This window comes from Oncorhynchus nerka, linkage group LG21, assembly GCF_034236695.1.
Source record: "Oncorhynchus nerka isolate Pitt River linkage group LG21, Oner_Uvic_2.0, whole genome shotgun sequence".
Lineage (NCBI taxonomy): Eukaryota > Metazoa > Chordata > Actinopteri > Salmoniformes > Salmonidae > Oncorhynchus > Oncorhynchus nerka.
Window position 1 is genome coordinate 30195081 of NC_088416.1, and position 142503 is coordinate 30337583.

Sequence of the window (142503 nt, forward strand, 5' to 3'; positions counted from 1 at the left end):
AAATAATTTCCCCTCCTCTACAAAACAAAGTGCTCCTTCGTATGCCCACTTCTCCTCAAATAATAGGAGATCTTTTACAGCTGAAAAGAACTCAAAATCTACTTTTATTCTTGCCTTCAATAATCCTTTAAAAACACATCTTACATCCTGCCCATATCTCGTTTCTATCTTATGTTTCCTACTCAGAAAAATTGACATCTTAGCTTGTCCCAAAATAAAATGTTACATTTGACATTTTCTTTCTGTTGTTTACTATATTGAAACCCCAAAATAAAAACAGTGTTATTGAAAAACTCCCCTACAGCTTTAAACAAAGATTCCAGCATTTCCAATAGAGGTTTTATCCTCTCACACTCCATAAAACAGTGAAAAATGGTTTCTCTTATATTACAAAAAGGACATCCATCTCTAACATCTGAGTTAATAACAGATACAAAACCATTAACTGATGCCATGTAAAACCCTCCATTGCATATCACCAGTACCCTTTTGTAACGGTGGCTTGTACAGTGCTCTCCATGCTGGCTTTACCTTGTCATCAATGCCCAATTTTACCCTCCATGGAGTGTCTTTTCTATTTTTCAATTTATCTTTATTCAACACCTTGACACACCCCCTATACAAGTCCTTCCCATTCACCTCATCCAAACCCACCTCCTCCAACCCTCTCAAATCCAGCAATAACGCCTTTCTTTCTGACTCTGGGATATTTGATGTAATCCCTAGTCTTGGAAATGAGACGTCTTCATCTTGTACCTTCTTCTTGTGGCTACTAAGCATACCCCATTCTTCCGCTGACAGAGCCTTCCTGCAGCTTCCCAGCATTTGTCCGACAATCCTTTCCGACCTCATCCCCAAATGTTCTGCCAACCGTCTTCCATCCATTAAGGCGGGCCCAGCCATGGCCATTAACTGTTTTAAGGTGATGATTTTCCCCTTCACCAGAATCTTGGAGAAATGTGGAACAGTTGCAGTTGTACAATCCAGTCTTGCCCCATACACCAGAGGTTCCTCCAACAGCCAATGCACTGACTCCGCTGAAGTTCGTCTGGACACCTTCATTATGCTCCACACTCTGAGAAGGCCTCTGTAAAACGGAGGTACTCCCTCCCTAGAAATCTGGCTACTATCAACCAGAAATAAAGCCTTCTTTAAACCTAATCCTCCAACCCGCTGTAATACAAGACCTGCCACCCCTCTCTACACCACATTTTCCGGTCCATAAAGCAACCTTTGAATAAACTGAAACCGGAAAGCAGCAGCCCTACTAGCAAGATGTACAAGACCTTGTCCCCCCTCCTCTTTTGACAAATACAAAACACTTTGTGGAACCCAGTGATATTTATACCAAAAGAAATCCACAATAATTGCCTGTATCTTAGCCAGAAGGCCAGATGGTGGTTCTAAAACTGACAACCGATGCCACAGTGCAGAGGCAATCACATTGTTAACTATAATAGTGCGCCCCCTATATGACATACGAGATAGTAACCAATGCCATCTCCTCATCCTCCCTTCCACCATTTCAACCACCCCACTCCAATTTTTTTCCATAGTCCCCTCATCTCCTAGGTACACTCCAAGATACTTAAAACCTCCCTTACACCATTCTAGCCCCCCTGGCAAAGCCATGATCCCTCCAGACCATTCTCCAATCTGTAAAGCACAACTCTTTTCCCAATTGACCTTTGCAGAGGATATTCCCCTAAAACGATCAACCATTAGACTCAAGCTATCCACCTCTGCTTGATTTTTCACTAACACAACTACATCATCAGCATAGGCTGAGAGACGAATAGGAGGAATATCCTCTGAAAAGTACACCCCTGCAATGCGACTTCTAATGCTATTTAGCAGTGGCTCTATAGCAATGGCATATAACATTCCTGACAAAGAACATCCCTGCCTAATACCTCTACACACTTTAAAAGGAGCACTCAAACCACCGTTAACTTTCAATACACTTTCAATGTCACCATATATCACCTTTATCATGGCAATAAAACCAGAGCTGAACCCAAACGCCTCAAACGTGTGCCATAAATATTGATGTTCAACTCGGTCAAATGCCTTTTCCTGATCAATTGAAATTAGACCAGCATCCAACCCAATATCCCTAGAGACGTCCAAAAAATCACGAATCAGAGAAATGTTATCCCCTATCTGCCTGCCAGGAACACAGTAGGACTGATCCGTATGTATGATTTGCCCCATCACCTCCCTCAGCCTGTTGGACAAAATGATCAGAAAATCCCACTGGGGTTATCACACTTGATTTACAGACCTGAGATTGATGCTCAAAAACATAAAACCTATCTAACCTGGCCATAGAGATGATGTTCTCTCTCACATGCGCCCAGGTGTACTGCCTTGTTCCTCCATGTTGACTCCTCCAAATATCACACAGTTCATGTGTTACAATGAGGCGTTTTAAAAAAGTCCTTGAGGCTATATGAGGTTCTTGGTGATTTCTATCTAAATCGCTAACTGTGCAGTTAAAATCCCCAGCAATAAATAAATAATCTTCTTTGTTACATTTCTCAATGGTATTTGATAATGTCTCTAAAAAACATACCCTCTCTGTATATCTCTGTATATGCCCCTGTCACCACTGGGGCATATACATTTATCAGACACATAGTGATGTTTTCATACCTTGCTCTAACTTTTAATAACCTCCCCTCAACTACCTCTTCAACCTCATATGACAAAGGCAAAAACCCTTTTGAGAACAAGATAACCACACCCCCACTTTTTGAGTTTTTATGACTACACACCACTGTCCCCCCCACTCCTGTTGCCACATAACTTCATTTTCCAAATTACTATGCGTTTCTTGTAGAAAATGTATGTCACTTCCCTTTCCCCTAATTAACTCATACACCATGGCTCTTTTTTTACCATCTCTTGCCCCATTTACGTTTAAAGAAGAAATCTTAAAACTGCTCATGGGTGAAAAAAAAAATACAGAGGAAGATACAGCCACCACATCTCTTTACAGAGTTAAAACTGCAACTGAACTCTTTCATTTTCTTTAGAATTTACATCACTTATCACTCTCGTGACCACTTTCTTGAGTCTAGCAATTTCAGGGCTTTTCAAACTTCCCCCTCTAATTTTTGACATCAGAAACTTTGCTGATTCAATAAACAATTCACGTTCAGGGAAAAAATCAGTTACATTGTAATCCTGCATATATTTCTTCCCTTTTGTCAACTTCAGAAATTGACGTATCTTCTCGATCCCATACCTCCCTTCCACCCCATTTATCTCACTATATTATTGTGACGCGTCAGATGACTCACTCTCGCTATCCTCCCCAGAAGAAAACTCCACCATCTCTACAACTTGTTCATCTTCAACTGATTTATCAATCTCTACCTTTCTCTTAGAATTAGACCCTTCACCACCCCTTAAATTCTTCCTTTTACTCCTCGGTATTTTGAAAACATCCGCTTCCTTTTCCGTTATTTCAATCTCCTCTTGACCTCCAATTTCATTTTCCAGCACCACCTCAGCGACGGCAGTCGCAATCTCACCTACTGTTTCCCCTCCCTCTTTGTTCTGATCTACCACAATTGCCCCCATATCCACAATGCCTTCCTCTCCTACTTTTCCAACCACATCTGCCCACCTTCTCTCTTCCCCTGCACCCTTAGCATGTTCATCCCTTCGCGGTGGTGCGTTAGTTGCACCAGCACTAGAGCTACTACCAGGCTCAGCGCGCTCATTCTCGGGACAACTACGCACCAAATGCCCCTCTCTTCCACAGCCAAAGCATTTCATTGATTCAGTAGATGCATAGAAGACATAATCAAATCCATCAATCTTAAAACTGAACGCTAAATTCAGTTCATCTCCGTCCTTTTTTAAAATCATATGCACTTGTCTCCTATGAGACACGATATGTTTCAACAACGGAGATTTGCATCCAAAAATAACCTTCTTTATTGTAGATATGATTTGACCATGGCGAGATAACTCTCGCTCCAACACTTCATCTCTAACAAATGGTGGCACGTTAGAAAGTATAACTTTCTTCGCCGGATTCATAAGCGGAAATACCGGCGTCTGTGTCTCCCGCAACACAACACCCCTCTCAACTATCTTATTCACCTTTTCAATTGAATCTAAGAATATCACTACAGCGCTATTCATCCTTGAGTCTGATTTGATGCTATCATACCCAATGATAGCACCCACAGCCAAGCTACATTCTTCCACTGAACACCCGGCCGCAGCAGGAAGAGAAAACACTCATAGTGGAAGAGAGAGACTGGTATGGAAACACTCATAGGGGAAGAGAGAGACTGATATGGAAACACTCATAGTGAAAGAGAGAGACTGGTATGGAAACACTCATAGTGGAGGAGAGACTGGTATGGAAACACTCATAGTGGAAGAGAGAGAGAGACTGGTATGGAAACACTCATAGTGGAAGAGAGAGACTGGTATGGAAACACTCATAGTGGAAGAGAGAGACTGGTATGGAAACACTCATAGTGGAAGAGAGACTGGTATGGAAACACTCATAGTGGAAGAGAGAGACTGGTATGGAAACACTCATCGTGAAAGAGAGAGACTGGTATGGAAACACTCATAGTGAAAGAGAGAGACTGGTATGGAAACACTCATAGTGAAAGAGAGAGACTGGTATGGAAACAATCATAGTGAAAGAGAGAGACTGGTATGGAAACACTCATAGTGGAAGAGAGAGACTGGTATGGAAACACTCATAGTGGAAGAGAGAGACTGGTATGGAAACACTCATAGTGAAAGAGAGAGACTGGTATGGAAACATTCATAGTGGAAGAGAGAGACTGGTATGGAAACAATTATAGTGGAAGAGAGAGACTGGTATGGAAACACTCATAGTGGAAGAGAGAGACTGATATGGAAACACTCATAGTGGAAGAGAGAGACTGGTATGGAAACACTCATAGTGGAAGAGAGAGACTGGTATGGAAACACTCATAGTGAAAGAGAGAGACTGGTATGGAAACACTCATAGTGAAAGAGAGAGACTGGTATGGAAACACTCATAGTGGAAGAGAGAGACTGGTATGGAAACACTCATAGTGGAAGAGAGAGACTGGTATGGAAACACTCATAGTGGAAGAGAGAGACTGGTATGGAAACACTCATAGTGGAAGAGAGATACTGGTATGGAAACACTCATAGTGAAAGAGAGAGACTGGTATGGAAACACTCATAGTGAAAGAGAGAGACTGGTATGGAAACACTCATAGTGGAAGAGAGAGACTGGTATGGAAACACTCATAGTGAAAGAGAGAGACTGGTATGGAAACACTCATAGTGGAAGAGAGAGACTGGTATGGAAACACTCATAGTGGAAGAGAGAGACTGGTATGGAAACACTCATAGTGAAAGAGAGAGACTGGTATGGAAACACTCATAGTGGAAGAGAGAGACTGGTATGGAAACACTTATAGTGGAAGAGAGAGACTGGTATGGAAACACTCATAGTGGAAGAGAGAGACTGGTATGGAAACACTCATAGTGGAAGAGAGAGACTGATATGGAAACACTCATAGTGGAAGAGAGAGACTGGTATGGAAACACTCACAGTGGAAGAGAGAGACTGGTATGGAAACACTCATAGGGGAAGAGAGAGACTGATATGGAAACACTCATAGTGGAAGAGAGAGACTGGTATGGAAACACTCATAGTGGAGGAGAGACTGGTATGGAAACACTCATAGTGGAAGAGAGAGACTGGTATGGAAACACTCATAGTGAAAGAGAGAGACTGATATGGAAACACTCATAGTGGAAGAGAGAGACTGGTATGGAAACACTCATAGTGGAGGAGAGACTGGTATGGAAACACTCATAGTGGAAGAGAGAGAGACTGGTATGGAAACACTCATAGTGGAAGAGAGAGACTGGTATGGAAACACTCATAGTGGGAGAGAGAGACTGGTATGGAAACACTCATAGTGGAAGAGAGAGACTGGTATGGAAACACTCATAGTGGAAGAGAGAGACTGGTATGGAAACACTCATAGTGAAAGAGAGAGACTGGTATGGAAACACTCATAGTGAAAGAGAGAGAGACTGATATGGAAACACTCATAGTGAAAGAGAGAGACTGGTATGGAAACACTCATAGTGGAAGAGAGAGACTGGTATGGAAACACTCATAGTGAAAGAGAGAGACTGGTATGGAAACACTCATAGTGGAAGAGAGAGACTGGTATGGAAACACTCATAGTGAAAGAGAGAGACTGGTATGGAAACACTCATAGTGGAAGAGAGAGACTGGTATGGAAACACTCATAGTGGAAGAGAGAGACTGGTATGGAAACACTCATAGTGGAAGAGAGATACTGGTATGGAAACACTCATAGTGAAAGAGAGAGACTGGTATGGAAACACTCATAGTGGAAGAGAGAGACTGGTATGGAAACACTCATAGTGGAAGAGAGAGACTGGTATGGAAACACTCATAGTGAAAGAGAGAGACTGGTATGGAAACATTCATAGTGGAAGAGAGAGACTGGTATGGAAACAATTATAGTGGAAGAGAGAGACTGGTATGGAAACACTCATAGGGGAAGAGAGAGACTGATATGGAAACACTCATAGTGAAAGAGAGAGACTGGTATGGAAACACTCATAGTGGAGGAGAGACTGGTATGGAAACACTCATAGTGGAAGAGAGAGAGAGACTGGTATGGAAACACTCATAGTGGAAGAGAGAGACTGGTATGGAAACACTCATAGTGGAAGAGAGAGACTGGTATGGAAACACTCATAGTGGAAGAGAGACTGGTATGGAAACACTCATAGTGGAAGAGAGAGACTGGTATGGAAACACTCATCGTGAAAGAGAGAGACTGGTATGGAAACACTCATAGTGAAAGAGAGAGACTGGTATGGAAACACTCATAGTGAAAGAGAGAGACTGGTATGGAAACAATCATAGTGAAAGAGAGAGACTGGTATGGAAACACTCATAGTGGAAGAGAGAGACTGGTATGGAAACACTCATAGTGGAAGAGAGAGACTGGTATGGAAACACTCATAGTGAAAGAGAGAGACTGGTATGGAAACATTCATAGTGGAAGAGAGAGACTGGTATGGAAACAATTATAGTGGAAGAGAGAGACTGGTATGGAAACACTCATAGTGGAAGAGAGAGAGACTGATATGGAAACACTCATAGTGGAAGAGAGAGACTGGTATGGAAACACTCATAGTGGAAGAGAGAGACTGGTATGGAAACACTCATAGTGAAAGAGAGAGACTGGTATGGAAACACTCATAGTGAAAGAGAGAGACTGGTATGGAAACACTCATAGTGGAAGAGAGAGACTGGTATGGAAACACTCATAGTGGAAGAGAGAGACTGGTATGGAAACACTCATAGTGGAAGAGAGAGACTGGTATGGAAACACTCATAGTGGAAGAGAGATACTGGTATGGAAACACTCATAGTGAAAGAGAGACTGACTGGTATGGAAACACTCATAGTGAAGAGAGAGACTGGTATGGAAACACTCATAGTGGAAGAGAGAGACTGGTATGGAAACACTCATAGTGAAAGAGAGAGACTGGTATGGAAACACTCATAGTGGAAGAGAGAGACTGGTATGGAAACACTCATAGTGGAAGAGAGAGACTGGTATGGAAACACTCATAGTGGTATGGAAACAAGAGAGAGACTGGTATGGAAACACTCATAGTGGAAGAGAGAGACTGGTATGGAAACACTTATAGTGGAAGAGAGAGACTGGTATGGAAACACTCATAGTGGAAGAGAGAGACTGGTATGGAAACACTCATAGTGGAAGAGAGAGACTGATATGGAAACACTCATAGTGGAAGAGAGAGACTGGTATGGAAACACTCACAGTGGAAGAGAGAGACTGGTATGGAAACACTCATAGGGGAAGAGAGAGACTGGTATGGAAACACTCATAGTGGAAGAGAGAGACTGGTATGGAAACACTCATAGTGGAGGAGAGACTGGTATGGAAACACTCATAGTGGAAGAGAGAGACTGGTATGGAAACACTCATAGTGGGAGAGAGAGACTGGTATGGAAACACTCATAGTGAAAGAGAGAGACTGGTATGGAAACACTCATAGTGGAACAGTGATATACAGTTCAATATTCCTAGTTGCTGTCATTATTATGTTGCTATACCATTCATCTCTATTCTGTTTCTCTCTCTGTAACCATATGTTTGGCACAGGACCTTTCTGTCGCCGTGGCAATGGGGCTATGTAGGCATGGGCCTCCAAGTGCCAAGCCCTGTTGGCTGGTGATCTTCCTGGCGAGGGTAGGGAAGTTGGAGCTGGAGCCTGGAGGGTGCATGCGGACAGGAAATGAGGCCGCAAGCGAGGAATTATGGGATTGGCAAGAACCCCAAAACCACCGTAAATGAAAGAGGCTCAGAGCAAAAGGGATGGCTTTGAAATAGCCTGCATACTGTACGAATCTGTTCTGTGTGTATCTGCCTAAGATCTGCGATCTGTCTCTGATCTAAATACGTTTTATTTTACAACTCAACTTTTTGTAAACATTGCTATACAATGTCCAAATGTTCATGTCCTTCATCGACTTTACTCATCTGTGGCATCCTTGCTCAAAGTAAAACCCCAACAGAAGGACGCCAGGGGACTGTCTGCAAAAAAGGTTCCCCTGACCACATGCAGACACCTCCCACTATCCACCTGCAGAGGGCAGACTAACTCTACTGAGCAGGGACTGTAAACGGCTTTATACTGGTACATTGACTACAGTTGAGAGATTAGGGAAAATATGATCAGGGTTTTGCGGTGTTATATTATTCACATGCAGCCCATAGGTTTATGCTGTCTAATTCACAAGTGAATATGGCCTGAACATAGTTCATCTCCATGGGTTAAATAACTGATTACATGTAAAATGCTTAAAAAAACATGATATTTTTATAGTTAATCCTTACATTCAACATTTCATAATTCTTAAACAGTTCTTGGAAGCACTACACTGAGTAATGACTGTGTTAGTCTATAAATGAACATGAGTGTGGACAATGTCATTGTCATGACCATCTCTAAACTATAGAGAGAGTCTGCTAAAGAGAGGGAGTTGATGGGGTTTGTTGAGTACATCCCTGCTGTACTCTGTGCTCTGTGTATCTGTCTGTCTGTGGACTGGCTGTGTGTCACTTGCTGGTTACATTCTGTGTTGGCGTGTTGTGTTAGTGGCTCAACACATGTTATTACACAGATCTCAACAAACCACAGACAGACAGGGGGAGTGAGGGGAGAGAGAGAAGGGGTGAGAGAGAGGGTCAGAGAGAGAGAGGGGGGAGAGGGAGAGGCGACAGAGATGGGGAGAGAGGAAGGGGGCGAGAGAGAGTGTCAGATGGCAGAGAGTGCACCAAAGGTGGGAGGGAAATTAAATTAAATCTGTGACTGATCAAATATAGATGAAAAGCAAGAAATCATAGGAAAATGAAAGAGTGAATGTGTCCCAGTAAAACATACAGGTGTTTAACTCAGACATGATGAGGGGTAGAACCAGGACTAGGATTATTATAAGAGAAATTCAGATATAAAGTTCAGGACTAGGATTATTATAAAACATGTTATGCCCTACATAGACAGAGAAATTCAGCTATAAAGTTCAAGTATAGATTCCAAAAAAGAGAAGACAAACTGAGCTCAGAGTTAGTTGTGGATAATTAGTGGGGAGCCTATAGCCAAAGGAAAGGAACTCCACAGAGGAGAAAAGTACTGTTGTGTTGAGGAATGAAAAAAGAGAAAGAAAGAGAGAGGGAGTGAATAAGATTGAGAATTATTTATAGATGAGCGGACTGTTGCATTTACGTCTTTGTGGTTATGCATAACAATCACTATGGGGATTTGGTTTGAGGAAATGCTTCTAAAACAGATTGCAAAGGGCAGAGTTTGCCTGTCCACTGCTTTCATGTCATTGAACTCACCACCCTTTTATGAAAGCCATGATTCTTTATGTGAATGTGCAATTTTATGTACAGTACCAGTCAAAAGTTTGGACACACCTACTCATTCAAGGGTTTTTATTTATTTTTTATTATTTTCTACATTGTAGAATAATAGTGAAAACGTCCAAACTATGAGATAACACATATGGAATCATGTAGTAACCAAAAAAGTGTTAAACAAATTAAAATATATTTTATATTTAAGATTATTCAAAGTAGATTCCACTAAAGGTTCCCCTAAAGAGACTCAGTGGCATAAGATTCCAGACTTATAGTTGACTAGCGCCAAATACATTGGTTTATAGGATAATGGACATCAAGAGCATAAACTGGTTGACTACACTAGACCTATGTCAGCAGATGAGTTAGAGACACCTGTGACTGCTTTTAAATGTTAGCTTGTGGTGAGATTAAGGCCGGGCAATATCGCTTAAAAACTCATATCTCGGTTTTTTCAAACTCATGGGCGATTAACGATATACAATACCAGTCAAAGGTTTGGAAACGCCAACTCATTCAAGGGTTTTTCTTTGTTTTTACTATTTTTTCCATTGTAGAATAATAGTGAAGACATCAAAACTATGAAATAACACATATGGAATCATGTAGTAACCAAAAAAGTGTCAATCAAATCAAAATATATTTTAGATTTGAGATTCTTCAAAGTAGCCACCCTTTGCCTTGATGACAGCTTTGCCCACTTTTGGCATTCTCTCAACCAGCTTCACCTGGAATGCTTTTCCAACAGTCTTGAAGGAGTTCCCACATATGCGGAGTACTTGTTGGATGCTTTTCCTTCACTCTGCTGTCCAACTCATCCCAAACCATCTCAATTGGGTCGAGGTCGGGTGATGCAGCACTCCATCACTCTCCTTCTTGGTCAAATAGCCCTTACTCAGCCCGGAGGTGTGTTTTGGGTCATTGTCCTGTTGAAATAAAAATGATAGCCCCATTAAGCGCAAACCAGAAGGGATGGCATATCGCTGCAGAATGCTGTGGTAGCCATGCTGGTTAAGTGTGCCTTGAATTCGAAATAAATCACAGACAGTGTCACCAGCAAAGCAACCCACACAATCACACCTCCTCCTCCATGCTTCACATGGGAAACACACTTGCAGAGATCATCCGTTCACCTACTCTGCGTCTCACAAAGACATAGTGGTTGGAACCAAATATCTCAGATTTGCTCGTGTTTCTTGGCCCAAGCAAGTCTCTTCTTATTATTGGTGTCCTTTGGTAGTGGTTTCTTTGCAGCAATTCTACAATGAAGGCCTGATTCATGCAGTCTCCTCTGAACAGTTGATGTTCACATACTGTATGTCTGTTATTTGAACTCTGTGAAGCATTTATTTGGGCTGCAATCTGAGGTGTGCAGTTAACTCTAATGAATTTATCCTCTGCATCAGAGGTAACTCTGGGTCTTCCTTTCCATTCCTTTCCTGTGGCGGTCCTCATGAGAGCCAGTTTCATCATAGCGCTTGATGGTTTTTGCGACTGCACTTGAAGAAACTTTCAAAGTTCTTGACATTTTCCAGATTGACGGACCTTCATGTCTTAAATAATGATGGACTGTTGTTTCTCTTTGCTTATTTGAGCTGTTCTTGCCATAATATGGACTTGGTCTTTTACCAAATAGGGCTACCTTCTTCTATACCACCCCTACCTTGTCACAACACAACTGATTGGCTCAAACACATTAAGAAGGAAAGAAATTTCACAAATTATCTTTTAACAAGGCACACCTGTTAATTGAAATGCTTTCCAGGTGACAACCTCATGAGGCAGGTTGAGAGAATGCCAAGAGTGTGCAAAGCTGCCATCAAGGCAAAGGGTGGCTACTTTGAAGAATCTTAATCTAAAATATATTTTGATTTGTTTAACACTTTTTTTGGTTACTACATGATTCCATATGTGTTATTTCAAAGTGTTGATGTCTTCACTATTATTTTACAAAATAGAAAATAGTCAAATAAAGAAAAATCCTTGAATGAGTAGGTGTGTCCAAACTTCTCTGCATGTGTCTCTGTGTGTTATCCTGTCTTGTGTCAGTGTATCTCTGTTACAGTGAATGTGTGTGTTTGTGAATGTACCACACGTGTGATTAAATCCACGTACAGGATGTGACTGTACTGTCTGTTTAGGTATTTGATATGTCTGAGTGTGTATGTACGTACCTCAAACTGCTGGCAGGGTAGAATGAGTGTTGGCATTGTGCAGGACAGTCTGTTGATATTGGTACTGAGGAAGTGTCGGGAAACTGAGGCAAGAGAGACTGAGATTACTTAAAAAGAGATCGTTGGATAGTGATCTCAGACAAGGAATAGAATTAGATTAAACTGTGGAATGCAGACAGAACTATACTCACACACACATACTGTATGCATACACGCACACACACACTTTTCAAAGTCTACCTCTCTCCTTGACTGACCCCACTTATTGATACAATTAACCCCATCCTTGAATAAACCTTAACAGCTTGCACATGTATCCTATACACAGACATGCTGTCACGTTGACAAATCCAAACCGTTGTCTAGCGAGCCCAAACATCCAGGAACACCACATTATGGTAAGTATTATGAATCCAAACCGTTGTCTAGCGAGCCCAAACATCCAGGAACACCACATTATGGTAAGTATTATGAATCCAAACCGTTGTCTAGAAAACATCCAAACACCACATTATGGTAAGTATTATGAATCCAAACCGCCCAAACATCCAGGAACACCACATTATGGTAAGTATTATGAATCCAAACCGTTGTCTAGCGAGCCCAAACATCCAGGAACACCACATTATGGTAAGTATTATGAATCCAAACCGTTGTCTAAGCCCAAACATCCAGGAACACCACATTATGGTAAGTATTATGAATCCAAACCGTTGTCTAGCGAGCCCAAACATCCAGGAACACCACATTATGGTAAGTATTATGAATCCAAACCGTTGTCTAGCGAGCCCAAACATCCAGGAACACCACATTATGGTAAGTATTATGAATCCAAACCGTTGTCTAGCGAGCCCAAACATCCAGGAACACCAATTATGGTAAGTATTATGAATCCAAACCGTTGTCTAGCGAGCCCAAACATCCAGGAACACCACATTATGGTAAGTATTATGAATCAAACCGTTGTCTAGCAGCCCAAACATCCAGGAACACCACATTATGGTAAGTATTATGAATCCAAACCGTTGTCTAGCGAGCCCAAACATCCAGGAACACCACATTATGGTAAGTATTATGAATCCAAACCGTTGTCTAGCGAGCCCAAACATCCAGGAACACCACATTATGGTAAGTATTATGAATCCAAACCGTTGTCTAGCGAGCCCAAACATCCAGGAACACCACATTATGGTAAGTATTATGAATCCAAACCGTTGTCTAGCGAGCCCAAACATCCAGGAACACCACATTATGGTAAGTATTATGAATCCAAACCGTTGTCTAGCGAGCCCAAACATCCAGGAACACCACATTATGGTAAGTATTATGAATCCAAACATCCAGGAACACCACATTATGGTAAGTATTATGAATCCAAACCGTTGTCTAGGAACACCACATTATGAGCCCAAACATCCAGGAACACCACATTATGGTAAGTATTATGAATAAACCGTGAAAACATCCAAACACGGTAAGTATTATGAATCCAAACCGTTGTCTAGCGAGCCCAAAGGAACATCCAGGAACACCCAAACATCCAGGAACACATTATGGTAAGTATTATGAATCCAAACCGTTGTCTAGCGAGCCCAAACATCCAGGAACACCACATTATGGTAAGTATTATGAATCCAAACCGTTGTCTAGCGAGCCCAAACATCCAGGAACACCACATTATGGTAAGTATTATGAATCCAAACCGTTGTCTAGCGAGCCCAAACATCCAGGAACACCACATTATGGTAAGTATTATGAATCCAAACCGTTGTCTAGCGAGCCCAAACATCCAGGAACACCACATTATGGTAAGTATTATGAATCCAAACCGTTGTCTAGCGAGCCCAAACATCCAGGAACACCACATTATGGTAAGTATTATGAATCCAAACCGTTGTCTAGCGAGCCCAAACATCCAGGAACACCACATTATGGTAAGTATTATGAATCCAAACCGTTGTCTAGCCCAAACCCAAACATCCAGGAACAAACCACATTATGGTAAGTATTATGAATCCAAACCGTTGTCTAGCGAGCCCAAACATCCAGGAACACCACATTATGGTAAGAATCCAAACCCACATAGCGAGCCCAAACATCCACCACATTATGGTAACAGGAACACCACATTATGGTAAGTATTATGAATCCAAACCGTTGTCTAGCATTAAACATCCAGGAACACCACATTATGGTAAGTATTATGAATCCAAACCGTTGTCTAGCGAGCCCAAACATCCAGGAACACCACATTATGGTAAGTATTATGAATCCAAACCGTTGTCATCCAGGAACACCACATTATGGTAGCCCGTTGTCAAACATCCAGGAACACCACATTATGGTAAGTATTATGAATCCAAACCGTTGTCTAGCGAGCCCAAACATCCAGGAACACCACATTATGGTAAGTATTATGAATCCAAACCGTTATGGTAAGTATTATGAATCCAAACCGTTGTCTAGCGAGCCCAAACATCCAGGAACACCACATTATGGTAAGTATTATGAATCCAAACCGTTGTCTAGCGAGCCCAAACATCCAGGAACACCACATTATGGTAAGTATTATGAATCCAAACCGTTGTCTATTATGGTAAGTATTATGAATCCAAACCGTTGTCTAGCGAGCCCAAACATCCAGGAACACCACATTATGGTAAGTATTATGAATCCAAACCGTTGTCTAACACCCAAACATCCAGGAACACCACATTATGGTAAGTATTATGAATCCAAACCGTTGTCTAGCGAGCCCAAACATCCAGGAACACCACATTATGGTAAGTATTATGAATCCAAACCGTTGTCTAGCGAGCCCAAACATCCAGGAACACCACATTATGGTTATTATGAATCCAAACCGTTGTCTAGCGAGCCCAAACATCCAGGAACACCACATTATGGTAAGTATTATGAATCCAAACCGTTGTCTAGCGAGCCCAAACATCCAGGAACACCACATTATGGTAAGTATTATGAATCCAAACCGTTGTCTAGCGAGCCCAAACATCCAGGAACACCACATTATGGTAAGTATTATGAATCCAAACCGTTGTCTAGCGAGCCCAAACATCCAGGAACACCACATTATGGTAAGTATTATGAATCCAAACCGTTGTCTAGCGAGCCCAAACATCCAGGAACACCACATTATGGTAATTATGAATCCAAACCGTTGTCTAGCGAGCCCAAACATCCAGGAACACCACATTATGAAGTATTATGAATCCAAACCGTTGTCTAGCGAGCCCAAACATCCAGGAACACCACATTATGGTATATTATGAATCCAAACCGTTGTAAGTCCAGGAACACCACATTATGAATCCAAACCGTTGTCTAGCGAGCCCAAACATCCAGGAACACCACATTATGGTAAGTATTATGAATCCAAACCGTTGTCTAATCCCAGGAACACCACATTATGGTAAGTATTATGAATCCAAACCGTTGTCTAGCGAGCCCAAACATCCAGGAACACCACATTATGGTAAGTATTATGAATCCAAACCGTTGTCTAGCGAGCCCAAACATCCAGGAACACCACATTATGGTAAGTATTATGAATCAAACCGTTGTCTAAGCCCAAACATCAAACACCACATTATGTTATTATGAATCTAACCGTTGTCTAGCGAGCCCAAACATCCAGGAACACCACATTATGGTAAGTATTATGAATCCAAACCGTTGTCTAGCGAGCCCAAACATCCAGGAACACCACATTATGGTAAGTATTATGAATCCAAACCGTTGTCTAGCGAGCCCAAACATCCAGGAACACCACATTATGGTAAGTATTATGAATCCAAACCGTTGTCTAGCGAGCCCAAACATCCAGGAACACCACATTATGGTAAGTATTATGAATCCAAACCGAGTCCCCCAAACATCCAGGAACACCACATTATGGTAAGTATTATGAATCCAAACCGTTGTCTAGCGAGCCCAAACATCCAGGAACACCACATTATGGTAAGTATTATGAATCCAAACCGTTGTCTAAAAAACATCCAGGAACACCACATTATGGTAAGTATTATGAATCCAAACCGTTGTCTAGCGAGCCCAAACATCCAGGAACACCACATTATGGTAAGTATTATGAATCCAAACCGTTGTCTAGCGAGCCCAAACATCCAGGAACACCACATTATGGTAAGTATTATGAATCCAAACCGTTGTCTAGCGAGCCCAAACATCCAGGAACACCACATTATGGTAAGTATTATGAATCCAAACCGTTGTCTAGCGAGCCCAAACATCCAGGAACACCACATTATGGTAAGTATTATGAATCCAAACCGTTGTCTAGCGAGCCCAAACATCCAGGAACACCACATTATGGTAAGTATTATGAATCCAAACCGTTGTCTAGCGAGCCCAAACATCCAGGAACACCACATTATGGTAAGTATTATGAATCCAAACCGTTGTCTCCAGGAACACCACATTATGGTAGTATTATGAATCCCAAAAACATCCAGGAACACCACATTATGGTAAGTATTATGAATCCAAAACACGGTAAGTGAATCTTGCGAGCCCAAACATCCAGGAACACCACATTATGGTAAGCCCAAACATCCAGGAACACCACATTATGGTAATATTATGAATCCAAACCGTTGTCTAGCGAGCCCAAACATCCAGGAACACCACATTATGGTAAGTATTATGAATCCAAACACCACATTGTCTAAGTATTATGAATCCAAACCGTTGTCTAGCGAGCCCAAACATCCAGGAACACCACATTATGCCCAAACATCCAGGAACACCACATTATGGTAAGTATTATGAATCCAAACCGTTGTCTAGCGAGCCCAAACATCCAGGAACACCACATTATGGTAAGTATTATGAATCCAAACCGTTGTCTAGCGAGCCCAAACATCCAGGAACACCACATTATGGTAAGTATTATGAATCCAAACCGTTGTCTAGCGAGCCCAAACATCCAGGAACACCACATTATGGTAAGTATTATGAATCAAACCGTTGTCCAGCCCAAACATCCAGGAACACCACATTATGGTAAGTATTATGAATCCAAACCGTTGTCTAGCGAGCCCAAACATCCAGGAACACCACATTATGGTAAGTATTATGAATCCAAACCGTTGTCTAGCGAGCCCAAACATCCAGGAACACCACATTATGGTAAGTATTATGAATCCAAACCGTTGTCTAGCGAGCCCAAACATCCAGGAACACCACATTATGGTAAGTATTATGAATCCAAACCGTTGTCTAGCGAGCCCAAACATCCAGGAACACCACATTATGGTAAGTATTATGAATCCAAACCGTTGTCTAGCCCAAACATCCAGGAACACCACATTATGGTAAGTATTATGAATCCAAACCGGAACCCAAACATCCAGGAACACCACATTATGGTAAGTATTATGAATCCAAACCGTTGTCTAGCGAGCCCAAACATCCAGGAACACCACATTATGGTAAGTATTATGAATCCAAACCGTTGTCTAGCGAGCCCAAACATCCAGGAACACCACATTATGGTAAGTATTATGAATCCAAACCGTTGTCTAGCGAGCCCAAACATCCAGGAACACCACATTATGGTAAGTATTATGAATCCAAACCGTTGTCTAGCGAGCCCAAACATCCAGGAACACCACATTATGGTAAGTATTATGAATCCAAACCGTTGTCTAAAGCCCAAACATCCAGGAACACCACATTATGGTAAGTATTATGAATCCAAACCGTTGTCTAGCGAGCCCAAACATCCAGGAACACCACATTATGGTAAGTATTATGAATCCAAACCGTTGTCTAGCGAGCCCAAACATCCAGGAACACCACATTATGGTAAGAATAAACCGTTTCTAGCGAGAATCCAAACACGTTGTCTAGCGAGCCCAAACATCCAGGAACACCACATTATGGTAAGTATTATGAATCCAAACCGTTGTCTAAAACATCCAGGAACACCAAACAAACCGTCCAGGAACACCACATTATGGTAAGTATTATGAATCAAACCGTTGTCTAGCGAGCCCAAACATCCAGGAACACCACATTATGGTAAGTATTATGAATCCAAACCGTTGTCTAGCCCAAACATCCAGGAACACCACATTATGGTAAGTATTATGAATCCAAACCGTTGTCTAGCGAGCCCAAACATCCAGGAACACCACATTATGGTAAGTATTATGAATCCAAACCGTTGTCTAGCGAGCCCAAACATCCAGGAACACCACATTATGGTAAGTATTATGAATCCAAACCGTTGTCTAGCGAGCCCAAACATCCAGGAACACCACATTATGGTAAGTATTATGAATCCAAACCGTTGTCTAGCGAGCCCAAACATCCAGGAACACCACATTATGGTAAGTATTATGAATGTTGTCTAAGCCCAAACATCCAGGAACACCACATTATGGTAAGTATTATGAATCCAAACCGTTGTCTAGCGAGCCCAAACATCCAGGAACACCACATTATGGTAAGTATTATGAATCCAAACCGTTGTCTAGCGAGCCATCCAAACACCACATTATGGTAAGTATTATGAATCCAAACCGTTGTCTAACACCAAACATTATGGTAAGTATTATGAATCCAAACCGTTGTCTAGCGAGGAACACCACATTATGGTAAGTATTATGAATCAAACATCCAAACATCCAGGAACACCACATTATGGTAAGTATTATGAATCCAAACCGTTGTCTAGTCCAGGAACACCACATTATGGTAAGTATTATGAATCCAAACCGTTGTCTAGCGAGCCCAAACATCCAGGAACACCACATTATGGTAAGTATTATGAATCCAAACCGTTGTCTAGCGAGCCCAAACATCCAGGAACACCACATTATGGTAAGTATTATGAATCCAAACCGTTGTCTAGTCCAGGAACACCACATTATGGTAAGTATTATGAATCAAACCGTTGTCTAGCAAACATCCAGGAACACCACATTATGGTAAGTATTATGAATCCAAACCGTTGTCTAGCGAGCCCAAACATCCAGGAACACCACATTATGGTAAGTATTATGAATCCAAACCGTTGTCTAAACCGTTGTCTAGCGAGCCCAAACATCCAGGAACACCACATTATGGTAAGTATTATGAATCCAAACCAAACCGTTGTCTAGCGAGCCCAAACATCCAGGAACACCACATTATGGTAAGTATTATGAATCCAAACCGTTGTCTAGCGAGCCCAAACATCCAGGAACACCACATTATGGTAAGTATTATGAATCCAAACCGTTGTCTAGCGAGCCCAAACATCCAGAACACCACATTATGGTAAGTATTATGAATCCAAACCGTTGTCTAGCGAGCCCAAACATCCAGGAACACCACATTATGGTAAGTATTATGAATCCAAACCGTTGTCTAGCGAGCCCAAACATCCAGGAACACCACATTATGGTACAAACCGTTGTCCAGCCCAAACATCCAGGAACACCACATTATGGTAAGTATTATGAATCCAAACCGTTGTCTAAAAACATCCAGGAACACCACATTATGGTAAGTATTATGAATCCAAACCGTTGTCTAGCGAGCCCAAACATCCAGGAACACCACATTATGGTAAGTATTATGAATCCAAACCGTTGTCCAGGAACACCACATTATGGTAAGTATTATGAATCCAAACCGTTGTCTAGCGAGCCCAAACATCCAGGAACACCACATTATGGTAAGTATTATGAATCCAAACCGTTGTCTAGCAGCCCAAACATCCAGGAACACCACATTATGGTAAGTATTATGAATCCAAACCGTTGTCTAAAAACATCCAGTTATGGTAAGTATTATGAATCCAAACCGTTGTCTAGAGCCCAAACATCCAGGAACACCACATTATGGTAAGTATTATGAATCCAAACCGTTGTCTAGCGAGCCCAAACATCCAGGAACACCACATTATGGTAAGTATTATGAATCAAACCGTTATCCAGGAACACCACATTATGGTAAGTATTATGAATCCAAACCGTTGTCTAGCGAGCCCAAACATCCAGGAACACCACATTATGGTAATGAATATTATGAATCCAAACCGTTGTCTAGCGAGCCCAAACATCCAGGAACACCACATTATGGTAAGTATTATGAATCCAAACCGTTGTCTAGCGAGCCCAAACATCCAGGAACACCACATTATGGTAAGTATTATGAATCCAAACCGTTGTCTAGAACACCACATTATGGTAAGTATTATGAATCCAAACCAAACATCCAGGAACACCACATTATGGTAAGTATTATGAATCCAAACCGTTGTCCCAAACATCCAGGAACACCACATTATGGTAGCCCAAACATCCAGGAACACCACATTATGGTAAGTATTATGAATCCAAACCGTCTTGTCATCCAGGAACACCACATTATGGTAAGTATTATGAATCCAAACAAACATCCAGGAACACCACATTATGGTAAGTATTATGAATCCAAACCGTTGTCTAGCGAGCCCAAACATCCAGGAACACCACATTATGGTAAGTATTATGAATCCAAACCGTTGTCTAGCGAGCCCAAACATCCAGGAACACCACATTATGGTAAGTATTATGAATCCAAACCGTTGTCTAGCGAGCCCAAACATCCAGGAACACCACATTATGGTAAGTATTATGAATCCAAACCGTTGTCTAGCGAGCCCAAACATCCAGGAACACCACATTATGGTAAGTATTATGAAAACAAGTATTATCATAATTGTTGACAAAGCTGCACAGAGATATTGCTGTAATAAATAGTTTTTCCTCCTTGATTTTGTATAATTCACAAAGGGCGTATACAAGAGAATGTAGAGCAATTAATTTAAAAGGAAATGGCAGACAAAACACAATGAATTAATTCAGGAAATAATGTATAATTGGTGTTTAAGTAATAACCTGTTGGGCGGTGGAGAGAGAGATGTTTGGATTTGGCAATGTTCAGCTAGCTGCCTGTTCCTCCTTCCCGCTGACAGTTAGAGGAGACGTGTTTGTTGCTGAGATGTGGGACTGAATAAGCATACTTTATTGGCCAAGCAAGAGGAGAAATAGCACACACCCAAGAACAACTCTGGCATAACAAGTACCTGTCATGAATGCATATTCTACAAGAGCCAGCTGAAATGTTAAACCTGAAGAGCATATACTTTACAGTTCTGATGAATTGAAGCGTTAACTTAGCAAACTTTCACTCCACCCTGCACAAGGCCCACGCAGGCTTGTCACAGGCCAGCTAGGGACTGGGACAGTAGTGGGACCATTGTTGGTTCATAGGGAGACGGTCTTAAGTAATGTCTGCATACGTTCAGTCTCGTAACATCCCCCACTGGACAACGTATTGGTGGAGCTACGGCATAATATCACACTGTTGTTTACTGTTTGTATTTCCTCATTTCATTGAGTCATTTTCTAAATGTGTCTGCAGCTAAATGTGTCTACTGTCTTCTAATAACGTAAGACAGTGAATCATAGCAACAACTATTACAAAAATATGTTGGAAAAATAGCTGGAAAAACACAAGTGTTGGCCAAGATAGGCTTTACTATAGAAGCTTGGTTATGGGTTTGGGTTTGGAGTGAATGTTAGCCCAGTGTTTTTGTGGGTTCTGTTCTCCCACTGACCAGAAAACCAGCCGATAGAGCCCCAATGTAGAGCTATACCTGTTAGACAGCTTCAAATAGAGAGAAGACTGTCTTGAGTGTGAATGTTTTGAGACCTGATGTGTTGGGTTACGGTAATCTAACTTCCACATTGAGTGTGTGGCATTGTCAAGAAAACAATTTCTCTCTCCCTCTCACTATGACTGTCACTGGGTCTTGGTCCAGACGCTGGCTTTAGAGCCAGACACACAGGTGCACTATGTTAGTCACAACTGGACCCGTCGGCTCGGGTGACTGTCTCTCATCCTGTTTTTCATTTAGACAGTCGTTTTCAGTGCAGGGTGCATCTGGCACAGTTTGTTTCGTGGCTTTTCTTTTGGAATGACATCCAGAACATTTCTCTCGAGGTAAATATTTAGATTGTAAAAAGACAGAGGGTGATAGGTGAAAACAGGACAGCAATTGCGTAAGAGAGAGTAAGAGCGTGTAAGAGAGAGTAAGAGCGTGTAAGAGAGAGTGAGAGAGAGTAAGAGAGGGAGAGAGAGCAGAGAAAAGACAAGAGGAGAGAGAGGGGGAAATATACCGCTAGTTTAGAGTAAAGAAAGACAAAGGGAAAAAGCGAGAGATGGTGAAAAAGCATGGACACCGCTGTCAATATTTCCATGCTCTCACTCTCACTCTCTCCATTTCTTTCCGTTTCCCGCCTACTCTCTCTTTCTGCCTCTGTCTTTCTGTCTCTCCCCTAGATGTTTTGAAAAAAATATCTAAATCAAACAAGACTATCTTGGCATTGTAATGAGCTGGCCGTGTTCCAAAGCTCTTAAATAAATATAAATACCAGTGAAAGCAAGACATAAATAACATAAATACACACATATGCTCCCTCTCATGTTTGTCTTGTTGCATTTCTCTCTCTCTTATGATCCCTTTCCCCTTTCTTTCAGCCTCTCTCCTTCCTGTTGATGTTTGTAGAAGGAAATAGGATCTTTAATATTGCCATTAGATATTCAACTTCAGCACGACTGCTCATGCCCAGTGTTGTAATCCTAATATGACCACATCACTAACCCTGTATGAACCAGAGCGCCAAACATCTGTTTGACAACCTGTGCCTACGCCCCTGCCTTAATTTTGACTGTGCCTTCAGAAAGTATTCATACCCCTTGACTTATTCTACATTTTGTTGTGTTACAGCCTGAATTCAAAATGGATTAAATAGATGTTATCTCTCTCGCCGATCTACACGCAATACCTCACAATGACAGAGTGAAAATGTTTTAAGAATTTTTGGGGAATTTCAAATTTGTTGAAATGAAAATACAGAAATAATCAATTTACATAAGTATTCACACCCCTGAGTCAATACTTTGTAGAAGCACATTTGGCAGTGATTATAGCTGTGAGTCTTTCTGGGTAAGTCTCTATTAAGGGTGTTTCACCCTTGGTCAATTGTTGTGAATTTAGTGCGGGTTGCTTAACTTTGTGTGCCGTAAAAACACTCCAAAGGAACTCAGACCACTCAAATAAACCCCGAAGAGAACCTAACTGAGAGTTCAGTTCGCTTGAATTCCGTGGTCCGGTTCCCCTTTTTAGGGCAATTTGAACACAAAGCTCCACAGGTTCGCTTGTAATTAATCCCGCACCACACACTAACCTACCCTGCCATAGCCACTCACATTGCTGCCACAAAAGAAAGAAAATAATGTTGGGCATGTTCGCGGAAAATACGTGTGCTGTTTTTGGAAATTGCTTAGCGACTGTCAAGGATGCACAGACATTCCAAAATATATGTGGAGTTTTTAGTTCAGATTATTTGTTTTGAATATGTAATCTGTAGGCTAAGAGGGCTTCATAAACTGTTTGATCGATTGTGGGGTTTGAATAGTGTAGGAAGACAAAACTATACCTGGTAAGAATCACAACATAAAGTTCAAAATCTAGTCTAGCTCTTAAAGGGGCAGTAGCCTACATTAGGTGTACATTTTCCAATTATAGCATTATTTAATCTGCATGTATTATTCTGCTATTTATTCTGTTACCAATAAAATGTGCAAATTACTAGTATCTTCTGATTACACTTATTATGTCTCACCTTTTAACTAAATTCTATCTATTAGCTTCCAAAATGTAAGTAGGTATATGGTAGAGTATATCTAGCTGTCCAATAACACATTCTGATGTGGAATGGCTTATCCTGCAGTTTGTAAAACCCACAGGGCACTGAGGGAATGTTGGAAAAAGATCTTGGTTCCTTTCTAACATAGCAATGAGAATGCAAAGAGGATTTGGACCACAAAATAGGTGAAGTGAACTGGAAAAATAGTTCAAATCAATGCAAACTTTATTGGTCACATACACATGGTTAGCAGATGTTAATGTGAGTGTAGCGAAATGCTTGTGCTTCTAGTTCCGACAGTGCAGTAATATCTAACAAGTAATCTAACAATTCCCCAACAACTACCTAATACACACAAATCTAAAGGGATGAAATAAGAATATGTACATATAAATATATGGATGAGCGATGGCCGAGCGGCATAGGCAAGATGCAATAGATGGTTTAAGATACAGTATATACATATCAGATGAGTAATGTAAGATATGTAAACATTATTAAAGTGGCATTGTTTAAAGGGACTAGTGAGTCTCTATGTAGGCAGCAGCCTCTCTGAGTTAGTGATGGCTGTTTATCAGTCTGATGGCCTTGAGATAGAAGTTGTTTTTCAGTCTCTCGGTCCCAGCTTTGATGCACCTGTACTGACCTCGCCTTCTGGATGGTAGCGGGGTGAACAGGCAGTGAACAGGCAGCTGAGTCCTCATTCAAAGGCAAGGGCAGTGTGAATACAACGAGAACTGAGATCTAGCTAGCTCTTTAAACATTTTTTTTAACCCGAGTTCACTTTAAAGAGGACTGATATAGGTTATTTTAAAGAGGACTATATGTGAAAACCATAATAAGAGATTTCCACACATGGATTGTGCAACATTTGCCCAAAATTATTTAAAAAAAATTCAAGCACTGTCAAATTGGTTGTTCATCATTGCTAGACAACCATTTCCAGGTCTTGCCATATATTTTCAAGTAGATTTAGGTCAAAAATGGAACATTCACTGTCTTCTTGGTAAGCAACTCCAGTGTAGATTTGGCTTGTTTTAGGTTATTGTCTTGCTGAAAGGTGAATTGTTGGAAAGCAGACTGAACCAGGTTTTCTTCTTGTATTTTGCCTGTGCTTAGCTCTGTTCTGTTTATTTTTTATCCTGAAAAACTCCCCAGTCCTGAACGATTAGAAGCATACCCATAACATGATGCTGTCACGGGTAACTTGGTGCGTGAGGGAAGAATCAGGCGCAGAGAGCATATAGTTCCGCAGGAAGACGTGCACTTTTAATATCGCACTGAGAATAATACCCAACAACACAGGGCGAGGAAAATGTGGACCAACCCAACACACAGGGTACCAGGTCCAGAGCACGAACACCGAAAAACATACACACGTAACATATGAGTAATCCCGCATGAAACAAGGGTGGGTAAACTTACTTTAAATAAGGAAGCCCATCAAGCACACAAATAGACACAGGTGCAACTAATAAGACAAAACAAACAGACAACGAAAAAGGGATCGGTGGCGGCTAGTAGGCCGGTGACGACGACCGCCGAGCACCGCCCGAACAGGCAGGGGAGCCAACTTCGGCGGAAGTCGTGACAGATGCAGCCACCACTATGCTTGAACATTTGGAGAGTTGTACTCAGTAATGCGCCACGTTTTCTTGCAAACAGGATGCATGTTTTGGAATATTTGTGTTCTGTACAGGCTTCCTTCTTTCACTTTGTCAATTAGATTAGTATTGTGGAGTAACTACAATGTTGTTGATCCATCCTCAGTTTTCTCCTATCACAACTGTTTTACCATTGGCCTCATGGTGAAATCCCTGAATGGTTTCCTTCATCTCCGACAACTGAGTTAGGAAGGATGCCCGTGGCTTTGTAGTGACTGGGTGTATGGAAACACCATCCAAAGTGTAATTAATAACTTCACCATGCTCAAAGGGATATTCACCAATCTACCAATGTGGTAGGTGTGCCCTTCTTTGCGGGGCATTTGAAAAAACATCCCTGGTCATTGTGGTTGAACCATTGTTTGAAATTCACCTCTCAACTGAGGGACCTTACAGATAATTGTATGTGTGAGATGAAGAGATGAGGTAGTCATTCAAAAATCATGTTAAACACTATTATTGCACACAGAGTGAGTCCATTACAACTTATTACATGACTTGTTAAGCACATCTTTATTCCTGAACTTATTTAGTCCTAGTTATTGACTCAAGACATTTCAGCTTTTCATTTTCTATTAATTTGTAAACATTTTCAAAAACATAATTCCACTTTGACATTGTGGGTATGGTGTGTAGGCCACATCTACATTTGATACATTTTAAATTCAGGCTGTAACACAATCACATGTGGGAAAAGTCAAGGGGTGTGAATACTTTCTGAAGGCACTGTATCCGCCTGGCTCTTCACCTTCTGTTTGTTTCCCTTTGGGCAGGTCTGGTTTCACTGAGTTATTCCAACTTAAGTGAGGTTGCATAAGTGAGATTGCATAAGGGATTTATATTCTCATCTGAGCTGAAATCTAAAGAGGTTATTACATACAACCAACTGTAGAACTATACTCAAATAGTCCTAGATATGATTAGTATAATAAATGCATCACCCCACTATGCAGTTAAGAACACTGTTTTGGCAGTCAAAAACATGAAAGGACAAGGACTGGCACTATAGTCAAAATTCTACATGACATTTTCATAAAGTGTTGATGATAAATAGTGGAGTCAGTCCGTGTGGAGTTTGTATGCTACTTGCTCTTTTCATGCCATGCTGTCATGTTGGTAAACAACAGTAAATATTGTCAGGTAGCTGTGATAGAGCAGGTAACTCCGCTACTGGTCTTCCTCTCTATTCCTCTCCCCCATCCCGCTCTCGTTCTCTGTTTACACCCTGTCTGTTTTGCTTCATTCCACTCCACCTTTCCATAAACTGTTTTTCAGCTAACGTGTGAGTATGTTTATAGAAGAGAGAGGGAGAGAGTGAGTTAAGTGTGGTCTGATTGAGGAGGTGGAATGGGCTGATAGTAAGAAGAAGGGAGGAGAAAGAGAGAGGGAGGGCTGAGAAAGAGGGAGTAGGGGGAAACAGACGGGTGGGGGGAGAAGAGGTATAAAAGTACATAAGCCTTGCTATACAGAATAAAGAAATATCAACCAGAGAGAAAGACAGAGAGATTGTGAAAGAAACTTTACCAACAGAGTTGACACCATAACTACCTTCTTAGGGTAAGTACAACTATCTCATAGGTTTATAGCTACATAACAATATACTATCCACAATATACTAAAAACAAGATATACATTTGATATAGGTAACTTTGACTTAACTCTAACAGAAATCCCATAAAGGAGGTTAATGTTTAGGTGTAAATACTGGCTGTCACTTTTTGCAGCCGAGAATGAAGTGTAACTGTAAACAACAAAACAAACAGACTTTTATCCATTAAAATAGTAATACAGTGAGCTGCATGGGTACAGCCTTCAGTTTGTTTGATGTGCTACTGAGTGCTGAGTGAATAGGGGTCATTAGCCTGGTGGTGCAGTTCTATGGGTGAGTAGCATCCTGCATGTGGCTGCAGGCTGCGGACACGCATAAAAGGCTGCAGACGATGCTGTCAGCACCTCACTAACACAGACACACACACCCAATCCTTGATATCCTCGTAACCATTTTGCCTGTAAGGTCTGTGAGCTCCCTCCCTGTGGGCCAGCTGTGCCCCATGCCTGGAGGGGTGACGTGTGCCGTTGGGTATGTAAAGGAGGGGCGTTGTACCAGGTTGTCATCCAAACCCTACAAACACAGGAGACGACAGAGAGGGTCTGCCATGGGGCACATGGATGTGGGGGGTTTTGTTCGGAAGGTTGGGGTCTTGTTGACATCTGGGATGGCTATTTGTACAGGTGTCAGAAACCTGGCAAGGTCACTGTGTGTGTGTGTGTGTGTGTGTGTGTTTGGTTTTCACCCAGACATAAAGGGATCCAACCAAAACGTTGACTCAGGTTTGCCAAAAAAAACCTGGAAGCACCTGGATGATAATCAAGACTCTTGGAAGACTGTTCTAAGGACAGATGAGTCAACTTCTTGGACGACATGGGTGCTATTATGCCTGGAGAAAAACAAACACTGCATTCCACCGTAAGAACCTTACACCAACGGTCAAGCATGGTGGTGGTAGTGTGATGGTTTGGGGATGCTTCGCTGCCTCAGGACCTGAATGAATTGCCATAATAGAAGGAAACATGAATTCTGCTAAGTATCAGAGAATTCTACAGGAGAATGTCAGGCCATCTGTCTGTGAGCAGAAGCTGTAGTGCAGCTGGGTCAACACACAATAACATCTACATGAACATGGCTAAAAAGTAACACATTTGAAGTTTTGGAATGGCCTACTCAAAGTCCAGACCTAATCCCAATTGAGATGTTGTGGCAGGACTTGAAACGAGCAGTTCATGGTTGAAAACCCACAAATGTTGCTGAGTTGAAGCAGTTCTGCATGGAAGAGTGGGCCGAACTTCCTTCACAGCGACGTGAGAGACTGATCAACAACTACAGGAAGCGTTTGGTTGGAGTCATTGCAGCTAAAAGTGATACAACCAGTTGTTGAGTGTAAGGGGGCAATTACTTTTTCACACAAGGGCACTGGGTGTTGCATAACGTTATTCATGAAATAAATGAAATATGAATGTAAATGTTTGGTTATTTGTTCACTCATGTTCCCTTTATCTAATATTAGGTTTTGGTTGAAGATCTGATAACATTCAGTAACATAAATATTCCAAAGTATAGAAAATGAGAAAGGGGGTAAATACCTTTTCACATCCTCGTACGCCCATAGAAACCCTGTCTGTACTTCCTGTCTGTACATCACATGAGGGACCTTAAAATCCAGTCACACAAAAATAGCATTGGTTTTGGGAATTTGTTTTGCCCTCTACTCTAGAAATACATACATGTATAGGCCTAGATATTACTATTTTTTGTTGACATTGAGAAATAGTGTGTAGTCAATGGATTTATGGCTGCGCTAACATGTACATGAACCCACATACAGACCCATGTAGAATCTTTACCGCCAGTTCACTCGTTTTATAGCTCAGTCACAGTCCCTAACGTACAGTAACGTCATGCGCTCCCTCCATGCCTTCTTTCTCCCATGGTGGTGGTGGTATTATGACACATTTTAACATCAGTCTTCTCTCCAGCAGACCAAGAGACCGACAGAGTGAGGATGAGGACTCTCCTCCAGTGTGTGGCCCTGTGTGTCACCATCTCTCTCTGCGTCTGCTACGGTACATTTCTACAAATCAACACTACGTCAATTCAGAATCTTTTTAGTAAACCTGGTGATCTACAGTGATCAAGTCACAAATAACTTTCCCCTTCTTTTCCACAGATTCTCAAGAAAGCACGGAATCCTTTGAAGGTGATTGACCTTCAGATTCTCATGGAAGTAAAACATTCCCACACATTTGATGTATTGTAAAAACACTATATTTGTATATATTTTTTATTTGATTTAATCTGATTTAGAATTCCAGACTAACTAGGCCTTTCGGTGAATTCAATATGATTTTGTCACTGAAATCTATATGCCTGCCCCTGTTGAGATGGGGGTAATTTCTTCTTATAAAATGTTTAATTTAATTCCATTGCATTCCAGATGTGTTTGTCAGTCCATACCGAGCCAACTCATTCATCAACCCACAGAGTCCACAGAGGGGAAGTACCTACAACACTCCATCAAGAGGCAGCACTTACAGGAGGTGCCACACACACGATCACTGGCCTACACACAATACCCCATAATGTCAAAGCTGAAATGTCTTGAATCAATAACTATTCAACCCCTTGTTATGTTAAGCCTAAATAAGTTTAGGAGTAAAAATGTGCTAAAAAAGCCACATAATAAGTTGCACGGACTCACTCTGTGTGCAATAATAGGTTTTAACGTGATTTTTGATTGACTACCTCATCTCTTTACCACACACATACAATTATCTGTAAGGTCCCTCAGTCGAGCAGTGAATTTCAAACACAGATTCAACCACAAAGATCAGGGAGGTTTTCCAATGCCTCAGAAAGAAGGTCAGCTATTGGTAGATGTTGTTTTTCTGTTTTTAAAGCACACATTCAATATCCCTTTGAGCATGGTGAAGTTATTAATTACACCTTGGATGGTGCATCAATACACACAGTCACTACAAAAGATACAGGCGTCCTTCCTAACTCAGTTGCCGGAGAGGAAGGAAACTGCTCAGGGATTTCACAATGAGGCCAATGGTAACTTTAAAACAGTTACAGAGTAATGGCTGTGATAGGAGTATCTGAGGATAGATCAACAACATTGTAATTACTCCACAATACTAACCTAATTGACAAAGTGAAAAGAAGGAAGCCTGTACAGAATACAAATATTCCAAAACATGCATCCTGTTTGCAAGGCACTAAAGTAATACTGAAAAACAAAACAATTAACTTTCTGTCCTGAATACATAGTGTTATGTTTGGGGCAAATCCAATACAACACATTACTGAGTACCACTCTCTCTATTTTCAAGTATAGTGGTGGCTGCATCATGTTATGGGTATGCATGTAATCGTTAAGGACTGGAGCTAAGCACAGTAAAAAAAATCCTAGAGGAAAACCTGGTTCAGTCTGCTTTCCACCAGACACTGAGAGATTATTTCACCTTTCAGCAGGACAATAACTTAAAACACAAGGCTAAATCTACACTGGAGTTGCTTACCAAGAAGACAGTGAATGTTCCTGAGTGACCATGTTTTGGTTCAAGGATGTGAATGCTTATGTAAATTGATATTTTTGTATTTAAATGCCAATATATTTGCTAACATTTCTAAAAACATGTTTTTAGAAAAAAGATCAATTTAAACCATTTAGAATTATGTCTGTAGCACAACAAAATGTGTAAAAAGTCAAGGAATATGAATACTTTCTGGAGGCACTGTAGGCCTCTGTGTTCTTTGTTTACCTGTGTTTCATAATGGTTGACTGTGATTGTAGTTGACTTGTGTCTGTGTTTCAGAACAATGAAGTCTCCAGCGGAGAGGCGCTCGGAGACATGTGAGGACTACTCTCCCTGTCGCTTCTTTGCCCATCACTATGGTTACCAGCTGGCCTATCAGAGATATTTTAGAGCCAGGAATCCAGGCACGACGGGGAGGCGTGGATTCTGAGTCCCTGTCCATCTTATCATAGCAATTATTCCTGCTATTGATTTGCTGTACGCTCATTCAACACACTCTGACATTACGTAACAGGATATTGGTTCGGTGATGTAACAGTGAAAGAGATGTGACAAATATATGAAAACATATCAGTAAATCAATTACAAATATAGTGAGCAATATTCTTGCGTATTTATATAATTCAAGCTCCATTTATTGTATAACTTTATAGCCTACTCACAATCACCACACCCTCAAAGAAGAACTGCTTTCAGAAATCTGTGTTTGTGAAGATTAGCTTCACATCCAACTCCATTGTTCCATTTTTCCATCCACACTAAGGCAACAGTCTTCATCCAACCCATTTGTATTTATATGTATTAAAAAGTGTTTTTGAAGAGTTTCTTACATTCATTGTCTAAATCCTATGGTGTCACGCTATTCCTCAGAGGGGCTTAGTAACCTTACTTGTGGGTTACAGAATTCCACCTCATTTGGTTCCACGTGTTACCAAATTTCAGCTGAATAGTATTTTGAATGGGGAGCAGATGTGTGAACGCTAGTAGCTGTCCCAGTTTGACCAGTGTGTTAGCAACAAATCAGAAAAATGTAGTGTGGAAACAATAAAGGCTAAGGGAAGCTACATTTTTGCTTAATTAATCCATAATTGGGTACTTTTTTCACCACTTCCCAGGAATGGGCAATCACATTGATGTTTTTTTGTGATTCTGCAGAACCAAAATGTTCATAATTAAGGCTTTGCTAGGATAGATTTCTGAACTTTGTCCCTACATGGAGGAACGACACCAGCACTGACCCAGACGCTGAAATTGCACCCCGCAATTTGGGGTCACTTCAGCGGCCCAGAAGTCTGACTTGGAAAGAAACTGAGAGAGCAAAATATAGAGGGAAATTTCCCTTAAGAGTTGAGGTTTTTACATAACGCTACATTCTGCAATGCTGTCAAGCAATAATATGCTACTTAATTAAGAAGTTGAACATGAGTGGGGAAAAGGTAACGAGTAATAGAATAGAATGGAACAGAATATAATAGAATGGAGCAGAATAGAATAGAATGAAGCAGAATAGAAAATAATGGAGCGGAATAGAATTTTGTTCTACTTCAGTAGTTGAACAATTGATGTGTTTTAGTTATTATTTGCCTATCAATGCTCCATACAGGCACTGGATATTCCCGTCCATGTGTATTACTGGTGAATGAATACACAATCAACAATCAATCAAAAAATTGCTTTCAGTTTCTTCATATAGGAAATCACTGTGGTTTGTTATAAAAAAGCAAAACCTCTGATCAAAAGTCTGTCACAAAATGACGTGTGGCGTTTTCTCTTCTTGTTGAAATAGTATCATATGGTTTTATCAACCAGTAGTTAGTTAGTGGTTTGAATAGGATGTCGTGTGGGCATGCTGTGAAACTCGGACCTCTTGAGGTTGTCTGGTGGTACTGCACATTTAAAGGAGTGTTGTCTTTATACAGTGGGGTCTGAAATTATTGACGCCCTTGATAAAGATGAGCGAAAATGATTGTATAAAATAAATAATTCAAATATTGAGCTGTATTGTATGCAAAAAAAAAATTGGGACATTTTCATTCTCTATTTTCATGTCATCCAACAAATGTAGACGCCTGGAGTTTGCTAAACAGCATTGGCACTTGTATTGGAATCAGTGCTATGGTCAGATGACATGAAAATAGAGCTCTTTAGCCACGTACACCAGTGGTGGGTTTGGCGTAGAATTGAGAATGCATAAGCAGAAAAGAACCCCATACCAACTGTAAAATATGGTGATGGATCTTGAATGTTATGGGCTATTTTGCTTCCACTGGTCCTGGGGCCCTTGCTGAGGTCAACTTCATCATGAACTTTACCCAGTACACAGACATTTTAGCCAAAAACTGGTTGCCTCTGCCAGGAGGTTGAAACTTGGCAGCAAGTGGATTTTCCAGCAAGACAATAACCCCACACGTCAACATCCACAAAGAAAGGGTTAATTGGCAACAAAATCAACATTTTGGAATGGTCATCTCAGTCTCTAAACTTGAAATCCATAGAAAACATGTGGTTTGAATAGAAGAGGGCAGTCTATAAGCACAGATGAAGGATATCAAGGATCTGGAAGGATCATGTATGGAGGAATGGTCTAAGATCCCTCCCAATATGTTTTCCAACTCATAAAATAAAATGCCTCATTGCCATTATCCTAGCAAGGTGAGGTATTGAAAGGTATTGAAAACAGGGATGTCAATAGTTTTTACCCCTAACTTTTTGAGAGAAAAAAGTATTACTTTAAACAAAATGTCTTTCTCTGAAGAATTGTATTAGCATTGGTGTAAAGTCCTTAAGTAAAAAAAACGTTAAAGTACTACTTAAGCAGTTGTTGTGGGTATCTGTACTTTACTTTACTATTTACATTTTTGACAACTTTTACTACATTCCCAAGGAAAATAATGTAATTTTTACTCCATATATTTCCCCTGACACCCTAAAGTACTTGTTACATTTCGAATGCTTAGCAGGACAGGAAAATTGTCCAATTCACACACTTATCAAGAAAACCCCCCTGGTCATCCCTATTGCATCTGATCTGGCAGACTCACTAAACACACATGCTATGTTTGTAAATTATGTCTGAGTGTTGGAGTGTGTAAAAAAATCTAAATAGTGCCGTCTGGTTTGCTTCATATATAAGGAATGTGAAATTATTCATACTTATGATACTTTTGATACTTAAGTATATTTTAGCAATTACATTTACTTTTGATACTTAAGTATATTTAAAACCAAATACTTTTCGACTTTAGTAGTATTTTACTGGATGACTTTCACTTTTACTATAGTCATTTTTTATTAAGGTATCAAGTACTCAAGTATTACAATTAGGTACTTTTTCCACCACTGTCTATTAGTATAAGATAATAGCGTTTCCACATTTTTTGAGCAACAATTTAACTCAGTAATATGATCAAGGGTGTACATTTCGGCCCCCACTGTGGGTGTGGGAGTTATTAGACACATGTACATATGTTTTTACAACAGTTAAGTAAAAAGGTGGAACACTATTTTTTCATGGGGTTTTTAAAAAATCTTGTTTTTTTAAAGCGTGACCTCACCAAAAAATATGATGAAGCATAAATGTAGAATGTTTTTTCGAATGTTTAGAATATATGCAAAATTATTTGAGAATTCAGGTGTGTGTGTGTGTGTGTGTGTGTGTGTGTGTGTGTGTGTGTGTGTGTGTATCTGTTTACTCGTGCCAGTGTACATTTGCTGTTGTTGTGGGTGTATGATACATGATTCCTCAACCAATCACAAACTCAAGATATTGTGAGGGTCATAACTATAAACTGAGTGTGTGTTCATGTACTGATGAGAAAGACAAGCAAGACAGAACAGTCTAAATCTCATACTTGTTGATCGTCCAGATCGTGAACCAAACAGCAAAGAGAAAGATGAAGACCTTGGCCATCCTTGTCCTCTGTGCTCTGGCATGTGTGTGCCACTCTATGGGAGGTAAGAGCAGAGATAGAGCGACAGCGTTAGTCAAGGTTTTGCATCTGTGCAAAATGTGCAACTATTTTTAGAATTTCAGCATAAATGGAATAAGGAAAATAATCAAATAAATAATGAAACTTCATATAAATGTTAAAGAATAAATAAAACATGTAAACAATTTATAATGTTGTAGTTGTGTTTTCAGATCGAGATGATTAATCATGTACAATACTGTTTCCTCTCTACACAGACTCCTCTACCTCCACTGCCTCAAAGCTTGCTAGTGAGAAAAGAGTGGGTAAGAAACATCACTAGGATAATTAGTACCAGAATGGCAGGGGTCTGATTGTGTGTACTGTAATGTTGATGACCAGTCGTAGATGCACTGAACATGGTTATTCTAAGTGCAGTGGGATTACACTTGTTTAAATTGATCTCGTTTTAAAAAGTGAATATGTTCTATGACCTTACAGGTGTGTTTGTTAAGAAGGACCTGGCCTCTACTTTGGTGCGACAGAAGAGAGCCAGCACTGCCCTTGCAGACTTGTCCCTGACTCAGCTGGAGAGGTACAGTACTGTTCTGTTGTCCCCTGTCTGTCATCTGATAGCCTGGCACACAAGGTTGTTTTCTACAAGGTGCCGAAAGTGTTCCACAGGGATGCTGGCCCATGTTGACTTCAATGCTTCCCACAGTTGTGTGAAGTTGACTGGATGTAATTTGGGTGGTGGACTATTCTTAATACAAACTGGAAACTATTGACTGTGAAAAACCCAACAGTGTTGCCATTCTTGACACAAACCGGTGCGCCTGGTACCCTGTTTAAGGCACTTAAATCTTTTGTCTTGCCCATTCACCCTCTGAATGGAACACATACAGTACACAATACATGTCTCAATTGTCTCAAGGCTTAAAAATCCCTCTTTAACGTGTCTCTTCCCCTTCATCTACACTGACTGAAGTGGCTTTGACAAGTGACATCAATAAGAGATCATAGCGCTCACCTGGTCAGTCTATATAATGGAAAGAGCAGGTGTTCTTAATGTTTTGTACACTCAGTGTATGTGTTTTGCTGTTAATCAATGTTTGTATGGGAACAAGCATAATTTCCACTTCATTTAAGAACCATTTAAGATGAAATGTGTTCAAATATTCAGGGAATTTCCTGTTGTTATAGAGTGAAATGTTAATTATATAAGCCTCTTTCTTCACACTGGATAATATCCAGATTTTCATCTGGGGTTTTTTCTTCCCCCTTTCTTCTTTCACCTCTTCCTCCTATTTTATGGAAACTGCCCAACCCCTTCATTCCCAGTCTGAGGGAGGTGTGTGAGCTGAACTACTGGTGTGAGAACATGATGGACACAGCTGGGATCATTGCTGCCTACACCGAATTCTATGGACCAATCCCATACTAGATGTCAACCCACTCCACAAACCAACTTCTATTCTGCAAGGCTTTTTGGAGAGAAATAGGTGTAATGTTCTGAGGATGAAACATCTGAATAAATCTAAATAAATGAAGTATAAATTGATACGGTGTTAGAGGGAGAGTGAGAGAGAAAGAGAGAAAGAGGACAATGAAACGTTTTTAAAATAACTATATGGTAATATTCTGTAGTGTAGTATGGTCAATAAAATTATCTAAACAATGTGTCTTTCATCAAATTTCATATTACATAACAATATTCTAACAATGTTATAACCTGATACATTGTGCGTGATCTGTCATTTCCTAAAGGGAACAAATGAGAAACAGATTAGGCTACACACTTAACGGAGACCTGAAGAAATGACCTCTGTGGTATCAAAGGCTGGTAAAGACCTTGATACAAAAATAGTGGAGAAACTATAGTGGAGCAAAAAGTTCCATTGGCTTGACATTACTGACTTTGTTTACAAATATTGAAAGAGAAAAGTTAAATGTACAGATCTTCAGCACCTTCATGAATATAAAACAAATCTATGACAGCTGAAAACATTTAGACTACATTGAATGTGATATAGCATGAACAAACATATCTATCTTCCTGTGGTGCCTCTGTCTAAACAAAGACACGTTCAAATGCATAAATGCATTTAACTTGGTCATGCCTGTCAATAATGTCAATAATGTTCGTATTTATGTAAGGTCATCTTGCCTTAAGATTGGTGTAACCTGGCCATTCTACCCCCCAAAAATATGTATAATACAATGCAAAAGGCACTCACTCACCTGCAAGAGAACTTGGTTGAAGCGTAGGCTATTCGTAAGAGTAGCAGTAGCAAAGGTTGCAGGTTCACCCAAAACTGCAGACATGAAGCAGAGACTTTGAGTGCAAAACTGCAGTCTACTAGGTCAGCCACTGGGGGGGTTGAGCGTATTTTGTTTGACCTTCTTTTTTGGCGTTTCCGGTTTAGCTCACACGAGACTTCCGCCCTAGCTCGCGGTAATCAAAACATGGTGAACTGCATCAATTAGCCAAAAGTGTTTATGTCAGTGTGATCTAAAAGGGTATCACATACATTAGTTTGATACAGGCAACGACATTTATAGTTGACCATTTACCCGATTGGAAAGTAAAGAGAGGGGAAAGGCACACTGCCCACAGTTTCACGTGGATAAAGGTAGAGTCAATTCAAGTTGGCTTTCTCGTTACCTGTTCATCGAGCTAGTTGACTGGCTAATTTAGCTAGCTAACGTTATGCTGATGTGAAACCTGCAGACTTTGGTGATATAGCTACCGTTGGTTACAAAATTTGCTAACTAACTATTTAACATGTCAGTAAATTAATATTGGCGAGTATTTGCATAATCTATAGCTAGCTAACATTATAATACAGCGTTGTTAGCTAATTTAGCTAACGTTGGTTGTTAGTTGGGACTAGTTAACGTATACTTCTGACTAGCTGCTATTCAACCAATAATTTTCTTGTGACATTGTGCTGGGAGACGAACTTGTATGTACAAGTATGTTTCTCAGCACAATGTCAAAAGGCAATTCATTATTGGTTTAATCGCAGTGAGAGTGAAAGTTATTTATAATAAGGACCTCTCTGAAATGGAAATGGATGGCCCTCCCTAGAGCAAAATATATTTGACCTAAACTCTCCCTGAACGCAAAAAATGAGTGACCCTCCCCTATAGCCAAAATAATAATCAAAACAAAGTGGATAGCAGAGAACATGTCTAGCGTTTACTCACTTCTTGGACAGACCAGAGCCTTAAAGATTAATATTTTTTAAATTACAGGCTAAGAATGAACATATGCCTATGTTCATCTCATCATATTTCTCCAATGCCAAATCAATGTGTCTTGTTTGCAATGAAACTGCCCCTGTTTGCAAGTAATACAATCTGAGACCTCATTAGGAATCTGAGCATGGTGCTTTCCAAAGTTAGGCCTAACTTATCACCCCAGACAGAGTAGACCTACCTATGCAGAAAAATGGAAGCTTTAACTGCTCGCTACTCTTCTTCCGTAGCTCAACCCAACGAGAGGTCAGAAGTGTTTACCTAAAAGCTGTCTGGTTTTAAACATCTTATATTGTATAGGAAGTGAATAACTTAATCAATTGATAGTGACAGAATTAGATTACTTCCCAAGTAAAGGACATTTTTGTGTGTGTTTTATGCTAGAAACAATGATATTCCCATATGCATCGGAGTCACGTCTTTCCTGGATATTTTACAGCTTGTTTCTAGCATAAAGCATCGCGGACCAAAGCACTGTTATAGATCACTTTATATAATCAGATTAGTTTAGTCTTTTCTGCCATTTTCTTCAATTAAAAGCTGGCTTATGGCATACCGTCTCATACCCCATCAATTCGAGTCTTGGTTTTAACTTAGCCTACCTCTGTGTCAGTGAAGTGCTGTTATTTAAAGAGTGGATGGGGGGAATTGACCAACAAATGTATTGATATAGCAGCCTATAGCCTAAGTGAGTCTGCCAAACATGTAGGCCTACCTCTTATTTCTTAAATAGGCTCCAACACAAAACCCTCTTGTTGTTGGTAAACTAATTAAAATTAAGAATGTTGAAATTTGTAAGTCGCTCTGCTAAATGACTTAAATGTAATGTAAATGTAAATGAATTATGCCTACTCAAATTTGCCTACTTTCAGCACAATGAGCTGTCCATTTTCCGATTGATTGTGCCGCTGTTCGTTTCAGCACCACATTGGAAGTTACTCAAATCTGGCTTATTGTGAGGTCAATAACTCTGATAAATAGGCCTACATCATCATTGATGATTAGTTGACAAGTATAATCAGGTGTGCTTGTCCAGGGTTACAATAGAAATGTGTACTGTTGGGGGTACTGGAGGACCAGGGTTGGGAAACACTGTTAATCCGTAAGAGTGCATTTTTTTGGAAGAAGCCCCTGACTCTCCCTCTCAACTGCCACCATAGGCCTACACAGCACAGCCATTGGTTGGGAATCACACAAAAAAAATGATCAGCAAGAGCAGAGCAGGCTGGGGCTCATGGTTGGAATATCCATTGCAGGGTGTAAAACTAGGCTTAGTTTTATTTACACCATCCAAGCAGCTATCTTAGAAATATAACTTATTTTCAGTTGATACTGTATCTTCCCTGGCAGGGTGAAGGAGACGCGCCATCACCATGGGGCGACGTTCGACCTCCTCCACCAAGAGTGGGAAGTTCATGAACCCCACCGACCAGGCCAGTAAGTAACGTCATACCCTTTCCGTCGTCATGACTGCTCACATCATACGTTCACCTCAACTTGAGCATGAACACATCAGTGGACACCCATTGTTACTTAAGCTTCAGGGGATCCCATGTATGTGAAAGGAAAAGTGTCTTATTGAGCTCAGCAGCACTATGAACAATAGTAAAGGCATCAACGTAGAGGATCTGTCAGGTAACAGTTTCTACATCAAACGTAATGCGGTGCCTTTTCCTCTTCAGGGAAGGAGGCCAGGAAACGGGAGCTGAAGAAGGTAAGACCTTGGCTGACAAGTTGAATGTCAATGACAGGTTGACTTTGTAGTCTGTCTATAAATCTCACTGTGTTCTTCTTTGCTGCGCCACAGAACAAGAAGCAGAGGATGATGGTGAGAACAGCTGTACTGAAGATGAAGGACCCCAGACAGATCATCAAAGACATGGAGAAGCTGGATGAAATGGGTGAGCCATTGCAAACGGGTTTTAAACAAGGTTGTGCATTTATTTGTCTTCCAAAAGGATCTTGCTAATCATTTTATTCTCTCCTGTTCACATCTGTTCTCTATCTGTTTTTTCCTGTGCCAGAGTTCAACCCTGTGCAGCAGCCACTGCTGAATGAGAAGGTGTTGAGGGACAAGAGGAAGAAGCTACGGGAGACGTTTGAGCGCATCGTACGTTTGTACGAAAGAGAGAACCCAGACACTTACAAGGAGCTACGCAAACTGGAGCTGGACTATGAGAGCAATCGCGGCAAGCTGTCACTCTACTTCGACTCAGTCAAGGTGTGTATGCTATGCTGATGAACATGTATGAATTGCACAGATAAACCGAGCAGTGCTGAGATCATGTCATAATTGTTGCTGTTGTTCACTACTCACACTTTCTCTTCCTCGCACTGTCAACTAGAATGCTGAACTGGTGGAGGTGGATAGCATCCCACTCCCAGAGATGCCCCACGCCCCTTCCAGCATCCTGATCCAGGACATCCCCCTGCCTGGGGCCCAGCCTCCCTCCATCCTGAAGAAGGGCTCCTCATTTAGGTGGGCAGTCCCCTGAATTTACAGTGCTGTCTCAGTATCATTCCTGTGGACCATACCACAACCCTACCAGCTGCTCTGTAATATCTATCTTTCTCAGTAAGGGGATCAGTGCCTCCATGTCTGCAGCGGTGGCAGGCGTCCCTCGGTTACCCCCTGGTAGGAAACCCCCAGGTCCCCCACCTGGTCCCCCACCGTCTCAGGTCCTCGCACTGTACGCCTCACGTAGGGCCCAGTTTGCAGCAGATGCAGGTACTGCACACACACCTCATCTCACTACTGCATGTTTGTACATGGGATCAGGAGGAATAAATATGCTTCATTCTACTTTCTTATCCAAATCCACCTTTCTCTGCCTACAACCAGATCTGTCCAACCAGGCCTCTGACATGGAGAAAGCCCTGGACACTATGCTGATGGGAGGAGAGAGGGACAGTGGGAGCGAGAGCGATGGAGAGGATGGCGAGGAAGACGACAGCGACTCTGAAGAGGACAGTGAAGGAGATAGGGATGAAGGAGGCGAGTTTGACAAGAGGATGATGGTGGACCGGAAGGAGGACGATAGAGAGAAGGGCAGAGAGGAGGACAGAGGGGACAGACATGCAGGTGAGAGGCGGAGCCTTGTCCGCATATGTGCTTGCTTGATCACCCCAAGTGTGTTGGTTCTGTCTTCAAGTCTGCACTGCTTGGTGTTGTGATATGGCGTTTTACACGAGGTTGTGTGATGTGTTTTGCAGGACGCAGTGTGCGGTTTGCAGACATGCCCCCCTCAGCCCCCAGGGAGAAGAGCAAGAAGAAGAGGATTGTGAAGAAGAAAAAGGCCATCACTCCACTACAGGCTATGATGCTTAGGATGGCAGGTACTGTGTCTTCTTCAGTCTGCACACAACACCACTGCCACACTTGAGCAGGACTTGTGATGCAGATGAATGATTGGATTGTTGACACTATTTTGGAGAATGACCTTTAAAGAGGTTTGTATTCGCTGGAGGATGATTTCTCCATGGGAACTAGGTTATACTTTCTTCCTTCATCCCTTTTTCACTCATCCCCCTTTATTATTTGTCTACAGGGCAGTCCATCCCTGAAGACGAAGAGGAGGAAGAGGAAGTTGAGGAGGAGTACACTGACTCTGACGACTCAGACATCGAGGATAGGGGACCACCAGGTGACAACCAATCTCATCTTATACCCAATCAGCGTATGCCTCCACCCTCTGGACCAATGGGAGGACAGCAACCACCTCTACACATGCAGGGTCCACCAGGGACAGGGCCTCCACCGTTGGGACCACCCCCAGCTCCTCCAATGAGGCCTCCTGGTCCGCCCTCTGGCCTGCCTCCCGGCCCTCCACCCGGTTAGTTGGTTTTATGTGTAGTAATGATTGGAGTACAGTGTCATCTTGTATGACGTTGCTTCATTACTATCAAATTACTTAAACAAAGCACTATGATGTGATATGTCATATGATATGTCTTGTTTGTCATCCTAAGGTGCTCCCCCGTTTTTGAGGCCGCCTGGTATGCTAGGTGGTCCAAGGGGACCGATGCCCCGGTTACTGCCCCCTGGACCCCCACCAGGTCGTCCCCCTGGCCCTCCCCCAGGCCCCCCTCCAGGCCTCCCTCCTGGTCCTCCACCCCGGGGACCCCCACCCAGACTGCCTCCCCCAGCTCCCCCAGGTATGTGTGGATGCGTGGATGTATTTTTTGCCTTTAATTGGAATTACATATGACTTTATCCCTTCTCCTTAAACACGGAACATTGTCAAAACATACAAAAAAAATGTAACATAACTACAGTTCAGCAGTACCCAAAGTTAACAGTAATAAAAATATATGTCAACATGGCACATACCTCAAGCTAAAATGAATGTAAAATGTCAAAGCATGGGAATAAAGCAGGATTTCCCCCCACTCTAATCTCCTCTCTTCTCCCTTTCTGTAGGCATCCCCCCTCCACCACGATCTGGCCCCCCACGCCAACTCGCCCCTCCCCTCTCTCTTTTTCCCCCGCCGCTTAACTCCAACGTACTCAGCGCTCCCCCCAGCATTGTCCACCGCCAGAAACCCGGCTCCAACCCAGATGGCTCCCATAGCAACCCCAATGCCTCCATGCTGCCCCCTCCTTCCATGCCTATGTCCATGCGCCCAGGGATGCAGATGCCCCCTCCCCCTGGGACAAGTGCCCCGCCGTCGGGCGCAAACCCCACCAGCCACCACCATGCACCAACCATCGAGAAGCGGGCCAACATCACCTCTGTCTCAGCCGGAGGCAGCAATCTGGCAACAGGCCAGGGGAGTGGCGGAGCCACCATCTCAGCCAAACCCCAGATCATCAACCCCAAGACAGAGGTCACCCGCTTCGTGCCCACGGCGCTGAGGGTGCGCAGGGATAAAGGGGCCAGGAGCGGAGGAGGGCCTATGGAAAAGAGAGGAAGAAGAGATGAAAGGGTGGGAGGCCAGAAGCAGCAGTCGATGGCTGCCCCCATGGGGTCGGCCAACCCTACTCAGATGGGCCCAGTCTCTCAGCCCAACATGAAGACCAAGGACCAGATGTATGAGGCCTTCATGAGGGAGATGGAAGGACTCCTCTGAGACTGACAGGGGCTGCGGGGTGAAAAGGGTGGGTGTGTTGAGAAGGAATGAACAGTAGGGGTCATGAAGAAAGTGTTAGTGATACCAGCAAGCAGATGCTGTTCAGAAACACATTGGTTCCTCTAAATGAAGCGGAAAGGCTTTGTTTTTCACAATGAGACAAGAATCTCCTCCCTACCAACTTACTGTACATGGCTATGATAATTTGGCTCAATCTTTGTGAAAAAGCTAGTGTTTTTTATGACTGTCAAATGTTTATTTTATTGTTGAACTGAGAAACGTGATCGATTTCAAAGAAAGAAAGGGGGTGTTTGTAGGAAAAACCAAATGAGTGTGTATATGCTTGTCTGAAATGGTTAGACCTGCAACTAAATAAATACTTAAACTCAATTAACTATTTTCAGTCCAATCTTTTTTTAAGCATCTTTTCATAAGTCAGACTACAAATTAATAAACCACCATGATGAACAGGCTCGTTCAGCACGATGCAACGTTTTGGATCATTCAGATGGAAGAACTATGTTGGATAAAGGAATAACATCAGCTCTATTCGTGGCATTTATATCTGCAACGTTTGACAACTGAATGTGCAGCGGGGAACATCAAGTCCCAGAAATCCTAGCATGAAATCCATTTCCGTACATGCGTAGTTTAGCGTAGACGGCATGTTGGCAAACAAGCATGGCGGACGACTCGGGAAAAAGTGTTGCGATAAAAACAGATGGCGCAAAGGATGAAGATTCTAGTATTGATGATAACAGTAACGTTAATATCGCTGAAAACGATAAGCCAGTGAAGACCTTCAAGGATCTGGTGAGTAACGCTAGCTAGCTAAATGGAAATGGTGAATAAGCTTGTCGGCTTGGAAGCGAGTTATAACGTTAAGAGCACATCAACAAACCAGCCTACCGCTCATAAGTTAGCAAGTTAACTGTCTTTCAACCACCAACATACAGTTCAGCATCCTACGGTTTACCAGGTAGAGAGCTGGGTACAGCTGTGAGGTGATGTCATTGACAGGCATTTAAAAATCGGGCGCGCATTCAGCCATGCGATTTGTGTAGATGTGTAACATAAACTCCATATTCTAACGTGTTTACATATTCCTGCTATGGCATGCATCTGTTTAATATAGGGTGTAACTGAAGTGCTGTGTGAAGCTTGTGAACAGTTGGGATGGAAGACTCCTACAAAGATCCAGGTAGAGGCCATACCTGTAGCCTTACAAGGTGAGTTCAGTTGGATGGAGGTGGTTGAATGTACTTGTTTGTTTGTGCCATGTATAAAACGGTTGGTAAAGACCTGTCCTCTCGGTGGAAGGTCTCATGTCTGTCTGTACACTCACGATGCACTTTCTTCTCTCCTATCTCAGGAAAGGATGTAATTGGCTTAGCAGAGACCGGCTCAGGGAAGACCGGGGCGTTTGCTCTGCCCATCCTGCAGTCACTCCTCGCTTCCGCTCAGAGGCTGCACACGCTCATACTCACCCCCACCAGAGAGCTGGCTTTCCAGATAGCAGAGCAGTTTGAGGCCCTGGGCTCCAGCATCGGAGTCAAGACTGGTACGTGGGCATTGGAAGGAGTAGAAACATATTTGATGGAACTGAAGTGTCATGTGACTGTTGTTTTAACTCGCTTGTCTTTTTTTCTGTTTCAGCTGTTATAGTTGGAGGAATTGATATGATGTCCCAATCCCTGGTCCTGGCCAAGAAACCTCACATTGTCATTGGTGAGAAAATAACTTCATCTCTTTCAGTTGCATAATATGGTACCATCTTTTAAGTGCGTTCCTGGTTGATACTGTGTATTCACCATGCATGTCATAACAGCCACCCCCGGGCGGTTGATAGACCACTTAGAGAACACCAAAGGCTTCTCACTGCGAGCGCTGAAGTTCCTGGTGATGGATGAGGCAGACCGGATCCTCAACATGGACTTTGAGACCGAGGTGGACAAGATCCTAAAGGTTATTCCTAGAGACAGACGCACGTTTCTCTTTTCTGCCACCATGACCAAAAAGGTACCCACATAATGGCCCCTGTTATCTATTCCTTTTAGCTCTTCATTTGAGACTTGTCAGAGTATCCCTAACACCTGGCCTATCACACTAACCCTTCTATGTCTTCTATATTTACCAAGGTCGCAAAGCTGCAGAGAGCAGCTCTGAAGGATCCAGTTAAATGTGCCGTTAACACCAAGTATTCAACAGTAGAAAAACTGCAGCAGTACTACGTCTTCATACCCTCCAAATACAAAGTACGTGAAGTTTGATGTTCTAAAGGAAATTTTTCTTGGGGAAGTCAGAAGCTGTGTATGGTTAGTGTTGGATTGTAAGTTAACTGGCTGTGTCTCCAGGATTGTTACCTGGTGTCCATCATCAACGAGCTGGCTGGGAACTCCTTCATGATCTTCTGCAGTACGTGTAACAATGCCCAGCGGGTGGCGCTGCTGCTCAGGAACTTGGGCATCACTGCCATCCCCCTGCATGGGCAGATGAGTCAGGTACCCCCCTTATCCAAACACACTACTGTCTACCAACATACTCACTCCAAATATCATACTCTATAACACTTCCAAATGTTTTACGCATCAGTGGAATCTGCATGTATAAATAATAAATGTCTTTCTCTGTTGGTCAGAACAAACGTCTGGGGTCGCTGAACAAGTTCAAGTCTAAGTCTCGCTCTGTGTTGCTGGCGACGGACGTGGCATCAAGAGGACTGGACATTCCACATGTAGACTGTGTTATTAACTACGACATCCCAACCCACTCAAAGGTATCAGTCTTGCTTGTGTGGATGTTTCTCCCTGTCTGTAGTCTCTTCAATGTTATCCCAAATGAGGGACCGAGCAAGTTTAGTGGCATTTTACCGTGTGTGTTTGTACTCAGGACTACATCCACAGAGTGGGGCGAACCGCCAGAGCAGGACGGTCTGGAAAATCCATCACATTTGTCACACAGTAAGGGCCACCTTTTATGCTCACTCTCAACCAATCTTATTGAAATTGGTGACTTTGTCCAAAGATTTTCTTCTGGTTGACATATTGACCTCTCAGGTATGATGTGGAGCTGTTCCAGCGAATCGAAACTCTGATTGGCAAGAAGCTGCCTGCCTTCCCCACGCAGGAGGAGGAAGTGATGATGCTGGTGGAGAGAGTGAGCGAGGCGCAGCGATTCGCCAGAATTGTGAGTCTCAATCAGTGTCTTTTCAGCAATGTCGTCATCCATTGTAATGGCTCTAAAGTCAGTCACGATAACCTCTTTCCCTCTCAGGAAATGAAGGAACAAGGAGAAAAGAGGAAGAGGCCCAGAGGAGAAGAGGGGGATGACACAGAGCAGTCCAGCGGTGTGAGGAAGAAAGTAAGAGGCGGCGCTGGTAGTGGTGGCGGAGGGGGGAGCAGAGGGGGAGGAGGAAAACGTGGTGGAGCAGCATGGAGAGGAGGACGTTAAAGTTGCCAGTAGAGTTATACAATACTGTACATATTGTCAGATACTATGTCATTTTCTCCTTGATATAAAACATCAACATCATCACAACCACCACATCATAGAGTCAGGCTATTTAATTACCAATGACTTGTTCAATTTACTAATCAATATTTCCATTTGTAATAAAATGTTTATGTAAAATCAAGCTTATGTTCATTGAGTTGTGTTCACAATTTGATAATAAAGCTTGGTCAACATGAATGGAATCCTGATATAACATCTTCATGAATTTGTATTAAATCCTTTGAAAGTAGATTAGCAATGCAGGTGACATGAACAGGGTTGAACTATGTTTGTGGAATAATGGCGAAAATAGACTTTAAACCAACAATGACCTATATTTCCCAGAAGAGAATGGTACAAATAAGCCCCACCACTTTGGACACCAGATGGGGGTGTTGCATATATCATGATATCTAACCAGTTATTATGTCGTAGCTTATTGTAACATTTGTACCATGTCAAACATCACTCCATACAAAACACTTTAGATCGTTATTTGCATCAACAGCGTGTTAATGACAAGGAACAAATATGTGCATTGTTATTTCATGCACTGGTCATAAGGATTTAATTGAAAGGAAATTAATTAGAACACTTTTTTTCTCATGTTGAGGGTCAGGTTGAAAACGGTGTCAGGAACAGGTGGAAAGATGGACCAGAAATCATTCCTCTAAAAAGAGTTGGTTTTCTCTGGGGTCGTTATTTTTAGCCAATAGGAGGCAAGGGTACTAGAGACTGCAGCGTGAGAATCCAATTGTGTTTTAGCCGCATCTAGTAGGCGTGTGCAGTCAGTGCTTAGACTTTCACAACTAGATGCTATATTCACCTCATGTGGCTTCAGAATAAAACATGATTTGTATTTGTTTATCATTAGACGTCTGTTTGTCAGAGGATATCAACACTGTAGAAAATATAGCACGTAAAGCATCACAATGAGCTATTGAATTCGGACGAGCTGATCTATTGGTCAATATTCATGTCTGCACAACCCATCGTAGGCGGAGTAACAGCGGTCAGATCTGTTCGGTTGAGGGGCCCAACCGTAGGGGCAGTGTCTTTGGTGCATACCAAAGCCTAGACAGATGCCTGAATATCAATTGTGTTGTTGCAGAAAGTGTTATTAAAGAGGGAGGTCGGTCTATTCCTGTGAACAGTTGTCCTCGTTTCTTCCGTCACAGCACCAGGTAAATTACCAGCTCTTTTAGGAATAATTGTAATTCTACATGGTTATATTAGCAACTTGAAGACTGTCCGGCTGGATGGATTTAGGCAAAATTGCGTAACTGTGGAGGTACTTGCAATGATGTCGCTATATTACGTTCAGGACTATTGATTACCCAAATACGTTGAATTAAAATATGTTTAAGGCATATATTGCGTTATATTTATTGAAGATTTTAATTTAATGAAATTGAAATGATGACTTTAGAGATGTTGCTACACCAAAATTGACTCCCTTGACCAGTACAGCTCGCTGCATGATTTCAGATGGTTTCTGTTATTATCAAAGTGGTTAAATGTCAGATAACGTGCAGCTATCTGAATCTACGTGATCTATAATAGTGATATAGGTTGTTCAGGGACCTGCTGATCTAATAAATACATGTTTATTGTCTATGTTGATTGTCATGTGTGGACCGATTGCGTACCATTCACAACACCGTTACACCAGCGCGCGAGGTGACTAGTCAAGTCCGCGTAAGACGCGTGTTATTAAATGAGTCAACAAAGGCAAATCAACAACAACAACAACAAAAAATACAATTGTTTGGTACTTATTTTATTCTGAATACATTTGTTCAACACGTTGAATACTCTACCTGAAAGTGAGGAATTGCTTTCCATGTTTGGCTGAACATCTACTTGGATGAGGAACTTGTGATAAATGATGCTGTAAATAACAATGATGTTGTAGACCTATTTTGGCGTGTACAGATACAATGTAGCAGTAGTTCAATCTTCTTGGTGTAACAGTTGGGATAATGGGACAATTCTCAGAGTGCAATGCATTTCCCATCCCTGGATTGAGGTATGTTTTCCCCAGCCATATTCGTGCAGGCTCCATGGTGTCTTAATCGACACAGGAATTCTGTCTAACCCCAGTGCAGCTGTAAGCAAGCGGGTCGGATCTGCTGGCTACACATAGACTTGAAAAGGGGGTAGCTTTAATGTCACCTTGATAAGTGCAATGCCTGAGAGTGCTTAACATTTCATGACAAACATGTTGCTATACTGAGTTTCTGCCTGTCTCTGCCTCTTCCAGGTGCCACTCTTGCTCTGGTACCACCAAAATGGCTCATCGAAGTGGGCAGGAGGACCCGGAGCGGTACCTGTTTGTGGACCGCGCTGTCGTCTACAACCCGGCCACACAGGCTGACTGGACAGCCAAGAAGGTGGTGTGGATCCCTTCAGAGCGTCATGGTTTTGAAGCGGCCAGCATCAAGGAGGAGCGGGGAGAGGAGGTGGTGGTGGAACTGTCAGAGAATGGCAAGAAGGCCGTTGTCAATAAGGACGACATCCAGAAGATGAACCCGCCCAAGTTCAGCAAGGTGGAAGACATGGCCGAGCTCACCTGCCTGAACGAGGCCTCGGTGCTGCACAACCTCAAGGACCGCTACTACTCTGGGCTCATCTACGTGAGTGGTTGTGTTGTTGTACACTGTTAGAAAAAAGGGTTGCAAAAGGGTTATGATAACCCTTTTTGGTTCCAAGTAGAACCCTTTTGAGTTCAATGTAGAACCTTCTGTGGAAAGGGTTCTACCTGGAATGAAAAAGGGTTCTACAAAGGGTTCTCCTATGGGGCCAGCCGAAGAACACTTAGGTTCTAGATAGCACTTTTTTTCACCATTTTATTATACATCTATTCACCTAGAAAGAAGATTCAACCATACTCACACATAGTGCACACAACAGACATTGCTCAATAGTTCAATATTTTAGCTGTTTTTCAGCAACTCTGGCGACGCATACCTTGAATTTTTAATTTTTAATTATTTTTTTCACCTTTATTTAACCAGGTAGGCTAGTTGAGAACAAGTTCTCATTTACAACTGCGACCTGGCCAAGATAAAGCATAGCAGTGTGAACAGACAACACAGAGTTACACATGGAGTAAACAATTAACAAGTCAATAACACAGTAGAAAAAAAGAGAGTCTATATACATTGGGTGCAAAAGGCACGAGGAGGTAGGCGAATAATTACAATTTTGCAGATTAACACTGGAGTGATAAATGATCAGATGGTCATGTACAGGTAGAGATACTGGTGTGCAAAAGAGCAGAAAAGTAAATAAATATGAACAGTATGGGGATGAGGTAGGTAAATTGGGTGGGCTATTTACCGATAGACTATGTACAGCTGCAGCGATCAGTTAGCTGCTCAGATAGCAGATGTTTGAAGTTGGTGAGGGAGATAAAAGTCTCCAACTTCAGTGATTTTTGCAATTCGTTCCAGTCACAGGCAGCAGAGAACTGGAACGAAAGGCGGCCAAATGAGGTGTTGGCTTTAGGGATGATCAGTGAGATACACCTGCTGGAGCGCGTGCTACGGGTGGGTGTTGCCATCGTGACCAGTGAACTGAGATAAGGCGGAGCTTTACCTAGCATGGACTTGTAGATGACCTGGAGCCAGTGGGTCTGGCGACGAATATGTAGTGAGGGCCAGCCGACTAGAGCATACAGGTCGCAGTGGTGGGTGGTATAAGGTGCTTTAGTAACAAAACGGATGGCACTGTGATAAACTGCATCCAGTTTGCTGAGTAGAGTATTGGAAGCTATTTTGTAGATGACATCGCCGAAGTCGAGGATCGGTAGGATAGTCAGTTTTACTAGGGTAAGTTTGGCGGTGTGAGTGAAGGAGGCTTTGTTGCGGAATAGAAAGCCGACTCTAGATTTGATTTTAGATTGGAGATGTTTGATATGAGTCTGGAAGGAGAGTTTACAGTCTAGCCAGACACCAAGGTACTTATAGATGTCCACATATTCTAGGTCGGAACCATCCAGGGTGGTGATGCTAGTCGGGCGTGCGGGTGCAGGCGGCGAACGGTTGAAAAGCATGCATTTGTTTTTACGAGCGTTTAAGAGCAGTTGGAGGCCACAGAAGGAGTGTTGTATGGCATTGAAGCTCGTTTGGAGGTTAGATAGCACAGTGTCCAAGGAAGGGCCAGAAGTATACAGAATGGTGTCGTCTGCGTAGAGGTGGATCAGGGAATCGCCCGCAGCAAGAGCAACATCCTTGATATATACAGAGAAAAGAGTCGGCCCGAGAATTGAACCCTGTGGCACCCCCATAGAGACTGCCAGAGGACCGGACAACATGAATGAGATCCAGACCACAGACCATGTATTGGACATAAACACTACATACTTAAACTGCATACTAATTTTGACGTTCGATCTAGTAGAATTCACTTGTCTTTACTGACTCACGTGTCTGACAACAGCTGATAATCAGATAAATTGACTCGCTGTACCAAAAGGAACAAATGGCAGAAGTCAACACAATCACACATTAGATTACTAATTTAGAGTACTATTTTAGAAATTGCACATACTTTAACACATTCTTTTTTCGCATACTATTTAGAACGCTAGTATGGGTATTTGGATATGACCACTGTCTTGTGGCTTGATTGAAGTTCAAATAAACACAAATACTGATCACAGTCTATAACCGTTTCCAGATAGTTCAGACCGACGGTAAATTCTCTCTCTGTATCTAGATTACCTGCCATCTTCTTTACTTTCACCTTTAAACGGGACATTTCTACCATAAACACTGGTGGGTCAGTTTGTTTGTATGACCCCATTCCTTGAGGTTGCCCTGTTTGATCTCTGAGCTGTCTGTGGGGCTCTCTCATCTAATGGGGTCCCTGGGTATTAAAGCAAACAAATTTGGCCCTGTGTGTTGACTATGGAGCTCCAGGGCAGGGTGGCAGACTGGGAGAGGCACTGGCCCACCTCCTGTCACTGATGCTGCTGTGCTCTATGGCCCAGACTGGCTGCGTTAGGTCTGGTTCATTTTTATAGTCGTGAGCCTTTGTCCTCTCACACATGAGCCGTCGGTAGAAAAACCTCCTAAATTCCCAGAATTCCATTAGATGATAGCCAGTGTCAATGATGTATACGATGTCACGCGTTTAGGGAGATTCTAAAGCTACCCCCTCCATTCTGGATTCCGTTAACTTTTTAAAAATCTAAGCACACGTGCAATAAAATCCAACGTCCGAGTTTGCATTGGTTTAAATTGGGTGCTTTCACTGTGTGTGAGTTATCTGCAGCTATGTTTCGGTGCTGATGCGTCTAGCTAATGATATGCATCTGTTGGTCACAGATACCTTTAAAAGAAATAGGGGCGTGGATCAGAAAATCTGTCAGTATCTCGTGTGACCACCATTTGCCTCATGCAGTACGACACAACTCCTTCGCATAGATTTGATCAGGCTGTTGATTGTGGCCTGTGGAATGTTGTCCCACTCCTCTTCAATACCTGTGCAAAGTTGCTGGATATTGGCGGGAACTGAAACACGCTGTCGTACACATCGATCCAGAGCATCTCAAACATGCTCAGTGGGTGACCTGTCTGGTGAGTATGCGGGCCATGGAAGAGCTGGGACATTTTCAGATCCTGGAATTGTGTACAGATCCTTGCGAAATGGGGCCGTGCATTATCATGCTGAAACATGAGGTGATGGCGGCAGCTGAATGACACAACAATGGGCCTCAGGATCTCGTCACAGTATCTCTGTGCATTCAAACTGCCATCGATAAAATGCCTTTTTTTTTGTTTTCTGACCGTAGCTAATGCCTTCCCATACCATAACCCCACCTCCACCATCGGTCACTCTGTTCACAACATTGACATCAGCAAACCGCTCATCATATGCCCGGGACATTTGAAACCGGGATTCATCCGTGAAGAGCACACTTATCTAGCGTGCCAGTGGCCGTCAAAGGTGAGCATTTGCCCACTGATGTCGGTTATGACGCCGAACTGCATTACAGGTTGAGACCCTGGTGAGGATGACGTGCACGCAGATGAGCTTCCCTGAGATGGTTTTTGACAATTGGTGTAGAAATTCTGCAGTTGTGCAAACCCACAGTTTCATCAGCTGTCTGGGTGGCTCGTCTCAGACGATGCCGCAGGTGAAGAACCCGGATGTGTAGGTCTTGGGCTGGCGCGGTTACATGTTGTGGGACGAACTTTCTGGCTGCTACTCTAACTGCCTCGATGCATACAAAGCCCTCTCCCACCCTCCCTTCGGCAAATCTGACCACGACGCCATCTTGCTCTTACCGTCTTATAGACAGAAACTCAAACAGGATGTACCAGTGACTAGAACCATTCAACACTGTTCTGACCAATTGGAACCCATGCTTCAAGATTCAAGAAAGGTTTGGGAATATGGCTGAATATAAACAGTGTAGTTATTCCCTCCGCAAGGCAATCAAACAAGCGAAATGCCGTTACAGGGACAAAGTGGAGTCTCAATTCAACGGCTCAGAAACGAGACGTTTGAGGCAGGGTCTACAGGAAATCATGGACTATAAAAAGAAACCAGCCATGTCACGGACACCGACGTCACGCTTCCAGACAAACTAGACACCTTCTTCGCCCGCTTTAAGGATAATACAGTGCCACTCTCTCAGCCCGCTAACAAGGACTGCGCGCCCTCTCCTTCTCTGTGGCAGACGTGAGTAAAACATTTAAACGTGTTAACCCTCGCTGGCGCAGACGGCATCCTTTGCCGCGTCCTCAGAGCATGCGCAGACCAGCTGGCTGGTGTGTTTACGGACATATTCAATCGCTCCCTATCCCAGCCTGCTGTCCCCACATGCTTCAAGATGGCCACCATTGTTCCTGTACCCAAGAAGGGAAAGATAACTGAACTAAATGACTTCCGCCCCATAGCACTCCTATCATCATGAAGTGCTTTGAGAGGCTAGTCAAGGATCATATCACCTCCACCTTACCGGCCACCCTAGACCCACTTCAGTTTGCTTACCGCCCCAACAAGTCCACAGACGATGCAATCGCCATCACACTGCACACTGCCCTATCCCATCTGGACAAGAGGAATACCTATGTAAGAGTGCTGTTCATTGACTACAGCTCAGTATTCAACACCATAGTACCCTCCAAGCTCCTCATCAAGCCTCGCCCTGTGCAATTGGGTCCTAGACTTTCTGACGGGCCGCCCCCAGGTGGTGAAGGTAGGAAACAACATTTCCACTTCGCTGACCCTCAACACGGGCCCCACAAGGGTGCTTGCTCAGCCCCCTCCTGTACTCCCTGTTCACCCACGACTGCGTGGCCATGCACGCCTCCAACTCAATCATCAAGTTTGCAGACGACACAACAGTACTGGGCTTGATTACCAACAATGATTGAGGCAGCCTACAGGGAGGAGGTGAGGGCACTCGGAGTGGGGTGTCAGGAAAACAACCTCTCACTCAACGTAAACAAAACAAAGGAGATGATCGTGGACTTCAGGAAACAGCAAAGGGAGCACCCCCTATCCACAGTGGAGGAGGTGGAAAGTTTTCAGTTCCTCGGCATACACATCACAGAGAAACTGAAATGGTGCACCCACACAGACAGTGTGGTGAAGAAGGCGCAACAGCGCCTCTTCAACCTGAGGAGGCTGAAGAAATTTGGCTTGTCACCTAAAACGCTGACAAACTTATACAGATGCACAATCAAGAGCATCCTGTCGTGCTGTATCACAGCCTGGTACGGCAACTGCTCCACCCTCAACCGTAAAGCTCTCCAGAGGGTGGTGTGGTCTGCACAACAACCGCCTGCCCTCCATGACACCTTCAGCACCCGATGTCACAGGAAGGCCAAAATGATCATCAAGGACAACAACCACCTGAGCCACTGCCTGTTCACACTGTTTTTGTCAGTGGGAGAGTGCCCCAGGGGGTGACCTCCCCCCACAGTGGGGCATAACCCATCCCCAGCTGTGCTGTACACTGCTGCCCCAGGCTTTGTGTGTCTGAGCTAGGGTTGGCGTGCAGAGGGAGCCCCGTGGGTAATGTGGCTCTGTGCGTTGTGGTCAGTCCCTCAGTGAGGCCCCAGTACGGCATGGTGGCGTAGCCTTGGCTTCATGTGAAGTCAGGGAGTTGAGCCAGTCCAGTGGGTAACAGGCTAACCGGAAAGCTAGCTAGCGACGCTACAACCAGGCCTTTGTGTCAGCATATAATCCCCAGCTGTCAGAAAGCCTCAGCATTCTTTCATGAAAAAAGCGTCCGTCTGTCTCCCACCCACTTCATTGCAATGTGTCTGACTGTCCTGTCTCCTTTCCCACACTCACTCTCTAATTTATGATTTCTCTCTTTTCTCTGTCCTAATGCTCTGGCCAACGCCAATAACCTTATTCCTGCACTTCTTTAGGTGTTTCAAATGTTTGATTGTTCAAACATTTAATACATGTAATGCAGTCTTGGCTGAGCTTCTGTACTTGTGGAGACCAGCTGCCTCTTGGTTGACAGGATGTAGGTAGTATCACTAATGTAAAAAACCCTACTAATTAGCTGTCTTGTCATTCTTGTTTGGCTAATATGTTTCTTTGAGGTTCGAGAACAAGCTTACTCTCGCTATGTGCATGCATAAAGGGTACATTAACCCTCTCTCAAGAGTGGCATTGTGCTCAGGCCTCCCACATAGTCATATCTTGAGTGCTTTGTTGTTGTCATGGCATTGCCATTGCTCCATGGAGAACTATTTTGCATGTAAACAACTTAGGTGTTACCATGAACATGGCAAACACACACACACACACAAACACCATGGATACCAAACCAGCACCTGGCTTTTCATGGATCATCATGCAGTTACAGTGGTTGTTTTTGAATTAAATTATCCAGAAAGAGTGAGCAACAGTTTCTTTATTTGATAAAAAAATCTTCTGTTTTGAGAAGGTCTGAGTGGCTTTGTGTTTAAGCTGGTGGTTAAGGTCATGGGCTAAGAGCTATGTAACATTAGTGCCTTGCATTTACAGTATATGCCACAATTCCACTTAAGGCATAGCTCTCTTTCTTTCAGTTTCCCAGGTATTATGAATATGACTATGTTAAAGCCCATTGCATTATCAAATCAAGATAGTTGAACACCCTGCTACTGACTTGAAACTCGTTTTCATTCAATACGTCTGCGCAAAGAGCATTGATCATATTTCAAAGCATACTTTGAAGGGTTATTAGCTTTTATGAGTATGCACTGTCAAGGTCATTCTCCACAGATCAATGGACTAGGCCGTCCTCACATTGCGCAGTAGGGTGTTATTAATTCCAAATGGCAGATGAAGGTGACTGTTATGTTTGCTGTTGCCTGTGTGTTTCTCAGCTGTTACTAAGCCACTGCATCCCTCCCCGGATCTGATTTCACAGTGGAAATATCCCCTTCCCTGGAGCATGGTGCGTGGAGAGCAGGCTAACCTGACCCACTCCCTCCAGCAGCAGGCCTGGCCTACCACTCCGTCCTCCGCTGAAGAGGCTGCTGCCTCCAACCCCTCCTGAGACGGAAGGAGAGTGGGGAGGGAAGGGGAGAGGGATTCACATTTTGGTGAGGGGGAGAAAGAGAGGCCTCCTGAGTAGACTGTACTGTAGAATGCATTTATTTGTGTTCTGCAACGTAGCTGAATTTGTGACTGGAGACAAATTATGCATCTATAAGGTATTGTAGGTCAACCCAGAGTAATGGCAAAAATGAAACGCAAAAACTCCTGCAATGTTGACAGTGTTAACTCGCTATTAACACACACTCACATTTAACCTGAAAGTAAGCATAATCAGTATGATAGGAAAGTGTTATTTTAAATCAATACTGTTGATTATGTTATTATAGAGTTATTATCAGGAATAAACCAGATAAACATTGTTGTTTCATCCTGGTCTGGTGTCTAACCATCTCGGCCCTGCTGCAGTCTGGTAGGATGCTACAGTAGGCTCTGAGAGGATTGCTGTGGGTGCAGCCAGGTTGCTCTGCCTAGTCACGGAGGCACTGCCACACTATTAATAGCTCCTGCTTTCAGATCAAGGGAATCCATTTTTAATTAGCTACAATATGGAGCTTCAAGTTAGAGTTACAGAGGGCTGGCTTCTCCTATTAACCTCCCATAAGGTTTAGAAGGAGTGAGAGGAGGCTGATAGAATCATTATGCCCTGCTTCTCTACCAACAGGGTCATTCTGCCTCACAGACCAGCTCAGCTGCCTCACAGACCAGCTCTCTCTGAACTGAGACCACCTCTCTCGCTCTCTCCCCTCTCTCTCTTACAGCCTTTTTGTTTCTCCTCTTCTTTCTCTCTCCTTACAGCCTACTCGCTCTCTCTCGCTCTCCTTCCTTTCCCCTCTCTCTCTCCTTACAGCCTACTCTCTCTCTGTTTCTCTCTCTTCCTTTCCCCTCTCTCTCCTTACAGCCTACTCGCTCTCTCTCGCTCTCCTTCCTTTCCCCTCTCTCTCCTTACAGCCTACTCGCTCTCTCTCGCTCTCCTTCCTTTCCCCCCTCTCTCTCCTTACAGCCCACTCTCTCTCTGTTTCTCTCTCTTCCTCTCCCTATGTCATTGTCAGTGTTTGGCAAGGTATTGCCCTGAAAGAGCTGACTGGGCTCCTCTTACACCATGAGCATGCTCTCCAGGGCCGCTTGTCGGTGGCTGGGCTGCTGAGTCATTATCCTTCTGCCTTAATTGCTTGGCTGACTCCTGATTGTTAGACAGGGTTGCATCTTATGGCTCACAAATAGACAACCCATGGGCTTCACCTCTGTGGTTTAGGATAAGGTCTAGTATGCCATATATTTTGGTGGTCTCATAAAAGTATCATTATTTATTGTTATATTTATATTTTGGTCACCTCTGCCCATTGCCTTATCCAGACCCCTTGGAAGAGGTGAATGGAGCCACTGGGCCTCAGGCATGAAATGAGAGTTCTTAGAATTAGGAGCCTTTTAAACAGAGGCTCCGTCAGTCATATTTGGTGTGTTACCTCTGTGTGTTCTATGAACTTACTCTCCCGCTCCCCAAAGGGGTTCATTGGCATGTGAAATGGATAATAAACAAAAGAGAAATAAACAATCAGAAATTAACAGTAAACATTACACTCACAAAATATTATAGCCTTGCACAGTTAAAGTACAAAAGGGAAAATAAATAAACATAAATATGGGTTGTATTTACAATGGTGTTTGTTCTTCACTGGTTGCCCTTTTCTTGTGGCAACAGGTCACAGATCTTGCTGCTGTGATGGCACACTGTCGTTTTCACCTATTTCACCTATGCCGAGTAGTTGCCATACCAGGCTGTGATGCAACCAGTTCTCGATGGTGCAGCTGTAGAACATTTTGAGGATCTGAGGACCCATGCTAAGTCTGCCTACGGTGCCATCTCTCAATAGCAATGCTTACTGAGTCTGTACATAGTCAAAGCTTTCCTTAATTTTGGGTCAGTCATAGTGGTCAGGTATTCTGCCACTGTGTACACTCTGTTTAGGGCCAAATAGCATTCCAGTTTGCTCTGTTTTTTTGTACATTTTTTTCCAATGTGTCAAGTAATTATCTTTTTGTTTACTCATGATTTGTTTGGGTCTAATTGTGTTGCTGTCCTGGGGCTCTTTTCTGGATTTTGATAGTCAGCGGGTATCACCCTAATTCTGCTCTGCACCCCCCCCCCCCCACCCCCACTGTACTCTACTTGGCGTGTGGGATAAGGTCGGTAACAGCACAATTCTGATCTTTTACTTAAAATGTATGCCAAACAAAAACCATTTGAGTTCAAAGTTTAAGAAACCATAAAACTCTGTTTGATACCAGAATTTTGGTAACATTTTCTTGTTTCCAATTTTTCAAAAACCCTGTTATATCTCTGCTTGGCGTAAGATTCAATAATGTACAAAGAATGGGGTGTCAGCTAGGACATGACACATTGAGTTTGAAATAATCTATTTTTGTTATTGAATAGTAATAAGTGTAGTGGATCTACACCCAGTAACGGAATTGTGGTAACGGAATTTCTTCATGGGTCCCGGATACAGTATGTACTATACAGAAATGCATAATTATGGACATGAATGTCATTCTCTTCATGGTGATGTACCCTAAATAGGTACATGCACGTATAAATATACAATATCCTCCTTTGCATATTTGGGTAATATTCTAAACACTGGCCATTTATTTTCATGAGCTCTGCCTCCAAACAAGACCAAATTTGTTTGGTCCAAACCAGACCAAATCTGAACCAATCATAGACATCTATGTTTCACAAGTTGGGACAAAGAGACAAACTACAGCTCAGTATAGTACAGCACAGAACAGTACAATAGAGTACAGTACATTATAGTGTACTCAACTCTAGTGTGGCTGACTCCTGATTGTGTCAACTCTGTACTTCCGGCGCCGACAGAGATGGCCGACCCGCTTCGCGTTCCTAGGAAACAAAGCAATTTTTGTTTTTTACGTGTTATTTCTTACATTAGTACCCCAGGTCATCTTAGGTTTCATTACATACAGTCGAGAAGAACTACTGAATGTAGGATCAGCGTCAACTCACCATCAGTACGACCAAGAATATGATTTTCGCGCCGCGGATCCTGTGTTCTGCCTTTCAACCAGGACAACGGAATGGTTCCCATGCGGCGACCCAAAAAATGGTCAGACTCCGGAGACGGGCACATCGTGCACCACTCCCTAGCATTCTTCTCTCCAATGTCCAGTCTCTTGACAACAAGGTTGATGAAATCCGAGCAAGGGTAGCATTCCAGAGGGACATCAGAGACTGTAACGTTCTTTGGTTCACGGAAACATGGCTCACTGGAGAGACGCTATCGGAGGCGGTGCAGCCAGCGGGTTTCTCCATGCATCGCGCCGACAGAAACAAACATCTTTCTGGTAAGAAGAGGGGCGGGGGCGTATGCCTTATGGCTAACGAGACATGGTGTGATGAAAGAAACATACAGGAACTCAAATCCTTCTGTTCACCTGATTTTAGAATTCCTCACAATCAAATGTCGACCACATTATCTACCAAGAGAATTCTCTTCGATTATAATCACAGCCGTATATATCCCCCCCAAGCAGACACATCGATGGCTCTGAACGAACTTTATTTGACTCTTTGCAAACTGGAATCCATTTATCCGGAGGCTGCATTCATTGTAGCTGGGGATTTTAACAAGGCTAATCTGAAAACAAGACTCCCTAAATTTTATCAGCATATCGATTGCGCAACCAGGGGTGGAAAAACCTTGGATCATTGTTACTCTAACTTCCGCGACGCATATAAGGCCCTGCCCCGCCCTCCTTTCGGAAAAGCTGACCACGACTCCATTTTGTTGATCCCTGCCTACAGACAGAAACTAAAAAAAGAAGCTCCCACGCTGAGGTCTGTCCAACGCTGGTCCGACCAAGCTGACTCCACACTCCAAGACTGCTTCCATCACGTGGACTGGGATATGTTTCGTATTGCGTCAGATAACAACATTGACAAATACGCTGATTCGGTTTGCGAGTTCATTAGAACGTGTGTTGAAGATGTCGTTCCCATAGCAACGATTAAAACATTCCCTAACCAGAAACCGTGGATTGATGGCAGCATTCGCGTGTAACTGAAAGCGCGAACCACTGCTTTTAATCAGGGCAAGGTGACTGGTAACATGACCGAATACAAACAGTGCAGCTATTCCCTCCGCAAGGCTATCAAACAAGCTAAGCGTCAGTATAGAGACAAAGTAGAATCTCAATTCAACGGCTCAGACACAAGAGGTATGTGGCAGGGTCTACAGTCAATCACGGACTACAAGAAGAAAACCAGCCCAGTCACGGACCAGGATGTCTTGCTCCCAGGCAGACTAAATCACTTTTTTGCCCGCTTTGAGGACAATACAGTGCCACTGACACGGCCTGCAACGAAAACATGCGGACTCTCCTTCACTGCAGCCGAGGTGAGTAAGACATTTAAACGTGTTAACCCTCGCAAGGCTGCAGCCCCAGACGGCATCCCTAGCCGCGCCCTCAGAGCATGCGCTGACCAGCTGGCCGGTGTGTTTACGGACATATTCAATCAATCCCTATACCAGTCTGCTGTTCCCACATGCTTCAAGAGGGCCACCATTGTTCCTGTTCCCAAGAAAGCTAAGGTAACTGAGATAAACGACTACCGCCCCGTAGCACTCACTTCCGTCATCACGAAGTGCTTTGTGAGACTAGTCAAGGACCATATCACCTACACCCTACCTGACACCCTAGACCCACTCCAATTTGCTTACCGCCCAAATAGGTCCACAGACGATGCAATCTCAACCACACTGCACACTGCTCTAACCCATCTGGACAAGAGGAATACCTATGTGAGAATGCTGTTCATCGACTACAGCTCGGCATTCAACACCATAGTACCCTCCAAGCTCGTCATCAAGCTCGAGACCCTGGGTCTCGACCCCGCCCTGTGCAACTGGGTACTGGACTTCCTGACGGGCCGCCCCCAGGTGGTGAGGATAGGCAACAACATCTCCACCCCGCTGATCCCTCGGAGTCTGGTGTCAGGAAAATAACCTCACACTCAACGTCAACAAAACTAAGGAGATGATTGTGGACTTCAGGAAACAGCAGAGGGAACACCCCCCTATCCACATCGATGGAACAGTAGTGGAGAGGGTAGCAAGTTTTAAGTTCCTCGGCATACACATCACAGACAAACTGAATTGGTCCACTCACACAGACAGCATCGTGAAGAAGGCGCAGCAGCGCCTCTTCAACCTCAGGAGGCTGAAGAAATTTGGCTTGTCACCAAAAGCACTCACAAACTTCTACAGATGCACAATCGAGAGCATCCTGGCGGGCTGTATCACCGCCTGGTACGGCAACTGCTCCGCCCACAACCGTAAGGCTCTCCAGAGGGTAGTGAGGTCTGCACAACGCATCACCGGGGACAAACTACCTGCCCTCCAGGACACCTACACCACCCGATGTTACAGGAAGGCCATAAAGATCATCAAGGACATCAACCACCCGAGCCACTGCCTGTTCACCCCGCTATCATCCAGAAGGCGAGGTCAGTACAGGTGCATCAAAGCTGGGACCGAGAGACTGAAAAACAGCTTATATCTCAAGGCCATCAGACTGTTAAACAGCCACCACTAACATTGAGTGGCTGCTGCCAACACACTGACACTGACACTGACTCAACTTCAGCCACTTTAATAATGGGAATTGATGGGAAATGATGTAAAATATATCACTAGCCACTTTAAACAATGCTACCTAATATAATGTTACATACCCTACATTATTCATCTCATATGCATACGTATATACTGTACTCTATATCATCTACTGCATCCTTATGTAATACATGTATCACTAGCCACTTTAACTATGCCACTTTGTTTACATACTCATCTCATATGTATATACTGTACTCGATACCATCTACTGTATCTTGCCTATGCTGCTCTGTACCATCACTCATTCATATCTTTATGTACATATTCTTTATCCCCTTACACTGTGTATAAGACAGTAGTTTTGGAATTGTTAGTTAGATTACTTGTTGGTTATTACTGCATTGTCGGAACTAGAAGCACAAGCATTTCGCTACACTCGCATTAACATCTGCTAACCATGTGTATGTGACAAATAAAATTAGATTTGATTTGATTTTGATCTGTAGTGTACTGAACTATCCCCTACATTTCTTTGCTGTACTGTGCTGTCCAAACTTGTGAACCCAACTGTGGTTTGTCACTACTATGATTTCTCATTTTAGCCAATTAAATTCCCGAAATGTTGTTCCCGATTTCTCTGAAATTTTGTTACAGATTTTGGTAACGGAAGTTTGAGTTTTAATCACTTAATAATTCATGAAAAAATAATAATAATGAAAAACACTAACTAATTGCTAGTCTACCTTGTTACTTCTATGAAACTTTCATTATCCTCCCTACTCATGATGGAGAGAAAGGAGAACATACAGTATCTTAAAGATATGTGGGGGGTTTTGTAACAGAATTCCAAGGCACAAGGCAATGTTTCTTACAGAAGGCAGAACAATTTCTCCAAAGTGATTTTTAAAAAGTTTATATTTCTTATAAGCGTCCGGATTAGTGTCCGGCTCCTTGAAAGTGGCAGCTCTAGCCTTTAGCTCAGTGCTGATGTTGCCTATAACCCATGGCTTCTGGTTGGGATATGTACGTACGGGTCACTGTGGGGATGACGTTGTCGATGCACTTATTGAGGAAGCCGATGACTGGTATACTTCTCAATGCCATTTGATGAATCCCGGAACATATTCCAGTCTGCACTAGCAAAACAGTCCTGTAGCATAGCATCCGCACCATCTGACCACTTCTGTATTGAGCTTGTCACTGGTACTTCCTGCTTTAGTTTTTGCTTGTAAGCAGGAATCAGTAGGATAGAATGATGGTCATATTTGCCAAATGGAGGGCGGGAGAGAGCTTTGTATGCATCTTTTTTTCCTCTGGTTGCATATGTGACATGCTGGTAGAAATGAGGTAAAACGGATTTAAGTTTGCCTGCATTAAAGTCCCTTGGCCACAAGGAGTGCCGCTTCTGGATGAGCATTTTCTTGTTTGCTTATGGCCTTATACAGCTGGTTGAGTGCGGTTTTAGTGCCAGCATTGGTTTGTGGTGGTAAATAGACGGCTGAAAATAATATAGATGAGAACTCTCTTGGTAGATAGTGTGGTCTACAGCTTATCATAAGGTACTCTACCTCAGGCGAGACTTCTTTAATATTTGATATTGCGCACCAGCAGCTGTTATTGACAAATAGACACACACCCCGCGCCTCGTCTTACCAGACGTAGCTCCTCTGTCCTGCTGGTGCATGGAAAATCCTGCCAGCTCTATTTTATCCATGTCGTCGTTCAGCCATGACTCTGTGAAACATAAGATAGTAGTTTTTAATATCCCGTTGGTAGTATAGTCTTGATTGTAGGTCATCCATTTTATTTTCCAATGATTGCACGTTGGAAAATATGTGTTATTGTATTATTCTAGCATGGCAGTGGTGTGTGTGTGTGTGTGTGTGTGTGAGGGTAGGGAGGGATCATTCCACTCTTTAGTGGGAATGTCAAGCCCCAGTCACATGAGAATGAGCTAATGTCCCACCAAGGCCTCTGTCATTTCTCAGAACATTAGCCACAGGGCTTGACAAGGAGGCACTCACTATGGCCGTGGAGTTCAGACTGTTTAATGGGGAGGCGTCACTAAGGAGCTGCCAGATTTGACATTCAACTGGATAGTTCATGATAAGCTAGTCTACCATTTGACTGCCTTTCCCACAACTATTTCTCCCACTTTATCCATTTTCTACTATTGCCTCTATGTAAGGGACCAAAATGTAGCATAATGATTTAATTATTACACTGACATTTTGCAGACCACTTCAGAGCCACTCTAGAGTTAGAAAATGATGATTGAGTAATTATTTTGAATTATGTATGATGATTGAGTTCAACCACAGAGAGATTGATCACTTCTCAGACTAACGAGTGTTTATCCTCCTAGATTACAGTACAATGGAAACTCATCTTGGAAAAACCTCCGGTCCCATTTTAACCTCTTCTAGAGATAAAATCTGCATTCATAACTTTCTCTTATTTTGTTAATTTACTGTATTTGTGTTTTGTTTCTCCCCCCCCCCCCATAGACTTACTCTGGGCTGTTCTGTGTGGTGATAAACCCCTATAAAAACTTGCCCATCTACTCCGAGAACATCATAGAGATGTACAGAGGAAAGAAGCGTCATGAGATGCCACCACACATCTACGCCATTTCAGAGTCAGCATACCGCTGCATGCTCCAAGGTAAACCTCCTCTCTCACTCTGTTTTGTGCAGTGTTTGGAAGGTATAGCTCCTTCCTCAGTGGTCTCTTTCCGTCTCTTTTGCTACGACGCAACGTGCATAAAGTGTGACTGGCAGGTGCCCTGCTGAGTTGTGGGTTTTGCTGCATAATCCAGGAGATTAGTGTGTGAAAGGTTCCAGAGTCAGGGAGGCAGTGGCATCGTTAGTCATGGTTGAGCTGCCCCCCTGCCTCTGTTAGCCATAGGGGTCTGACAGACTACTTATTGACGTGGATCTACTGAGACAGACAGACTATACTGTACCACTTATAGACTACGTAATGTGTAAAAGCTCAACAATAGGCTTGTAGTTTCACAAACCACAAAGAGTACAGTCTATCTGCAAGTTATGTACATTGTCTGCAAAACATGAATGCTTCAATTTCAGACCATGGCATGTATTTGTTTGCGTTAAGTCAAAAACCACTTGGCGCACATAATTAGCCTTCCTTAAGGCCCCTCTACTGCCCTGCCGACTGTCCTGTATCCCAGGTGGGATGGCATATGCTCTGGACCAGGACCTCACTGGCTCTTTTGCAGATAAGAACCAGTTTAATTAGAGGTGAAAGTTCAGCCTGTTAACATTGATGGCCACTGACTGAGGGACCTGGAGAGTGTGAACCCAGGATCACGACTTAGGATGCTATTAACTCAACCTGTGATCCTAGGGAAATGTACCACTCACTGTTAATCTTCTTCCTCCAGTGAGACATTCCATCTATCTCTGGCTCCTTGCAAAGGGACACTTTTCAATAGATACAGTGTGTGTTCAGTTTCAATGAGTTCAGAGTAACGTCAGCCTTCTGAACAGTACAGTCTCTCAGTGGGTCTGGTTTTGCCTCCTCAGCTAAGTTCGATTTGATGGAGCCTGGAGCCTCTCTGTCATTACAGCTCCTCAGGCTGGCCCTAACTGGATATATCCAGAACTGTGGCTTGCTGCTCTGGCTGTTCTGGCTTCCACCCTACAGTACTGCTGTCACTATCACTGCTACTGCCGCTCAGAGCTACAGGAAGAGAAAGAATCTCAGGTCTTTTCATCTTCAGGAAGAAGCTGCGCTATTCTCTTTGTACCGGGAAGGGTGCTGGACACAGGCCCCCTTAGCAGCCTCGTCCCTGTGTTAGAATCTAGACATTTTTCTTTATTTTTACTATTTTCTACATTATAGAATAATAATAAAGACATCAAAACGGGGAAATAAAATATAAACTCATGTAGTAACCCAAAAAGTGTAAGAATTTAGATTCTTCAAAGTAGCCACCCTTTACCTTGATGATAGCTTTATACACTTTTGGCATTCTTTCAACCAGCTTCACCTGGAATGTTTTTCCAACAGTCTTGTTCCCAGTCAGTTCCCACATATACTGAGCACTTGGCTGCTTTTCCTTCACTCTGCTGTCCAACTCATCCCAAACCATCACAATTGGGTTGAGGTCGGGTGATTGTGGAGGCAAGGTCATCTGATGCAGCACTCCATCACTCTCCTTCTTGGTCAAATAGCCCTTACACAGCCTGGAGGTGTGTTGGATCATTGTCCTGTTGAAAAACAAATCATATTCTCACTAAGCGCAAACCAGATGGGATGGCATATCGCTGCAGAATGCTGTGGTAGCCATGCTGGTTATGTGTTCCTTGAATTCCAAATAAATCACAGACAATGTCACCAGCAAAGCACCATCACAGCTCCTACTCCACTCTTCAAGGTGGGAACCACACATGCAGAGATCATTCGTTCACCTACTCTGCGTCTCACAAAGACAGCGGTTGGAACCAGAAATGTCAAATTTGGACTCATCAGACCAAAGGACAGATTTCCACCGGTCTAATGTCCATTGCTCGTGTTTCTTGGCCAAAGCAAGTCTCTTTTTCTTATTGGTGTCCTTTAGTAGTAGTTTCTTTGCAGCAATTCGACCATGAAGGCCTGATTCATGCAGTCTCCTCTGAACAATTCATGTTGAGATGAGTCTGTTACTTTAACTCTGAAGCATTTATTTGGGCTGCAATTTCTTAGGCTGGTAACTCTAATTAACTTATCCTCTGCAGCAGAGGTGACTATGGGTCTTCCTTTCCTGTGACGGTCCTCATGAGAGCCAGTTTCATCATAGCACTTGATGGTTTTTGCGACTGCACTTGAAGAAACTTCCAAAGTTCTTGAAATGTCTCTTTGCTTATTTGAGCTGTTCTTGCCATAATATGGACTTGGTATTTTACCAAATAGGGCTATCTTCTGTATACCACCCATACCTTGTCACAACACAACTGAACACAAAGAAATTCCACAAATGAACTTTTAACAAGGCATACTTGTTAATTGAAATGCATTCCAAGTGACTACCTCATGAAGCTGGTTGAGAGGGTGCAAAGCTGTCGTCAAGGCAAAAGGTGGCTACTTTGAATAATTTGTTTTTTGGGGGGTTATTACATGATTCCATATGTGTCATTTCATAGTTTTGATGTCTTCACTATTATTCTACAATGTAGAGTAAATAAAGTAAAAATAAAGTAAAACCCTGGAATGAGTAGGTGTGTCCTGACCTTTGACTGGTGCTGTCTGTGTCTGTAGTTTTTTAGCCAGAGCTTGAAGCGATGAGCAGTAATCCTTCCTGCTTCTTAGTTCTATTGAGGAGTTGAGTAGTGTTATGATATTGGCCAGTGACCACACGTATACAGTAGGTCAAGTGCTTTACCGGTTGGTCCAATTCAAACACCTCTATCTCCCACCTCACCCAACGTCTCATCACTGACTTCCTTTTGTGACCCCCATCCACACATACATTATGGTGTCTTAACCAATGATAGCCATGAAACCCTTGTGACCAATCACCCCCCCCCATCATACTTTCCATTAACTAAATATAGGCTGAGTACCTGCACAGAGCACTCACCCATTGTGGCCAGCCTGCCTTCCAGTTTCAACATGAGAGGTGTTTGAATTGGGGCCCCATGTCAAATCTACCCACCTCATTGCCCCACTGCCCACAGTCCTGCCACATAGTGGTCATTGTGTACACTCCCTAGGGGGTCTACTGTGGAATGAGGTCATCCCTTGTCTTAGCGATCCGCAGCATGCTAAGTACTGAGCCATCGTGGTAGTGTCATGGCCCTCAGATCACTGCGGAGTGCAGACTGTCCGGCTGCCTGAAGAGGGATGCCTCACTATGGATATGAGTGTGACCAAAATAACATTCCCGCACTGGCACATCACACGGAGTTAGTGTGTCAGCTCACTTTCTGAGTAGCTGACCTTATATTGACAGCATATTGTATCTTGCACAGTTGAATAACTTATGATCTGCGTAGTGCTTATAGTGTGTTATACAGATTATTTCATTTGGTAGTGGAAAGGCTGCCTCTATTGATGTTTCAAAAGCCATCTCAGGCTTTTAGGGATCCCCCACTTCTGTAATGGCTCTCTTTCTTCTCCTAGGAACTAAACAAGCCAACCGATCTCATTTCCACTTCTTTTCTTTTGTTCCTTATTTTGTTCTGTCTTTTTTTCCCCTTCTCTTCAAAATGTTCTGGCTCGGAGGACGTTGAAGGAAAAATTCCACTCATCCTGCCAGGGCTTTTCTGGGACCCTTTCACTTACAGCACTGTTAACTGAAAAATACAACCGGGTGGCTTTGTTTACATTTACATTTAAGTCATTTAGCAGACGCTCTTATCCAGAGCGACTTACAAATTGGTGCGTTCACCTTAAGACATCCAGTGGAACAGCCACTTTACAATAGTGCATCTAAATCTTTTAAGGGGGGTGAGAAGGATTACTTTATCCTATCCTAGGTATTCCTGAAAGAGGTGGGGTTTCAGGTGTCTCCGGAAGGTGGTGATTGACTCCGCTGTCCTGGCGTCGTGAGGGAGTTTGTTCCACCATTGGGGGGCCAGAGCAGCGAACAGTTTTGACTGGGCTGCGCAGGAACTGTACTTCCTCAGTGGTAGGGAGGCGAGCAGGCCAGAGGTGGATGAATGCAGTGCCCTTGTTTGGGTGTAGGGCCTGATCAGAGCCTGGAGGTACTGAGGTGCCGTTCCCCTCACAGCTCCGTAGGCAAGCACCATGGTCTTGTAGCGGATGCGAGCTTCAACTGGAAGCCAGTGGAGAGAGCGGAGGAGCGGGGTGACGTGAGAGAACTTGGGAAGGTTGAACACCAGACGGGCTGCGGCGTTCTGGATGAGTTGTAGGGGTTTAATGGCACAGGCAGGGAGCCCAGCCAACAGCGAGTTGCAGTAATCCAGACGGGAGATGACAAGTGCCTGGATTAGGACCTGCGCTGCTTCCTATGTGAGGCAGGGTCGTACTCTGCGGATGTTGTAGAGCATGAACCTACAAGAACGGGCCACCGCCTTGATGTTAGTTGAGAACGACAGGGTGTTGTCCAGGATCACGCCAAGGTTCTTAGCGCTCTGGGAGGAGGACACAATGGAGTTGTCAACCGTGATGGCGAGATCATGGAATGGGCAGTCCTTCCCGGGAGGAAGAGCAGCTCCGTCTTGCCGAGGTTCAGCTTGAGGTGGTGATCCGTCATCCACACTGATATGTCTGCCAGACATGCAGAGATGCGATTCGCCACCTGGTCATCAGAAGGGGGAAAGGAGAAGATTAATTGTGTGTCGTCTGCATAGCAATGATAGGAGAGACCTTGTGAGGTTATGACAGAGCCAAGTGACTTGGTGTATAGCGAGAATAGGAGAGGGCCTAGAACAGAGCCCTGGGGACGCCAGTGGTGAGAGCGCGTGGTGAGGAGACAGATTCTCGCCACGCCACCTGGTAGGAGCGACCTGTCAGGTAGGACGCAATCAAGCGTGGGCCGCGCCGGGAGATGCCCAACTCGGAGAGGGTGGAGAGGAGGATCTGATGGTTCACAGTATCGAAGGCAGCCGATAGGTCTAGAAGGATGAGAGCAGAGGAGAGAGAGTTAGCTTTAGCAGTGCGGAGGGCCTCCGTGATACAGAGAAGAGCAGTCTCAGTTGAATGACTAGTCTTGAAACCTGACTGATTTGGATCAAGAAGGTCATTCTGAGAGAGATAGCGGGAGAGCTGGCCAAGGACGGCACGTTCAAGAGTTTTGGAGAGAAAAGAAAGAAGGGATACTGGTCTGTAGTTGTTGACATCGGAGGGATCGAGTGTAGGTTTTTTCAGAAGGGGTGCAACTCTCGCTCTCTTGAAGACAGAAGGGACGTAGCCAGCGTGCGCTCTCTTTCCCCAACGTGGTTCCTTTGTGAGGAGAACATAGGAGGACAAGTGTGTGGAATGTCTGTGTTCTGACTTCAGCCCAGACTATGGCTCTAGCATTGCTATGGAAGGTTCACAGACCATTCTACAGTTTATTTTCTGCCTCAACCAATGACCTCTCTCTGTCCCATTCTCTTCTCCCCTCATTTACAGTAACAGCGTCCCTGTCTCTGGCCCTCTGGCTTCAGTCAGGGGGTTAGTCAACCGAACTGTACTGAGGCCTCACTGCACCTAAGCTGTTAGCAGGAGCAGAGCTTGAATAGTTCTAGGTGCTTATTATGGGATGTAGCCCTTTCCTCAGGTCATTTGTTTGTGTTTGACACACTCTCTCTCTCAGACACATGTTTGAGTCTCAGGAACTGCTACAGACGAGGCTCCCTCTCTCTGCTCTGACCCCCTCGTCCGAAGCACGCTCTGCTACTGACATGCAGGTCTGGACGTGCTCCTGCACTCCAGAGCAGACGGGAGAGAAATGGGGCGGCCTGTATTGTGGCTCACAATGGGGGCTTTGTGTTGCCTGGAGAAGGGGCCAGGGTGCAGTATGGGGAGGCCCGGACCGACAGGGCTGGGAATAGAGGGTCTTGTGTTGGGGCAGAGAGTGTTGACTGCAGGGAAGAGGTCAGGTCTGAGTGACAGGACAGGTGTGAAGGGCCAGGCAGGACGGGGGTATGGTGGAAGGGGGGACCCTCTCTCTGTAGTGAAATAACTCTGTGTTCCTTGGTGGATGTACTAGAGTTTCAGACAAATGGCAGTGTACACACACAATCTCACTCATATAGACACATGTTGGCAGATGCTCCCCTAATGGCAGACAGCTGTGGAGTTCATTCAGTATAAAATGGTATTTCTGTTGGCGGGCTTTTGTCATAGATCTCTGATCTCAGACAGCCATGAACTGTTGAGTCTCTGCAATAGGGGGAAATAATGCACCCTTAATAAACCAGAGACATGAACATGTTCTCCTCAGTTCACTGGTTTTTAGAGGTTTCACTGGTGGGAGGGAGCAGAGTCTGAGATTACAGACCGGGCTTGAATGGAGACCCCATGAAAGCCCTTGACGATGTGGGGAGTTTGCTCAACATACAGTTGAAGTCAGAAGTTTACATACATACACCTTAGTCAAATACATTTAAACTCAGTTCTTCACATTCCTCACATTGAATCCTAGTCAAAATTCCCCGTCTTAGCTCAGTTAGGATCACCACTTTATTTTAAGAATGTGAAATGTCAGAATAATAGTAGAGAGAATGATGTATTTCAGCTTTTATTTCTTTCATCACATTTCCAGCGGGTCAGAAGTTTACATACACTCAATTAGTACTTGGTAGCATTGCCTTTAAATTGTTTAATTGTTTAACTTGGGTCAAACATTTCGGGTAGCCTTCCACAAGCGTCCCACAATAATTTGGGTGAATTTTGGCCCATTCCTCCTGACAGAGCTGGTGTAACTGAGTCAGGTTTGTAGGCCTCCTTGCTCGCACACGCTTTTTCAGTTCTGCCAATAAATGTTCTATAGGATTGAGGTCAGGGCTTTGTGATGGCCACTCCAATACCTGGACTTTGTTGTCCTTAAGACATTTTGCCACAACTTTTGAAGTATTCTTGGGGTCATTGTCCATTTGGAAGACCCATTTGCAACCAAGCTTTAACTTCCTGACTGATGTCTTGAGATGTTTCTTCAATATATCCACATAATTTTCCATCCTCATGAAGCCATCTATTTTGTGAAGTGCACCAGTCCCTCCTGCAGCAAAGCACCCCCACAACATGATGCTGCCACCCCCGTTGGGATGGTGTTCTTTGGCTTGCAAGCCTCCCACTTTTTCCTCCAAACATAGCGATGTTCATTATGGCCAAACCGTTCTATTTTTGTTTCATCAGACCAGAGGACATTTCTCCAAAAAGTACAATATTTGTCCCCATGTGCAGTTGCAAACCGAAGGCTGGCTTTTTTTAAATGCCAATTTTCGGGGAGTGGCTTCTTCCTTGCTGAGCGGCCTTTCAGGTTCTGTCGATATAGGACTCGTTTTACTGTGCATATAGATACTTTTGTACCTGTTTCCTCCAGCATCATCACAAGGTCCTTTGCTGTTGTTCTGGGATTGATATGCACTTTTCGCACCAAAGTACGTTCATCTCTAGGAGACAGAATGCGTCTCCTTCCTGAGCGGTATGACGGCTGCGTGGTCCCATGGTGTTTACACTTGCGTAGTATTGTTTGTACAGATGAACATGGTACGTTCAGGTGTTTGGAAATTGCTCCCAAGTGTGAACTAGACGTATGGAGGTCAACATATGTTTTCTATGGTCTTGGCTGATTTATTTTGATTTTCCCATGATGTCAAGCACAGAGGCACTGAGTTTGAAGGTAGTCCTTGAAATACATCCACAGCTACACCTCCAATTGACTCAAATGATGTCAATTAGCCTTTCAGAAGCTTCTAAAGCCATGAAATAATTTTCTGGAATTTTCCAACCTGTTTAAAGGCACAGTCAACTTAGTGTATGTACTTCTGACACACTGGAATTGTGATACAGTGAATTATAAGTGAAATAATCTGTCTGTAAACAATTGTTGGAGAAATGACTTGTATCATGCACAAAGTAGATGCCCTAACCGACTTGCCAAAACTATAGTTTGTTAACAAGAGATTTGTGGAGCTGTTGAAAAATGAGTTTTAATGACTCCAACCTAAGTGTATGTAAACTTCTGACTTCAACTGTACATGCATGGCTATGAGTGACAGTCCTGTTATGAAACAAATTATTATCATAGGTACTTTATTACTGTATATGTTAGAGGTTATCGGGCTGTTCTAAGTACCTTTACAGAAAAAACACATGATTTCACATGTGGAAAATCACATTATTTCCCATGAAATTTGACGTGTATTAATGTGAAAACATGTTTTGTGGAAAACTTTTCAAGTGTAGTTTCATGTTGTCACATATTGCCACGTTATCGTATTAACTTCACAAAAGATCACATGGAGACGTGTTTTTGGACACAAATTCATGTGTTTTTTCCGGGAAGCTCAACCACCTCAGGTAGAATGGCAGCTTCCCCAGCGCTGCAGGTCTGTCCAATGTTTTACTGGGGCCTGTGTCTTGGGTGGCCACACAATGCCACCTATCCACCCACGGTCTGGGCATGCAGGGCACCACTGGAGACATGGTGTCGGGTGGGTGGGTGAAGAGCGAGAACCACCAGCATCCGTCTAGAAGTGTTTTCATTGGTCACACATAGCTGGGATAGCTGCAGTCTGAGCCAAGGAGATGATGTTACCTGAAGCTGCTGCCCCTCACTCACTCCCTCCCTCCCTCCCTGGAGCTGCCACCAGCCACTGTGGAGGGCAAGGAGGGACATGTAGGACAGTACACAACCAACTCTTTCCAACAAACACACATTTAGTGGACCTCTGGGGAGAGCGGAGATGTGGAAACTGCCTGGATTGTCTGGATAAAGTAGCAGCAGTGCCTGAATGTAAATATGCTCCATAAAATGAGAACAAGGGAGATGTCTTGGGACTATTTGAAAGTGACATGCATGGAAAGTGTGCAGATGAACAGTGACAACCAGGTCACTTGGTAATGTGATCCATTCTGACATGGAGGATCTCTGTGGAAGCAGGGAGTGTTTGGATCGCTGTCTGGAGAATGTAGCAGTGACTACACCCGTAGAATGTAGATATGTACGGACAGGACTGGACTGCGTGATTGCCTCATGGTACACTGGAATAAATCCCTTGGAATATCTGAAGTTGCAATTCAAGGAATTCAGATCAACTACCTGGGTGTACAGTATTACCCCCGATGGCAGCAGGTGTTCTATGCTCAGACTCAACCTGTTTTCAGCATATTTAAGAGTGGAGACAGGTTGGAGTCATTCTGTAGTTCTCACAGTGATGAATGTAGGCTGGGGCTCTGCCAGACTGGGCTCTCTGTAGGTAAGAGCTTGGATGAATAACAGTCTGTTTTACAGGTGACTGCATTCTAAACAGCATGAGGTGCATCCGTGTTTAAATCAGTGATGGCTTTCTGTTGGGTTAGTGAATGGGTCCAAACAGGGATGAGCTGTATCAGACGTAGGGATTGGATCTGAACAGGGACTGTATCAGGAGTAGTGCAGGGTGGCTCCCCCTCTCTATTGTGACTAGCCTAAGCATTGAGAACATGAGTGTGTGTCTTCTGCTATGTTGGTGCTGCTGGATGTCTGTCGGGGGAAATGGGCTTAGTGAACTAAAAAGAACATTGAATCTTGCTGTTGTGTGTGTGTGTGTGTGTGTGTGTGTGTGTGTGTGTGTGTGTGTGTGTGTGTGTGTGTACAACACTGCTCAGAAACATCATTTCTAATGCAGGTCCCTTGCATGGGTCTCTACTTTGTCTGACCCACCTAACCCTCCACTGAACAGTAATACGTCTGTACTCCTCCTTTGAAGTGAGACCATGACTTCTCAGTCTACTCTTCTGTACCTCTATATCTCCTCTCAGAGCAGCTTGCGGTGAATTCAGTGGAATTGAGACATTATATTCCAGTTTCCAATAAGCCCTAGGATGTTGACACCAGCAGCAGGGCTACATTAGAACCCCATGATGAGCCTCTGTTACTGCTGTTACACATTCACAGGTGTTTCTCATTTCACCCCGCGTCAGAAGCATGTGGAAAATGTGCTTTGTGAGGTATGAGCAAAGTGTGTGTGTGTGTGAGGCCGTTACCCTCTGTGGGGGTCAACAGGCTTAGGTGTGGGAGGAAGGAAGCCTCGCTAGGTGTGAGGGAGGACAATGTCTTCCTTCCTTTAATGTGCAGTCTCGCCCTCGCTCTCTCTCTCTAGTCCCACTGGTCACTTTACACAGCCTCCCTTCCCTGTCATATCCACTAGAAAGGGAACAGTCATTCTTTCTGACACTTATTCCGTTCCTGCCAATGATCTCAATTTCCACTGTAATTGAGTCAAACCAATAAAGTAGTCTCTCTCATAGGATGGGAAGCTATTTATTGTAGCTACAGTAGTTACTGCAACACATTCCATTCCGGCCTACAATGCCACATCTAGAATGCCCTCATCTGTGTATCTGACTTGACTGACGCCATCCTACCTTGCCCACTGCATGCCCAGGTCTGGCCCACCACGCTGCTCTCTATGCATTACTGTCAGTGGGTTTCCATGGCCTGGAAGGGTGCAGTCTACAGCTCCCCTCCCCCCTCACCTCTTCCCCTTTACCCCTACCAGTTACTGTGGGCCAGGAAGCCTGGCCACCCTCTGTGACATCACAGGGATGTCCTTGCCCCAGGACCCCAGCGTTGATGGTGAGGGGAACCATGGGCATCCGAATTCCAACAGTCATAACTGATTACTGACTGCAGCCCACAATGCACTGCTAGCTGGCAGAACTGGAGGGTCTTCTTCTGATCTGTCACACTTCTCAGCTTTGTGTCAAACTGGTCTCAAAGTATCACTTTGTAGGTATTTTAATGAGACAAAACCTGGTAAAATACATTTAAAAAAGGAGAAATATTACCCAGTCTCCATTACAACATTCATCAGGCTTGGCGAGCTCTTCATTACCACCAGGATATATGACCAGAATCCCCCTCAGACCAAGGAAAAGTCATACTGTGTTGTGACTGCTTTAATGAACGGTGCATGTCGGCCTCTCCCTCTGGCCCAGTCCTCTCAGCAGCAGCACTCCACAGTGTTAGTGTGGGTTATCATAACAGCTCAGAAGCCCAGAGGTGACAGTTACACAGAGCAGGTACAGAGAGGACTGGCCAGATCTAATTGTGTGTTTACCAGTTCACCCGTCTGAGAATGTAGGCTGGCGGGGGTGTGTGTGAGTGTGTGGAGGGGGTATTGAGATTGGGCTAGGCTCCCTGCTTTGCAGCATTGACAATACAGCAGTGAGAAACCCCAGACATGGCAGGGACCTCACTCTCTCTCACACAGACACTGTCTTTTGTTCCTCCGGCTTTAAGTACCCCTGGAATCCATCCTGACTGCTCTATATGAGTAAACAGACTGCTGTAATGACCAGTCCTAGTAGATGATCCATGCCTCTGCTCTACTATGACTGATGAGTGTCTGTGTGTGTGTGTGTGTGTGTGTGTGTGTGTGTGTACAGGGTGGGTAGGTACCCTTCGAGGTTATGGGACTGGCCATCACGCAGGATTTCTGATGTGTGCAAAGTGGTAACCATGGCTCTAGAATTAGCACTGCGTTTGTTGGGGTTTTATGACTTCTTTTATGAATCTAATTTAGAGAGCAGGAAGAAGGATGTGGAAAAAGAGTGTAGTATCCAGTTGAAGTGGTGGTGAGGCTGTTTTGTCATACCAGCTCTCACCCTGCCTCCCCTAGGTTTGTGATCATATTTCACTAACTACAGACCCTATGTCATAATATAATAGAGGTCGACTGATTATGATTTTTCAACACCGATACCGATTATTGGAGGACCAAAAAAGCTGATACCGATTAATCGGCCGATTTCTTAAAAAATAAAATGTTTTTTTACATTTATTTGTAATAATGACAATTACAACAATACTGAATGAAAACTTATTTTAACTTAATGTAATACATCAATAAAATCTATTTAGCCTCAAATAAATAATGAAACATGTTCAATTTGGTTTAAATAATGCAAAAACAAAGTGTTGGAGAAGAAAGTAAAAGTGCAATATGTGCAATGTAAGAAAGCTAACGTTTAAGTTCCTTGCTCAGAACATGAGAACATATGAAAGCTGGTGGTTCCTTTTAACATGAGTCTTCAATATTCCCAGGTAAGAAGTTTTAGGTTGTAGTTATTATAGGAATTATAGGACTTTCCCTGCTATACCATTTGTATTTCATTAACCTTTGACTATTGGATGTTCTTATAGGCACTTTAGTATTCCCAGTGTAACAGTATAGCTTCCGTCCCTCTCCTCGCTCCCCCTGGGCTCGAACCAGGAACACATAGACAACAGCCACCATCGAAGCAGCGTTACCCATGCAGAGCAAGGGAAACAACCACCCCAAGGCTCAGAGCGATTGACGTTTGAAACGCTATTAGTGCGCGCTAACTAGCCAGCCATTTCACTTCGGTTACACCAGCCTCATCTCGGGAGTTGATAGGCTTGAGGTCATAAACAGCGCAATGCTTGACGCACAACGAAGAGCTGCTGGCAAAACACACGAAAGTGCTGTTTGAATGAATGTTTACGCGCGTGCTTCTGCCTACCACAGGTCAGTCAGATACTTAGATGCTTGTATGCTCAGTCAGATTATAGCAACGCAGGACACGCTAGATAATATCTAGTAATATCATCAACCATGTGTAGTTAACTAGTGATTATGATTGATTGATTGATTGTTTTTTTATAAGATTTTAATGCTAGCTAGCAATTTACCGTGGCTTACTGCATTCGCGTAACAGGCAATCAGTCTCCTTGTGGAGTGCAACTGTCGTTATTGCGTTGCACTAGTTAACTGTAATGTTGCAAGATTGGATCCCCCGAACTGACAAGGTGAAAATATGTCGTTCTGCCCTTGAACGAGGCAGTAAACCTACCGTTCCTAGGCCGTCATTGAAAATAAGAATGTGTTCTTAACTGACTTGCCTAGTTAACTAAAGGTGAAAAAAATGGCCCTAATTAATCGGCCATTCCGATTAATCGGTCAACCTCTAGAATATAACCATTATTTTATTTGACTTGTTTGAATTTGGAGTGGTCCAGCAGAAGAGTGGAATGGAGTAGGCTACAATCCATACTTGGGCTCCACTGTACTTCTACGGTTCAAGATTAGGGAGGCTTGGACATGTTTTGGGGAGTAGATGGGAATGTTGAGAGATTAGGGGGCTAGTTGAGGGAGGAGGGGAGAGGTTGAGGGGTAAAAGGGGTGGCCTGGGGGGGGGGGGGGGTCTGGAATGTGTGGAATGAGTAGATTAATCCGTCTGGGGAATAAATTATTAGTGGAAAACGGATCCCCAGTCTGTCTCCTGCTGCATGGCCCAGGGGGGAGACGAGGAGAGGGTTGTTTGTCTATTTAGACCTAGATGTAGACCTATGTACACCTACGCAGACGACACCATTCTGTATACTTCTGGCCCTTCTTTGGACACTGTGTTAACTAACTTCCAGACGAGCTTCAATGCCATACAACTCTCCTTCCGTGGCCTCCAACTGCTCTTAAATGCAAGTAAAACTAAATGCCCGCACCCACCTAGCATCACTAATCTGGACGTTCTGACTTAGAATATGTGGACAACTACAGATACCTAGGTGTCTGGTTAGACTGTAAACTCTCCTTCCAGACTCACATTAAGCATCTCCAATCCAAAATGAAATCTAGAATCGGCTTCCTATTTCGCAAACAAACATCCTTCACTCATGCTGCCAAACATACCCTCGTAAAACTGACCATCCTACCGATCCTCGACTTTGGCGATGTCATTTACAAAATAGCCTCCAACACTCTACTCAACAAATTGGATGGTCTATCATAGTGCCATCCGTTTTGTCACCAAAGCCCCATATACTACCCACCACTGTGACCTGTACGCTATCGTTGGCTGGCACTTGCTTCATATCTGTCGCCAAACCCACTGGCTCCAGGTCATCTATAAGTCTTTGCTAGGTAAAGCCCCACCTTATCTCAGCTCACTGGTCACCATAGTAGCACCCACCCGTAGCACGTGCTCCAGCAGGTATGTTTCACTGGTCACCCCGAAAGCCTTTCATTCCAGTTCTCTGCTGCCAATGACTGGAACGAATTGCAAAAATCACTGAAGCTGGATACTCATATCTCTCTCACTAACTTTAAGCATCAGCTGTTAGAGCAGTTTACAGATCATTGCACATGTACATAGCCCATCTGTAAATAGCCCACCCAACTACCTCATCCCCATATTGTTATTTATTTATTTATTGCTCCTTTGCACCCAGTATCTCTACATGCACATTCATTTTCTGCACATCTATCACTCCAGTGTTTAATTGCTAAATTGTAATTATTTCGCGACTATGGCCTCTTTATTGCCTTACCTCCCTAATCTTACTTCATTTGCACACATTGCATATAGATTATTCTATTGTATTATTGACTGTACGTTTATTTATTCAATGTGTAACTCTGTGTTGTTTGTGTCACACTGCTTTCCTTTATCTTGTCCAGGTCGCAGTTGCATTTCTTTCATTCCCGTAGTTGTTGCTTGCTGTGTGGAGCAGCAGACAACAAAGGCCAAGGACATGTTTGTGTCTACCCAACCATTATCTGAACTGTTGTATTTTGTTGGTAGGGGTATAGGTTCTCCCCTGGTTATAGTGAACTGTTCACTCTGAATTGATGGCAGGAGACTGACAGCTTGATTGTACTGAGATCAGCCTTCCTGGGCCTTCAGAAAGGGGTTTTCAGTAGTCCACAGCTTGATGAATGTATGGTCTGATTTGACCCTGTCCTCTTGTTAGGCTTGTAATGGTGTAATGGTAATTTAATGTAATGGTGGCTTGTAACTTCATTGGGAGGAAACAAAAAACTGTGATGGAATTGCTGATTAATCGATCAAATCAAGGACCTGTGGGTCGCAAAAGAGCTTTTGTTTTATTTCTGAGTAATACTTTGGCTCTGTGCCATGGCTGCAGAGGGAGAGGGAGAGAAGGACTCTGTCAGAGGACGGAGAGAATAAGAGATGAGAGCAACAGTCAGGACAGAGGGAGAGAGATGAGCCAATAGAGTGTGAAATTGGTAGAACAATTTTCATTGGCCCCGCCCTGGGTATGTGAAACTGGTACTCTAGGAAACGGCCAGGGACAGAGCATATATGGGCAGAACAGATGGATTCAGTCAGACAGCCCTCTGTGCATGGGAACAAGAGAGACAAAGTCAATGGTTTGATCAATATGTGGTGGCTGTTCAGAATGGAGGAGCTACTGGCTCACTTCACCAGGCAATGGGTTTGGATCAGTTAGTTGATTGATATGAATGTATGGAGCCAATAGATTTCTCTTTCATATGATAATATCATTATTAGCCCTATAGTGAGTATAATAACACAATGCATACTAAATGAATGATTTTGTGGTAGGTATAAAGTATCTATCCTAAGTAATAAAGATAACTTTCCCCATTCACATAATGACCTTTAGCTAGCATGCTTTCTGAGAACGTGGAGATCATATGAGCCATGTATTACAGAATGACTTCAGCTTATTGGGTGTCTGGCTCTGTGCTCTGATTGTGAAATGCCTTTTGATAAATGGCCCACAGAGACGGGTAATTGAAGTCAATATCCTCTTTATTTATTTATTTATTTATTTATTTGGCTTTAGAAGACAATTAAAGATGATAAATGACCGTCTGAATGCCTAACCCTTCATCAGTGGAGAGGGAGTAAGGCAGGTGTCAAGGAGAGAATATTAGAACAAGAGAAAACAGGAAGTAGGTAGAGACCAGCATACCATTTTATATCAGTGACTGGATTGACAAATCAATGGCTGAGGTCATCATTATCGCTGACTACCAAGGCTCAACTGCCATTTTGAAAAACGCGATTGGTCTCTGATGTGAATCATATTCTAATCATGTATATCTGAGTTGATGTAGCTCGGTGTTGGGTGCTTCGATTCAAAGCGATCACAGCTACAAGGTCTGGTTGAAAATCAACATGACGTGGATGATAACCATCTGAGTTTCATAGAAAGTTATTCTCATGAAAACCCAGTGAAAAGCTCTGTCACGGAGACGAAGAGTAATCAAACTTTGACCTGTGGAGCTCTGGAGTCTGGTGTGTCGTCGGGAACCTGGCCAGTTCTACTCAGCAACCATCGATCATCCCTCCTGTTTTGCTATTCTCATCAGACGCATGCAAGTAGAAACAGACCGTGTGTCTCTGGGAGGAATAAAGAGCACCACAGGTCAGAGAAATCGGAGCGCTGAACGATATGTTCATTTATCAGACTGACTCGCCAGCAGCAGTTCACACTATAGTGACATAACAAAAGGTCGTGCCTATAACACCTGGTAGACATTCAGGTAGCCAGTCAGTCCTCTGATGACAGGTGACCGACATGAACTATTTATCATTCCAACCATCATTTGAGTGTAAAGATGATCATCCATAGAGTTATATTTGTTCCTGGGACTCATTGTTCAAATCTGTCATGAGGTCACAGTCCCAGACCTGTGGGCTTAATAAAACCATGTAAGCTCTTTATCTTCTGATCAAATATGGGCTTGGGCTGGGGAGCAATGTACCCATGACGCAGGGTCTAGCAGTGACAGCTGCCCTCTGTGGCTGTCCAGTCTGTTAGTCAGAGGGACATGGGGCTGGTAAGGTAAACACAGTGACCTTAAAGGGTATCCAATGGTGACCTTCAGTGTGGCTGAGTCACCCTCAGGCCTCCACAGGCCCCCTCACACTGACAACACCTCATACCATGGGCCACCAGGGTGAGTCTGAATGGAGCTGAGGCACAATGAGCTTTTAGGGAGAGCTATGACAGAGACACAGAGCTATGACAGAGACACAGAGGGAGGGGGTTGCTATAGGACCAGACTTGTAACCAACCCATACTAGCTCGTGTCCCTCTGATCCCTTTTGAGAATGCTCTGTTTAATCTATAACCATCCACTGTGGCTGTCACAATGTCAGTTTTCAGCGTTTGCGACATGCCTTTCTCTTCTAAAAATTGCAGTGGATTCATTAGCTATTCATGATGCACATGCACACAAAGAATCAGTGTGTCCTCAGTTCACCCCTTTCCCACTCTCTCCCTGGCTCAAAGCGTCGTCCCCAGGGTGGGTAGATTTAGGGGCGTCAGGCAGGCTGCTGGTTCAGCAGACAGTGTAGGGGATACGCTCTGCTGGCGACAGAGACCACTCACAGCGTGGTTGTTTGTAATGCCGGGGCTACACAGGCAAAGTTGGCTTGTCACATTAAAATATCAGTAACCTACAGCAGAGGGGCTGTGAAATCAAACCCATTTAGAGATTGGGGAGCACAGCAATACTGGTTAGATATAGATGGAGGTGGTAAGAGGTGTTGGTATTAGTGGAGGGGTCATTCCTCCCATTGATGTTCAGGAATTCAAGGTACAATTGAAGTCGGAAGTTTACATACACCTTAGCCAAATTAAATTTGAACTCACAATCTTGACATTTAATCCTAGTAAAAATTCCCTGTTTTAGGTCAGTTAGAATCACCACTTTATTTTAAGAATGTGAAATGTCAGAATAATAGTAGAGAGAATGATTTAATTTCAGCTTTTATTTCTTTCATCACATTCCCAGTGGGTCAGAAGTTTGCATACACACTCAATTAGTATTTGGTAGCATTGTCTTTACATTGTTTAACTTAGGGCAAATGTTTCGGGTAACCTTCCACAATAATTTGGGTGAATTTTGGCCCAATCCTCCTGACAGAGCTGGTGTAACTGAGTCAGGTTTGTAGGCCTTCTTTGCTCACGCACACTTTTTCAGTTCGCCCACACATTTTCTATGGGATTGAGGTCAGGGCTTTGTGATGGCCACTCCAATACCTTGACTTTGTTCTCCTGAATCTGTTTTGCCACAACTTTGGAAGTATTCTTGGGGTCATTGTCCATTTGGAAGACCCATTTGCTACCGAGCTTTAACTTCCTGGCTGATGTCTTGAGATGTTGCTTCAACATATCCACATAAGTTTCCTGCATCATGATGCCATATATTTTGTGAAGTGCACCAATCCCTCCTGCAGCAAAGCACCCCCACAACATGATGCTGCCAACCCTGTGCTTCACGGTTGGGATGGTGTTCTTCGGCTTGCAAGCCTCCCCTTTTTCCTCCAAACATAACAATGGTCATTATGGCCAAACAGTTCTATTTGTTTCATCAGACCAGAGGACATTTCTCCAAAAAGTACAATATTTGTCCCCATGTGCATTTGCAAACCGTAGTCTGTCTTTTTTATGGCGGTTTTGGAGCAGTAGCTTCTTCCTTGCTGAGCGGCCTTTCAGGTTCTGTCGATATAGGACTTGTTTTACTGTGGATATAGATACGTTTGTACCTGTTTCCTTCAGCATCTTCACAAGTTCCTTTGCTGTTGTACTGGGATTGATATGCACTTTTCGCACCAAAGTACGTTCATCTCTAGGAGACAGAATGCCTTTCCTGAGCGGTATGACGGCTGCGTGGTCCCATTGTGTTTATACTTGCGTACTATTGTTTGTACAGATGAATGTGGTACCTTCAGGCATTTGGAAATTGCTTCCAAGGATGAACCAGACTTGTGGAGGTCTACTATTTTTTTTTTCTGAAGTCTGATTTCTTTAGATTTTCCCATGATGTCAAGCAAAGAGGCACCGAGTTTGAAGGTAGTCCTTGAAATAGATCCACAGGCACACCTCCAATTGACTCAAATGATGTCAATTAGCCTTTCAGAAGCTTCTAAAGCCATGACATCATTTTCTGGAATTTTCCAACCTGTTTAAAGGCAGAGTCAACTTAGTGTATGTACTTCTGACCCACTGGAATTGTGATACAGTGAATTATAAGTTAAATAATCTGTCTGTAAACAATTGTTGGAGAAATGACTTACCAAAACTATGGTTTGTTAAAAATACATTTGTGGAGTGGTTGAAAAACAAGTTTTAATGACTCCAACCTAAGTGTATGTAAACTTCCGACTTCAACTGTACGTTTTGGAGGATTTCCACAGGAAATGAAACAACCTCTGTATAATAACTCAAGGCGAGACCCAGATGCAGACGGTTGGAGTCTTAGATGTTCAATAATCAAAAAGGAGTAGGCAAGAGAAAGGTCGTGGACGGGCAAAAGGTCAAAACCAGATCAGAGTCCAGGAGGTGCAGAGTGGCAGGCAGGTTCGAGGTCAAGGCAGGCAGAATGGTCAGGCAGGTGGGTACAGAGTCCAGAAACAGGCAAGGGACAAAACCGGGAGGACTAGAAGAAGGAGAAAGAGCAAAAGCAGGAGAAAGGGGAAAAACCGCTGGTTGACTTGGACATACAAGATGAACTGGCACAGAGAGACAGAAAATGAGCGACACCTGGAGGTGGTGGGGACAATAATGAGGACAGGTGAAACAAAGACAGTGTCACACCCTGATATCTTCCACAGGAATGTTGAGGACCTTACAGCGTCAGAATGTTGTCTCCATTTTAGGAGAAAAGGTTATCCAAACACAGAGGGGCCTCCGTGTCTATGATGTTTGTCCACATTACAAGATGTTTCCATCTGGACTCAAATAACTTCCTACCCAGAGACCCTCATTGTGTTGACTCTGTGTGTTACATCCCTCTGGATGATATACCTTCTGGTGTCACTGTGTCATGTCAGCTATGTCACCTATCCCCAAATAACTTTGTGATTTCATTTCCCATACATTCAAGGGTTGAGAGAGTGCCTGTCACATCATTCCGACAGGTCCTGTTCCATTACATTTTTGGGGCTGATAGCCACTTAGATATACTGGCATGCCTCCAACACCCACTAAAGAGCTTCATCAGAGTCAATCTATGGAGTTGAGTTACTGTGTGTCCAGTCCACAGAGCAGGTTCTTGTTGGAGGAGATGGTGAATAGATGCTGAGTCATGAGTGGGCTGAGGGGGTGAATAATGAGAGGCAAAAGGAGAATCATGAGGATAGCAGCTGCAGCAGGTATTTCTCTGGCATTTCTCTATTTCTCTGGCAGAGCACTGATCTATCTAGCATCTGTCTCTATCTATGCTTCTAACCCTGGTCCTGGAGAGCTACCCTCCTGTAGGCTTTTACTACAACCCCAGTTATAACCTCGCTGATTCAGCTTTTCAACCAGCTAATTATTAGAATCAGGTGCGCTTGATTAGGGTTGGAGCAAAAACCTGGACGCGGGCTCTCCAGGAACAGGGTTGGAACAGGGCCTTTGGTCTAATGCTTTAATATTTCATCATTTATGCCCGCTGAATTCATATTAATTAATAAATAAGCCTGTTTAATTTTGTCTGGCTTGCCGTTCCAAATGAAATGGAATATTGATTTAATTTAGTAGCCCCCAATTGTAGCTAGCTAGGGATCTTATCATACCGCCGTTGGCAGAATAAAAGGTTATTATTACATTATTATGCACAAGTTTCAGAGCACCTGTATATCCAGCTACATCTGCGACTTTAGGCCCAGTACTCTTTAACCTCATCCGTTGCCTGTGTTTACTGGATTAAACACTTGCCTTGCAGCGTGGAGAAAGACGCTTTCCAAGTTGGCGGCTTTCATCTGGGTTTCCCTGTAACTGGGTGTTCAACTTTAGTAGTTCTGTCGTATTGAATATCTTGTTTTTCAATATACGGATGAAATTAGGGCATGATTTGATAATATCAAGCACCTCCTCAACCACCGAGCCAGGGTGTCAGAGCAGTCCTCTGTGGATCCTAGGATTTGTAGTCTACATGGCTGCCCTCAGAGTTTAGGACTAGGCATGTCCAATCTGCTATGGATCGAAATCTCTTTTGAAATGAAAGACGTGTTAAGCTCTGACCCTGACACAGCAAGACTGTCTCTCATACGGCTAGAGTCTTTATGAATGGGCTGTAAGGCTGATCTGATCACACTCCTCAGTGTCTGCTGGGGCAGAACAGGACCCCACTGTCACTGCAGGCCAGGGGACTCCTGTTGACATAAACGCTGCATGGGGGGGGTTCATTTCTTGTCTGGATGTCATGAAATTGTGTGTGTGTGTGTGTGTGTGTGTGTGTGTGTGTGTGTGTGTGTGTGTGTGTGTGTGTGTGTGTGTGTGTGTATGTGTGCACTATCTGTAGTGGAATAGGCTGATTCTGACTCTGTCTTTGTTTTTTTGTTTTTCCCACAGATCGTGAAGACCAATCAATCCTTTGCACGTGAGTATCCTACTACTCTGTTGGGATCATTTCTCTAGACATCCTTTCCACTCACATTTCACTGACACATTTTACATGATTGAAAACAGCTTGCTTTTCAAATCAAATTGCATTTGTCACATGCGCCGAATACAACAGGTGTAGACCTTACTTTACCGTACCAAGCCCTTAACCAACAATGCAGTTCAAGAAATAGAGTAAAGACAATATTTCCTCAATAAACTAAAGTATAAAATAAAAAGTAACACAATAAGATTACATAACAATAACGAGGCTATAATACAGGGGGTACCGGTACCGAGTCAATGTGCAGGGGTACAGGTTAGTTGACGTAATCAAATGGTGGTAATGACATTGACTAAATTTAACATATCAAAAAATGTGTTATGTGTATGTTTCAGTGTTCCACATCAGAGGTGTATTATCAGCCCAATCCTTTATCTAAACTGCATTATGCTAATGCACCTGATGACGCCTGCTCCGTCAGTATGCTAGCTGTCCTGCTCCTGAAACATTACCTCATTAAACTGCCCAGTAAGGTAAACAGATCGCCTCAGCCTGCCAAGTCCTGCTCTGACACCATCTCTCAAAGAGGACTCAGAGGGTAGAGGTTGTTTTTTTAAGGTGGGCCGATTCCAGAGGAGACTCAGCGGCTTTATGAGCTGGAAAAGTAACCTGTCTGGCGCTAAGACTGATGTGGCTGCACCTTAAGTAGGGTCTCAGTGACGTGCCCCCTCTTTTCCTTGAGTTCACTTTTGGAGATTTCCTCCATGCAGAGTTGCACCCCAGTCACTCCTTTCAGATTACAGTCGAGCTCTTAGACTTGGGGAAGAAGGCAGAACAAGCCTACAGTATGTGGGAGTGAAGTGGGCAGCATTAGCATCTGTTAGTTGGTCAGAATGGGAGTTATACTGAAGTGATTAGCAAGGTCCTGCCATCCTGCTGGTTCTCAATTATGGACTAGATCTAAAAAGCTTTATGATGTAGTTATGGAACTGAGTTGGCATTTGAGAAACTTTGGAGAGTAAAGGGAGTTATGAGTGTGGTTTGGTACACAGTCTTCAAACAATTACACCCCCTGTTGGCCAGGATGCTACTTGCCGAGTTCTTGAGTGCTATATGCCAATGATCTCATTTAGACCGACCCATTATCACAGCAATAAGCACACCAATCTTACACCATCTTATAAAGTTGTCATGTCCAATCAGAAACCTACTCTGTTGTACTATCTGAGAGAGAATCCAGTCTTCCTGTCATTGAAAACCAGTGAGAACTGGTTTACATGCCAGTCCACATGATGATTAAGTAATTTGGTTTACAGAACAGGAAGTGATCCACTGGGCCACAGACCTGTGGAATCTCTCACCTTAAGAGTGTGACACACTGATGCAAGAGTCACAGGCCTCACACACTGATGACCTGGCTACCTTGTGCTTGAACAAGAAGAGTGACTAATACAGAAAGTCAGTCTGCTTGGAATGAAGAAAAGTATGTCCCATGCCCAAATCTGATGTTGTCATTTCAACCTAAAACATCTCACTGTTCTCACAATTGTAATGTGACATCAAATTAATCTGAAATGGCATTTGATTAACATATATTACACTATACCCCCACACCACCCATATACAAAGTGTAGAGGAGGAGACTCACATTGAGTTGCACTCTGGCCATTTATCCATTAAGCCAGCATTCTGTGTGGAGAGCTAATAGCTGGCTATGGTAAAGCCACGGGTATGTGGCTGTGTGCTGGTTCTGGAGGGGAGTGAGAGTTTGGTCCTGGCGGAGCTGTGGACGTCCCTGTCATTAGAGCCGGGCCAAAATCAGAGCCTAGAAACCCTGGAGACCTGCCCACCCAACCACAGGACCCTGGAGTTAAAATCAGACGGAGCAGAGCAGGCAAAACAAACAACAGTATCAGACTCTCTAGTCTATAGTATGTCCCAGGGCTGAGCAGAGACATCCCATCGGACATGATGAGCCTATGGGCTGGGCTGGGTCGTTTATGTGTTTTGACTGAACTTGGTTGAGATTATATGTGGAAGCCTTCCAGGAAGCTTGGCCCTGTCTGACAACTAAAGGCACAGTTATAACAGTAGACAAAGGGTTATATAAGTATTTGCTGGAAGTGTTCAACAGTGCTGAAATGTTATTTATTTTATGAGGCCTGCTTGGTAGTAGACTAGACCAGTTTCTTTGCTCTCCCTCATCCCTCCACCCCACCCCCTCTCTCTCTCCCCATCCTCTCTTCCTCCTCTGTTTAATCTGATATGTATTGGTCCTGTCTGTCTCCTCCTCACACAGAGGCGAGTCGGGTGCCGGCAAGACAGAAAACACCAAAAAGGTCATCCAGTACCTGGCCCACGTCGCCTCGTCACACAAAGGACGCAAAGACCACAACATTCCTGTGAGTGTTTCCATTCCCTCCTTCCCTGTTCCCTTCCTGAACTCCTCCTGTTAAACCCTCCAATGTGTCCATGCCGGACCCAAAGGCCGAGGCTTTATCACAGTGTGTACTCCACTTACTTCTAAACAATGTGTTCTAGTTTAATGACCACTGATGCTAATGGCTAACGCAGCTCCTCTAATAGAGTCTAATCAGTTTGTTGTTGTGTACCGCCTGAACCTGAACCGTCTCCGCTCCAGCTCTGTGGTGCTCAGTGCCACTCTGTCAGAGCCTAATGTTAGCAGGATAATGTTAGCAGGATAATGTTAGCAGGATAATGTTAGCAGGATAATGCTAGCAGGATAATGTTAGCAGGATAATGCTAGCATGATAATGTTAGCAGGATAATGTTAGCAGGATAATGCTAGCAGGATAATGTTAGCAGGATAATGCTAGCAGGATAATGTTAGCAGGATAATGTTAGCCACCAGTAGGTTCACTGCTTATGGCTTGTGTTTGACATAAGCACCTCCAGGTCTAACCCTTCCCTTTGTTTATTACCTGAAACAAACAGCCCGAATCCCCTAAAGCGTTGAACAAGCTCCAGGCAAGTGTTTCCCCACTTTCTAAAACACTTGTGCTCAGTTTGGATGTTTTTGCATGCCCTTCCCGAAATCAAACTGTACTGTCTTTTCCCATGAACTTATCTCTGCTGGTATATGTGGTATTTGTTTGTGCTGGCAAAACGTTTAAGTCTGCTATCAAACCGACAGACTTGTATTACATTGTGTTTTATCAGTTGTTTTAGGTTTATTTGAAGGAAATGCCCAACAGTGTCAACATACAGTAAGCCTTAGAAAGGGAAACAAATATTTTGTCATTTGAAACACAGTGGCTGTTAATTTGCAGTGACCTTACAATAACTAACCCCATATGCATGTGCTTTTTGTGGTTAGGTTCTAGTCATATTTATCTTTTGTTATTCCCACTTTGAATGTCCATGGCAATGAGAGGATTTGGTGTGAACTGTGAAATCACATCAGACTGTGGCTCTCCAAACCCTCTTCCACAACAGCCCTCTAATATCTCAACCATTCTCCTTTATTCATGCTAGTTTTTCATTTGATTAGCTCAGAAAGCCTTTGGCATAGCTTCAAATACCTTTCATGCACGGTTAATGCCCACGGCCACACGAATACGGTTTGTGTCCATAATAACACCTGACTACTCATTCACACACCGTGGATTCCTGTCCTACAGTACAGTCTGTGAGTAGGTGTTGCTTTTGATTGTTCCTAATCAATAAGCACATGTTGGGTCAGTGATGTGGGAATGCTTGGACCTTCCCATCTCCATCGCGATCCTCACCTGGACATCTTGGGGAATGAAATGAAGCTACTATTGTCTCTCTGCTGCATAACATGGGCATGCTTCAGTAACAATGGAGGCTCACCTGGGACTAATACACCGCGCATCATTTTTCAGCTTGATTCATGATCCACTGTTCCCCCACAGAGACTTCTAACATTACATCATTCTTTCCAACTGAATACTCCACTGTGGATACTTCTGAGTGTAAATGAGATATTTACTGGCCCTCATTGTCCCCCCACTCAGTTTGCCCAGGAGCTATTTTTCTTTCCCAAAACTTTTTTTCCCCCTCAGTAAAGCGATGCTTTGCTGAAGCAGATGCTGCTATGATTAAACACAACCCCCCAAAAATGTACACTCACCCAGGTTGTGTATATGTACTACACAGTGTTGATGTGTGGCGATATCCTGGCTGTAACTCTGTACCTGGGTCCCTGTGCCAGAATACACCAGTCCACTACAGCTCACTGCTCTCCCACACCACGCTGCCTCTGTGTCTAGCTAGGATCCCTATTAGCACGGGCCAGAGGAATGTGGAGCGAGGGGATATGGGAGGGAGGAGAGGGGAGGCTGGGGGCCAAGTAGCAGCTCTGATAGAAGAGGCTGGGGTCCAAGTAGCAGCTCTGATAGAAGAGGCTGGGGTCCAAGTAGCAGCTCTGATAGAAGAGGCTGGGGTCCAAGTAGCAGCTCTGATAGAAGAGTGGGCCCCAGACACCCAGTAGCCAGGAACTTGGGGCTTTTCTTGTGGGGCAGAGCAGTGGAAGTATTGCATTGATCTGATACAATGTGTGTGCATTAGGGAGGTATTGTGCAGTGTAGTAGGTAAAGGATAAGAGAGGGAGTGAAAATGTCCACATCACCCTTCCCTAGCGTCCTGCCATCAGGAGAGAGAGGTTTGACTGGAGCAGCTCTCTGACTCTGATCCAGACAGTGGGAGGAGGAACTCAATACCTCCATGTGATCTGTACAGTTTAGATCTGATTTCCACCCTGAGTTGAAATCCTGAAAGAAAAATAGTCCTCACGTCGTGTTCTGCCCCGCCAGGCACCCCGACTCCAGTCTCATTCCTGGAAATGATTTATATGTGGGGTCATTGGGGCTAATTAAACACAAGCTACCCCGATGATGCTCCCTTCTCTTACGTTGACATGTTTAACTATTCAGACAACATTATGTTAATAATGTGTCTTGTCTGGAACCAGGGGTTTAGTGTATGTATGCTCTGTAGTGCGTTTCTCAAACCCTAGAAACCTGAGTTATAGGATGTGCCTCAGGGTTGGCGGCGACACATCTACACGGTAGAGGCTGCAGTATGTTTAAGTGGGCCAGACCCCAGTCCTTCTGGCAGCAGCCCTACTTCTCTCTGCACCAATCTCTCACTCACCCGTATGTAGGCTGAGCCTGTCCCACATATCTGTGGTGGGGCTGGGCAGCGCTACCCCCCAACCTTTAAAATCACAGAAAACTCTGGCCCACTGGGTCATCAAAAACCAGGCCCCAGTGTCCCATCACCGTAGAGAAACCAGGGCGGTACAGGCTGGCTGGTTGCAGTGCTATTTCTGTTGTGCCCACAGAGCCAGCGCCCTGGTTAGAGCGGGTAAAGTGGGCGAGGTGCGTGGTGGTGGAATGCCCCCACCGCTCGAGGATTTGGGAAGTAGCCACCGCCCGTCACAGCAGTGCCTCCCGGAAGTGGAGGGTGCATGTGAGCAGCGTCACAACCACAGGAATGTTCTCACCACCCCACAATCTCACTTTAGTTACTGCAGGCAATGCTGCTTTTTATCCTCTGTCCTCTCTGTATGTGGGGAAGAAGTAGACTAGTGGCCTCTCAAACCCTGTGAGACAGTTGGCTATGCCCTGTGGCTGGCTATGCCCTGTGGTTGGCTATGCCCTGTGGTTGGCTATGCCCTGTGGCTGGCTATGCCCTGTGGCTGGCTATGCCCTGTGGCTGGCTATGCCCTGTGGCTGGCTATACCCTGTGGCTGGCTATGCCCTGTGGTTGGCTATGCCCTGAGGCTGGCTATGCCCTGTGGTTGGCTATGCCCTGTGGTTGGCTATGCCCTGTGGCTGGCTATGCCCTGTGGCTGGCTATGCCCTGTGGTTGGCTATGCCCTGTGGCTGGCTATGCCCTGTGGTTGGCTATGCCCTGTGGTTGGCTATGCCCTGTGGTTGGCTATGCCCTCCAACCTGTGAAGGTCATGACCAGCATATAAACAGCATATAAACCTCTGTCTACATGATTCCTACAGTAGGCTTGTATTCGCTCTGCTCAATAGCTCGAATTGATCAGTTGGTGTATGTTTTGACATAATATTATTAAACTGTATAATATAATAAACTGAATAATATTTAGTCCCAGATGTTAATATGAGCATAACACGACCGCCACATCTGATTTAAGAGCATTATGATCAGGCCCTTTGAGGAGGATTCTAGTGCTGCACCATTTTGTGTTCAGTCAAACAAAAAGTATTTCTCTCTCCAAAGACTGGTATTGATATTGAGGAATGCATTATTAAAGAAAGCCTCAGTCAAGAGTGCACTGAATCTTCCGTTTTGCAGATGAGCTGAACCATATGGTTTACATTTAGTGTTTCTCAACATTGTATGAAATAATTGGGTACAATGTCGTCTTACTGACATCATACTTTTAATGGGTTATTCATTCAGTAGAAATATAGCAGATGTCTACTGCATAACAGAGGCTCCATTCTCACACTCTCTTTTACTTCCCATGTCCACCCTGTGGTGAAAGCAAAGGCACTTGTCCATACCGATTTTAATGCATCTTTCATTAGCGGTTCATGGCTGGTTTAGGTGGTGGCGGTATTAACTGGCTCTATATCACTCAGTTTCTCCCTCACTTTACAGGGCGAGCTGGAACGGCAGCTTCTGCAAGCCAACCCCATCCTTGAATCCTTTGGCAATGCCAAGACGGTGAAAAACGACAACTCGTCACGTTTCGTAAGTTTAAAAAGCTACACTTGGATAAAAATGGTCTTGAATGTGACAGCTGTACTGTATGTTTTATGTACACATTTGTAGACGGTCTATAAACGGACCCTCTGTGTAAATAGGTATTGTAGGACCTGCCTCTCCAGAATACAGTGAAAAGGTGTGTGAAGGAGAACACTGTCTGCTAAAGAGCACGGCAATGTGCTTTCCATGTTCCATAATCCTGGCATACACACACACACACACACACACACACACACACACACACACACACACACACACACACACACACACACACACACACACACACACACACACACACAGTGTATCCCCACTTCCGACCAGACCTGACATTCTACATCACGGATGTCTGCAGAAATGATACTGTTGACTCAGTGGGGACTGTGTTTTGGGCTCACAGAGGCCTACAATGTCACACAATGTTTAGAACTGCTGCCTTATACATTTTGTATCCTTCCTTACAGGGCAAGTTCATCAGAGTCAACTTTGACGTGACCGGCTACATTGTTGGGGCCAATATCGAGACCTGTATCCTCAAAGATGGGAGACTGGGAAGTGAAGGGGGAGGGGATGCAGGAGTCTGCAGATGGACATACATAGTCGGGGTTTGGCTCAAGGGGCTCTGGGATTTGTGCCACACTTCAATGCAGAGTGCTCACCAGATAGTGGATAGACTTAGGTTCTTAGAGCTAGATATATTCATACTCAGCCTTTGTTTATTCATGTTTAGGTTGAATTGGGAGAATGCTGGTTTTCGTTTTCTAAGATTGAATTATATCTGGTCGTTATGCTTGTGAGATGTCAAATTTGTGTCCCTCAAGAATAGCATGTTGTGCAAGATTTGGCGTTGCAGAAAGTATGATTTATAAAGCAGTGTGATGTGTGCTATACAGGCATTCGTCTTTCTGAGATGGTGGTAGTCAAGGTTTCTGGAAACACTGACTAAATAGCAACCCACTCAGTGGGCATTTCAGTCTCCTGTAAAACTAAGGTCCAGTGATAAGCACAGTTGAGTTCTTGCCTGAAGCCCAAAATGGTCGCTCTTTAGACAAAACACCCTGTATTCAGACACAAGTGATCAGAAACACAGGACTTTACCGTTTTAGGGCCAGAAAATTATGCCCAGTATCTCTAGATTGGGACCGCATTTAACATACTAAAGTCTATTGAGATTGGCATTAACAGAAATAAACGCTTATTATTTTACAGTATATCATACGAGTATAGCAAGAAGCAGCAATTCATACCAATCCATTGTATGTTTGAGAAGATTCTGCTAGGCATGGCACAATAACCAGTATTGCTCCTTTGGACCTTGACTCCCTGACTACCAGACCTCCTGGAGAAGTCCAGGGCCGTTCGCCAGGCCAAAGACGAGAGGACCTTCCATGTCTTCTACCAGCTTCTGGCAGGAGCCGGGGAGCACCTTAAAAGTCACTATTTTATACACCATTCCAATTATAATGATTGTCAGTAGTGTCTCCTGCAAGAAGAATCAACACTATGTCTATTCTTTTCAGTTTGTCAGGGCTCTGCGCCATAAATGGCTCGACCAGAAATAATACCATTTCATTATTTCTCTTCATGTTATAAGTCTTGGCTGTTCTGTTATACTACTGGTTTTTGATTTGTCTCCCCCTACCCCTCTCCTTTCAGCCGACCTGCTCCTGGAGGGCTTCAACAACTACCGCTTCCTGTCCAACGGCAACATTACCATCCCTGGCCAGCAGGACAAGGACAACTTCCAGGAGACCATGGATGCCATGCACATCATGAGCTTCTCCCATGAGGAGATCGTATGTGAGTACACACACCCTAGACCATGGATGCCATGCACATCATGAGCTTCTCCCATGAGGAGATTGTATGTGAGTATACACACCCTAGACCATGCATGTAGTATCAATGTCTGATTTACTCTCCCTTGTGGTTGCAGGCATGCTGAAGGTGGTGTCTGCAGTACTACAGTTTGGTAACGTTGTCTTCAAGAAGGAGAGGAACACAGACCAGGCCTCCATGCCTGAGAACACAGGTGATGCTATACCCTCAGAGGCCATACATACTCCAACCAACACTCCAGGACTTTGAAATCATCCAGCTTAAGTTTGACCATTTCTCACCACACAGCTGAAAAAACATTGTCCCAGTTTACAGTGAGCTGATTCTCTGGGCTGCAAGTCTTCAACATTGATCATCCTCCCACAATATGCTGCTCAGCCTCAAAAACAGTCCACTCACTTGGTCCACATAACTTACTGCAGAACAGCTTCATTAAAATGATGCTGTAATCAGTATTGGGTCTTAGTGTGAGTCCGCTGGAATCACAACACTAGCAGAGTAGAGTCATCCTTCACCGTTGTGGCTGAGACAAGGATAGCAAAGCGTCAGCAGCTCCAGATGTCTGTCCTTAGTACATTATGAAGTCTGGCAGCGCAGAGACACTTCACTGAACTGAGGTCAGATTCCTAGGAACTCCTGCAGTGACAGTGTCTTGGCTGGAGCTCTTTGTCCGGTTTTTGTTAATATAAAGACAGGCAGGCACATTGTAGCGGTCCATATCAGGTATGTTATACCCCGGGGCTCATGCTACGTGTCTGTATTTTACTTCAGAAGTAGATGGCTAGTAGGAATAAATGTGTCATGAATATCATTTCTTTCTGGCACGTTGCTCTGCATTAAGGGTCAGTTTATAACGGCAAGCCATGCAGTTTGGTTGTCATTAGGAAAGTGGATGTGTCTCTGCTGAGATTTATCCTTGGTGATTTTGACTGATGAATCATACAGACTGTGGCCATATCCTTGGGTAGCTGGGGTGAAATGTAGCGGTAGTGCTTTACTGAGGTCTTTCATTACATATTCCTGTCTGACATTTCCTCAACTGTTTTGAATTGAGACTGGTTAGGCTGCATACAAAGCTCTCTATTTGTACTGTATAGAAGGCTCTGTCTGTGCCCATCTCCAGGTTGCAACACTGATGGGTCACTAGTAACCCAATGTCCTGTCTCTCCTCCCAGTGGCTCAGAAGCTGTGCCACCTGCTGGGGCTGAATGTGATGGAGTTTACCAGGGCCATTCTGTCCCCCCGCATCAAAGTGGGCCGAGACTACGTCCAGAAGGCCCAGACCAAAGAACAGGTAGGAGCTGTTCTCCAGTTCCCATCAGTTGTACACTCCTCTTGATGAATTCACTAACACTGATCTATGCAGGTCCATGAAGTTGGCCTAAGCAGAAACAGACTGGTACCCAGCAGACTGTCGTCTATCGCTCTCTGGTTCTCTCCTCAGGCTGACTTTGCAGTGGAAGCCCTGGCCAAGGCCACATATGAGCGTCTGTTCCGCTGGCTCGTCCACCGCATCAACAAGGCCCTGGACAGGACCAAGAGACAGGGAGCCTCCTTCATCGGCATCCTGGACATCGCTGGCTTTGAGATCTTTGAGGTAAATTTATTTTCAAGATCATTCATCTCTTGTTGCAGACATATAATCATGTCCAAGAGGGACTGTCTTGTCTTATTGATCTGTAATACTCATCTCTCACATCTCTTTCTCTCCCCATATCCCTCCTCTAGCTGAACTCATTTGAGCAGATGTGCATCAACTACACCAACGAGAAGCTGCAGCAGCTGTTCAACCACACCATGTTCATCCTGGAGCAGGAGGAGTACCAGAGGGAGGGCATCGAGTGGAGCTTCATCGACTTCGGCCTGGACCTGCAGCCCTGCATCGACCTCATTGAGAGACCGGTCAGCTTTTCATCTTTACACATATAGGTGTATTTTACTCAGATTATGTCTGACGAACTTCATTCTTCTCCTTTCTCTCTGTCTGCAGACCAACCCTCCAGGAGTTCTGGCCCTGTTGGATGAGGAGTGCTGGTTCCCCAAGGCCACTGATAAGACATTTGTAGACAAGGTGCTCCAGGAGCAGGGCACCCACCCCAAGTTCCAGAAACCCCGGCAGCTGAAGGACAAAGCCGACTTCTGCATCATTCACTACGCTGGCAGGGTACGTCCACGCAGAGCCTGGGTCTCAATACACTGAAATGACTTCCTCAGCTCGTCCTCTCATATCGTATCATTGATTGGTGAAAACAAGGTATTTCTGCCATATGAGCTCCCTTTTTCTGGCGAGGGCCTCATTCGTTCAAAGAAACTGATTTGCCATTGACATTTTTGTTGCTTTGCCTGGTTAGGGGTTGGAGTGTTGGAAAGATGAAGCAGTGTTTTTGAAATTAGAATTATTGTTCAGCTCCATAATGTCTTGAGAAACATGTTTTCTTTCTGAATGACTTTGTTACCTGTCAATGTTAAATTGCTGCCTTTGATGCAGCGGACATTTTTACCTTAAAGCTTTAGTTAACTGGTTAACAGGTTAACAGTTAACAGGCCTTAGCACAAAAGTCCAGTTCTGCTCCCAATCTCCACATCTGGTTCACGTTGGTGTGAGACCGATTTTACACTGTTACGTAATCAAATATTTTTCAACTTTCACCTCAGTGTGGTCTCCCATCTGCAGAGGGCCTGTGTACATTCCATGCCAGACTCCACATGAAATAAAGTTCATATCATCTTCATCCATTTTCTTATTAAATTTGTCACACAAAGTTCAGATGTACATTTTGTTCTGGTCACAGCACCAGTAGTCCTCACACATGTTAAGACTTAATAAATAGATTTTGTTTACAGCGCTTGAACTCATTTTCTCTTGACCAGGTATCTATTTAATTTGATCAGACATGAAAGTCAGTGAGGCAAGATAAAAGGAAGCTATTTAACACGATGTGCCGGTACATATAGGCCTGTTGAGCTTACGTCTGTCTGTCTCTCCTCAGGTGGACTACAAGGCTGACGAGTGGCTGATGAAGAACATGGACCCTCTGAACGACAACGTGGCCACGCTGCTCAACCAGTCCACTGACAAGTTTGTGTCTGAACTGTGGAAGGACGGTGAGTGTCCCGTACTCTCTTCCTGTTTGGACCATGTAGTTGTCACTTTGTTTGAGTCTTGGTTATACATTTACATTTACATTTAAGTCATTTAGCAGACGCTCTTATCCAGAGCGACTTACAAATTGGTGCGTTCACCTTAAGACATCCAGTGGAACAGCCACTTTACAATAGTGCATCTAAATCTTTTAAGGGGGGTGAGAAGGATTACTTTATCCTATCCTAGGTATTCCTGAAAGAGGTGGGGTTTCAGGTGTCTCCGGAAGGTGGTGATTGACTCCGCTGTCCTGGCGTCGTGAGGGAGTTTGTTCCACCATTGGGGGGCCAGAGCAGCGAACAGTTTTGACTGGGCTGCGCGGGAACTGTACTTCCTCAGTGGTAGGGAGGCGAGCAGGCCAGAGGTGGATGAACGCAGTGCCCTTGTTTGGGTGTAGGGCCTGATCAGAGCCTGGAGGTACTGAGGTGCCGTTCCCCTCACAGCTCCGTAGGCAAGCACCATGGTCTTGTAGCGGATGCGAGCTTCAACTGGAAGCCAGTGGAGAGAGCGGAGGAGCGGGGTGACGTGAGAGAACTTGGGAAGGTTGAACACCAGACGGGCTGCGGCGTTCTGGATGAGTTGTAGGGGTTTAATGACACAGGCAGGGAGCCCAGCCAACAGCGAGTTGCAGTAATCCAGACGGGAGATGACAAGTGCCTGGATTAGGACCTGCGCCGCTTCCTGTGTGAGGCAGGGTCGTACTCTGCGGATGTTGTAGAGCATGAACCTACAAGAACGGGCCACCGCCTTGATGTTAGTTGAGAACGACAGGGTGTTGTCCAGGATCACGCCAAGGTTCTTAGCGCTCTGGGAGGAGGACACAATGGAGTTGTCAACCGTGATGGCGAGATCATGGAACGGGCAGTCCTTCCCGGGAGGAAGAGCAGCTCCGTCTTGCCGAGGTTCAGCTTGAGGTGGTGATCCGTCATCCACACTGATATGTCTGCCAGACATGCAGAGATGCGATTCGCCACCTGGTCATCAGAAGGGGGAAAGGAGAAGATTAATTGTGTGTCGTCTGCATAGCAATGATAGGAGAGACCATGTGAGGTTATGACAGAGCCAAGTGACTTGGTGTATAGCGAGAATAGGAGAGGGCCTAGAACAGAGCCCTGGGGGACGCCAGTGGTGAGAGCGCGTGGTGAGGAGACAGATTCTCGCCACGCCACCTGGTAGGAGCGACCTGTCAGGTTGGACGCAATCCAAGCGTGGGCCGCGCCGGAGATGCCCAACTCGGAGAGGGTGGAGAGGAGGATCTGATGGTTCACAGTATCGAAGGCAGCCGATAGGTCTAGAAGGATGAGAGCAGAGGAGAGAGAGTTAGCTTTAGCAGTGCGGAGGGCCTCCGTGATACAGAGAAGAGCAGTCTCAGTTGAATGACTAGTCTTGAAACCTGACTGATTTGGATCAAGAAGGTCATTCTGAGAGAGATAGCGGAGAGCTGGCCAAGGACGGCACGTTCAAGAGTTTTGGAGAGAAAAGAAAGAAGGGATACTGGTCTGTAGTTGTTGACATCGGAGGGATCGAGTGTAGGTTTTTTCAGAAGGGGTGCAACTCTCGCTCTCTTGAAGACAGAAGGGACGTAGCCAGCGGTCAGGGATGAGTTGATGAGCGAGGTGAGGTAAGGGAGAAGGTCTCCGGAAATGGTCTGGAGAAGAGAGGAGGGAATAGGGTCAAGCGGGCAGGTTGTTGGGCGGCCGGCCGTCACAAGACGCGAGATTTCATCTGGAGAGAGAGGGGAGAAAGAGGTCAGAGCACAGGGTAGGGCAGTGTGAGCAGAACCAGCGGTGTCGTTTGACTTAGCAAACGAGGATCGGATGTCGTCGACCTTCTTTTCAAAATGGTTGACGAAGTCATCTGCAGAGAGGGAGGAGGGGGAGGGGAGGAGGATTCAGGAGGGAGGAGAAGGTGGCAAAGAGCTTCCTAGGGTTAGAGGCAGATGCTTGGACTTTAGAGTGGTAGAAAGTGGCTTTAGCAGCAGAGACAGAAGAGGAAAATGTAGAGAGGAGGGAGTGAAAGGATGCCAGGTCCGCAGGGAGGCAAGTTTTCCTCCATTTCCGCTCGGCTGCCCGGAGCCCTGTTCTGTGAGCTCGCAATGAGTCGTCGAGCCACGGAGCAGGAGGGGAGGACCGAGCCGGCCTGGAGGATAGGGGACATAGAGAATCAAGGGATGCAGAAAGGGAGGAGAGGAGGGTTGAGGAGGCAGAATCAGGAGATAGGTTGGAGAAGGTTTGAGCAGAGGGAAGAGATGATAGGATGGAAGAGGAGAGAGTAGCGGGGGAGAGAGAGCGAAGATTGGGACGGCGCGATACCATCCGAGTAGGGGCAGTGTGGGAAGTGTTGGATGAGAGCAAGAGGGAAAAGGATACAAGGTAGTGGTCGGAGACTTGGAGGGGAGTTGCAGTGAGGTTAGTGGAAGAACAGCATCTAGTAAAGATGAGGTCGAGCGTATTGCCTACCTTGTGAGTAGAGGGGAAGGTGAGAGGGTGAGGTCAAAAGAGGAGAGGAGTGGAAAGAAGGAGGCAGAGAGGAATGAGTCAAAGGTAGACGTGGGGAGGTTAAAGTCGCCCAGAACTGTGAGAGGTGAGCCGTCCTCAGGAAAGGAGCTTATCAAGGCATCAAGCTCATTGATGAACTCTCCGAGGGAACCTGGAGGGCGATAAATGATAAGGATGTTAAGCTTGAAAGGGCTGGTAACTGTGACAGCATGGAATTCAAAGGAGGCGATAGACAGATGGGTAAGGGGAGAAAGAGAGAATGACCACTTGGGAGAGATGAGGATCCCGGTGCCACCACCCCGCTGACCAGAAGCTCTCGGGGTGTGCGAGAACACGTGGGCGGACGAAGAGAGAGCAGTAGCAGTTATTCAGTGACAGTATTGAAGAATCCCCTTAAAACCTGGAACTTAGGACAGTGGCTATGGTGGGAGTATTTTGTACGCGCTCTCATCCATTAGACTTCTTGTCTGGTTCATATTCAGCTGCTCGCTTCTCTGTGATGAGTGTTGCCAGCCAAAACATTGTGCGTTTGTGAGGTAACCTGAAATATCCGCTCGTAAATCTCCTCCCGCCTTTTATTTCCCCATTTGGCACATCCACTTGTTTTAAAAAGCGATTGAGTTTCATTATGAGTCATTGGACATCTACAATGTATACAGAAACAACTAATAGAAAGGAAATGACTGAATTGCTTTGTTTTTGTGCATGGAATATTCTACTGGACCAGTAACAGCAATATGTCTCTGTCCTTTACAATGTACACAACTAATCATTGTTTGTGTGAGTGTGTATGCGGTAACATAATACGAATAAATCTGTGTCTGCATGGATGTTTATGTGAAGCTGAGTTGTCCTTCACATCCTCCCCTCTCTCTGTTTCTGAGCTGTAGACATTCAGACCTTTCAGAGAGCCTCTTTCTATGACAAGGCCTCTAGTCTCCTTGAGCCTCCAGGTGAATGCACACATTGCTGCAGCTCTGTAGGGTTCTTCCTGCTCGCTCACGGCTGCACTCTGCACCCTTAGATGCACCCACCGCCTCTAGGCTTTGCATGACCCATAATGCACTGTTGCTAACCAAGACCGTACCTTTCAGCGATGCTGGTTTGTCTGGTGCCATTCTGTCTCAGTCAAATCTCTGCTCAGATTGTTTATTTGAGATACCTGCACAAGGAAACACCAGGATTGTTATGATTTGTTTGGAAGAGGTAGGACCTTGAAGAATACTAGCATGGAGACATCTGCCGGTGTGGAGTAAATGTATGAGAAAAAGCCTGGACATTGCCAGGGCCATGGCTGTTTAATGTATTCAACACTCACCTGTAAACTGACGACAGTATGGCTTGGAGCTGACTGGAGAGTGATGGATAGAGACCGACTTCCTCCACCACCTCTTTCACAGGATATTTTAGCTACAGATCACACTGACTTTGCTGGATTTCATAATCCCTTTAGCATGAGCTAAGCCTGTTTTTTGAGGGTACATTTTTTAGCAACCTTAACCTGCATGCCAGACCACTGATCTGATTTCCATAATCTTTTATTTAAAAGATTGTGAAATGAAGCTTTGCTTAAATATCACCCTGTAGATATCGGTGAAGCTGATGTGGAATGACAATGATTGAAGGAGGAAAGATTCATCAGTCAGTGTCACTTAACCTTCGCACACACTCCTTAAACTTCTGTCACCCTTGGATATTGAAGTAAATCCGAGCAGTCACTGAGAGTTAAGGGGAGAATATGATTCAAAGAGTTATAATGATTCAGCTCTGTTCCTGTTCCAATCAGTTGTCAGTCTTGACCATTGCCATATGCTTAGAAGCCTGGTTCTGGTTCTCCAAACGGATCAGGGCCCTTTTCATCTGATGACTTTATCCTTTGCACCATCTAGGAAGAATGTGTATGCATATGTCCAGATTCTTTCATAATAAGGCGACTGAAGCTTACTATGCCACTGAAGCTTACCATGCCAATGAAGCTTACCATGCCACTGAAGCTTACCATGCCACTGAAGCTTACCATGCCAATGAAGCTTACCATGCCAATGAAGCTTACCATGCCAATGAAGCTTACCATGCCACTGAAGCTTACCATGCCAATGAAGCTTACCATGCCAATGAAGCTTACCATGCCACTGAAGCTTACCATGCCAATGAAGCTTACCATGCCAATGAAGCTTACCATGCCACTGAAGCTTACCATGCCACTGAAGCTTACCATGAAGCTTACCATGCCAATGAAGCTTACCATGCCAATGAAGCTTACCATGCCACTGAAGCTTACCATGCCAATGAAGCTTACCATGCCAATGAAGCTTACCATGCCACTGAAGCTTACCATGCCAATGAAGCTTACCATGCCACTGAAGCTTACCATGCCAATGAAGCTTACCATGCCAATGAAGCTTACCATGCCACTGAAGCTTACCATGCCACTGAAGCTTACCATGCCAATGAAGCTTACCATGCCACTGAAGCTTACCATGCCAATGAAGCTTACCATGCCACTGAAGCTTACCATGCCACTGAAGCTTACCATGCCAATGAAGCTTACCATGCCAATGAAGCTTACCATGCCACTGAAGCTTACCATGCCACTGAAGCTTACCATGCCAATGAAGCTTACCATGCCAATGAAGCTTACCATGCCACTGAAGCTTACCATGCCACTGAAGCTTACCATGCCACTGAAGCTTACCATGCCACTGAAGCTTACCATGCTAATTAAGCTTACCATGCCACATTTAAGGACAGCTGACTACACTGTGAAACCATGGTTTCCTAGTAAGCCTCTAAAATCACATCAAAGAGGCATGATGCATCCCTGCCAAGGGAAATACTGCCTGACCCCAACAGAGGATTTCTGAAAGATATTTCAGTACAGTATATAGATTCCGTAGTATAGCTCTGATTTATAGCCCATTGCAGCACTGTCTGTATGTGTTCACCCTCGTTCATCAAACAGGTCAATTTCAGCTCTGCTGTGTACCGTATGGAAAGAGAGATGGCAATTACGTGTTCATAATTGGAATTGGTGAATGAAAGATATATTAATTTTGGGTTTTGTTGTGCTCTTTGTGACATATCCTTCTCTCTGAATACAGAAAGTAATTTATCCCCCAATGTGTTGCTCTAGTGTATGATAATTCACACTTATCCTTCGGTAGCAGTATTTCTCCTTTTATGTTTTTGATAAATCAAATGCATTAGATTGTGTCATTTAATAACATTGAGACACCCAGTTGGTGTTCCATTTCCATCTAGTTCTTGTTTTGAAAATGATATCACTTCTTAACTATACAGTGCCTTTGGAAAGTATTCAGACCCCTTGACTTCAAGCCTTATTCTAAAATTGATTCATTTAAAAAAAGAATTATCTCAGCAATCTACACACAATACCCCATAATGACAAAGCAAAAACTGTTTTTTTAAATATTTATTATAAATAGAAAACTTTTTTTTACTTAAGTATTCAGACCCTTTGCTAAGAGACTCGAAATTGAGCTCATGTGCATCCTGTTTCCATTGATCATCCTTGAGATGTTTCTACAACTTGATTGGAGTCCACCTGTGGTAAATTCAATTGGACATGATTTGAAAAGGTACACATCTGTCTATATAAGGTCCCACAGTTGACAGTGCATGTCAGAGCAAAAACCAAGCCATGAGGCCGAAGGAATTGTCCATAGAGCTCCGAGACAGGATTGTGTCGAGACATTTCTGCAGCACCAATCAGGCCTTTATGGTAGAGTGGCGAGACGGAAGCCACTCCTCAGTATAAGGCACATGACAGGCCGCTTGGAGTTTGCCCACAGCCACCTATAGACTCTCAGACCATGAGAAAAAAGATTCTCTGGTCTGATGTAACCAAGATTCATCTCTTTGACCTGAATGCCAAGCGTCACATCTGGAGGGAACCTGGCACCATCCCTACGGTGAAGCATGGTGATTGCAACATCATTGCTGTGTGGATGTTTTTCAGTGGAAGGATCGAGGCAAATATGAATGGCGCAAAGAACAGAGAGATCCTTAATGAAAACCTGCTCCAGAGCTCTCAGGACTTCAGACTGGGGCAAAGGTTCACCTTCCAACAGGACAACGACCCTAAGCACACAGCCAAGACAACGCAGGAGTGGCTTCGGGACAGGTCTCTGAATGTCCTTGAGTGACCCAGCCAGAGCCCGGATTTGAACCCAATCTAACATCTCTGGCGAGACCTGAAAATATCTGTGCAGCAATACTCCCCATCCAACCTGACAGAACTTGGGAGGATCTGCATAGAAGAATGTGAGAAACTCCCCAAATACAGGTGTGCCAAGCTTGTAGCGTCATACCCAAGAAGACTCGATGCTGTAATTGCTGCCAAAGGTGCTTCAACAAAGTACTGAGTAAAGGGTCTGAATACTTATGTATATGTGATATTTCAGTTTTTAAATTTTTATAAATTAGCAAACATTTCTAAAACCCTGTTTTTGCTTTGTTATTATGGGGTATTGTGTGTAGATTGATGAGGGGGAAAAAACTATGCAATACATTTTAGATTAAGGCTGTAAAGACAAGGAGTCTGAATACTTTCCAAAGGCACTATGTTAGTAATACTCTGAGGAATGCCTTTTTAGCCTGGAGGTTGTTTTCTGTCTGAAATGGAGACGGCCAACTGGTCTCTAAAGGAAGGTGAGCTGCCACACACCACATTGAATAGTAACATCTCTTCCCTTCACTGCCCCTTGATCTCTGCAAAGAACATAGCATCAATATATGAGGCAATCTGAATATGCAAACAAGATGGTATTGTTGATATTTTTCTCTGTATTCTATGGCAAGAACAACCACTGATCTAGCTAGTCTATTTACATTCAAATAAAACCAATTGACTGCAGTTTATGTAACGGTGGGGGTGGAAAGGTCAAATAAAATGGCTGTGCTGTTCTTGGAAAAACGGCTGTATTATGAACATGTTTTGAGTTTAGTTGGATTAGGTTTTGCAATAGCTTTGTTCAGTCTTGTTTCCCTTGTCTGCTTTTAATGAACATGTAGTCATGCTAGGGCCAACCGCCCATCCCACCCACTCTGGCTGTCAGTCATGTTGTTTACATGTTGTTGCGCTTGGAAGCCCTCATCTGTCCTGGTCATGCCTCTAGTCCTTTGCTGCTTGATTATACAGTATATATGTTTAGTTCACGCACCAGTCACCCCTCTACCAGCGTCTACCCATCTAACTCTGCCCTTCTCTCCTCTCCCTCTTTCTTCTGTCAGTGGACCGTATCGTGGGTCTGGACCAGGTAGCAGGGATGAACGAGACGGCCTTCGGCGCAGCCTATAAGACCAAGAAGGGCATGTTCCGTACGGTGGGCCAACTCTACAAGGAGTCTCTCACCAAGCTCATGGCCACACTGAGGAACACCAACCCCAATTTTGTCCGCTGCATCATCCCCAACCACGAGAAGAGGGTGAGCAATGAGCAGCACACTAACCTCCCCCTTTCACTGACCACCAGTCCCCCCCCCCTCTGCCCATTGTAGCCCAGACTACAGCCCCTCCACCACCCACCAGAACCACTGTAGCCCAGACTACAGCTCCTCCACAACCACCCACCAGAACCACTGGAGCCCAGACTACAGCTCCTCCACAACCATCCACCAGAACCACTGTAGCCCAGACTACAGCTCCTCCACAACCATCCACCAGAACCACTGTAGCCCAGACTACAGCTCCTCCACAACCATCCACCAGAACCACTGTAGCCCAGACTACAGCTCCTCCACAACCAGCCATCAGAAACCCTGTAGCCCAGACTACAGCCCCTCCTCCACCCACCAGAACCACTGTAGCCCAGACTACAGCCCCTCCACCACACACCAGAACCACTGTAGCCCAGACTACAGCCCCTCCACCACACACCAGAACCACTGTAGCCCACACTACAGACCCTCCACCACCCACCAGAACCACTGTATCCCAGACTACAGCCACCACACTACCCACCAGAACCCCTGGAGACACACTCTGCTACCAGGCCTCAGTGGGCCCTCTGCCTCCATAAACAACAGCTCAGATGGAAGGCTGGAAATGAAACAATAGCAGAGTGGGGAGTTATGGGCTATGTGGGCCTGTTAAGTGTTCCCTAATGTATTCCAGGGGATTTAGACTAGACACGCTTGTTTCTGCAGCGCAACCACAAATGACTGTCATAAATGGATGGTATGGATGGAGAAGAGGATATAAACACTGGTTGTTTTGGTGTGAATGTGTTCAAGTAGTTAGTCTAGTCCCTATGCAATCCTAAGTGTAGAATGGCATTTTGCATAATATTACACAAATATATTTGAAGTAACATTGTTTCCCTATGAAACATTTTCTGGATGAAATTTTAAAAGCTGAATGAACAGTAACAGCATTTAGTTGCTATTAGTTTAGAATAATCTTCTTTGCGTGAAGTTTGGTACTGTACTGTATCTCTCCCTGACCTCTCACTTCAATGCCCCTCCCTCCCTACAGGCTGGTAAGCTAGACCCCCACCTGGTTCTGGACCAGCTGAGGTGTAATGGTGTTCTGGAGGGGATCCGTATCTGCAGACAGGGCTTCCCCAACCGTATCGTCTTCCAGGAGTTCAGACAGAGGTACTGTATTCATTCTACACGCACCTCATACACGCACCTCATACACGCACCTCATACCTCATACTGCCTATTTATGTATTTCAACCCAATTGATAAGTTCCTGTGTTTACTTTTGAGAGAGAGATTATACAGGACAAAGTGGCATTGGTTTCCCATTGCCCTGGGTGTTGTGCTTTGATTATCTCATGGAGCTGTTCTATTTCTGAACAGTGAGGCTTCTGTAAGATCCGAGGCCTCTCACGTCTCTCCTCACACCCTGGTCCTAGTCAACATGGAGGTGTGGTGTAATGTGTGGTGTAATGACCCAGGCCTTTACACATTCATGTCCACTCTGTTGCCAGGTATGAGATCCTCACCCCCAACGCCATCCCCAAGGGCTTCATGGATGGCAAGCAAGCCTGTGAGAGAATGGTGAGGATTTGTGTGTCACTTTTTTACTGTGTTTAGCACATTGAATACTTGGGAGAGGCTCTTTGTCCTTTTACAAGCTAGAGCACGGTAAGCAGGTTAAATGTATATCGACTTCATAAACACCCATGACATGATTTTTCCTTAGTATTTATAGGGCATCGCTTAAATGACACTGTTTATTATGATTTGGCCTTCCTTCCCTGGATTTAAATGTATGACCCATTTTCACTCCAGATCCGAGCCTTGGAGTTGGATCCCAACCTGTTCAGGATTGGGCAGAGTAAGATCTTCTTCAGGGCTGGAGTGCTGGCTCACCTGGAGGAGGAGAGAGACCTGAAGATCACGGACATCATCATCTACTTCCAGTCTGTCTGCCGGGGATACCTGGCCCGCAAGTGAGTTCTCTATATGTAATGGCCTTACCTTTCCTCAATTCCTTCCTTTTGTGACCACTACAACACTTCTTAGGACCGAAAGATGCCACAGATATATGTTTCCTTTGACCTTCTTGGTCAGTATGTCTCACCACGTCTCCCCTCTCTCTCCTGACAGGGCGTTTGTTAAGAAGCAGCAGCAACTGAATTGTCTGAAGGTGCTTCAGAGGAACTGTTCTGCCTACCTGAAGCTGAAGCACTGGCAGTGGTGGAGACTCTTTACCAAGGTGGGCATGTCTCCATTACAGTACACTATATCTACTGTATATGGCTAATCTGTCTTTGTAACACCAGCATTGTTACGTCTCTCTATATAGCTATATGATAAGGCTCCTAGTCATCTACGTTTGAACAGTGGCTGACCCCAGGTCTGTGTTCTGTCCCCCAGGTGAAGCCCCTGCTGCAGGTCACCAGGCAGGAGGAGGAGATGCAGGCCAAGGACGATGAGCTTGTCAAGGTGAAGGAGAAGCAGACCAAGGTGGAGGGAGAACTGGTGGAGATGGAGAGAAAGCACTCACAGGTCAGTGTCCAGTCCACACCAACTATAGTAGACTACACTCTTAGAAAACAAGGTGCTATCTAGAACCTGAAATGGTTATTTGGCTGTTCCCATAGGAGAACCCTTTGAATAACCCTTTTTGGTTCCATGTAGAACCCTTTCCACAGAGGGTTCTACCTGAGACCAAAAAGGGTTCTACCTGAAACCAAAAAGGGTTCTACCTGAAACCTAAAAGGGTTCTACCTGAAACCCAAAAGGGTTATCCTATGTGGACAGCCAAAGAACCCTTTTGGAACACGTTTTTCTAAGAGTGTAGACCCTAAGGATCATCCCTTTATGATCTTCAATTCCGCATTGTACCATTCATTCCATTATGCCCATGTTTGCATTGTGTAGCTGACTGAGGAGAAGAACATCCTAGCGGAGCAGCTGCAGGCCGAGACGGAGCTGTTTGCCGAGGCTGAGGAGATGAGAGCCCGTCTGGCCGCTAAGAAGCAGGAGCTGGAGGAGATCCTTCATGACCTGGAGTCTAGAGTGGAAGAGGAGGAGGAGAGGACCCAGGGCCTGCAAAGTGAGAAGAAGAAGATGCAGTCTCACATCCAGGTACTGATGAGACATGGAGGCTGCAGAGTGGAAGCTTGAGAAGATTGAACATGGAAGTGGTTGCACATGTTTTATGACAGAGAATACATTTTCTGTGGACCCAAAGCATTTCTACCAGTTATCTTCTTAATAAATGCTGTGATTGTATTTCTTCCAGGACCTGGAGGAGCAGTTGGATGAGGAGGAGGCTGCTAGGCAGAAGCTGCAGCTGGAGAAGGTGACAGCCGAGGCCAAGATGAAGAAATTTGAGGAGGACATCTTGCTCCTGGAGGACCAGAACTCCAAGTTCCTGAAGGTGAGTGGAGATGAAAGGCAGTCTAGGGTTGAGAAATATTGGACCTTACTAACATTATGCTGCTGGACTTTACTATCATTATAAACAACCGGACTCCTCTTTTCCCCTTCAGGAGAAGAAGCTCCTGGATGACCGTGTGAATGAGATGATGTCCCAGCTGACTGAGGAGGAGGAGAAGGCCAAGAACCTGGGCAAGACAAAGAACAAGCAGGAGGTGATGATGGTGGACCTGGAAGGTAGGTGTCCTCTTACCTACAAGGTCTCACTAGTTCTAGGTAGTGAGTCCAGACACTTTAACCCCATCCGTCTCCTTCCCTTCTCCCTTCAGAGCGTTTGAAGAAGGAGGAGAAGACTCGTCAGGAGCTGGAGAAGGCCAAGAGGAAGCTGGATGGAGAGACCACAGACCTGCAGGACCAGATAGCTGAGCTGCAGGCCCAGATAGAGGAGCTCAGGGTGCAGCTGGCCAAGAAGGAGGAGGAGCTGCAGGCTATACAGGCCAGGTGACAGACTGACAGACTGACAGACAGGGCCAAAGCTGGATGGAAGCCACCTGGAGATGTAGTTCAGCTGTCTTTTGCAATTGGAAGGTGTTTGACTGCGAGGAAGTCTGATTCTCTGACTGAAGTAATTATCACATAGTTGTATAGCGCCGTCATCAAATTTCCTCCTATTTTAATGGTCTCAACACCTGTCTTTTTATATGCCATATTTAACAATGGTAGGTCTACAGTTGGCCAGACTTGCACCGGTAATCTTGTAATCTGACTATTAAAACCCTATGAGCATTTACCATTTTTATGCCCTCTCGTCATGAAAACAGTGCTGACCAGACCACCCAGCAGCTATTTATTCAGCAGATCTCACTGGGTTGGAATGTGTAAATGTTGGCCCCACGTCTAGTCTGTGTTGAACACTGGCCATTAAAAACACTCTGCTCTTTCAGGACCAACTCACATACTCAATGGTAGTGACAGAAACAAGGTAACTGTGTTTATTTCAGGATATATTGTCTGATACTGCCACCCAGTGGAAAATACATGCATAGTAACTTAGTTCAACTCTCCAACCATAGGCCTGACTATTTGGGGTCCTTTGTACTTGTACGACAATGTTGTATTTTGCATCCTAATAAAGAATTTAAAATGTGTGTGTCAGGGGAGACGAGGAGGTGACCCAGAAGAACAACGCCCTGAAGCAGGTACGGGAGCTACAGGCCCAGTTGGCAGAGCTGCAGGAAGACCTGGAATCAGAGAAGGTCTCTAGGAACAAGGCTGAGAAGCTCAAGAGAGATCTGAGTGAGGAACTGGAGGCCTTAAAGACTGAGCTGGAGGACACCCTGGACACCACCGCAGCCCAGCAGGAGCTCAGGACCAAGCGTGAGCAGGAGGTGACGGAGCTGAAGAAGGCCATCGACGAGGAGACCAAGAACCACGAGGCCCAGATCCAGGAGATGAGACAGAGACACTCCACAGCCCTGGAGGAGCTGTCTGAGCAGCTAGAGCAGGCCAAAAGGGTGGGTGGCTTCACAACAACCCCATGGTCATGTTTAGTCAGAGAAAATGTTTCACATGGTTGAGGTAGTACTTCCTCTGTTTTAAATGTTATGTGTTGTCTGAGCATGATTCCTATTGTAATATCTCTTGGTCTGTGTCCAGTTCAAGGTCAACCTGGAGAAGAACAAGCAGAGCACAGAGAGTGCCAACAAGGAGCTGGTCAGTGAGGTAAAGGGGCTGCAGCAGGCCAAGACTGAGTCAGAACACAAGAAGAAGAAGCTGGAGGCCCAGCTCCAGGAGTTCATGGCCCGGGTCACAGAGGGAGAGAAGGGCAAGGGAGAGCTGGCCGACCGCTCCCTCAAACTACAGGTGAGAGAGGGCCATTTGCAGCACACACACACACGTTAACCTATGCTGGTGATGGTCTCTCAACTGGGCTGTTTGCTGTGTGTGCAGACGGAGTTGGACAGTGTGTCTGCTCTGCTGGAAGATGCAGAGAGGAAGGGAATCAAGCTGGTTAAAGACACCGCTGTCCTGGAGAGCGCTTTGCAGGACACACAGGTGAGCTAGACTGGACAACCTCTCAACGGAGAGGAATACTTCATGTTTATCTTAAAGGCCCAGTGCAGACAAAATCTTGTTTTCCTGTCTTTTATATCATATTGTACAACAGCTGATGAAACTAACACTGAACCAATTTGATCAGTGTTATTTCCTGGTAGTTGCATAAATTGTATTTTCAACCAGCAAGTCCTTCTAATCAGCAGGTTTGCATGCGTAGGAGTTTTGGGTTTTCATGGTGACATCGCCATGCGGTAAACTGATTAATAGACCAATAACAAAGGGAGATCCAAACCAATCTGCCAATAGTAGCTAGTTTTCAGTTTTCCCCTCCCCACTTCCAGACAGTCCCAGTGAAATTGTTGCTTGAAAAATTGTGTTTTGCTAAAAGCTATTTTTGCCCATTTTAACGGAAATCTATTACAATAAAGTACTTAATTGTTACCTAGAAATGATTTGATATAAAAATGGGTGTATTGGGCATTTTACATTAAGAGGCGGTGGCATTCTGTTTCCATGTCTGTGTCTCTCTCTCTGTCTGTGTGTGTAGGAACTTCTCCAGGAAGAGACGCGTCAGAAGCTGAACATGAGCAGTCGTATCCGCCAGCTGGAGGAGGAGAAGAGCACCCTGCAGGAGCAGCAGGAGGAGGACGAGGTGGCGCGCAGAAACCTGGAGAAACAGCTGTGCACACTGCAGGCCCAGGTCAATACAGCGCCTTACAGCTTAATTGTATCTATTCAAATAATATTACACATTAACTGCAATACAGATGTTATCACCATAACAATCTACCACCTACTGTAGCCATCCTTCAGTGAGCATCATATCATTATAAACTTTATGTATGTGTAGCTGGTTGAGACCAAGAAGAAGCTGGAGGATGACGTGGGGATGGTGGAGGGTCTGGAGGAAGTGAAGAGGAAGCTGCAGAAGGACATGGAGCTGGCTACCCTGAGGCTGGAGGAGAAGGGCATCGCCTTTGAGAAGATGGAGAAGACCAAGACCCGCCTGCAGCAGGAGCTGGACGACCTCATGGTGGATCTGGACCACCAGAGAACCATCGTCTCCAACCTGGAGAAGAAGCAGAAGAAGTTTGACCAGGTTTGACTGATCACTCTAAGCCATCCATAATGGTAGCTAAATTGGCTTGGTCTTAGAGCACAGTATGGAATGGCATTGTGTAGATAGATGGTGGAAATTTTCCCTCTGCAAGTCACTGTTTGTCCTTTGTTGTAGCTGCTGGCTGAGGAGAAGAACATCTCTGCACGCTATGCTGAGGAGAAGGACAGGGCTGAGGCAGAAGCCAGGGAGAAGGAGACCAAGTCCCTGTCTCTGGCCCGGGCTCTGGAGGAGGCTCTGGAGGCCAAGGAGGAGTTTGAGAGACTCAATAAGCAGCTGAGGAGTGAGATGGAGGACCTGATGAGCTCCAAGGACGACGTGGGCAAGAACGTGAGTGTTGCACTGAATACTGGTGTTTTGTTCAGCTGAGGGCAGAATGGTTTGCATCTGTTGTTTTCAGATGGACTGCTCTGCATCCTACAGAAATAAACTAGGTTAAACCTAAACTTTAAAAGCCAGTTCATTCCAAATAGCATCACCTCAAAGTATCTTCTCTACCATCGTCCAGGTCCATGAGTTGGAGAAGTCCAAGAGGACTCTGGATCAGCAGCTGGAGGAGATGAGGACTCAGCTGGAGGAGCTGGAGGACGAGCTGCAGGCCACGGAGGACGCCAAGCTGCGTCTGGAGGTCAACATGCAGGCCATGAAGGCCCAGTACGAGAGAGACCTGGCAGGGCGAGACGACCAGAACGACGAGAAGAAAAGGGCGCTTGTCAAACAGGTGCATAGAGGACACATCACTTCCATACAAACAAGAATTGTGTGAAAGAATTCCAGGAACAATATGTTGTCATACTCTCAGAGAATGTACACCATCCCCTTCCCCTCCTCTGACCTGGTCTGTCCTGGTCTCCTCAGGTGCGTGAGATGGAGGCAGAGCTGGAGGATGAGCGGAAGCAGAGAGCTCTGGCCGTGGCTGCTAAGAAGAAGCTGGAGATGGACCTGATGGACATGGTGGGACAGATAGAGGGCGCCAACAAGGCCCGTGACGAAGCCATCAAGCAGCTACGCAAATTGCAGGTAATAAACTCACACTGTCTGTAGAACAGACAAGACAAATAAAAATACAATTTAAAAAATGTATATATATATATATATAGATCGAATCCCATTATTGACCAAAATATATCTCCACTTTCTCCCTCAGTCCCAGATGAAAGACTACCAGAGGGAGTTGGAGGACGCCCGGGCCTCTCGGGATGAGATATTCTCCCAATCCAAGGAGAATGAGAAGAAGCTGAAGAGCCTGGAGGCCGAGGTTCTCCAGCTGCATGAGGTACAGTGGGCTGTAGTATTGCTGCCTGTCATAACTCTGTGTTTTGGTCTTCTGTTTCCTGTAGTCTAGACTGGTTCGTCTTACTGTGAGAAATGGTGACCTGTGTTTGACCTCTGCCCTGTAGGACCTGGCGGCATCAGAGAGGGCGCGGCGCCACGCAGAGCAGGAACGGGATGAGCTAGCAGACGAGATCTCCAACAGCACCTCGGGCAAGTCTGCCTTGATGGATGAGAAAAGGAGGCTGGAGGCTCGCATTGCTCAGCTGGAGGAGGAACTAGAGGAGGAACAGGGCAACATGGAGCTGCTCAATGACCGCTTCCGCAAGACCACCATGCAGGTATGAGCCAGGAGGAAACTTTTTCAGGATGCAGACTTGATCATTGTAATCATACTACCCTTGTTCTTCTGACTTTTAGGGAACAATCCATTATTCAGCCCTACCATAAGTACTCTCATCTCTCTCTCACTTTCCCCTCTCTCCTTCATTCCATGTTTTCCTCTCTCCACCTCTCTCTTCCCCCTCTCCTCCCCCAGGTGGACACCCTGACCCTGGAGCTTGTGGCAGAGCGCAGCATGGCCCAGAAGAGTGAAAATGCGCGCCAGCAGCTGGAGAGGCAGAACAAGGACTTGCGGGCCAAGCTGGGCGAGCTGGAGGGCTCCGTGAAGAGCCGGTTCAAGGCCTCCATCACCGCCCTGGAGGCCAAGATACTGCAGCTGGAGGAGCAGCTGGAGCAGGAGGCTAAGTGAGAAACACAGCAACTCTCTTATAACAACTCCATACCTTATTAGACAAGGTGAAATAGGAGACCAAGACTCAGGAGGAGTTCATGAGGGCCTTAGAACAAGCTCAGCCCGTTGGAAGAGAGGTTCTTGAATGTGATCTAAATGTTAATGTGATCAATGTAATGAGTCAAAAGCAATCTTAAGAGATGTACTTGAAGATCTATGACTGACAGCCTTTGTTACAGTGCGGTTCCTGTGGTGCTCTAAACTCATATGACCTCATTCCTCTGTCCTCCTATCAGGGAGCGAGCAGCGGCCAATAAGCTTGTGAGACGGACAGAGAAGAAGCTGAAGGAGGTGTGCATGCAGGTGGAGGACGAGCGCCGCCATTCCGACCAGTACAAGGAACAGGTGAGGAGCTTGTCACGGAAGTTTGGACATCCCAGATATTAAAGCTACAATATGTAACTGGGAGACTTAGACATTTGAGTTATAGATATTTCATTCTCATTGAAAACAAGTCTAAGAAGCGATAGATCTGTTCTAAGTGCTCCATTTCTATGCTTTCCATTCTTAAGTTTAGTTTTTGCGTCTTTTACTTTCGGTTTTGTACAACAGCTGAAAATATATAGATTTTTGGTTATGGATTCTCTACACAATGACTGCTTGTTTTGACACCAACAGAAATTAGGCGAATTCTGCATAGTGCATTTTTAAGGTGTACACAGCTAAAGAAGGAATTCTATCCAATTCAGTACGACTTGCAAAGGTGGGCCAGGATTGGATAGGTGTGAAGATTTAGGATTGGAGTCTTTCCTACAGTAGGTTATTTCCAGTAACCACTGGACCATAGGACTGCTGAGTATTGTAAGTATTAGTATTGACTGTTCATCATTGTTGATGTCTGTTGTGACTCCTGGCTGGATCAGATGGAGAAGGCCAACTCTCGCATGAAGCAGCTGAAGAGACAGCTTGAGGAGGCTGAGGAGGAGGCCACACGTGCCAACGCCTACCGCAGGAAGCTGCAGAGGGAGCTGGACGATGCCACTGAGAGCAGCGAGGGTCTCAGCCGTGAGGTCAACACACTCAAGAGCCGCCTCAGGTATTTGGAGCCCCCCACACACACACACAAACAGTTGTGTATATTGGCCAAATTGATGGTCCTCGTTACTAATACCTCTCCTGGCCCTCTGTCCACTGCAGGCGTGGAGGCCCCATCAGTTTCTCCTCCAGCCGCTCAGGCAGGCGTCAGCTGCAGGTGGAGGGAACATCGCTCGACCTCCTATCCGACGATGAGGTGGAAAACAAGACCACGGACGCCAATGCCAACGAGACGCCAGCAGCTCCCCTACCAGAGTAGACGCGCTCCCTCCAGCCCACACGCAGCATGGCCTCTGCCCCCACAAACCTTACCGCTGTCCTCCTAACCCCAGACACCAGCAGTGGACCCCACTACTCTGCCTTAACCCTCTATGGCAAGCTGCAGGGCCAAGCAAATCCATCATCTCCTCCATATGAATATACCGCACATCAAGCCTTGGATTCGTTTTTAACATCAATTGCAGATAAAAGTGCATTTAAATTGCATAAGCGTCTGAGTGTGCATAGGCACTCGAAAACAAATAGCAGGAGTTTACCATAATTATGTTAAGCTACTTCCCTGGAACAGCCATTAGAATCAAACAGCCCTCTAGCTAGAATTAACCACTGTCATTTCAGCTGGTTTACTGGCACACAGGTGGACGACTGCACACAAGTCGGTAAAAACATGTGTCTTTCATGATTGTACAGTATTGGACCAGGATATGTAAAACAAAGCACAGCATAAGAGAGGGAATTATTTTTAAATGGTAGCCTAAATGATGATCCCATTGAAATGTTTTCATCAAAACCACCACTGTCATGGAGACACTGCAAACCACTTAGTTTAGTATAAAAATAACTATGTGAATAACTCTTTAGTAGCAGGTTTGTAGTAAATTAGATTGTACCACGCCATGTTGCCTCAGCATTCCCCCTATATATATGACCAGCAAAAGACCCTGTTAACTTTACCAATATAACCTTGTCCAATAACCCACCATTTTATATTTGACATATCAATCTACTTTAAGTGGTGTACGATAATGTGTGGAATTAGGTTTGTCAGACTTGGGAGCAAAGGCCCTTTTTTTAGAAAGACAGCCCAAATGTGTGCTTGACATACTATAATATTGCTATGTATAATTCTGGCTATTCACTTATGTTTTCTGTACCATGTACAAAATACTTAACTCAAAAAGGTCTCTTTGACATCTTGTGTCACCTTAATTTCAATGCATTACAAATGGCTGAATAATATTAGCATGATTTACAGAAGGGTAATTCATGTTTTATTGAAGTTTTATTGAGTGTTAGAGCGTTGGTTTTAATTCAGTGGTTCAGGGAAGAGCAATCGATCAATTTGAATATGCACACTTGTTGATGCCTTGATTATTAAATGTTAAACATAAATGACCATTTTGTAAATGACTAATTACATATTTGAGGCCTTTATTATTATTTTAAACCATAACAAAATGGGGGAAAAAAGGTTTATCTGTTTCTCTTGAAAGACACTTCTCAATAAAGACATGAGGGGAAAAAAAGTGTATAGTGTTTGAACCAGTTTCATAGCTTTAGTGTCATATTATACCATAAGCACCTCTCCCATCGTGTTGGTGTGAACCAGTGTTATAACAGAATGATTTATGGAGCCTTCTGTCTGCCAGGCAGAAAGTAGGATTTCATTGGGTTCAAAGCTTTAACATCCTGAAGGTTGTTATTATTAGTGGACTGGCTGTTGACGACCAGGTATTCATCATCTCCTTTTATTTCTTGTATTTCTAGACTTTTTTTGTTGTTGTTGTGAAAGACCAATAAACATATCCATTATAAAAAGTATTTATTTTCTTCTATATTTCTTGTGCAACACATTGATGTCCTCTTAGTCTTTCCCACAGTAGTTGTGGGTCAAGACTGTCTCCAAACTGATATGTGATGTATGGTCTATGTTACATTGCCATTCATTGTTCCCTTACTTCATTGTATTTGTGGTTACATTAAAACCCTGAGGGAGTGCGTAGATAGACTGTGCACAGACACACAATATTGTTGTAATATGAACTTTTTCCTCTTTTTACCCAACATGAATGAATGATAGAGATTGCCTCTTATACAGTGCATTCAGAACGTATTCACACCCCTTAACTTTTTCCACATTTTGTTACGTTACAGCCTTATTCAAAATGGATATAGAAAATCATCAATCTACACACAATACCCCATAATGACAAAGTGAAGACAGGTTTTTAGACATTGTAGCAAATTTAAACAAAAATTAAAAACAGAAATACTTGTACATGATTGTACATGGTTTGGAACGGCACACACCTGTCTATTTATTTTATTTATTTTTGATTTCACTTTTATTTAACCAGGTAGGCAAGTTGAGAACAAGTTCTCATTTACAATTGCGACCTGGCCAAGATAAAGCAAAGCAGTTTGACACATACAACAACAAAGAGTTACACATGGAGTAAAACAAACATACAGTCAATAATACAGTATAAACAAGACTATATACGATGTGATCAAATGAGGTGAGATAAGGGAGGTAAAGGCAAAAAAAGGCCATGGTGGCAAAGTAAATACAATATAGCAAGTAAAACACTGGAATGGTAGATTTGCAGTGGAAGAATGTGAAAAGTAGAAATAAAAATAATGGGGTGCAAAGGAGCAAAATAAATAAATAACATAAATACAGTAGGGAAAGAGGTAGTTGTTTGGGCTAAATTATAGGTGGGCTATGTACAGGTGCAGTAATCTGTGAGCTGCTCTGACAGTTGGTGCTTAAAGCTAGTGAGGGAGATAAGTGTTTCCAGTTTCAGAGATTTTTGTAGTTCGTTCCAGTCATTGGCAGCAGAGAACTGGAAGGAGAGGCGGCCAAAGAAAGAATTGGTTTTGGGGGTGACCCTAGAGATATACCTGCTGGAGCGCGTGCTACAGGTGGGTAATGCTATGGTGACTAGCGAGCTGAGATAAGGGGGGACTTTACCTAGCAGGGTCTTGTAGATGACATGGAGCCAGGGGGTTTGGCGACGAGTATGAAGCGAGGGCCAGCCAACGAGAGGGTACAGGTCGCAATGTTGGGTAGTATATGGGGCTTTGGTGACAAAACGGATTGCACTGTGATAGACTGCATCCAATTTGTTGAGTAGGGTATTGGAGGCTATTTTGTAAATGACATCGCCGAAGTCGAGGATGGTAGGATGGTCAGTTTTACAAGGGTATGTTTGGCAGCATGAGTGAAGAATGCTTTGTTGCGAAATAGGAAGCCAATTCTAGATTTAACTTTGCATTGGAGATGTTTGATGTGGGTTTGGAGGGAGAGTTTACAGTCCAACCAGACACCTAGGTATTTGTAGTTGTCCACGTATTCTAAGTCAGAACCGTCCAGAGTAGTGATGTTGGACAGGCGGGCAGGTGCAGGTAGCGATCGGTTGAAGAGCATGCATTTAGTTTTACTTGTATCAGCGTAAAGGTGGATTAGAGACTCACCAGCAGCAAGAGCGACATCATTGATGTATACAGAGAAGAGAGTCAGTCCAAGAATTGAACCCTGTGGCACCCCCATAGAGACTGCCAGAGGTCCGGACAGCAGACCCTCCGATTTGACACACTGAACTCTATCAGAGAAGTAGTTGGTGAACCAGCCGAGACAATCATTTGAGAAACCAAGGCTGTCGAGTTTGCCGATGAGGATGTGGTGATTGACAGAGTCGAAAGCCTTGGCCAGATCAATGAATACGGCCGCACAGTAATGTTTCTTATCGATGGTGGTTAAGATATCGTTTAGGACCTTGAGCGTGGCTGAGGTGCACCCATGACCAGCTCTGAAACCAGATTGCATAGCAGAGAAGGTATGGTGAGATTCGAAATGGTCGCTAATCTGTTTGTTGACTTGGCTTTCGAAGACCTTAGAAAGGCAGGGTAGGATAGATATAGGTCTGTAGCAGTTTGGGTCAAGAGTGACCCCCCCTTTGAAGAGGGGGATGACCGCAGCTGCTTTCCAATCTTTGGGAATCTCAGACGACACGAAAGAGAGGTTGAACAGGCTAGTAATAGGGGTGGCAACAATTTCGGCAGATAATTTTAGAAAGAAGGGGTCCAGATTGTCTAGCCCGGCTGATTTGTAGGGGTCCAGATTTTGCAGCTCTTTTAGAACATCAGCTGACTGGAATTGGGAGAATGAGAAACGGGGAGGGCTTGGGCGAAATGCTGTGGGGGGTGCAGTGCTGTTAACCGGGGTAGGAGTAGCCAGGTGGAAAGCATGGCCAGCCGTAGAAAAATGCTTATTGAAATTCTCAATTGTTGTGGATTTATCAGTGGTGGCTTCCCTGAACAGCTGCATATTATGGGGGCTGTTCGATGCTAATGCAGAATGCCATAGGATGTTTTTGTGTTGGTTAAGGGCAGTCAGGTCTGGGGAGAACCAAGGGCTATATCTGTTCCTGGTTCTACATTTCTTGAATGGGGCATGCTTATTTAAGATGGGTTGGAAGGCATTTAAAATAAAAAAAAACAGGCATCCTCTACTGACAGGATGAGATCAATATCCTTCCAGGATACCACGGCCAGGTCGATTAGAAAGCCCTGTATAAGAAAGGTCTATATAAGGTCCCAGTTCACAGTGCATGTCAGAACAAAAACCAAACCATGAGGTCGAAGGAATTGTCCTCCATCATTCCTAAATGGAAGAAGTTTGGAACCCCAAAGACTCCTAGAGCTGGCCGCCTGGCCAAACTGAGCTACCGGGAACCTGATGGTCACTATGACAGAGGTCCAGAGTTCCTCTGTGGAGATTAGAGAAACCTCAAGAAGGACAACCATCTCTGCAGCACTCCACCAATCAGGTCTTTATGGTAGAGTGGCCAGACTGAAGCCACTTCTCAGTAAAAGGCACATGACAGCACGCTTGGTGTTTGCCAAAAGCCACCTAAAGACTCTCAGACCATGAGAATCAAGATTCTCTGGTCTGATGAAACCAAGATTGAACTCTTTGGCCTGAATGCCAAGCGCCATGTCTGGAGGAAACCTGGCACCATTTCTACGGTGAAGCATGGTGGTGGCAGCATCATGCTGTGGGGATGTTTTTCAGCAGCAGGGACTGGTAGACTAGTCAGAATCGAGGGAAAGATGAACGGCACAAAGTACAGAGAGATGCTTGATGAAAACCAGCTCCAGAGCGTTCAGGATCTCAGACTGGGGCGAAGGTTCACCTTCCAACAGGACAACGACCCTTAGCACACAGCCAAGACAACGCAGGGGTGGCTTGGGGACAAGTCTCTGAATGTCCTTGAGTGGCCCAGCCAGAGCCCGGACTTGAACCTGATTGAACATCTCCCTGAAAATAGCTGTGCAGCGATGCTCCCCATCCAACCTGACAGAGCTTGAGAGGATCTGCAGAGGAGAATGAGAGAAACTCCCCAAATACAGATGTGCTAAGCTTATAGCGTCATACCCAAGAAAACTTGAGGCTGTAATCGCTGCCAAAGGTGCTTCAACAAAGTACTGAGTAAAGGGTCTGAATACTTATGTAAATGTGATAGTTTATCTTTATGTTTTCTTGATAAATTTGCTAAAAAATCTAAAAACCTGTTTTTGCTGTCATTATGAGGTAGATTGATGAGAAGAAGAAAAAATAAATTCATCCATTTTAGAATAAGGCTGTAACTTAACTAAATGTGGAAAAAGTCAAGGGATCTGAATACTTTCTGAATGCACTGTAGGTACATTTATTCACTACCATGTACAGCAAAATAACATTAATTGCACTCGGTCGGTGAGATGTTTTATATTTATATAATTGTAAACATACAGTAGATGGCCTAGAGTGGGTACATGCTTTGTGGTGTAGGCTGTTTCTTCTGGTGGTCTAGGGCAGCCTGGTGTTCTGGTGGTCTAGGGCAGCTTGGTGTCTAGGTGGTTTAGGGCAGTGTGATGTCCTAATGGTCTAGGATAGTCTGATGGTGGTCTAGGGCAGCTTGATGGTGGTCTAGGATAGTCTGATGGTGGTCTAGAGTAGCTTGATGGTGGTGTAGGGCAGCTTGATGGTGGTGTAGGGCAGCTTGATGGTGGTCTAGGGCAGCTTGATGGTGGAGTAGGGCAGTCTGATGGTGGTCTAGGGCAGCTTGATGGTGGTGATGGGCAGCCTGATGGTGGTCTAGGGCAGCTTTATGGTGGTGTAGGGCAGCTTGATGGTGGTGTAGGGCAGCTTGATGGTGGTGTAGGACAGCTTGATGGTGGTGTAGGGCAGCTTGATGGTGGTGTAGGGCAGCTTGATGGTGGTGTAGGGCAGCTTGATGGTGGTGTAGGGCAGCTGATGGTGGTGTAGGGCAGCTTGATGGTGGTGTAGGGCAGCTTGATGGTGGTGTAGGGCAGCTTGATGGTGGTGTAGGGCAGCTTGATGGTGGTCTAGGGCAGCTTGATGGTGGTGTAGGGCAGCTTGATGGTGGTGTAGGGCAGCTTGATGGTGGTGTAGGGCAGCTTGATGGTGGTGTAGGGCAGCTTGATGGTGGTGTAGGGCAGCTTGATGGTGGTGTAGGGCAGCTTGATGGTGGTCTAGGGCAGCTTGATGGTGGTGTAGGGCAGTCTGATGGTGGTCTAGGGCAGCTTGATGGTGGTGATGGGCAGCCTGATGGTGGTCTAGGGCAGCTTTATGGTGGTCTAAGGCAGTTGATGGTGGTGTAGGGCAGCTTTATGGTGGTCTAAGGCAGTTGATGGTGGTGTAGGGCAGCCTAATTCGATTAATCTGATGTTTCTTGGTGTGTGGTACGTGCTACTCCAGGTGGTCCCTGAGCGCTGTTCCTCTCCCTGAGTTTAATGATGGGTTCTCCTGGTGCTTCTCCTGGGCAGTTGATGGTGGCCTGGTCTCCTTCACCTGGTCCACTTCAATGACAAATGACAGGTGAGATCTTACATGTACATACAATGTCTGAAAAATAACACATACAGAGGATTACAGGTTAAAGGGATAACTCTTAATGTGGTGGTCAATGAATCATCTTTCTATGGTGGTGTAAACACTTTTTTTTTTCTTGATGGTGGTGTAGGGCATTGTCTCCATTGGTGACATTCTTCTCAAATGGTGGTCTAGAGCCTTACCTGCAGACATAGAACAGGATGTAGGCAGTCTGTGCAATGGTGGTCAGCACAGTGGCCTCATCTGTCCTCAAGACATGTTGATGGTGGTCCAGGCAGAGCCACCCACTGATGGTGGTGTCCAAAACATCACTGGTGTAGTGGCTTGATGGTGGTGTAGGGAAACAAAATAGAATGTACATTAAGCTTGAATGGTGGTGTGCGTGCCTGCATACCTGCGTGCCTGCATACCTGTAGCTTGATGGTGGATGTGAGATCACACTTGACAATTTGTAGATATTGTCTGGCTGGTGATCTCTGTAAGGAAACACATTTAATAATAGGATAGTTATTTTGTCTACAGGATAGGGGTGCCTTCTATAACTGGTCCTTATCTTGATCCGCTTTCACTATCTCAACTGGATTTAATGATCTGTTATTTATTTCTTCTCTCTGGTCTAGGGCTCTGTCTCTCCTCTCTCTCTCTCTCTCTGATGCGGCTGCCTGCTGCTTTTTCTCACTGTCAGCTGGTTTCTCTAGCTGGTCAGAGGAATTTGAAGCTGGTGGGGGTATCAAATATAGTGTAAATACAAACCAGAAAGTGAAGTGGAAACCTATCAACAAACTCTTAACTTCAGCTTCCGACTTGCTTTCCTCAACAGTCCTCTTTCATGAGAGGGTGTTCTGCATGATGATGTCAGTAACACAATGTCCTACCTGGTCTATCAAGGGTGCCTTTCAGGGAGTTTGCAGGTGTGTTGTCCATGTTGTTTCCCCCCAGGAAGCTTGCCCTGTGTAAATGGATGGCATTGAAAATAAATATCTAGTGTGTGAAAATCATGGTGTGTGTTGGCTACTCAATGTGCAATGTCCCCAAACAGAGTGTAAAACCAAGACCTGGCTCCATACTGGACATGGGCTGTCTTCCCACATACAAAATACCCTGGGAGGGTTATTTCTGTTCAGGGATGGACATGGGATCATCCACCTTCTCTGGCTCCCAGTGACCTGCTGTAAACCGCTTGATGTGAAGCATTGGACCCTGCTCAGAAACAGACAGGCAGGCATTAGCACACACACACACACAAAAGCACCCTAGACACAGACACACACACACACACACTGACACACACACACACTGACCTACAAAACAACACTCAACACAGAATGCTAAGGTCAGGCCGACAGAGATGGCCGCCTCCACTGAGCCCACCTAGAAAACTATGCAGTTTTTTGTTTTCCTACGGTTATTTCTTTACATTAGGGCCCCAGGTCACTGAGGTTTCATTACATGACAGCTCTGGAAGAACTACTGAATTAAGATCAGCTCAACTGACCATCAGGCTGACCAAGAATCTGATTTTGAGGGCAGCTGATCTGTGTTCTGCCTCAACTGGACTGACTGGGATCTCAGGTCTGGCGGACCCTGGCTGACTGTAAAAGAGGCTCTGGCGGTCTTCTGGCAGACTCTGGCGGACACTGGCTGACCACTCTCTAGCATTCTGGCTGACTCGGCTCTGTAACTGGCTGATTGGCGGCTCTGGCGGAAACTGGCTCACTGGAGAGACGGCTCTCGGAGGCTCCTGCAGACAGCGGGTTTCTCCACGCATCCGGTTCCTGGCAGACTGGCAAACTCTGGCTGGCTCCTGAAGACTGGCGGCTCTGGCCTCCTGGCTAGACTGGCGGCTCTGGTGTGATCACAGAAACATACAGAAACTCAAATCCTTCTGTTCAGAACAGACTGATTGGAGGCTCCTCACAGACTGGCAACTCTGGAGGCTCAGAATTATCTACCAAGAGGCTCTGGATTATAATCACAGGAGGCTCTGGTCCCCCCTTGCAGACACATCGATGGCTCTGAAGACTGGTGCGTGACTCTTTGCAAACTGGTGGTCCTGGAGGCTGCATTCATTGCACTGGGGATTTTAACAAGGCTAATCTGAAAACAGACTCCCTGGGCTCTGCGTAGACTGCGCAGACTCAGGCTGGAAAAACCTGGGATCATTGTTATTCTGCTTCACCGGAGGGGCTGGTGCGTGGAGATGGCGGGAAAAGCTGACCACTGACCTGGAGCTGATCCCGGCCTACAGACAGAACTGGTTGAAGCTCCCACGCTGAGGTCTGCCCAGTCCGGGCAAGCTGATTCCACACTCCAAGACACTTCCATCACGCGTGGACTGGGATATGTTGCGTGGGCTGGCAGATAACAACATTGGGGACCCGAAACGCTGATACTGGTGTCTCGAGCACCAGCCTTAGAACGATGCGTTGAAGATGCTCCCATGGCACGATTAAAACATTCGGCCAACCAGGCCGAACCGGAGCTGGAATGTGCAGCACCGGGAAAAGAAAGCGCTGGTGACACCGTTTTAATCAGGGCCAAGGTGACTGGTACATGACCGGTGCAAACAGTGCACACCTCCCTCTCTCAAACAAGCTAAGCAGTATAGCTGACAAAGTAGAATCCTCACCTGCAACGGCTCAGACACAAGAGTATGTGGGGGTCTCCAGTCATTCCACTGCCTCTCGGGAAAACCTGCCCAGTCACGGACCAGGATGTCTGATTCCATTCAGACTAAATAACTTCTCACCTGCTCCAGAGAACAGTCCCAGGAGGGTTCGGCCTCTCCCTGGGGACTCTCCACCTTCTATCTCCTCCCAAGAGGTGAGTAAAACATTTAAAGTCCCTTCTCCAACTCCTCCAAGTCCATAAGGCCCAGACACATCCCCCTGCCGCCCCTGCCTGTCAGAGCATGCGCTGACCAGCTGGTCCTGTGTGTTTGGGACATGATTCTGTCAATCCCTTTATACCAGTCTGCTGTTCCCAAATGCTTCAGCGTGGTATATGTTCATGATGTTTTTGTTAAAGAAAGCACTGAACACTGAATACAAAACAATAAACAAATAACGCCCCGTGCACTATAATAATGAAGTGCTGACACAAGAAACTAACATAGACATAAAAAATCACCCACAAAATACCCACAGAATATGGCTTCCTAAATAGGTTCCCAATCAGATGACAATCTCATACCACAGCTGCCTATACTGCCCGAACCAATCTGGCAACCATAGAGGAATTTACCTAGAAAGAGAATGCTGCCCCAAAAACATTTTTCAAAACCTAGATAAGGCAAAAACACATCATCAAGCCAGACCCTGGGTCTCGACCAAAAAGGCAAAAACACATCATGTCACCCTGTGCAACTGGAAAACAAAGAATACTAAGGTCAGGGTGTGACACAATGGTGAAAAATAACACAACAGAGGGATTACAGGTTAAAGGGATAACTCTTAATGCGGGTCAATGAATCATCTTTCTAGCTTTGGTAAACACTTTTTTTTTTCTTGATGACTCATTGTCGTCATTGAGTCCATTGTGAATTCTTCTCAAATTTGTGGCCTAGAGCCAACCTGCAGACATAGAACAGGATGTAGGCAGTCTGTGCAATCGCCTTCAGCACAGTGGCCTCATCTGCCCTCAAGACATGTGGTCATCAGGCAAAGCCACCCACACTCACGGCTGTCAAAAACATCACTGATGATTGTGGCCTTGGAAACAGCAAACAAACATTAAGTTTCCACATTGGAACAGTGGTGGAGAGGGCAGTGTTTTAAGTTCCTGCGTGCACATCACAGACAAACTGTTGGTCCACCACACAGACAGACATGTGAAGAAGGCGCAGCAGCCCTCTTCAACCTCAGGAGGCTGAAGAAATGGCTTGTCACCCAAAGACTCACAAACTTCACAGATGCACAATCGGGAGCATCCTGTCTGGCTGTGTCTCTGTAAGGCAACACATTTAATAATAGGATAGTTATTTTGTCTAGAGGATAGGGGTGCCTTCTATAACTGCCTTATCTTGATCCGCCCACTATCTCAACTGGATCTAATGATCTGTTATTTATTTCTCTCTCTCTCAATTTCTCTCTCTCCCCTCTCCTGTTCTCTCTCCTCACCACAGCGGCTGCCTGCTGCTTTTTCTCACTGTCAGCTGGTTTCTCAAGCTGCTCAGAGACTGAAAAACTGGTGGGGGTATATCAAATATAGTGTAAATTCAAACCAGAAAGTGAAGTGGCCTATCAACAAACTCTTAACTCCAGCTTCACTTGCTAATAATCCTCTTTGATGGGAAATGTATCTGCATATATCAGTAGCCACTTTAAACAATGTACCTAATATAATGTTTATCAAGGGTGCCTTTCACCCTTTGAGGAATCAGTCTTGTACTCAAATCAATAACCCAGTTTGGTGAGTTAGATCAGGACTGTCAATTGTAATCTGAGATGATGATGGGGGGACTCACCGGGGCAGCGTGAGGAAGTGCCTAGTCACAGATGCCATGCTGCCTGAGCACACCCTGCATGCACACTCTAACGCAGATGGCTAGGTGACAAAGGATAGCAATACAATTATGAACATTATGACATTAATGTTAGTGTTCCTTGACATACTAACTCTTGGTTTAAGCTAAGTGCTGACCTTAAAGTAGAGGTCCAGGCTGTGTGGCAGGTAATGGCTCAGGCTCAGTGACAGGTGATTATAATCCTCCTGACCATAAACTATAACTCCACAGCTTCAGAAGTACGGAGAGAAATGCATCAGCTATCCAACACAAACCTTTTGATCCCTCTACACACTATCTTAATGCTTTACCTCTGTATCCTGCATGTTATGCTGACATTAAACCTCCTCATAAATGTGATGACGACATCAAGGTACACCGTATACAAATGACAGCTGTTACCTGGTGCAGGTACGGGAAGTCTTCAGCTTGAATTCTAACTGCTTCACGGGGCAGGTGTATGGCTCTGGTGAGCCCTTTAATGCCATACCCTCCTCCTTCAGCTGAAAGAGGAGGAGCAACACACATTCATGGGCATCCTAAGAGAAGAATGGGAAAGAAGCAGAAAATACATCAACAACTACAACTGAAACAGAGCTGAGGAAAAACACTGTCACGTGTCCCAGGTTTATTGTTAAGTGAGTCTTTTAGCAAATAATATCTTACCTGTTCATAGTCTTCCTCATAGTCCTCATTGACAATGGAGAGACAGCGCTTGACTGTTTGAAGGATTTTCTTATTTTCCTTGTTCTTAGCATTAACAGTGCCTCCAGAAAGCCTGGCCTGATGTAACTTGGCAAAGCAGCTGTGGAGGGAGACAAAGAGCATGCATTCAGGTTTCACTCTCTCACCTTGGACACAGATTAGCTCTGTGCTTCTACTTTAGCCTCTGATCAAATATGATTAAACTGATTCCTGATTGTGACAGGAAATCATCTCTGGTGTTAATCAGAAGCTGAGTTGGGTGTGGTTTTATCTTAAAAATCATATGAGGCACTAAGAATGTACTAAGGACAATATCCATCCATCCATCCATCCATCCATCCATCCATCCATACATACATACATACATACATACATACATACATACCATACATACATACTTCCATACACACAAAAAAGCGTATTTCTGTGCACAGATTTGTTTGCATATCTGTTAGTGAGCATTTATCCTTTGCCAAGATAATCCATCCACCTGACAGGTGGCATATCAAGAAGCTGATTAAACAGCATGATCATTACACAGGTGCACCTTGTGCTGAGGACAATAAAAGGCCACTCTAAAATGTGCAGTTTTATTACACAACACAATACCACAGATGTCTCAGGTTTTGAGGGAGTGTGCAATTGGCATGCTGACAGCAGGAATGTCCACCAGAGCTGTTGCCAGAGAATTGAATGTTCATTTCTATACCATAAGCCATCTCCAACATTGTTTTAGAGAATTTAGCAGTATGTCCAACCGGCTTCCCAACCGCAGACCACGTGTAACCACACAAGCCCAGGACCTCCATATCCAGCTTCTTCACCTGTGGCATCGTCTGAGGGGGTGCTGAGGAGTATTTCTGTCTGTAATAAAGCCCTTTTGTGGGGAAATCTCATTCTGATCGGCTGGGCCTAACTCCCCAGTGGGTGGGCCTATGCCCTCCCAGCCCCACCCATGGCTGCACCCTTGCTCAGTCGTGAAATCCATAGATTATGGCCTAATGAATTTATTACAATAGACTAATTTCCTTATATGAATTGTAAAATCTTTGAAATTGTTGCATGTTGCGTTTATATTTGTGTTTTTTATACATAGATACATAGATACATAGATATACATACATACATATACATACATACATACATACATACATACATACATACATACATACATACATACATACCACAGGAGGTTGATGGCACCTTAATTGGGAGGACGGGTTCGTGGTAATGGCTGGAGCCGAATCACTGGAATGCTATCAAATACATCAAACATGTGGTTTCCATGTGTTTGATGCCATTCCATTTGCTCCGTTTCAGACATCATTACGAGCCGTCCTCCCCTCAGCAGCCTCCACTGACACATACATTGAGGCGGAACTTGTGTACTGTAACTATAAGCGTCTAGGTGGGTGGGTCAGTGTGTGTACAGGTGGAACAGGAGGGTGAGAGCGAGGCTGTATACCATAGCAGTTTAGAGGAGGGGGAGGAACTCCAGATGTTCTGCTGTCTCAGGATGTCTCTGCAAAATGCTGGCAGCCCCAGCAGGCACTGCAGAGCAGAGTTCATGAAGCAGGTGTTGCCAATATTAGGCAACCTGTGGGAAAGAAGCCATCAGTTACACACTAATATCTGAACTGTGGACCAAAGGTAAACTAATGAATGGATTTGTAAGGCATGAACACAAGATAACTCTGAGTACCACACTGAATTATTTAAAACAAAAAGCAGAGCTCAGAGATAAGAGTAGGTGTGTGTGTGTGTGTGTGTGTGTGTGTGTGTGTGTGTGTGTGTGTGTGTGTGTGTGTGTGTGTGTGTGTGTGTGTGTGTGTGTGTGTGTGTGTGTGTGTGTGTGTGTGTGTGTGTGTGTGTGTGTGTGTGTGTGTGTGTTTTACCCGAGGAGCTTGGTGTTGTCTTCGCCCTCGCCTGTGCAGCTCTGCTCCCCCAGCTGGGTGCTACTCTTGCTGACCAGGTTGGGGAGGCGAGCCATGACTTCCCGAGACCTGACCAATGGCCTGGAGGAAGAGAGACAGGGTAGAGGCCTCAGTAGCAGTAGCTCAACACCAATCGGTCTGTTTGAACACTGTTTTAATGTACAGGCATACATATATTCCTTACCATGTCATGGTGTGAGTGACCACTCTTATGTAGAGTTGAGTGAGATGAAGGTTGCTATTGTCTACAGTACTTACCTCTCCAAGGAGACAGAAGAAGCCCTCAGGTCAATGGAGGCCTCTGCAGAGAGAGACAGAGAGACGGAGAGCAGTAAGAGAGAAGCTATGTCAAAGATGAATTGAGAAAAATAGCACCAAAAAATGGCACCCGTTTACAGACCTGCGATGCCAGCAAATAGGGGTACCATTCTCTTTGTCTGTGGAACAACTGCCCCCACCTCTTTGACCTCAGAGTTCATAAGATCTCTGTAAAGACACACAGACATATGCATTAGGTTAGCTATATTATATTGTTTTTTTCATTTCAATTTAATGGTGTTGGTTGGCATGAAATGTGATATCAGGCTGCAGTACCTGGCAGTCTCACTGTTTTTGTTGGTCTCTCCATGGTGGTCCAGGGGGTTTGGAGAGGAGGACTGGGGGGTAGGGGAGGAGACGTGTGTTGTGGAGGAAGGGCAGGCAGGACTGGGGGGAGTGGCAGAGGAGGAAAACTGAGTTGAGACAGCCAGGGAAACAGAAGAAGCACTAAAAGGGGAGGAGGTCTGTGATCCTTCCTCTGAAGAAGAAGAAGAGAGAGATGACATGTGGAGAGAGGAGAGAGAAGAGAGGCCGAAGAACTTGGAGATAGTGGAAGGGGATCTGGCAGGGGATCCAGAGGGTGAGGGGGGTGAGGGGGATGGAGTGCCGATTGGTGTTCGGCCAGACAAGGGGTCGAGGGGCGTCAGAGATGTTGTAGACGGTTTCAAATGGAAAGAAGAGACAAAGGAAGAATCAAGTTGGTGGTGATCCTTTACGTTCTTCTTCTCCCGGTTTTTCCAAACTGATGCAGTTACCATGCTGGCATCCAATGACGTCAGTTTGGGTGGGATTGGGAACGGCGATGGACAGCGGCTCCCAATCCCGAGGCGAACTCTGCACTTCTTTTTCTGTTTGGAGAAACATTATATATGTTATATTTGAACTAGCAGCAAATGTCACACCCAAACCACATGATCTGACCATAAAATAAAGAACTCGTCGCCCAATCTAATTGAATTCTGTATCATAGGCTAACAAATAGCAAATATACATGTTTATAAAAATAAAACCATTGTAACCATACAGTTATACCCTCTGTCCCAAATCCTGCCATTTGGCACAAATAAATAGACAATGAAACAACTAGTAATAGCTGAAAAGAATAGAATTTACTCTAAATTGTAACAGAATTAGACAAATTCTAGCCCAGAATTGACATATACCTTTTTACAGCAACACAAACATCCCATTTCAGTGTATTTGTAGACTGTGCCTTAGTTTGCAGAACATCAAAATATGTTGCCTATTTCACATTGTGATGTCATAAACCAAATTATGATGCGCCTGTCTACGCGTTACCAGCATAAATAGCCAACAAATCTCACACATCAAAATGTTGAAAAATAATTTACAAAATGAATTGATCGTGTATCCAGAGTTATTCCTATTTCATAAAATATACAAAATAACTAGATTCTTGCCAATACACCTGTTTTTTATTGAGAAAACATTGGGTTATCTTTCTCCCACGCTCCCTGGGCCACTGACGCGTGATTGTATGGGATATGGGAAGAGACTAGGAGATTCAAAGTAACATTACTGTCTATCAGAATCAAAACAACTTTTATTGGCCAAGTGGCCTACATTCACACATTCACAGAATTTGACTCAATGAATTGGTGCTGCCATTAATAGACAAACGTAAAGACACATTTACAGCCTATACAATATACAGTAAACATAAAACATATTTATTAGCTTCTATCTTCTTAAGATACTTTAGAGTAACATTTTATTATGGAAAGTAAAATGCCTATTTCACTTCAGTTGACGCTGATCTGATACATATCGAACGTAGCTTTGCAATGGTTGTTAGGAGGACTTTTGAAAAAGAAAAGGAGAGCAGCACACTCTAGCGCAGACTCAATAATTTAATAACCTAATATCCAACCTTTCTGACCGACAAGCTGTCTTCATCAGCGTATACTGTTAGGAGCACCTTAACACAGATGGATCTATTAATCTCTGACCGTACCTCATTGACAAGGTGCCACTCTGCCTAGTGACTGTAAACTAAACTAAAATACTAACGTTAGTACATTTGTTGTATATTTGCTGTTCTGTAAACCCAGTTGGTTGCCACCACACCGGTCACAACTGTCAACAGATCATGACATAAATGCAAAGCATAATTTGTTCTCGCAGAGTAGATTGTAGATCCTACTAACACCAGGGAACAATCCATTATTCAGCCCTACCATAAAAAGTACCCTTATCTCTCTCTCACTTTCCCCTCTCTCCTTCATTCCCTGTTTTCCTCTCTCCACCTCTCTCTTCCCCCTCTCCTCCCCCAGGTGGACACCCTGACCCTGGAGCTTGTGGCAGAGCGCAGCATGGCCCAGAAGAGTGAAAATGCACGCCAGCAGCTGGAGAGGCAGAACAAGAACTTGCGGGCCAAGCTGGGCGAGCTGGAGGGCTCTGTGAAGAGCCGGTTCAAGGCCTCCATCACCGCCCTGGAGGCCAAGATACTGCAGCTGGAGGAGCAGCTGGAGCAGGAGGCTAAGTGAGAAACACAGCAACTCTCTTATAACAACTCCATACCTTATTAGACAAGGTGAAATAGGAGACCAAGACTCAGGAGGAATTCATGAGGGCCTTAGAACAAGCTCAGCCCGTTGGAAGAGAGGTTCTTGAATGTGATCTAAATGTTAATGTGATCAATGTAATGAGTCAAAAGCAATCTTAAGAGATGTACTTGAAGATCTATGACTGACAGCCTTTGTTACAGTGCGGTTCCTGTGGTGCTCTAACTGTCCTATGACCTCATTCCTCTGTCCTCCTATCAGGGAGCGAGCAGCGGCCAATAAGCTTGTGAGACGGACAGAGAAGAAGCTGAAGGAGGTGTGCATGCACTTGGAGGACGAGCGCCGCCATTCCGACCAGTACAAGGAACAGGTGAGGAGCTTGTCACGGAAGTTTGGACGTCCCAGATATTAAAGCTACAATATGTAACTGGGAGACTTAACCAAATTAACATAGACATTTGAGTTATAGATATTTCATTCTCATTGAAAACAAGTCTAAGAAGCGATAGATCTGTTCTAAGTGCTCCATTTCTATGCTTTCCATTCTTAAGTTTAGTTTTTGCGTCTTTTACTTTCGGTTTTGTACAACAGCTGAAAATATATAGATTTTTGGTTATGGATTCTCTACACAATGACTGCTTGTTTTGACACAAACAGAAATTAGGCGAATTCTGCATAGTGCATTTTTAAGGTGTACACAGCTAAAGAAGGAATTCTATCCAATTCAGTACGACTTGCAAAGGTGGGCCAGGATTGGATAGGTGTGAAGATTTAGGATTGGAGTCTTTCCTACAGTAGGTTATTTCCAGTAACCACTGGACCATAGGACTGCTGAGTATTGTAAGTATTAGTATTGACTGTTCATCATTGTTGATGTCTGTTGTGACTCCTGGCTGGGTCAGATGGAGAAGGCCAACTCTCGCATGAAGCAGCTGAAGAGACAGCTTGAGGAGGCTGAGGAGAAGGCCACACGTGCCAACGCCTACCGCAGGAAGCTGCAGAGGGAGCTGGACGATGCCACTGAGAGCAGCGAGGGTCTCAGCCGTGAGGTCAACACACTCAAGAGCCGCCTCAGGTATTTGGAGCCCCCCACACACACACACAAACAGCTGTGTATATTGGCCAAATTGATGGTCCTCGTTACTAATACCTCTCCTGGCCCCCTCTGTCCACTGCAGGCGTGGAAGCCCCATCAGTTTCTCCTCCAGCCGCTCAGGAAGGCGTCAGCTGCAGGTGGAGGGAACATCGCTCGACCTCCTATCCGACGATGAGGTGGAAAACAAGACCACGGACGCCAATGCCAACGAGACGCCAGCAGCTCCCCAACCAGAGTAGACGCGCTCCCTCCAGCCCACACGCAGCATGGCCTCCGCCCCACAAACCTTACCCCTGTCCTCCTAACCCCAGACACCAGCAGTGGACCCCACTACTCTGCCTTACCCCTCTATGGCAAGCTGCAGGGCCAAGCAAATCCATCATCTCCTCCATATGAATATACCGCACATCAAGCCTTGGATTCGTTTTTAACATCAATTGCAGATAAAAGTGCATTTAAATTGCATAGGCGTCTGAGTGTGCATAGGCACTCGAAAACAAATAGCAGGAGTTTACCATAATTATGTTAAGCTACTTCCCTGGAACAGCCATTAGAATCAAACAGCCCTCTAGCTAGAATTAACCACTGTCATTTCAGCTGGTTTACTGGCACACAGGTGGACGACTGCACACAAGTCGGTAAAAACATGTGTCTTTCATGATTGTACAGTATTGGACCAGGATATGTAAAACAAAGCACAGCAGGGAATTATTTTTAAATGGTAGCCTAAATGATGATCCCATTGAAATGTTTTCATCAAAACCACCACTGTCATAGAGATACTGCAATCCACTTAGTTTAGTATAAAAATAACTATGTGAATAACTCTTTAGTAGCAGGTTTGTAGTAAATTAGATTGTACCACGCCATGTTGCCTCAGCATTCCCCCTATATATATGACCAGCAAAAGACCCTGTTAACTTTACCAATATAACCTTGTCCAATAACCCACCATTTTATATTTGACATATCAATCTACTTTAAGTGGTGTACGATAATGTGTGGAATTAGGTTTGTCAGACTTGGAGCAAAGGCCCTTTTTTTTAGACAGACAGCCCAAATGTGTGCTTGTCATACTATAATATTGCTTTGTATAATTCTGGCTATTCAGATATGTTTTCTGTACCATGTACAAAATACTTAACTCAAAACTGCTGGGTCTCTTTGACATCTCGTGTCACCTTAATTTCAATGCATTACAAATGGCTGAATAATATTAGCATGATTTACAGAAGGGTAATTCATGTTTTATTGAGTGTTAGAAACGTGGTTTTAGTTTGGTTCTGGCATGAGTTTTCTTGAGAATCTGACAAAAAGCAGCGTGGAACTTTGATTCATGTTTAATAACAAAGAGATAAAACAAACACTGGGAAAACGGTGAAAAAGTTAAAATGAGGAACTATCTGGTGCAAAACACAGAGACAGGAAACAATCACCCACAAACACACAGTGAAACCCAGGCTACCTAAATATGGTTCCCAATCAGAGACAATGACTAACACCTGCCTCTGATTGAGAACCATATCAGGCCAGACATAGAAATAGACAAATAAGACATCCAACATAGAATGCCCACTCAGATCACACCCTGACCAACCAAAACATAGAAACATACAAAGCAAACTATGGTCAGGGTGTGACAGGTTCCTGTAGATAGGTGCTTCCGTGGGGGGGGGAGAGTCGGACCAAAATGAGCGTGGTTAGTTCAGGAGATCTTTATGGAAAAACCACCATTTGAATATGCGGAATGTGAAAACCTATTGTTGATCTGGTTGATTAATTAAATGTTCAAACATAAATGAAACCCAGGCTATTTTGTGGTTCCCAATCAGACTTAAGGGGAACCTTACTTTGGGATTTGAGCCATACTTTATTATTATTTATCTAGGACTCTTACCCCTACTAACAAAAGTCCCAATGCCTACTAAAACCCCAAAAACAACCTGAACCCATGTCACACTGTTGGCAAACGCCTGACCAAATAACTGGAAGAAAACACAAAAATAGAAGACCAAGGCTGACAGGTTCTGAAAAGGAAGAGCAATCGATCCATTTGAATATGCACACTTGTGGATGTCTTGATTAGCCGGTCGCAGACGAAGGAAGCGAGTTGTGGGCGTATTAAATTTTAAACATAAATGACCATTTTGTAAATGAAAACATATTTGAGGCATTTATTATTGTTTGAACCAGTTTCATAGCTTTAGTGTCATATTATACCATAAGCACCTCTCCCATCGTGTTGGTGTGAACCAGTGTTATAACAGAATGATTTATGGAGCCTTCTGTCTGCCAGGCAGAAAGTAGGATTTCATTGGGTTCAAAGCTTTAACATCCTGAAGGTTGTTATTATTAGTGGACTGGCTGTTGACGACCAGGTATTCATCATCTCCTTTTATTTCTTGTATTTCTAGACTTTTTCTGTTGCTGTTGTAAAAGACCAATAAACATATCCATTATAAAAATAAAGATTTTCATTTTCTTCTATATTTCTGTCCTCTTAGTCTTTCCCACAGTAGTTGTGGGTCAAGACTGTCTCCAAACTGATATGTGATGTATGGTCTATGTTACATAAAACCCTGAGGGAGTGCGTAGATAGACTGTGCACAGACACACAATATTGTTGTAATATTAACTATTTCCTCTTTTTACCCAACATGAATGAATGATAGAGATTGCCTCTTATACAGGGCATTCAGAACGTATTCACACCCCTTGACTTTCTCCACATTTTGTTACGTTACAGCCTTATTCAAAATGGATATAGAAAATCATCAATCTACACACAATACCCCATAATGACAAAGTGAAGACAGGTTTTAAGACATTGTAGCAAATTTATACAAAATAAAAAAACAGAAATACTTGTACATGATTGTACATGGTTTGGAACGGCACACACCTGTCTATTTATTTTATTTATTTTTGATTTCACCTTTATTTAACCTGGTAGGCAAGTTGAGAACAAGTTCTCATTTACAATTGCGACCTGGCCAAGATAAAGCAAAGCAGTTCGACACATACAACAACACAGAGTTACACATGGAGTAAAACAAACATACAGTCAATAATACAGTATAAACAAGACTATATACGATGTGATCAAATGAGGTGAGATAAGGGAGGTAAAGGCAAAAAAGGCCATGGTGGCAAAGTAAATACAATATAGCAAGTAAAACACTGGAATGGTAGATTTGCAGTGGAAGAATGTGAAAAGTAGAAATAAAAATAATGGGGTGCAAAGGAGCAAAATGAATAATAACAAAAATACAGTAGGGAAAGAGGTAGTTGTTTGGGCTAAATTATAGGTGGGCTATGTACAGGTGCAGTAAACTGTGAGCTGCTCTGACAGTTGGTGCTTAAAGCTAGTGAGGGAGATAAGTGTTTCCAGTTTCAGAGATTTTTGTAGTTTGTTCCAGTCATCTAGTGACCCTAGAGATATACCTGCTGGAGCGCGTGCTATAGGTGGGTGATGCTATGGTGACCAGCGAGCTGAGATAAGGGGGGACTTTACCTAGCAGGGTCTTGTAGATGACATGGAGCCAGTGGGTTTGGCGACGAGTATGAAGCGAGGGCCAGCCAACGAGAGGGTACAGGTCGCAATGGTGGGTAGTATATGGGGCTTTGGTGACAAAACGGATTGCACTGTGATAGACTGCATCCAATTTGTTGAGTAGGGTATTGGAGGCTATTTTGTAAATGACATCGCCGAAGTCGAGGATGGTAGGATGGTCAGTTTTACAAGGGTATGTTTGGAAGCATGAGTGAAGAATGCTTTGTTGCGAAATAGGAAGCCAACTCTAGATTTAACTTTGGATTGGAGATGTTTGATGTGGGTCTGGAAGGAGAGTTTACAGTCCAACCAGACACCTAGGTATTTGTAGTTGTCCACGTATTCTAAGTCAGAACCGTCCAGAGTAGTGATGTTGGACAGGCGGGCAGGTGCAGGTAGCGATCGGTTGAAGAGCATGCATTTAGTTTTACTTATATTTAAGAGCAATTGGAGGCCACGGAAGGAGAGTTGTATGGTATTGAAGCTTGCCTGGAGGGTTGTTAACACAGTGTCCAAAGAAGGGCCAGAAGTATACAGAATGGTGTCATCTGCGTAGAGGTGGATCAGAGACTCACCAGCAGCAAAAGCGACATCATTGATGTATACAGAGAAGAGAGTCGGTCCAAGAATTTAACCCTGTGGCACCCCCATAGAGACTGCCAGAGGTCCGGACAGCAGACCCTCCGATTTGACACACTGAACTCTATCAGAGAAGTAGTAGGTGAACCAGCCGAGACAATCATTTGAGAAACCAAGGCTGTCGAGTTTGCCGATGAGGATGTGGTGATTGACAGAGTCGAAAGCCTTGGCCAGATCAATGAATACGGCTGCACAGTAATGTTTCTTATCGATGGCGGTTAAGATATCGTTTAGGACCTTGAGCGTGGCTGAGGTGCACCCATGACCAGCTCTGAAACCAGATTGCATAGCAGAGAAGGTATGGTGAGATTCGAAATGGTCGCTAATCTGTTTGTTGACTTGGCTTTCGAAGACCTTAGAAAGGCAGGGTAGGATAGATATAGGTCTGTAGCAGTTTGGGTCAAGAGTGACCCCCCCTTTGAAGAGGGGGATGACCGCAGCTGCTTTCCAATCTTTGGGAATCTCAGACGACACGAAAGAGAGGTTGAACAGGCTAGTAATAGGGATGGCAACAATTTCGGCAGATAATTTTAGAAAGAAGGGGTTCAGATTGTCTAGCCCGGCTGATTTGTAGGGGTCGGGATGTTGCAGCTCTTTTAGAACATCAGCTGACTGGATTTGGGTGAAGGAGAAATGGGGAAGGCTTGGGCGAAATGCTGTGGGGGGTGCAGTGCTGTTGACCGGGGTAGGAGTAGCCAGGTGGAAAGCATGGCCAGCCGTAGAAAAATGCTTATTGAAATTCTCAATTATAGTGGATTTATCAGTGGTGGCTTCCCTGAACAGCTGCATATCACGGGGGCTGTTCGATGCTAATGCAGAATGCCATAGGATGTTTTTGTGTTGGTTAAGGGCAGTCAGGTCTGGGGAGAACCAAGGGCTATATCTGTTCCTGGTTCTAAATTTCTTGAATGGGGCATGCTTATTTAAGATGGGTAGGAAGGCATTTACAAAAATAACCAGGCATCCTCTACTGACGGGACGAGATCAATATCCTTCCAGGATACCCCGGCCAGGTCGATTAGAAAGCCCTGTATAAGAAAGGTCTACATAAAGTCCCAGTTCACAGTGCATGTCAGAACAAAAACCAAACCATGAGGTCGAAGGAATTGTCCTCCATCATTCCTAAATGGAAGAAGTTTGGAACCCCAAAGACTCCTAGAGCTGGCCGCCTGGCCAAACTGAGCAATCAGGAACCTGATGGTCACTATGACAGAGCTCCAGAGTTCCTCTGTGGAGATTAGAGAAACCTCCAGAAGGACAACCATCTCTGCAGCACTCCACCAACCAGGTCTTTATGGTAGAGTGGTCAGACGGAAGCCACTTCTCAGTAAAAGGCACATGACAGCACGCTTGGAGTTTGCCAAAAGCCACCTAAAGACTCTCAGACTATGAGAATCAAGATTCTCTGGTCTGATGAAACCAAGATTAAACTCTTTGGCCTGAATGCCAAGCGCCATGTCTGGAGGAAACCTGGCACCATTTCTACGGTGAAGCATGGTGGTGGCAGCATCATGCTGTGGGGATGTTTTTCAGCAGCAGGGACTGGTAGACTAGTCAGAATCGAGGGAAAGATGAACGGCACAAAGTACAGAGAGATGCTTGATGGAAACCAGCTCCAGAGCTTTCAGGATCTCAGACTGGGGCGAAGGTTCACCTTCCAACAGGACAACGACCCTTAGCAAACAGCCAAGACAACGCAGGGGTGGCTTGGGGACAAGTCTCTGAATGTCCTTGAGTGGCCCAGCCAGAGCCCGGACTTGAACCTGATTGAACATCTCTGGAGACCTGAAAATAGCTGTGCAGCGATGCTCCCCTTCCAACCCGACAGAGCTTGAGAGGATCTGCAGAGAAGAATGAGAGAAACTCCCCAAATACAGATGTGCTAAGCTTATAGCGTCATACCCAAGAAAACTTGAGGCTGTAATCGCTGCCAAAGGTGCTTCGACAAAGTACTAGGTAAAGGGTCTGAATACTTATGTAAATGTGATAGTTTAGCTTTATGTTTTCTTGATAAAATTGCAAAAAAAAAATCTAAAAACCTGTTTTTGCTGTCATTATGAGGTAGATTGATGAGAAGAAGAAAAAATAAATTAATCAATTTTAGAATAAGGCTGTAATTTAACTAAATGTGGAACAAGTCAAGGGATCTGAATACTTTCTGAATGCACTGAAGGTACATTTATTCACTACCATGTACAGCAAAAGAACATTAATTGCACTCGGTCGGTGAGATGTTTTATATTTATATAATTGTAAACATACAGTAGATGGCCTAGAGTGGATACATGCTTTGTGGTGTAGGCTGTTTCTTCTGGTGGTCTAGGGCATCCTGGTGTTCTGGTGGTCTAGGGCATCCTGGTGTTCTGGTGGTCTAGGGCAGCCTGGTGTCTAGGTGGTCTAGGGCAGCATGATGTCCTAATGGTCAAGTATTTTCTGATGGTGGTGTAGGGCAGCTTGATGGTGGTGTATGGCAGCTTGATGGTGGTGTAGGGCAGCTTGATGGTGGTCTAAGGCAGTTGATGGTGGTCTAGGGCAGCTTGATGGTGGTGTAGGGCAGCTGATGGTGGTGTAGGGCAGCTTGATGGTGGTGTAGGGCAGCTTGATGGTGGTGTAGGGCAGCTTGATGGTGGTGTAGGGCAGCTTGATGGTGGTGTAGGGCAGCTTGATGGTGGTGTAGGGCAGCTTGATGGTGGTGTAGGGCAGCTTGATGGTGGTCTAGGGCAGCTTGATGGTGGTCTGATGGTGGTCCAGGGCAGCTTGATGGTGGTGTAGGGCAGCTGATGGTGGTGTCTAGGGCTTGATGGTGGTGTAGGGCAGCTTGATGGTGGTGTAGGGCAGCTTGATGGTGGTGTAAGGCAGCTGATGGTGGTCTAGGGCAGCTTGATGGTGGTGTAGGGCAGCTTGATGGTGGTGTAGGGCAGCTTGATGGTGGTGTAGGGCAGCTTGATGGTGGTGTAGGGCAGCTTGATGGTGGTCTAGGGCAGCTTGATGGTGGTCTAGGGCAGCTTGATGGTGGTGTAGGGCAGTCTGATGGTGGTCTAGGGCAGCTTGATGGTGGTGTAGGGCAGCCTGATGGTGGTCTAAGGCAGCTTGATGGTGGTCTAAGGCAGTTGATGGTGGTGTAGGGCAGCCTAATTCGATGAATCTGTTTCTTGGTGTGTGGTACGTGCTACTCCAGGTGGTCCCTGAGCGCTGTGCCTCTCCCTGAGTTTAATGATGGGTTCTCCTGGTGCTTCTCCTGGTAGTGAGGGGCCTGGTCTCCTTCACCTGCTCCACTTCAATGACAAATGACAGGGAGATCTTACATGTACATACAATGTCTGAAAAATAACACATACAGAGGGATTACAGGTTAAAGGGATAACTCTTAATGTGTGGTCAATGAATCATCTTTCTAGCTTTGGTAAACACTTTTTTTTTCTTGATGACTCATTGTCATCATTGACTCCATTTGTGACATTCTTCTCAAATGTTTGGCCTAGAGCCTTACCTGCAGACATAGAACAGGATGTAGGCAGTCTGTGCAATCGCCTTCAGCACAGTGGCCTCATCTGTCCTCAAGACATGTGCGTCATCCAGGCAGAGCCACCCACTGCCACGGCTGTCCAAAACATCACTGATGTAGTGGCCTAGGGAACAAGGGAAACAAAATAGAGTGTACATTAAGCTTTCATAATTGTGTGTGCGTGCCTGCATACCTGCGTGCCTGCATACCTGTATACATGTTGTCTCCCAGATGTGAGATCACACTTGACAATTTGTAGATATTGTCTGGCTGGTGTCTCTGTAAGGAAACACATTTAATAATAGGATAGTTATTTTGTCTACAGGATAGGGGTGCCTTCTATAACTGCCTTATCTTGATCCGCCCACTATCTCAACTGGATCTAATTATCTGTTATTTATTTTTCTCTCTCTCTCTCTCTCTCTCTCTCTCTCTCTCTCTCTCTCTCTCTCTCTCTCTCTCTCTCTCTCCTCACCACAGCGGCTGCCTGCTGCTTTTTCTCACTGTCAGCTGGTTTCTCTAGCTGCTCAGAGGAATTTGAAGCTGGTGGGGGTATATCAAATATAGTGTAAATACAAACCAGAAAGTGAAGTGGAAACCCATCAACAAATAAACTCTTAACTTCAGCTTCCGACTTGCTTTCCTCAACAGTCCTGTTTCATGAGAGGGTGTTCTGCATGATGTCAGTAACACAATGTCCTACCTGGTCTATCTAGGGTGCCTTTCGGGGAGTTTGCAGGTGTGTTGTCCATGTTGTTTTTCCCCAGGGAGCTTGCCCTGTGTAAATGGATGGCATTTAAAATAAATATCTAGTGTGTGAAAATCATGGTGTGTGTTGGCAACTCAATGTGCAATGTCCCCAAACAGAGTGTAAACCAACCTGGCTCCATACTGGACATGGGCTGTCTTCTCACATACGGCTGGGAGGGTTATTTCTGCAGGGATGGACATGGGATCATCCACCTTCTCTGGCTCCCAGTTGCCTGCAGTAAATCGCTTGATATGAAGCATTAGGACCCTGCTCAGAGACAGACAGGCAGGCAGGCATTCACAAAGACAGACAGACAGACAGACAGACAGACAGACAGACAGACAGACAGACAGACAGACAGACAGACAGACAGACAGACAGACAGACAGACAGACAGACAGACAGACAGACAGACAGACAGACGACCAGGCAGGCATTCACACAGACAAAGGAATCAGTCTTGTACTCAATTCAATAACCCAGTTTGGTGAGTTAGATCAGGACTGTCAATTGTAATCTGAGATGATGATGGGGGGACTCACCGGGGCAGCGTGAGGAAGTTTCTAGTCACAGATGCCGTGCTGCCTGAGCACACCCTGCATGCACACTCTAACGCAGATGGCTAGGTGACAAAGGATAGCAATACAATTAATACATTATGACATTAATGATAGTGTTCCTTGACATACTAACTCTTGGTTTAAGCTAAGTGCTGACCTTAAAGTAGAGGTCCAGGCTGTGTGGCAGGTAATGGCTCAGGCTCAGTGACAGGTGATTATAATCCTCCTGACCATAAACTATAACTCCACAGCTTCAGAAGTACGGAGAGAAATGCATCAGCTATCCAACACAAACCTTTTGATCCCTCTACACACTATCTTAATGCTTTACCTCTGTATCCTGCATGTTATGCTGACATTAAACCTCCTCACAAATGTGATGACGACATCAAGGTACACCGTATACAAATGACAGCTGTTACCTGGTGCAGGTACGGGAAGTCTTCAGCTTGAATTCTAACTGCTTCACGGGGCAGGTGTATGGCTCTGGTGAGCCCTTTAATGCCATACCCTCCTCCTTCAGCTGAAAGAGGAGGAGCAACACACATTCATGGGCATCCTAAGAGAAGAATGGGAAAGAAGCAGAAAATACATCAACAACTACAACTGAAACAGAGCTGAGGAAAAACACTGTCACGTGTCCCAGGTTTATTGTTAAGTGAGTCTTTTAGCAAATAATATCTTACCTGTTCATAGTCTTCCTCATAGTCCTCATTGACAACGGAAAGACAGCGCTTGACTGTTTGAAGGATTTTTTTATTTTCCTTGTTCTTAGCATTAACAGTGCCTCCAGAAAGCCTGGCCTGATGTAACTTGGCAAAGCAGCTGTGGAGGGAGACAAAGAGCATGCATTCAGGTTTCACTC

The 142503-nt window shown here is 44.4% G+C and overlaps 9 protein-coding genes and 1 long non-coding RNA gene across 12 annotated transcripts in view; 6 read left to right on the top strand and 4 right to left on the bottom strand.

The window, feature by feature from the left end:
- Positions 1–26995: 26995 nt before the first annotated feature.
- Positions 26996–31465, top strand: LOC115103638 (matrix Gla protein-like). Of its 2 annotated transcripts, none has more exons than XM_029624481.2 (5): positions 26996–27104; positions 29085–29168; positions 29273–29302; positions 29540–29642; positions 30924–31465. In XM_029624481.2, exons 2-5 carry the CDS (start codon positions 29108–29110, stop codon positions 31072–31074), a joined length of 345 nt encoding a protein of 114 aa, XP_029480341.1. In that variant the 5' UTR covers positions 26996–27104; positions 29085–29107; the 3' UTR covers positions 31075–31465. The 2 variants fall into 2 exon arrangements, with proteins under 2 accessions (XP_029480341.1, XP_029480342.1); XM_029624482.2 differs by having other exon boundaries at positions 27004–27104; positions 29082–29168.
- Positions 31466–34441: 2976 nt separating this feature from the next.
- Positions 34442–36232, top strand: LOC115103640 (osteocalcin-like). The gene is made up of 4 exons (XM_029624483.2): positions 34442–34598; positions 34831–34878; positions 35054–35147; positions 35894–36232. Exons 1-4 carry the CDS (start codon positions 34538–34540, stop codon positions 35994–35996), a joined length of 306 nt encoding a protein of 101 aa, XP_029480343.1. The 5' UTR covers positions 34442–34537; the 3' UTR covers positions 35997–36232.
- Positions 36233–36976: 744 nt separating this feature from the next.
- Positions 36977–43273, top strand: LOC115104280 (WW domain-binding protein 11-like). The gene is made up of 12 exons (XM_029625643.2): positions 36977–37185; positions 39164–39250; positions 39496–39527; positions 39621–39714; positions 39838–40034; positions 40159–40292; positions 40390–40541; positions 40656–40895; positions 41027–41149; positions 41362–41646; positions 41783–41968; positions 42234–43273. Exons 2-12 carry the CDS (start codon positions 39187–39189, stop codon positions 42881–42883), a joined length of 2157 nt encoding a protein of 718 aa, XP_029481503.1. The 5' UTR covers positions 36977–37185; positions 39164–39186; the 3' UTR covers positions 42884–43273.
- A 225-nt stretch (positions 43274–43498) lies between these two features.
- On the top strand, positions 43499–46517 carry LOC115103641 (probable ATP-dependent RNA helicase DDX47). The gene is made up of 11 exons (XM_029624484.2): positions 43499–43696; positions 44019–44112; positions 44256–44444; positions 44540–44611; positions 44712–44902; positions 45022–45138; positions 45238–45384; positions 45522–45659; positions 45773–45843; positions 45940–46069; positions 46157–46517. Exons 1-11 carry the CDS (start codon positions 43565–43567, stop codon positions 46331–46333), a joined length of 1458 nt encoding a protein of 485 aa, XP_029480344.1. The 5' UTR covers positions 43499–43564; the 3' UTR covers positions 46334–46517.
- Positions 46518–47476: 959 nt separating this feature from the next.
- Positions 47477–116468, top strand: LOC115104281 (myosin-10-like). Of its 2 annotated transcripts, XM_065006568.1 has the most exons (40): positions 47477–47559; positions 48639–49011; positions 64041–64197; positions 85274–85301; positions 87607–87709; positions 88263–88295; positions 91931–92023; positions 92500–92563; positions 93370–93468; positions 93692–93835; positions 93972–94067; positions 95050–95168; positions 95319–95471; positions 95603–95776; positions 95865–96038; positions 96865–96979; positions 104768–104961; positions 106010–106131; positions 106473–106542; positions 106777–106937; positions 107095–107203; positions 107365–107496; positions 107872–108078; positions 108236–108373; positions 108486–108609; positions 108702–108873; positions 109529–109886; positions 110029–110235; positions 110323–110427; positions 110978–111130; positions 111281–111529; positions 111665–111877; positions 112056–112268; positions 112406–112567; positions 112695–112823; positions 112948–113160; positions 113358–113566; positions 113849–113957; positions 114476–114648; positions 114750–116468. In XM_065006568.1, the coding sequence occupies exons 2-40, from the start codon at positions 48667–48669 to the stop codon at positions 114904–114906; spliced, it is 5976 nt and encodes a 1991-aa protein (XP_064862640.1). In that variant the 5' UTR covers positions 47477–47559; positions 48639–48666; the 3' UTR covers positions 114907–116468. The 2 variants fall into 2 exon arrangements, with proteins under 2 accessions (XP_064862640.1, XP_029481506.2); XM_029625646.2 differs by lacking the exon at positions 88263–88295.
- A 9476-nt stretch (positions 116469–125944) lies between these two features.
- On the bottom strand, positions 125945–128990 carry LOC115123097 (ubiquitin carboxyl-terminal hydrolase 26-like). The gene is made up of 6 exons (XM_065006777.1): positions 128950–128990; positions 128653–128772; positions 128223–128354; positions 126719–126857; positions 126455–126591; positions 125945–126093 (listed from the first exon to the last, which is right to left on the bottom strand). Exons 2-6 carry the CDS (start codon positions 128745–128747, stop codon positions 126081–126083), a joined length of 516 nt encoding a protein of 171 aa, XP_064862849.1. The 5' UTR covers positions 128748–128772; positions 128950–128990; the 3' UTR covers positions 125945–126080.
- A 1093-nt stretch (positions 128991–130083) lies between these two features.
- On the top strand, positions 130084–133704 carry LOC135563654 (myosin heavy chain, embryonic smooth muscle isoform-like). The gene is made up of 4 exons (XM_065006739.1): positions 130084–130095; positions 131304–131512; positions 131796–131904; positions 132437–133704. The coding sequence occupies exons 1-4, from the start codon at positions 130084–130086 to the stop codon at positions 132803–132805; spliced, it is 699 nt and encodes a 232-aa protein (XP_064862811.1). The 3' UTR covers positions 132806–133704.
- Positions 133705–139801: 6097 nt separating this feature from the next.
- LOC135559566 (ubiquitin carboxyl-terminal hydrolase 37-like) lies at positions 139802–140895 on the bottom strand. The gene is made up of 3 exons (XM_065006778.1): positions 140537–140895; positions 140313–140451; positions 139802–140097 (listed from the first exon to the last, which is right to left on the bottom strand). Exons 1-3 carry the CDS (start codon positions 140544–140546, stop codon positions 139992–139994), a joined length of 255 nt encoding a protein of 84 aa, XP_064862850.1. The 5' UTR covers positions 140547–140895; the 3' UTR covers positions 139802–139991.
- A 6-nt stretch (positions 140896–140901) lies between these two features.
- On the bottom strand, positions 140902–142193 carry LOC135563684 (uncharacterized). The gene is made up of 4 exons (XR_010460435.1): positions 142061–142193; positions 141621–141700; positions 141208–141345; positions 140902–141104 (listed from the first exon to the last, which is right to left on the bottom strand). It is a non-coding gene; the product is annotated as an uncharacterized LOC135563684 (long non-coding RNA).
- Positions 142194–142238: 45 nt separating this feature from the next.
- Positions 142239–142503, bottom strand: part of LOC115125245 (ubiquitin carboxyl-terminal hydrolase 26-like) — a 4680-nt gene continuing 4415 nt past the window's right edge. The window contains exons 5-6 of the mRNA XM_065006740.1: positions 142325–142463; positions 142239–142244 (exon numbers count right to left, since the gene is read on the bottom strand). Of these exons, the coding sequence (XP_064862812.1) occupies positions 142239–142244; positions 142325–142463 (145 nt within the window). The remainder of the gene's footprint in view (positions 142245–142324; positions 142464–142503) is intronic.

Bases quoted from the DNA above. Each gene is read 5' to 3' on its own strand.
- LOC115104281 (XM_065006568.1), top strand. From the start codon at position 48,667: ATGGCTCATCGAAGTGGGCAGGAGGACCCGGAGCGGTACCTGTTTGTG. The intron at 94,068-95,049 runs GTGATGCTATAC...CTCTCCTCCCAG, and splicing joins CTCCATGCCTGAGAACACAG to TGGCTCAGAAGCTGTGCCAC. The intron at 108,374-108,485 runs GTGAGTGGAGAT...TTTCCCCTTCAG, and splicing joins AGAACTCCAAGTTCCTGAAG to GAGAAGAAGCTCCTGGATGA.
- LOC135559566 (XM_065006778.1), bottom strand. The intron at 140,098-140,312 runs GTAAGGCTCTAG...TTGTCATTGAAG, and splicing joins ATCCTGTTCTATGTCTGCAG to TGGAGCAGGTGAAGGAGACC.
- LOC115103638 (XM_029624481.2), top strand. From the start codon at position 29,108: ATGAGGACTCTCCTCCAGTGTGTGGCCCTGTGTGTCACCATCTCTCTC. The intron at 29,169-29,272 runs GTACATTTCTAC...TCTTTTCCACAG, and splicing joins CTCTCTCTGCGTCTGCTACG to ATTCTCAAGAAAGCACGGAA. The intron at 29,303-29,539 runs GTGATTGACCTT...ATTGCATTCCAG, and splicing joins AAGCACGGAATCCTTTGAAG to ATGTGTTTGTCAGTCCATAC.
- LOC115104280 (XM_029625643.2), top strand. From the start codon at position 39,187: ATGGGGCGACGTTCGACCTCCTCCACCAAGAGTGGGAAGTTCATGAAC. The intron at 40,035-40,158 runs GTGTGTATGCTA...ACTGTCAACTAG, and splicing joins TCTACTTCGACTCAGTCAAG to AATGCTGAACTGGTGGAGGT. The intron at 40,542-40,655 runs GTACTGCACACA...GCCTACAACCAG, and splicing joins CCAGTTTGCAGCAGATGCAG to ATCTGTCCAACCAGGCCTCT.
- LOC115123097 (XM_065006777.1), bottom strand. From the start codon at position 128,747: ATGGCTCGCCTCCCCAACCTGGTCAGCAAGAGTAGCACCCAGCTGGGG. The intron at 128,355-128,652 runs GTAAAACACACA...TCTTTCCCACAG, and splicing joins GACAACACCAAGCTCCTCGG to GTTGCCTAATATTGGCAACA. The intron at 126,858-128,222 runs GTATACAGCCTC...CTCCCTCCACAG, and splicing joins CCCTCCTCTAAACTGCTATG to CTGCTTTGCCAAGTTACATC.
- LOC115103641 (XM_029624484.2), top strand. From the start codon at position 43,565: ATGGCGGACGACTCGGGAAAAAGTGTTGCGATAAAAACAGATGGCGCA. The intron at 44,612-44,711 runs GTGAGAAAATAA...ATGTCATAACAG, and splicing joins GAAACCTCACATTGTCATTG to CCACCCCCGGGCGGTTGATA. The intron at 45,139-45,237 runs GTACGTGAAGTT...CTGTGTCTCCAG, and splicing joins TCATACCCTCCAAATACAAA to GATTGTTACCTGGTGTCCAT.
- LOC115103640 (XM_029624483.2), top strand. From the start codon at position 34,538: ATGAAGACCTTGGCCATCCTTGTCCTCTGTGCTCTGGCATGTGTGTGC. The intron at 34,599-34,830 runs GTAAGAGCAGAG...CTCTCTACACAG, and splicing joins TGTGTGCCACTCTATGGGAG to ACTCCTCTACCTCCACTGCC. The intron at 35,148-35,893 runs GTACAGTACTGT...CTTCATTCCCAG, and splicing joins TCCCTGACTCAGCTGGAGAG to TCTGAGGGAGGTGTGTGAGC.
- LOC135563654 (XM_065006739.1), top strand. The intron at 131,513-131,795 runs GTGAGAAACACA...TCCTCCTATCAG, and splicing joins CAGCTGGAGCAGGAGGCTAA to GGAGCGAGCAGCGGCCAATA. The intron at 131,905-132,436 runs GTGAGGAGCTTG...TGGCTGGGTCAG, and splicing joins CCGACCAGTACAAGGAACAG to ATGGAGAAGGCCAACTCTCG.